The sequence below is a fragment of the Cygnus atratus genome, chromosome 12, assembly GCF_013377495.2.
Source record: "Cygnus atratus isolate AKBS03 ecotype Queensland, Australia chromosome 12, CAtr_DNAZoo_HiC_assembly, whole genome shotgun sequence".
In the NCBI taxonomy this organism is placed as follows: Eukaryota; Metazoa; Chordata; class Aves; order Anseriformes; family Anatidae; genus Cygnus; species Cygnus atratus.
The window spans coordinates 4,776,886-4,898,781 of record NC_066373.1 but is presented as its reverse complement, the minus strand read 5'-3'; the positions used below and the strand labels follow the sequence as shown (position 1 = coordinate 4,898,781).

Genomic DNA, 121,896 nt, shown 5'->3' with positions numbered 1-121,896 from the left:
TCACATCTGTTTTTAGTTTTTGATTGATCATCCCAAATCACATGACAAGAGTTTCTGCTAAACTGAAACTTTTTTTAAAAAAAAGTCGTTCTGAGAAATGAAAAGTTTTTTTTTTTTTTTTTTTTTTTTTCTTTTCTGGAATAGCTAGTTGTGCTGTGAGGAAATACCATTCCTAAGACAGGTCACTAGTATTAAACCTGGAAGATGTTCTGCCCTAGGCTTGCTACTGCCGTGAGATCTCTGGCAAACTTCCTCAATCTCTGGGTGGGCCTCGATTCCTTTGAAAATGTGAAATGATGATTTCTATTCCTTTTTAAATTTGTTTTGACACGTATAAATGAAAATTGTTTCAGAAATGCCAAGGGGTATTATTCTATCAAGTTTTTAGGACAGTAATTCTTTGAGTTTTTTTAAACATGGTGCTTGCAAATAACAAGGGACAAGGTGAGTTAAGTGAGAAGTAGTTGAATGGTTTAGGACTCAGGCAAACATCACAGCAGGCAACAGGCCAGCCACTTACAAGCACAGCCTCCCTTCCTTCATGTCAGCTTTTCTGTTAGCTACTTTAGTTTATTTTAAATCAATATTTACTTTAAATATTGCGGTTGTGACAATAATTTACCAAGATTAAAAAGAAAATATGATAAGAATGGAGCCAAGTAAACACTAGAACACTTTTTTATTTTTTTTTAATAAGAAATGCACTTTGCAAGGAGTCCAAACTCCGCTATGTTGGGAAGATGTGCAGAGGCTGTTTTATTGTCAGATGGCATGAACATGTTTGAGGCTGGCTCCTCTGGAAAGTTCATTGCTTGAATTGTGCTGCTGCAGCTGGACAATATTCTCAGAGGTCGGATTCATGCTACAAAGGCACTTTGAGACACTAAAGGTGATGATTACAACTTGATCAAGGCTTCCTGGCATAGCTGAAGGTTCTAGAATAGGCCGGCTGGGCAATGGCTGCTAGGCCACTGCAAGCAACCTCCAGTCTAGGACTAGCCTTGGTTACTAGGCCCTGTACATAAACAACATCATTTTCTATGGCCAGGGAAAAACTTTGACAAAATAAATGAGTTTACGAAGAGGAGCTATAAAAGAACAACACGTCCTATGCACTCACTGGGCCCTAGAATCCCAGCAGCCAAACAGTTTGTGTGGACGTGCATGTGCGCGCACTCTCATAAATCTATCCAAGAAGCAGTTAAACAGTTCTGCAGCGTTAATGCCACTCCACCAACAGGAACTGACTTCAGCCAGTCCTTAGTGATCATAGATTTCTCCCCTCACAAATCGACACTTGCTTTCCGATAGGAAACTGGGTTGACGTGTAATCCTGATACAGTAGTGTGCAAGTTCTCTTGGCGACAGGTTTAGAGTCTGTTTCAGAGTCCTGCAGAGGAAAATTTCATAAAACAAAAGCTTGAAAAATAACTTTTCTCTATGAAGCCTCTGCTTATAGTTTTTGCAGCTCAAACCAGAAATTCTAGCTGAGGCTATGCACTCCTGCCAAGGAGTTCAAGTGCTCTGATGGTGAGCAAATACTTAGACTAGATACTCTACCAGTGACGATCTCTAAAATATTTGTTCCTCATGCCCAATGACTCTTTAATATTTTTTACAAGTGGGGACTGATGGGATAAAGCTATTCAACTTTTATCCTCTACACAAAAGCTTTATTTTCTTTGTAGCTCCTGTGAGGAAATGGCACCAGTTTTGTGACCATTATTTATTCTATCCATGAGGCTGTCTTGCCAGGCCTGTGATCCTCTTTTGTGCCTTGTTTATTCTTCGGGGAAGTAATCAACACTTCATTACCAAATACGACAATAAGACAGGGTTGAAGCTGTAATTAAGAAATTGTCAATGTCAAGCCTATAAATTCCCTTTTTTTGGGGGATTTATGACTGAGATATAAAAATGTACTCCCAACTGAGAACTCTCTTCGGATATTACAGTATGAGTTTTGATTCTATTTAACAATGCGAAGAACCTTTTTAAATTATCAAAAGAAAGTTAAGCTAAAAAAAAAGAAAAAATATTCTAGTGGTTAACCTTTAAACACACAGGCTTTTCTGGGGCCAGATTCCTCAAATGTAAGGACAAATTTTCCCACAACTCTTCCCAGCCCACATATATAAACAAATTTTTTTTGTTACAAAAAAGGAGGACTGACCATGCCACCTGATAATTATCTGTGACTGTGAGGTCCATACTCTTTACAGGGAATTCTGTTGGCTGCTTGGGAAGTCCCACTTTCAAGGTTTGAAAGTTGGATGGCAGGAGCTGCTGATTCTGACAGTAACTTTGAATCTTCTGTTGTGATTGTGAGGGCATCTGAGTACTCTTACTTCTGGTGTACTGGATGTGCTGAGCAATAGCTGATGTTTCTGAGTCACACTTTTTTTTTTTTTTTTTTTTTTTAAGGATTGGTTATCCCATCTATATGTCTAAGATTTTGTTAAAACCAGCAATTTTTGGAATTCAGTGTTATGATCTCCACTGAAGCTGATTTTCTTCCACATACATATTTCCTTTCACTGTCTCACGACTCTCCAACTTCAAGAGAGTTTTATCAGTGAAGCCTAAGGTTGTGCCAGAAATGTTGTGAATTAGTAGGTTTTAGTCTTTCAGGGCACCACTGAGGCTCAACCACACCGAAGTATGTCTAGACCTTAGTCTGGTATGTTTTGCAGCCCTGCTTAACTTCTGCAGCAAAGACTCTGAATATCATAAAGATGGTCAACTCCATGCCTTTGTGGCTTGTGGGTTGCTCAAGGGTGGTTCCTCTGCTGCAGCTATGCCATACGAGTGGTGAGGAGACTTGGTACTAGTGAAGCAGTAGCAGGAGGGGCTGCTGAGTCTGATATTTGCTGAAACTCAGATTCACTGCCAATGTATCCAGATTAACACTGCATCTGACAGATGGGATTCAAAGAATTCTGTTATCTCCTGCTTGTAAAATGCCTGGGATCACCTGCACCCTGTAGCTCTCTGTGCTGTATGTGCCTTGTGGCTTGGGTCATATGAATGTTCTGGTATTCGGCTTTTGCAGCTGGGGAAGTTGGCCACTTGATGCTAGCATTCTGTCGCCATTCATATAATTTCAAAGGCAGCTTCAATATAAAACACTGAAGGTTTTAATGATAAAGAGCTAAAAACAAACTATGGGAGACATGTTGATGTGATTGATACATATTCTGCTATTCTCATTCTTTTAGTATCACGTCTCCTGTAAGATGTTCTGTGAACTTTTAACTACATCACACCTTATAAAGAAACATTTCCCAGGTTTAGCACCTGGATAAATCTAAAGAGTCTTTATCAAGATGGTTAATGAAACAGTGAACAATGGCAAGATTATAATTGTCATATTTTTATTTTGCATTTAAAATGATCCTTTCACAGATACCAGGTTTTACATTTTTTTTTTCCTTTTGTGGTGGTGGTGTTTCAAATGCATTCTTCAGTTTCTGGTCCTGAGTCATACTCATTTGAAATCTTCTGATGCTTTTACCTCTGGTAAGGGTTTATTAGCTCGCCTTTGGGAAGAGTTTCCCAAATTGCTCCTTACAGCTTTTGCTGGATACAAGAAGCATTTTTTTTTCTCTTTCTGAGCTAAGCAATTTGGTAGTATTGCTCTTGGTGTTGTAGAACTTCTTGTTGATACCCCATTCCAGATATTAGATTGCTTCAGTAGCTTTGGCATGCATAGGGTGGAATTATTAATAAGTGTTTGACTGAATAAGATAGTGTTTGACTACTGTTCAACCATTTATGAAGCTGACAGAAAATCTTGAAAACATTTCTCTTGTCAGTAGATTAGATCAGATTCCAAGTCTGACTGCTAAGAGGCATGTCCTTTTCACTCCTTTGTGCCAGCTACCAGGGTTGGAAGGACACCAGGTGAAGAGCTCTCTCTAATAGACTTAACCTGTGTTTGGAAAGCAGCATGTGGATTATCGATTTTGCCACAGCAACATGGAGTGGCCTTTGCAGAATTGTCCACAACTTCCTCTGCATGGGAAGATCTGTTCCTTGCAAACACTGTGCCATCTCTAGTTTTGCTTTCTAGGCATTTTTTTTTTGTTTAGTCTTGACTAAAAAACATGGTATGACTAGTTCTCTGTGATGACTTTGAGATTCTGCCTACGGATGTAGGATTTTTCACCAGTTCTCTGAAATAGCTCTGGGACAAGACTGGTACATCAAATTTCATGGCAGTATCTAGGCTTGACCTGAAAACAGTATGTCATCTTCTATTCCTACTCTTCTGAGTCCCAAACTGGGAAATATTTTTGGTATTTCAGGTCATAAGCTGAAGTTGTTGTCATACAATGTGCACGGTAGTGGATCCCATTAAGTAAGTTTTAACTTGAAAATATAATCCCTGTCACAGTTTTTAAGACTTTTCCATTTGTCTTTCATGTAAACCCAGCCGCTCAAGATACTGTTCAATCATGTAGCGCTTCTCAGCTGAGCGAGTGAAATTTCCTCCCCAAAGGAGCAGCCGAGTACGTCAGCTTCATATCCCTACTTCTGCGGCTTCCTGCTACCACAGGCTCGAAAGACCATCGCGAGCAGGAATTGTACGGAGCTTTCCGCGTTTAATGAAAACTGTGACAGGTTAATGATCACCTAAGGCACACAAGCACCTGCTTCTCACAGGGGTTTCGGCAACAAGGCCTCGCATGGGGACACGGCGGCTCTCTGCAGCCCCAGGGGCGGCTGAGGGGGACAGGGGAACGGCTCTGAGGGGAGGCGGCAGCGGGGAGCTGGTCTCCGGGGGAGGTGGAAGCACGAGGGGCGAGGAGGGACGGGACCGAGCCCCCTCTCCTTCTCCTCAGGCAGGCAGGGGACGCCCTGAGGGGCAGTACGCCAGTAGGTGGCCGGCGGCGCCCCGCCTCTTCCCGGTTCGGGCAGAAGCAGAAGTGGGAGCCCCGGCGGGGCGCGGCGACACCGGCACCGCCACCTCCCGGACAGCCACCGGCCCCTCGAGCAGGTGAGGGCTCGGGGTGGGCAGGGCGGCTGTGGTGGTACTGGTGGTGGGGGGCTGCTCCCCGCGGCAGGTGAGGGGGCGGGCGGCCGCGGGGAGGGGAGAGGAGGGCGGAGAGGAGGTGGGCGAGGGCAGGGGGACGGCTTTGGGGTGAAGGGGACAAGGGGAGGCTGGCAGAGGGGACACTGCCTGCCTGCACCTTGCGGCTGGACGCTGCCTGCTGCAGGCTGGCTGGGGAAGGAGGGAAAGAAACCTTCTCAGCCGTGGTGGGTGTCTGACAGGGGGTCCAGGGGTGAGGAGGGAAGCCCCCCTGTGAAGAGCCGTGTGTTGATTGCTATTAATTATTGGAGCCGTGGGTACCCGTGCTGGCGGTGCCGTGGTGAGGCGGTGTCCAAAATGCACCTGAAGGCAGAGCGAGGGGCAGAGGATGCAGCAGGTCTTGTATAAATGGAGGCTTCGGTGCACAGAGCATGGGGAAAAACAGCAATTGACCTGAGTCCACCTTCAGATTGCACTTCTTGGTTGACCTGGAGCAGGGAAGGCACCTGCTCTGTCCTATGGCTGAAGTCAAGAGTGGGGCTTCAGCAGTGCTCATCCAAGATGTTCTTTGCCAACCTATACCTTTGTGATTTGACTTTTTCTCAGTTTTTGCTCTCTTTCCCTGTTCTATCAGATGTCTGCTAGGTAAGAACTGTAGATGATCTTCAGAAAAGGTTTGCTTTTGAAATTCAGGAGTACTGCAATGAAGTAAAACTAAATATGCAGCTTTGAGGATGGACTAAATTGGTAATTTTCCATGTCTGTGTTCGCTTGTTTCCTTGCAATGAGTCTTTCCAACTTTAATTCAAAGTATTCAGGTTCTTTGGTAAAAGACAATGTAGAAATCGCTCCTGTGTCACAACACAAAAAGTAACAAATGGTCCCAATTCTGCATGGCATACAGGATACCAACATTTTCACACCTGTGGTGCCTACAGTCGAAAGTGAAGTTATGTGTCTGTGTCTAAACTACAGTTATGTTTACGTGATTACTGGATCGCTTGTTGAATCATTTGAATAATGCTGGACCTCCCTACTTTAGGCTTCAGTAGTTCTCCTGTAGAAGAGCAGTAGTGCTTTTATTTCATGCAAAGGTGTCCTGTAGCTCATACTCCTCTGGTGTAGAGGTATTAAAATACTGTTTTGATGAGGGTTATAATGGAGTTCTGCTGAGTGAATGGACAGAAATATTGTAGATTCAAATATTTGTGCAGTGATGAGTATAAGAAGGCTGAGGGGCACCCACGTGTGGGTCTAAGAAGACTCTCAATACTGAAAAGGCTATGAAGGGCTTCCTTGAGCTCTTCTGGAGGTCTGGTGTGTTTCACTGCTAGGAAGCTTCCTGTGGTGTTCCTTCTAAGTTACTCCCAAACTGGAACAGGTAGCTGAAACAATACAGGAATGGTCACATAGGTTGATGAAATACTATGATATTTTTTCCACCTGTTTACTGATGAAGTAGGTATCCTCAGCTGCAGTATTGTTTCACAGTAAGTTAAAAACCTGGCTTAGAATTTAAGGTAGACTAAAAACAGCATTCACTCTCTTTTAAGAAGGAAGAGCTACTTTAAAAGGGGAAGTCCAGTATATTATATTCAGCGGAAACTGTTTTAGAAGCCACCTCTGAAAGGCAGTTCCTTTGCACTAAGGGACTAATCTCTCAAAAATGCTTCATCGCCTTTTATTAAGTAGTTATATTTAGAAATTCTTTTTCATGTTGCTGTAAGGTATGCTTCATTTTACAGCTACAACTTGTACTGCAAAAGGCACAGCAGATATATGTTTTGTTATATGCTCCTGAAAAAAATTATCCATTTACAAGTTGAGTTTTATTGTTGCTGTGCAGTGTTACTGAAGTGCTTAAATGTCGTTCCAATCATAACATGTTTGTTTCACTACAATTCTTAATGAGGGAGCAAAATGAGAACACTAGGCTTCTTTTATTTGCTTTCTCTTTTTTGAAAATCAGGCACTGTTCAAAGATTTTTAACTTTATTTTTTGCTCCTTGCACTTCTGTTTTTACAAGTCATTGTAATAACAGAAAAAACAAATGTAAGACAAGATGACTGTGGCTATCTTGTGAGATGCAAGGCTGTGATAATTTCAATGATAATCTGACTGGTCCCAGGGGGTCAAAAAGGATCTGTTACATTCTGACTAAAATACGCCATTGCTTACAACCCTTAAAAGTTGTCCAGAGTTCTCAGTTGTAGGATTGATGTGTGTATATATATATATTTCAGTACCAGTAGGAAAACAGAGTACCTTTTCTGATACAGTAACAAGCTCATAGCTATTAAACATGATATAACCTGTACAGTGCTTTGTAAAACATGGAGTAAGGCACAGTTCCTGCTGTAGAGGAACTTCAGGTTCGGTGTGGGCAATGCAGAAGAGGCCACCCTGCAGGTAAGAAGGGACTGTTGTTTGCTTTTCTGTTAGCTTGAAAAAAAAAAAGTGTTTACTGAAGTGGTAGAATTTAAAAAGGGATTGGAAAGATTGCACGGGGCAGCTTCAAAGTCTGACAGATGGGACTGAAAGCAGTTGGTGACACGATGTTGAAAGACAGCTTTGTGGTATTAATGAGAGAGCAGAAAAGAGAGTGAAGAGCATGTCAGGAGCCCGTGACATGGGGCGAGGGGGAGGAGGGCTGGAAGAAGTTACGAAGGGGAAGCGAGAAGTGGCATGGTCAAATTAGTTATCAACACGGAAACTGAAACTGTTTGTGATGGAGAGTAGTGGACTGAGGGGAGAGGAAGAGAGCCCAAGGGGATGCTGTGTCTGGTGGCTCAGTGTGCCTGCTGCAGGTAAGTTCAGCTGGCCACGTAAACCTGTCCAGCTCAGGGATGAGGTTAAGGGGAAAGATTGGCAGCAAAATGGGCGAAAATGGTATCTTGGGCGAAAATGATATCACTTCCTTCTTTGTGCGTGGATGAAAGAGCAGATTCCAGGGCACTCTGTTTGTAAATAAGCTTGCTGAGGAGTAATCAAGCTTGTAATTAGCTGTTCGATGTGGGTGGGACCAAAGCACAGAAACTTGCTAATATTTGTGAGAGTTGCTGCATGCACGTCTCTCTTTTGCCCGTTTTGTGCCAAGATGTGTTCTGAGTGTGTGCATGCAAATACCGGTGAGGAAAAACAGACTCTGTTAGGAGAGGCATAGCCATGGAGTTTTAAAAGTGCATAAGCTGACATGCTTTAGACATTGCCAAGATTTCTTTCAGTATTTGTATTTGCTCGTATTTTTGCTTCATTTTCTGTACTGTTCTAAACAAGACAGTCACCTGGTTTAAATTCTCATATAGGTCTTGTGCTGTAAGAGTTTACGCAAGCTGATGTTACTGCTTCTGGTGTTACCTTGTCATTGGACAGCTAGGCCTTAATCATCAGCATTTTTTCTCAGCTCTTCCTGGTGTAATATGAAGATGACAGCTACCCTGGCTACAGAGCTTTTGAGGCTCCTCAGATTTTGGAAATCTCTTCAAGCAGCAAATTGTTGCTTTTGTAATATGTCAGGGCAAGAAGAGCAACAAACTTGCTGCAGTTCACCATAGGGACAGCATTTTGACTCTCTGGCGATAGTATCATGAATATAAAAAAGAGTTGGGAGAGAGGAGGATGATTTTGGTTGTGCTTCAAACCTCTTTTTCCATATCGATAGTTTGATCGTTAATACTAAGGACAAAATCGATTTCCAGATATTTTTTTACAGTTGCAGAAATTAAATTGCCCTCAGTTTCCAGAGCTAAAGATTTAACTTCAGCGTAACATAGAATTCATAAAGTTTTTATCGGGTGTAAGTCTATAAATACCTGAAAACAATCAAGAAACTTTTATAGGAATGGTGATTTCTGAAAAGAACTAGTTCTGTCTCTGTCAGTTAGAAAAAAATCTGCATGAGCAAAGACTTAATGATATTTAGTTCCCTATAAAATGGTAAGTAAAAGCTGATCTGATACTTGAAAGGATCTCAGTAGGCTTGAAGTGATACTTTTTCTGATGTCTTATGAGACTCCTAAAGTCTTCAAATCAAGATAAACAAAGTTCAAACCCTGATTATATTTAAGAGAGTCTATTCTACACTGGATCTACCAGTGACAGTTTCCTGGGGGGAAAACAGTATTTGCTATTTGCAGACTTCAGAGATTCTTTTTTGCTTCCTAGGGCTACAAAGTTTTCGTGGTTGTTTTTTTTTTTTTTTTTTTTTTTTTTGGTTAAAGTACATTTAGACAGAATATGTGATGTGTTAGACTTACATTTTACACTTGGTTTACACGTGTAATGTGTTGGTGATACACTTAACTACAGAAAACCTGGTAGATGTGGCAGAGGCGGTTTCTATGCGTAATTATACTAAGTACCCTTTTTGGCTAACTGTTCACAAGTTGTTTAACTGTCCCAGGAAGTAAACCTTCCTTGGCCACTGGTTATACCGGCAAAAAAGTTGGAGTCTTGGTGAGTGAAATAAACTGCTATAAAAACAATCTGTGCAGTATAATTGCTTTTACACTATCCCGTTGTTAGGAGAGGGGATAGAAAACATGTCAGAAAATGCTACAGAGATGGTGAATATTGCTCATTTAGAAGAGGTTTTTAATGGAGTTCTGCTTTAGTTTGAATACATAATGTTTTCATGCTTCCAGTGTTGTCTTTTAGTTTTATTTATTCTTAAATACTGTGGGACTTAAAGATTTCTTTGTTATGACCTAGGTATTGTTTTTACTGGCACTTCTAGGTTTTGTATTCTTTGTAGTTATTGCTCTTCTGTCCAATTATTCAGGTAGAATTCTGTTTGCTATTTCTTCCCGGTCTCCTTTTATTTATTTATTTTTTCCCCTTCATGTTTATGTCACACACTTCTGTGTCATAATGCTGAGATTTTTAAAGGTGAAAGTCTGTATTTGTAATGCTGCGTGTATCTATGCAACTGAACGTGTGCTTGCATAAGAGAATACATGGAATTATATTCTTGAATGTGATTTTATACATTTGGGCTAAATGGAACTTAGCTCACTTCATTTTATCCTGGAGCACCGGGTACTGCTGTGTTAGAAGACTGCAGGACCAGTTAGTGTCACGGTACAGCTGGAAGAGGGGCATTGTTCTTGCTGAGAAATTGAGCAGTGGCAGCTCCACCTGGCTCTCGATGTTTAATAGATGGTGCAGCACTACGTCTCCAAAGTGTCACTGGTACCTCTCCTTGTGAAGACGGTTCCTACTTTACCAGAATCCTTGCCATTTTATCCTTAATGTTAACCATGCATATGCCATGCATTTAAATGGGCGGTCTATTACCTAAAGCTATTATGTACCTCTACTTTATACAAACATAATTATAAGGAAATAAAAATGCTGTTTTAAATACTGATTTTCTTTCCCTTTTCTTTCTTTTTCAGCACACTGAAAACCGTAAAAGTTTGATATAAAAAAACCCAAACATGTCCAGAAAGAATATAGACTATGGGGTGCTGCCGGAGTATGAGAAAAGCCAGATCAAAAGGACCTTGGAGCTGGGAACTGTTATGACAGTATTCAGTCTTAAGAAGAGTAGTCCAGAAAGGAGGACTATACAAGTCATAATGGAAACCAGGCAGGTGGCATGGAGCAAGACGGCTGACAAGATTGAAGGTTTCTGTGAGTATTTTCAAAGCGTACCTGAACCTGGAGTTACTTAATAAATTAATGCAATTGTTGAATATTGATTTAATGAGCCTTTGTTAACATAATGAAGCTTTTGGCTGAAAATAGTCTGGTAACTTGCCAAGAATACGGTGAATTGGGGCAGTGCAGGTGAAGAATCTTCTTCAGCTCCTTAGTTAGGTACCTAACACTTGTATGTGGTTAACGTTCTTTTTCCCTAAACCCTGCTCTCAGTTTTCATCTTTGAATGTGATGGTGCTTGTGTTCTATGAATTGTGTTACTGAGTAAGAACTGTTTTCCATCATTAAGCACTGAGATGTCTCGTAGATCCAAACAATTAGTACTTTTTTGTCCTTCTCTCCCCAAAATCAAAACACCCAAATACAAGGAAACTGAAGTAAATGTTCCATTTTCTTAAGGAAATTGTTGTTTCAGGTTAGAAATCATTACTTAGGATCATTTCTGGAAAGTACCAATGACTTAGGAAGATGAAGCTGTGAGATGTGAGATCATTTGAAGGTCCCCAGTTGATAATGTCTAGTTGATATCTGAACCGGTAAAATCTGCTATCTATAACTAGGTGGGGAAATAGAAGGGGAATTTAAAGCTACGTAGCACTGCAAAAGCCATGGTACAAGAGTAAAGTGAAACTAGTTTTCAGTTCTTACTGAACGTGGCTGATGTCAACCAAGTTCAGCCTGCAGTTTTGGGGGCTTGTACAGCTCCCATTATTACAACGTAATTACAGGGCTTGCATATGACCATTTGATAACTCTTTTTTTGTGGGCATGATTTTCTGTGCAGTTGCTAAATGGCGTTTGCCTTCTATGAAGAGATTGGACAATCTGTCTGAGTTGACGCTTACTGGTTGGCCTCAGCTAATACGAGAAGCTTGGAGTTGAATTTAGGAATTGAAATTGTGATAAGAATTTGGAGTTTTGAGGTGAAGAAGTAAAGGCTGAGCCAGTACATTGTAGTGGGGGAATAAGTACAGCACAGGGAATCTGAGGCGAGACTAGAACTTAATGAACAGAGACCAAGATTTCAGTGAGAAATAAGTTAATCGATGCCTGAGAGAAGGAAGAGGATTAGGAACATGAGGGAGACTGAGGCTAAATTAAGTGTGGGGGGATAAGGGGTGTGGAGAATAAGCAGATACTTCTCCCTGTGGTGTCTTACTTTTCTGGGGGCTTGACAGACATATGTGAATTTCAGTGGGGAAAAAAATCTGCATTGTGTCATGAAAGAAACGGAGAAGGAGAATGGAGTTCATCTATCGATTTTTAGAAGTTTTTTTTTTTTTGGTTATAAATCCACAGTAAGCTAAAAATGCATTGATCTGTAAGGCTGCAAAGACAAGCACTGAGAAGATACCTGATTTTTGAATTGTCTGTGCAACTTCACTTCAAGCTACTTAGGAGTATTAAATTTCTATTTGTTACTATTTCCACCGGTTCCTGTCTTGTTCTTTGCACAGACTGGACCTGCAACAGGAAATCTAATGTAATGGAATGAGAGACTGCTTGTCTGGAGAATGTTTTTGTAATAGGTGGTGAAAATGTGGTCATACATAGTGTTCTGGGAAAAAGCAATCGGACCAGGACACCCTAATTAACAGGTTCTCTGGATCATCCTTTCGCTGTGTCCTGGTTACTCGTGTAAAATTAGGGCAATTATCCCTTCCTACAGTGATGAGTGTGAATGCAAGTACGTCCCTAGTTCTGATATGCTCAGATCCCAGAATGAGGTGTGCCAAAAAAAAGTCCTGTGTGGAGGTGAGTAATTCAGTTATGAGAGCATGGCTTGAATAAACGTTACAAATAAAGCCTGGGGTGACGCACAGAACAATGAGATTAAAGCAAAATAGAAAATGACCATTTGCTGGGTTAATGAGGCCTCAGAGTCCTCTAGCAAAAAATAACATGGGGTCATGTAGTTAAAGACTATAACACAGCCACTTGCACAAAGTGGCTAAACTTAAAGCTGTACAGTCTGTATTCCAGAGCATTCCAGGTTTTGGGGTCAACTTTTTTCAGTGCTTGACTTGGAGTCTTAGCAAAGCATCCCGCGTGTGTGTAGGAATACATACTGATAATGAAATTGCTTGCTCTATGTATAGATTTTGAACCCTTTTAAAAGATGGTGAATACTTTATTTGACTCATACGTGGGTAATCCAGCAGGATAATGACTTGCCTCCAGATACACAGGCACCTGTTACCAGAACAGGGAATTCAGCTATAGACCTGCAATTTATCCAAAGGACATCTGCCTCTCTCCCTGAAAATTCAAGTACTCTAGCAGTGTTTTTAAATTCAGGAATATTTAAGTGGAAATATTTAGTGGAAATATTTAATGGAAACTTTAAGTATGAGAATATGTCAGACTCCAAAGCATGAATATGCAAAATATTGTTCTGTTGTCTTACAAAGCAAAGAACCCTCCCCAAAACAAGCCATATTTTCAGGCATTGTTTCAGAATATGATGTGAACTGTTGTTGTGTTGTTCTGGTTCATGGTAAATTCTATCTGATCTGCTTGAAATGAAAGTCACTGCAGCTTTAACTTGCTGTCAGTGTTTCTACTGAAGAGGAAGGAAATCTTTTTTTTTTTAATTATTTTTATTTTTGTTATTACTCCTTTTGACTGGCACTCGGGCTTCCTTTTTGCTTGAAAAGTGGAAAAATTATGGATTTGAGCTTTCCATATTTAGTAATCAAATGGATGGGCTTCTTGAATACCAGTGACAGGAGAATAAGAATTTTTATTTCCCCGGAGCTGTGCTAAAAAATTGCTACCAGCTTTGTGACGGGAGAAAAATCATTTTCACTTGAGAGTATATAAATGTATGTATGAATATCCCAAATATTCACTGGTGGATTTTGTTGACTTTGTGAAAACTAAGAACTAAGAAAGCTTACACATTTGAAAAATATATATTTAGTGGCAAAGGGTATGGTATTATGATCTCAGGTATTATATTGTTGCTTAATATTCCGTTCTTTAACCCTGAAGATTGCTGTTCAATACACATTTGTGATGTGATCTTAATGGTTGCTATTTCCATGTGCTACAGTCCAATAAGAATTAATATTGATCATGGGTGAGAGAGTTAAGATCGTCGTGTGTGCAATTTTAACTCGTTTGGCAACTGCTCGTTAGAGAAGGCAGAGAACTGAATGTTTGCACCTGCTGGGGGGATTGTGTTCCTAAATCAGATAGCAAGGGGAGCTCTTAAGTTTTGGGAAGCAAAAAGAGCTAATAGAGAGGATGGAGACCAATTTTTATGTTGTATCCTAATACCTTTCATTTGGAAAATAAGAACCTTTTTTTCCTCTCTCTCTCTCAACTGCTCTGTGTAGTGTTGTGAGTTTGGGGTATCATAATGCTGAATTTCTTGCTGTTGAACTGTTAAGTGTGTAAAGGGCTCTCAAATTCCTCTAAGCCTGAGCAGCTCGTAGTGTAGGCTGGTCAATGCTCTGCACTGCAGGGGTGCAAAGCTCTTTTGATTGTGAGGAGATGAGTAAATATCTTAAAAAAAATTGATAGCATAAACTGCTGAAAGACACCTGCAGCTTTACAATTATGGATATCAAGGAGACTTCTGCATTGATTTCAGTGGAGTAGTGTGGTCTCTAAAATAAGTACTTTGTGTTATTTGCAGTGGGAAAAATCTGAGGCGTCCTGAAGTGAGGCAGAGATGCAGGATGCTGGTGTTAGGATTTATTTATTTTTTGATAATACTGTTCACTGAAGTAAAACTTTCATTTACTGTAATGAAAGCTTGTTGGGGAACACACAAATGTAGTCGGTAGACTTTCTTAAGGGAGCTGTTTTAAAATGGGGAGTTGTTTTTGGAGTCGTGACATTTTGTTACATAGATCCTCAAGCAGTGGCTTGTGCCTGCAGATACAGTGATGATACATACTGCTCTTCTGTAAGGTTGGTACAAAAAGAGCTTTGCTGTTCTTTCAGACACAATTATCTTAAATTATTTTTATGCTTTGTGGGGTCTGGCTTGGAATAAGACAGCAGATACTAATTTTCTCAGGAGCTGCTTACCGTATCTAAAACTGGTAAGCTTTCATACTGCTGTTGGTTTTTATACCTTACAGACATCTAATACACAGTGACGTGTTAAATGATTAGTGTATCCACCTGTACCGTGTTCTGTGGGGCCACGTTCCTGTGCTGCTAGTTACTGTACTACTCAAAACCCGATGGTTCAGCAAGTACAAGTCGCTGGAGACAGCTGTACAAACGAGCAGAGGTGATTCTGCTCAGTGCCTCTTATGGATGAACCCTGAGGTTATTACAAGGACCATTTTCAGGTTTGGTTAATATTGTTTGGGAAGGGATTTAAGTTAAGGCTCACAATAATAAAACAACCAACCAACCTTTGTTTTGGAATAAATGGATCTGTGCAAGGGAGATGTAGGGTTATCTATACTGATAGAAATGTTTAGGCAATGCCACAGCTCTCGGTGTGGCAGTACAATGTATTTTGAATTGCATTACCCATGGAAGGGTTCCTTTCTTTTAAAAGTTGTCAGCCCTTATGATCAGAGTAGGGTGAAAAAGGTGCTAAAATTATGGCTGTTTCCTGCTCAGTGCAGATGTGTTTCTCCAGATGAGTAAGTTAAAATGGAGCTACCTTTCTTTAGAATGCTCCTAGTTCCAGGCCTTTGGCCTGGTAACGAGTGAGGATGTACAAAGCCAAGGAAATCTGGATTAAATGCTCTCCCGTCTCCATCGTGCGGCTCAGACCACGCGATGCCTGAGTACTGGAGATTTTACTTTGACCTTCTGAAAGACTTGAGTCACCGTATACAGAAGGGATTTTCTAGCAAAAAGGAACTAGTGAGAAGCTTCTGTATTTTCCTCCCAATGAAATAGTACAGGTTGTCTGTGTCCTTTAGGTAGGGTATGCAGTTTGAACAGTAAATCGAGGAGCCAAATTTTCAGCTCATGTATGTCCCAGAGTCCGCTGACTTTAGCAGAGCAACTGAGGGCCTTGGTCACTTTGTTTTTGCTTGGGATTTACTTCAGTGCTTGGAGCACTGCTACATCACTTCTTAATTTTGCAAACACAGGGTCTTATTTTAGCTGGTGCTTTGTTCTAGCTTTACAAATTGGACCGTGCAAAACACACCACGTGGGGACCTCATTGTTGTCCCTTGAGGGGGAGAGGGAGCGTTGAGTACCAGCTCTTCTGTTCATGCCAGTCCTCCCTGCCCACCTGCAAGAGGTGAAGGAGCAACCAAATAGCGACTGCACACTTTCTTCCTCAGAGTTGTCCTGATGGGTTAAGTAACCTGTGCATGCCCAGTCTTTCTTTCCTATGCAGCTTTGCTGCCAAGAGTTCTTCAAGCCAAGGGAGTTCTTGGATGCTATCTCCATTTTCAGGAGGACAAGGTAGCTGTTGAACTTCTCCAAGCTAATCAGACTTGCTGAAGACAGTAGATTTTTCTCTATGTAATGAAATTCAAATCCTGTTGTACAATCTGTGTTTCTGCTTACAATGCGTAAAATGTAACGTGCTGTAGGACCAAACACAGATAAAGTGACTTTGAGGTGTCTTTTCTTTCTTTTCAGCCTGTAATGTCTGAAGAGTCTAGTACATCAGCACCTTTCAAGAAAAAAAGTAAATAAAAATTGTCCACGTTTTCCATTTTGTGAGAGCTGCAAGTTTCCTTCTAAATGAAAGGGAAAGATCAGCGATGGAAAGAGAGGGGCTGCCTGTACCAGAGTGTTTTCCAGGTGTAGTGGAGGCCAGGAAGGTTCCCAGTGCTGTTGTTTTTTATGTCATCTACTAAGATTGCAGAGTACCTTGTATCTGCCTTCCCTGGGTTCACCTGGGTCCAACACAACCCATTGTACAAAACCAAAATAGATAGAAGGGAGAAGTGTACCTTTTCAAAGAGTTTTAATCACAGATGTTTAACATGCGGGATTTCATTAGTGTATTAAAATTAATGCCTACAGCATGTGCTTCCTTATGTGGGTCTGCAGAGAGCTATGCAAATAACTGAGGGAAGCAGATCTGAGCTAGATCTGACGGTGTTCACCCATGCTTGGGCTTCTTTTAGTCATCTTGCTATTGTTCTATACAGAGAGACATTTTAGCTCTAAGATCATCCAAGGGAAACACTTGTAGATACTGGCTACAAAATGTCGGGGCTGCTTCTTCTGCCTTCTGCTTGTAACTGGCATTTCCCTCTATTCTGCCTTGTCCTCCGTCATTTTAAACTATAAGGATAACCTGGTGTTTGCGAAGTGGACTATGGGACTGCTCGTGGTGCTCAGAACTTCATTTGTTTTTCTTTGTATGCACCCTACCTTTTATTGCAGTGGAGCCCCTGCAGTTATTTCAGTAGAAGTCTGGTCCTTTCATGAACGAGAAGTAGGTTTGGTGAGCACTGCAGAAGTACTGCCTTGTGGATATGCTGGCTTGATGAAAGGCTGGTGACTCGGATGCAGAGTGCGTGGGGTCAAGGGGACTTTTCCTTCCATTTCCAGGAAAAACAAGCAAACCTCCTAGAAATCAAGGGTTGACCACAGTCCCCAGCCACTCCCTGCATAGCCTGATTGAGAAGCTGCCCATTTCTAGAGAAGACTTTTGGCAACCACAATTGTATAGCAGGGGAAAGGATGTGGTGGGGAAATGTGTTCTCCCTCTAGTGCTGTCCTAGTCCAGGTGGGACCCAGCAGGACGTGGCTATGGAGCATTTATTTACCCGTGGCTGTCACTGACCACTGGCAGTTCATGGATTTGCAATTTAAGAAGTACTTATCTCAGTAACTAGAACAGAACTAAACTAACGTTTGCTTTATCAATGCATCAGAAAAGGCAGCTTCAGTTTCCTGGTATGGAAGGAATTGTTTAATTTGCGATGGATTTCCCTCTTGCAGACAATGTGTGCCGTATGCGTGACTGTGAAGCCGTGACTTACACAAGTACGAGCGTAACTTACTGCAACGTGTTGCTCAGCATGTCACTTCCTATGGTTCTGCTGTGTATTTTTGTTGCATACAAACCCTTTACAACTGCATGGGGCTGTGCAGTGGCCCCTGGGTCACACCCTGTGCTATTTCTCCCCACTTTGAGCCGTCGCAGGCTGGCCGTGCAGCAGATGTTGTACGCATGGTGGCTTCTGGGGGTCACTTCTGCCTCCATGTCAGCGGCTCTGCTGCACTGTTTCTTTGCTAGGATACCACACGGCCCACAAACAACCGTCCTGTTGGAGCTGAGACAGCGGTGGGGGAACTACTGGACAGCAGGGAAAGGCAGAGGGGAAGGAGCTGCGAGTAGGAACTGCTGAAGTCTGTCCTCTGCTAAGAGATGTCTGGGGTGCCAGCACCTGGCCTTTGCTGACTTAGAACACACTTCAGTGCTACCAAATAACATTTCCCAGATTTCCTTGTATCATGATATATATGTTTACATGCACGTGAGTAGACTAAGCCCCACAGATGTTATGGTATCTAAGCTGGTAGAGCAATTTCTTGATACGTTGTAGGTCTTCAGGAAGGTGAGCTGTAATAGATACCTCCTTCTTTGTCAGATGTCAAGTCTTCAAGGAGAATTAAGGGAAAGTCTGTGGTGACTAGAGTCTGATTAGTCATGGGAAAATATGCAAGTTTCTTCATGCTCTTCCATCAATCCTGGTGTTAAGTGATGATTCACAGCCAGGAGAATTGTGCTCTCAGAAGTCTGTGGTGCCTTCACTGACTGAGCAAATGTGTGCTTCCCTGTAATGCAGGCATACATATTTCTGTAGATAATTTCTCTTTTTTGATTACTTTTTTTTTTTTCTTTTTAATGAAATGGCAAAATTATGAAGCACAGGGACCAAGCCTGTTTAAATAGAGGCTTTTAATGCTGATGGTATGCTTCAGTATAACATGTAGTAACCATTTATTTTTTCTTCAGTGCAGATGTATAAGATGGACTATCTGTTTTTATTAAATGCTGCACTAATATACCTTCTTTCATTTTTAATCAAAAGATATGACTGATAGTGCCTAATGTTTTATTTTAGGATTAACAAGAGCTGCTAATTTCATGTTATCTCTCTTCTGTTTCTTTCCTGCATTTTTTTCCAGAGTTTGTGAACAAAATGACTGTGGCCCACTTCTTAAATACATTTGCCGTCTTAGATTCATTTAGTGTTACTAATAATGCATCTGACGTATGAAAGTAGAAAGAATTATCAGAGACTGTTAAAAATCACTTGAGATTTACTTCCTGCTCAGGAGATTTGTACAAAATTAGTCATCTTAAAAATCCGTAAGTACAAGTGTAATTTTCATCTTCCAGGGATATATTAAGAAAGGGAGTGCAAGAAACAAAAGCACATTGTACACATAACAGCACTCACAAATTTTGATTCTGTTTTTTCTCGATCTGCAAGATTGCACCGTGTGTTTTCAGACTGTTACGCTGCCGAGTAGAAACCACGTCACTGCAAAATGTTGCACCTGGATAATGATCGAAACTCGTTGGAGCAGCAGAGCATCTATAACCTAGTCATGTAGATACTAGGAGCCGATCAGTGCACATGCAGTTTACAGGGTGAGGTAAAATGCAGGGATGTGTAACTAATGTAATGGCAATCTTAGATCTGGTGCCACAGGTGGTGCTGTTGTAGCTAACAGGGTATTTATTTATTGAGATCTTTTTGTATTTTGTGAATGTTATCCTGCAGCATATTATCCCCTAAATTAAATTTTTCTGATTTTGCTTTTAAAATCGTAGCTAAAATGACCCGCCAAAGAGAGCACATTGTGGTTCTGGGCATCCTTTCAGCTGTCAGATGCATTAAGAATTTCATTCTTATTTTATTTTTTTAAATTAAAACCCAGGCACCTCAGAGACTGTTGAAAGTGGCTTACATTTTTAAACTTAGTTGAGGGATTTTTTTTTCCATCAAGTTAAACACCTAAGTCATTTCATTATTAAAATTTTAATGTCAATATGAACTTTCTTTGTTGTGGAAAACTGTATTTCTTTGCCTTTGGAGAAAATGATGTAAACTTTATAGCATTTGTACCTTTCTGGGACAAGTAGTGAATATCTATGTATTCTGCTGAGAAATGCCTGCTTCTTTTGGCTTGAATGTCAGACTTGACCTTGCTAATGGTCAGATAGCTTGACCTTTCTAGTAGTGATTTTTTTTTTTTAATAATTGCTATCAGACTTTCTTTTTCCTGTCTGAATTTTCTTACTGTTTCAGGCAATCATAAATAAACAGAAGAAATAAACTTAACTCACATTGAACACTCCAGGTCCGTATTCTTTTTCTTTCTATTTTGTATTCTGTAAACTGTTAACATGTCATTGCAAAAGTGAATCTACTTCTTACTCTTTGCAGAGTATCTTTTCAAAGGGACACTAAAATTCACCCTTTTCTGTTTTGAAACTGGTGTGTTTCAGTTCTTACCAGGGGATCTTTGTGTAAGTCTTCAGCTGAGTATTTAGAGCCTGGTTTCTGTGGTTAAATGAAAAAAAGAATGTGTGTAGCCTTTAGCTGTTTTCAAATCATGTCTTCACTTCAGCAGCTCGCTTTTGCAGTGTTTAATGCTAACTTACAGTGACCAGACTTCCTGACGTGGCCAGCCAGTGAAATGAGGATCCAATCTAGAGCGCTTTGCAGACCTGAGCACCACGAATGTGGTTGATCAAAGTGAGGGGAAGATGTGGATACTCCCCCAAAGTCAAAGTTTTGTGCGGCAACTTTCTTGTTTTGTTTTAGGGAGTAGAATGTAAACTTTTATGGGCACATACATAAACTTTATCCTAACCTCATTTTCTGAAGGTGCTTTTAAATTTTTAATATGAAACCAATAGCCCTTTGAAGTTTAAGGCCCCTTGAATTCAGGGTCCTTCAAACTGGGAAGGGTCGTAATATGTTGCTGCTCTGCTGAGCAGTCTAGTGAGAAGTTGTTAATTTGAAATGTAGCTATAGTTGGTAAGATGGTAATTTGTTATTACTGTATATGACAGCTCCGTGTGGCCTGATTACTTAAAAGCCTGCTGGTATAAGTGGTACACCAAGCTACTACCTTTTTCCCTTTAGAGTTGCACTTGATCCGTGTTTCACTGCTGTTTTGAATAAAACAGGCTGTTAAGACACACCTTGTATAGTTAATCTTTAATTCTGCAGAAGTGAGACTAAAGCCATTGTCCTTACAAACCGCTGTGAAGTGCATTTGCAAAAGGAGACTGAAGGCTTTCTTCATTCGCTGGGGGCTCATTTGCACAGAGCCTGTGTTTCAGGAGGCAGTTTCTGCCTTTCTGAAATGAAACCCTCTTTGGAATATTTTGTAATGCAAATTGTTTTTTTTAGGGGGGATGTGGATTTCAAAAACTGGTTTTGAAGTGTTTGTGCAGAATGTAACTATACACACACATGAAAATGTGAAGATACTCATGTAGACAATGCCCACCTCTGTGTCTTGGTCCACACCATTTGGGTGATCAGAGTCCCTTATTTTCCTTTCTGAAACGTTGCCAGTAGCTTCCCTGTAAGACTTCTTGGGACTGTTGCTGAAAATACCTAATGAAGCAAATAATGCTCGTGGCCTGATTTCTGACACTACAAGCCTCCTTTGAATCTCTCTGTAAGCTTTTTCTTCTCCTGCTCCATTAGGTCCATAACTGATATGACCATTCTTTGTGGCCACAGACAATGAAAGTCTCCTACGTACGGCCTTTGGACTTTGAATCAGGAGCCTTATCTTACAGGACTCTACTTCATGCTGCCAGTCCCACTTGAACTTTTACACTGCTTGTCGCGGCTCTTCTGCCAAAGATACCTTGCTAGATTGACAGCCTGTAAGGTTTTCTGGCTTATCCCATTTATACGCAGTTCTGACTTTCCAGCCCCAAATTACCTGACTTTACCAAAGTCGATCCATGCAAGCATGCTTTATAAGTAAACTTACATGGGCACTTCCAGCTAATGCATTGCTGTTCTGCTGTTAGTGTTGGCTGGTTTTAAGCATCCAGTTGTCTGCTTGGCTGCTCCCCACAGGAGATGGGTGGTGGGTGAGCGCTGGGGGTGGGCAGAGGCAGAACTGCTCCCTCTGAATAGCAGGACTGGCTCGTTCCTGCCCAAAGCGTGTCTGGGACAATCAGCAGTGTTGTTGTATGCAGCAATGTTGTGTTTTCTGCAGTTCTGTTTGTTCACTACCTGCACTCACCTTATGTCTTGTCTCCTGCTGAGCTTGCCCAGCACCTGCTGTAGTGGAATGCAAGTTGTGTTTTGCCGTCTGCCTCCTGAAGGAAAGATAACAGGGATGCACAGTCGTAACGTTGTGACTGAATGTGATTGCTGCTGCCCAGTTATTTGAATGGAGATCAGCAGAGATGCTGAGGATCAAAGGTTTATTGTGAAGTTTATGGCAGTAAAGAGCTCTAGCAGGCACTCTTAATTGCTCAGTGCTTTCCAATCTGTGCGGTCTTTGGGAAGTAGCTGTGTAGTGGTGTAATGATCCATTGAATTAACTGATTTGCACACAACACCTCAAGAGCAGAAGTTCAGCAGCTGCAGGCTCTGAAGTGCCACGAATGTAATGAAAACTGCACACCCAGATCAGAGCCTGAGACAGGATGGTAACTGAAGGTGCCTTGGGGTCCGGTCTAGTTAAAGTCTGCTTGAGGAATTTGTCAGAATTAATAGATGACTGATGAGGCTGCCAAGAAGATTCTTTTAACCCGTGGAAATAACCACATAAAAGAATGGATGAAATGTAAACTAGCATTGTAGGTTTTCCTGATTGTCACTAGTGTCGTCATCTTCAGGATCTTAATGAATGCATTGGGAGTGTCCTCCTTGTCTCACTGAGTTAGCTAGAGAAGCTTCTCTACAGAGCGTGTTTGATTTATGTTTCCTTGGGAATTGCAGTAATTTTGTACAGTTTTATGGAAGCCACACTCACAAGACCGTTTTACTTGATTTTACGCTTTGCAACCCGCGTATGTCCAGATCTGTGCTTTCTTCAGATGTTATCAGGCCCCAGGAATATCTGTCCATGAAGCCAGGTCAGCAAATGGCTCTGCAATTTGCATGTGGGATCGAGAAGATGGGCTCCAGATCATCAAGGCAGTAAGATGGAGTGGCTGAGGCACTGTGCTGGTAGTTCTGGCACAGGCATGAAGTTGCATTTCGATTGTGCTATAAAAAGGTCACAGTAACTGTGTAACAGCTGAGTTGGTGCACTTGATTTACTAATTTGAGACTGAAACATGTTGCAGCTTTTCTTGGCTCTTCCTTTATCAGTTCAGTGGGGAACAGCCCTTCCAGATGCCATGGGCACCGTGTGGAGGGTGACTCTAGCATACCTGGGGGGCCAGCAGAGCTTATCGTGATACTAAGACTCACGGTCCAGTCCGTAAAGCGGTGTGAGTAAAACAAGAACGTAAGAATAGCAGAATCACTGTGAAATCTGTGTATGCAAAAGTCCTTGAGTGTGGATATGTATATACACGTGCACTCAAGTGAGAGAATGGGATGGTAGGATTGAAAGGTTATAAGGTGAGGAGAAGAAGTGTTGTGAGCGTAAATGTAACTGAGGGAAGACGTTAAGCAAGGCTGTGTGTTTGTTTCAGAGGTCAGTATGAGGTAAGAGCCACTCGAAGTGACAACAGCGGTGCAGGTTGTGAAATCTGTTCTATCGCTGCTTATAGTTTGTGCTTTGAGGGGGTCTTTGTGGTGTGGTATTTCATATACATGGATTTACGGGAGTATGAAATGAAAGGTAGGCTTCACTTTCAAGTTACACCTGTGTTTCTCAGTAGAGATTTGTTGGGTGAAGGGAAAGAAGAGATGGCTGGGGTTGTTATTGCCTGTAATTAGCAAGAGCCAGAGTGCTGTACAGTCCTGTGCCATTTATTGCAGCCACACGACTGCTTTCCCCCCCCACTTAGGTACTTCGTATCTCTGCATCCTGAGTCTTCTCTGCTGATGCTAATGTGGATTGCTGGGCTTAGACCATCTTTTCCAGATGCTGGCATTTCGGGATGGATGTCCAGATACACTGCTAGGGATCTAAGTGAGACTCTGGATTGTCAGAAGATGTGAGTCATTAGTAGGAGCTGTTGGCTGTGGGTCACTTGTTGTTCTGTCATTAATTTGTTTTAAAAGTTTACACATAAATTTAGGGGCCTTGGCTATCCAGATATGCAGATCTTAGGAGATGGTTTCGTGGTTTGAGAGAGTGACTGAACCATGGAGGTTGAGACGTTAGATGTGCTCTATCATGAAGATAATCACAGTAGGAAAAATAAGTTTAAGAAAGATGTTTGTGTTCTAGGAAAAGTTCAAGTTGACCTTTGAAGTCCTGTTTTCCCAAGAGAAGTTGTTTAATGACAAGGAATAAGGAGTGTCAGGTGGGAAGTTTGGTTTGGAATTCTTTGTAAAGAATAAGAAATTCCTAGATGAATTAATTTGATAAACATCCTTGCTTGTGTCTCCCTCCTTTCCATGTTGGTTTCGTAGAAACCCGATGTTACACAGGCCCAATCTTTAACCAGCGTTCAGCTCCCCGCACCTTGTTAGCAGCCGAGTTGCTTTTTCGTTGTGTGTTATTAACTGTGACAAGGTGCTCATTTAACACTTGGTTTTAATCTTGTGGTGTTCTTAAATGCACGAACAGAAACCCTCAGTTATTTTCCTTGGATCTTGCTGGCTCTGATAAACACATTTCAAGAGCAGCCGTGAAATGTTTTTCTTCACTCTTCATTCTGTAACTCAGGACTGTCCAGAAGCGGGAAGAGCTGTTTATTTGTCTGGTCCACAGGCAGAACAAAACCACTTCCTCAGTTTTCTAATAAGTATCTTATCTTGAGACTGCACATATTTCTATTTCAGTGCTGTCTCACTGCCCTTCTGCAGGCAGTATGAGAAGGGGTTGACAAAAAGGGAGCAGACTTAAGATGTGTGCTCGAGTGTCGCTGCCATTTGGCTATGCCCTAATGAGTGCCTGTGTTCTGTAGAAAGCAGCACGTTAAAAGTGCTGCAACAGGTTATATTAAATGACTGAGATCTGCTTGGAGTTGACCAGGAGAAAGCTCATAAAAATTTTAATTATTAGGCTGCATTTTCTCTTTACTTTCTGGAGGGTGCCAAGTATACCTTCTTTAAATATTCTTTCGTACAAGTGTCAGTGGTTGTACTGGGGGGCTGGCTCACTATCTAAGATCTAATGCATTATTTTTAGGTGGGTAAGTTAAAAGTTGTATTGTTCTTTTGTCTCTGAACGGTTGGCATGGTAATTGGAAATTTCTTAGTGTAAATTCCACTTATGAAAACATGTCTTCTGTAACCCAAAGGGACTGTGTGTACAAACTTTGCCCATGGCTAGTCAGTGATAATCAGATGATAAAAATATGACAAATTCTTCTTCTTCTTCTTTTGGTCCTTCTCTGCTGTTGTATATTAGTCAGTAATACACTGAGTCATTTAGTTGTGGATTTGTGGATTGCAGGCTGGTGCAATTTCCATTTCTTGTCCCATAAAAATCTATAACTGTATTTGTACAGATTTTTTATATATATATATATATGCTTTGAGTTTTAAGTCTTGTTGTTTCAGGCTGTGCTGGAACTCAAGCGCAGTTGTACTGACAGACTTACTGTTCTTTCTTACTTTCTTACTGTACTTTCCTTTCAGTGGATCTGATGGAAATAAAAGAAATTCGCCCAGGAAAGAATTCAAAGGACTTTGAGCGTTGCAAAGCAAGGCACAGAGAAGAACACTGCTTTACTGTTTTTTATGGTACCCAGTTTGTCCTCAACACCTTAAGTTTAGCAGGTAAAGCTTTTTCTCCTTTGTTTCCTCTTTAAACTTAGATATTGAACAATCAAATACACTGATGAAATAGTAATGTAAAAAATACTGTGGTTTTTAACCTTGACAGTTCAGGAGTGCACCAAATGCATAAGACCTGAGACCTTTTACTCAGCCAGCCCTTAATGTCTGTGAACTGCTCCATTTGTAACATTTTGCTGTCAAATAGTGTATTGTGTGAGACTTTTTCCTTATATTGTCTAAACAGAACGGTTGTATAACTTGTGGATGTCATACATGAGTCACTTGCTGCAGTCTGTCTTGCACTGTACAGGTCAACAGCTCTGTGTTTTAAGAAGATGAATGCTTGTTGCTCATTAGAAGGCAACAGCTATTTGAGCACTAATTAATAGCATGTCTCTTAGTATGTGTTTACCAATATATCACTTTCTAGGCACTGTAACACTAGCAGTACTTTTTATTTATTTATTTAATGTAGAAATTATATACTCCTAGAGAGCTAGCAAATGTTTCTTGTATATGTGGGAATTGATTGCATATAGATCACAGAACTGGAAGCCTGGTTTTACAGTCCGATGCACAGGTAATTGAAGACCGTTTGTCACTAATTCAGTGTAATAGATTTTTAACTTCAGATCAAGTTTTACCATTGCTGGATGAGGTCTGAAAATTTTGAATAAGTGCAGCTGTGCCAGGTATTTCAGATTGATTTCCTCCAACACCCCCCACCCTGCCTCCACGGCAGTTCTCAAAACCAGGTTTCTGCCAGTACTTTGAAAACACTCAGTACCTTGAGGTATATTGTCGTAATGCTGAACTGAGAACAGCATGACTGATATAACTTTCAATTAAGGGGGAAATCCTTTTCCTTGTTAAAGCACTTTGTCGTGATTTTTTTTAAAACAATATAAAATAGTCCCTACTTAGAAGGGAATGGTGGCTGTCATAAAGGCCAGAATTGTCTTGGGAGAAGAATTGGTTTGGCACTGGTAGTGGGTGTTCTTTCTGAAATCGTAACTAATTGAAAAACATTTCCATGGGGAGCTGAGCCTGGGTTCTAGTTTTATCCTTGGAGGATAAAGCATTGTTTGAACACATATTTAAATAAAATGTAATCTTCATATTTTGAGAAACTGTTTTGCTTTGAAGTTAGTTAAAGAATTTGCACAGATTAGAGCTGCTGTGTGAAAATATATTTTTTAAGAACTGTTATAACTGAAGAATGCCTTAATGAAATTTCAGAACCAGCTTGCTAAAGATAATGGACTTTGTCCGACTGAACACTGTAAAGACAGCATCTCATTCAAGGCCCTCAAAATGGTTTAATTGGCATTTCTCAGGGAAAGCTGTACCCAGAATGCAGTCCATGATCATGCTTCTGTAAGGTTGAAATGTTACACGTGTGATCATGTTAAATGATGTAGAGGACTCTTCTGGTTTGGGAAATGGAAAGGCAAACTAGATATAAACCTAAACCAGCTTGTGAGGTTGGAAGGCATATGCACCTGAGTTACAGTGTTAAGCTATGTAGACCTTTTTTAAATTTACCTTATATTAGAATGTGTTATCTTAGAGGTCTTTTCCAACTTAAATGATTCTATGATTCTCTATATAAGCTACATTAATTTCATACATTGCTCCCTTTCTGTTCCTCTTGTCTAAGTGTAGTCTGGGACAATCTGCGTTTAGAGGCATGGTTATGAAAAGAGGAGGTGGTTGTGTTCATCAAAAGCTAGTGATTTACAGCTTTCTTGTAAGTTGCTTGGAATATCACGAGCTAGGTTTACGCTATAACACACTGAATTCATTTTTCTGTGTGCTTCAAGTTGCTTGTGATCTAGGTCCCTGGGGAGAAAATGAAGTTTGGTTATGTTACGGTAAGAACTCAGCAACAGTTTCGTAGTCTTTCTGGTGAGATACTAAAATTTACTTAATCTGGGAAGCAGGTGTTCTGTCGGAGTTTCCAGGATTGGCCCTCTCACCCTCAAATTTACATTGTGTTATTAGTTCCGGAATTAACAACATGGACTTATGCAATGAGATTTATTAAGGAGGAAGGTTAACCTGCAGCTCTGTGTACTAGCATTTATCTAGACATCACAAGTTATGTCCTGCTTTTATATGTTTCTCACAGCATATTATTTTTTTTTCAGCTGATTCTAAAGATGATGCTGATAAATGGTTGTGTGGCTTGAATATCTTGTATCAAGAAGTCATGAGTGCTCCCACACCTGCAATCATGGAGAGGTACGTAGGAATATTTTCACTTTGTGAGACTTGACATCTCTTTGGAATGTAAAGCGGAAAATGCCAAAGAAATTCTTGAAGTGCAACAAGTGCTGCCTGCCAGTTACCTTAGGAACAACTACTAGCCAGTTAGTGTGTGGTACAGAAAGCTCCTATGGAAACTCTCCATGTCTGTTTTGCTATATACATGTTCTGGAACTGCACTTCTCATACACTGCTGTGAACTTGCAGTTTGCCTTGTTCTATATACCACAAAAAAATAACATCTCTGAATGCAATATCAAGGTCATCTGATCTGTGTTGAGTTCTTGGAAAATTCAAATGTCTTATGCAGTCACAATAGGCTTGATCTGGTAGATGTCCGTGTTGCAGCTTCTGTGTCCCTATGATTCCTATGTGCACATTTGCTGTTGTCTATGTCTATTTTGCCTATGTGCACATTTCCCTGTTGACACCATTGCATCAAATGGCAATGTGATCAGCTCACCTGAGAGAGCCAGGATAAAAACGAACATTTTAAACGATTACTTTTTAGCAGACAGCAATATGATGGTGAAAATGCACCCTTAGTGCTTCTGAAGATGTCGTGCTCAAAACTGCTTATGTTCAGAATGCCAATTTTGTTGACAAGCTTTTAACACTGTCTCTGTACTTGATTGCTTTTCATCACTGCTGACTTTTTTTTGTTGGGGGTGAGTCACTGCTATTACCTATTTTAAGGATATATTCCCTGTCCTTGAAGTCTACCTGACTTTTGCAACTTTGATATTGACATTGATGTTGTCTTTACCTACTTGTAGTTTCAGTTGGGGAGAAAGTATTCTTCACTTCCTCCTGCTTTTATATATTGTGTGGTATTGCAGAGAGCTGTTATACAAAGTGCTATTAGGTTTCAGGCTATGTTTGTGCAGTGGACAAAGTGATTTCTGTAGAGAAATGAAGATAAGCTTAACACTGACGTGCTGTGATCATCCTTTAGATCAAAATTGCATGTGTATATTTACTATTAATACTGCTAATAGCGTTTTGCTCTGTACCTAAAACTGACATGCATTTTAATCAGGATTTTCTTAAAAATTCTCTAAGCCCTCCCACCCTTCCCCCTCTTTTTTAATTTTTATGCATCTAAGATCTTTCAGTCAGCAGCCTGAGCTGACGTAGATCATTGACTTGGTGGAGTAACTCTAGATTAGCTGAAGTCTTGGCCCACTGTATCAATTTCCATTTTTACTGTTTCTGGTTGTTTATTCCTTTGTGCTGTGCACACCCTTCCCTTTCCTGTGTTGTTTATGTGGCCTTAAAATGCAATATCAAGCAGCAAAATAGTACATATTTACAACTAGGGTTGTAAAACTGGTTGAATACTTAGATGCTATGCTGAAATGTATTTGCTTTACTTAGTGATGTATGTTCTGATTTTTAAATACTTCTGTTGAATTTCATCTCTGGATTTTGATATTTAATTGATCATTTATTTTTTTATAATTCTCAAATTAAAATTTTTTCACTCCGTTTTTTCTCCTTTTCCTCAAGCTGGCTGAGAAAGCAGATCTATTCTGTTGATCAGACTAGAAGAAATAGGTAAGAAGCTCGCTTTTTATGTTCAGTTTGTTTTTAGTGAACTTTCATTGCAGACTGTAACACGGAATGAGGGGAAATAACTACTACTTTGCCTGAGATGTAAAATATGAGACCTCTGAAAATGGTATTTGCTCTTGCTTTAAAAACACGTATTTGCCTTTTGCTAAATGCAGCACATTCATAACATTCACTTATGTTCATTATGTAGTATGAGGAAACAAGTGATGAGAAATAAATACTCTGCTGTTAGTGTAGATTTACCCTGCCAGTATAAAGAAAGGTGGTTGCCTTCTCCCAGTCTTAGTGCACAGATTCAGCTCAGCTGCACAGGTTTGTTAGGTTGCTTGCTTTGCAGAGGCATTTGCCCTTTAATACTTCCTGGGGGCAGTTTAGACCACAGCAGCGTGGTTTGTATAACCTGCTGTCAGCTTTCCTGTGCAGATTTGCCACAAGTTCTTCACTCATTCCTGAAGCACGTTTGCATTGGAGTGACCATGGTCTAATGTAGACAGAGCAGAACCAGCTTTTAAAAGCTTGTTTGGGCACCTGTAACAATCAGGCTGTGTAAGCAGAGTTCAGCGTGTGCTGCTAAAGGTCCAGGGTCGGTGTTCAGGTGGTTGGCCTTACCTGGTTTCGATCCTGATGGGGGTCGACCATGACTAGTATTTGTGGTATTTGGTTTGAAACTAGTCACGGCACCAACACCAGATATATCCAGAGATAGGGTTGTCCCAGCAATAACATGAATACTTTCCTGCAGGGGTCAGAGCTGCAATGAGAACAGAACAGAATATTTATAGGAAGAAGAGATAAGAGATACCTGAATGTATTAGGGGAGAGGAGGAGGACTATTGTTATGACAGGGTATTGTGTGAAAGAGTTGCTTTAACAGTGGGAAACAAATGTATTCTTGAGTATAGTTGTAGAAGGAAGCCTAAGTTAGGCATTTGGAATAAGGGCAAAAATCTCTGGTTGCGGGTTGTGTGGGGTGTTTTTTTTTTTTTTTTCTTTCTTTTTTGAGGGCTTGCTGTGTTGAATATAATTTCGTGCAATTGGCTTGGCTATCTGGGTTTGTGTTTTTGCCCTATATTTGAATAGGCCAAAGCCAAAGAATCACCTCTGAGCTGATGCTTCTCACGTTTAAAACAAAACAAAACAAAAAAAACAACCACATATGGGTTGTAGGCTCCCATGTGCTGCATTGCTTCATAAGTTTGAATTTCAGTAGCTTGTTTCAGCTCCATGTGTGAAGTAGGTTTGGTAGCTTTTGCATAACAAGGGAGACTTTCTAAATGAATTCAGCGGCACACCTCTAGTTAGAGTTGCCAGAAAATGTGCAAAACTGTGAAGAATGTTACCCCCCTTTTCCCCACATATATTACTTTACCATGATTTTGTTCTTTGTAATGTTCTGTTTTTTTTTTTCTAAGGTGTAATTTAGTGTGGAAAAGAACATGCGTTTCCTCTCATTTAGGCCTTTTCCTGAACGCAAAATGAAGCACGATGTTTCGCTGTGCGAATAAGACTGTTACTGCAGGAAATAACACCCTTCTGCAGACAGCCTGCGCTGTTGTGTGGCTTGCTTCAGTGTGAGCAGTGTTTCCAAAGATGGCCAAAGTGGTGAAAGGCCCAAATCCTTTACAACAAGAGTTTTCAATTTACACCTGCTGATGCACTTTGTAAAACTAGCCCTACAATGAGGGTGTTTCAGGGAGAGGACCATGAAGCAAAAGCTTGGTTTTGTTAAGATACAGAAGCTGTAGCTGGTGATACGTCTGCTGAAGAGGTTTCTGGGGGTGCTTAAGGGTTGTTTCATTGGTACAAGGCAGTCTGCTTAGGATCTTGGGGACTTATGCTGTGAAGAAGGCAGTGATTTGATTTGTTCTCTTGGTAGATGATCCAGGCGTTTAGAAAACTTCAGGAAAGGAGTTTGAGCTGGGCTTCGTTTTGTTTAGTGCTGCACTTTCTAGGGAGGGTAATTGTAAAGGTTAGGCTTCCAGGCAAGTCCTGCTTAACAGGTGGAATTTTTGCCAGTGGTAATGAAGTCCCAGCTCTTTGTTTTGGCTTGTGCTTGTCTTGCCGGAGGAAATTGCTTGTTTTTGGTGTTTGGGGTATGAGCAGAGTGCTCCTTCTTGCTCCTAAAAGGAGTGCTTTTTTTTCCAGAGGTCTGGCGACAGGGCGGAAAGCCAGGAATTTCCTGAGCTCTAATCTGGCTTTGGCATGGATTTTGGCTAAGTTCCTTCTTGCTTTTCCTCTTTCCCTCTCTACACAATGGAGATGAGAATGTCTCACAGGGCAGGTGCTTGCATGGATACTGTAGAACAGAAGTGTTACTTTTGTCTAGGTGCTAATCGCTTTTGTTGCTTTTGGGTGACTGTTCTGATCCTGTTTGTTTGCATAGAGTTAATGGCTTATGAATTGCACTGGAGGTCAAGGCAGAGCACCTTAATGCAGTACCAACAGTACCCAAGAAAACAAGGCTAGTGTCCTGTGGGCATTAGCCATAGCACCTACAGATGTTGCGCCTATGTTCTCTTGTCTTTTCCCTGCTTCTCTTTGCTGCTGTGAGTTTTTATTCCCCTCGTCTTCCAGTCTAGGACTTGTCCCTGTGCCCCTCACATGTCCCACTTTAATGCTGTGTCTTTCTCATTGAGGCCTCACAGCAGTACCTACGCAGAGTTTGAGACTCAGTCCTAAAATGAGACCTAATTTCTGTTCTTTGCTATCCAAAGATAAGTGGAATAGCAGGCCACTGAAAAGTCGCTGCAGGGGCTGACTGGGTTGGTCTATCAGCTTGGTGCCGCTCAATGGGGGAAGTCTCACTCTTCCCTTTTCCTCCACTATCTTTACGTGCTTCTAATCAGGCACTCAAGACTCTTTCCTTATTCTGGGTATGATGCTGATTTGGACACAAGGTGAGCTGAATGAGATCATGAAGCTAGTGGAAGACTTGAAGACTAGTTCTCCTTTTTGCCTTATTTTTTTTTTTTTTGCTGGCCTAGCAAGTTGAATCAGGTTATTAGAAGGTTTGAGTGTCCAAGCTGGCCTATGGAAGCAATGGGACCATAGCAACAGGAGCAAAGAGAGCGGTTGCTTCTTGTAACAGCAGTGAGCTGTTGGATTGCCTCACCTATGCCAACAGCGCATTTAAAGCATTTAGGCAGCCAGCTCCTATAGAAATCAACGCTCGTTTTGTTCATGCAAGAGTTATCATAGCATTGCCCTACCTCCCATTTACACTGAGGATAAGTACAGCAAGTATTGTTACCTGCTCTGAGGTTGCACTGAAGGAAGCCATAGCTACAAGAGTGGAGGTTGATGAGAGAAACCTCTGAGGTTGAGAGAATGGGAAGATGTGAAGGAAATTGAGTTTTTCAGATGGAACTATTTACAGTTTTGTTTTTAATACAGAGTCTTCCATCAACAAAAAATGTCTGATGTATACGTTGGACATGATTCGAGTGGTGTGGCCAGTGTTGCAGCAATTAATAAATTTAGCTTTGTATCTATGTATTGCTTAAATACTTGATGTATTTTTGTACATCACTGTATTGTTTAAAAGCTTAATGCCCCAAATAGTTGACATGCCTGTTTCTCCCCACTAACTAGAAAATGTGTCTAGCCTGCTTACATGTAGGTGTTATGTTTATAGGAGTTTAGTAATTATGAGCGATGAGTCCTATCTAAAATGTTTCAATAGTAACATTTTTGTGTTGATTAAAAATAAAATAAAATAAATATATATATACTGGTAGCTGGCTGATTACAACAGAGTTGTTTTTTTTTCTCTATCTTTTCTTTTTTCCAGTATTAGTCTTAGAGAGCTGAAAACTGTCCTTCCCCAAGTAAACTTCAAAGTGAGCAGCATGAAGTTCTTGAAGGATAAATTTGCGGTAATTACCTGATAAATTCTATCTGTTTCATGTTATTTGATAGGTGTTGATATTTCTGTTCAGGTTACTGCGTATATTTTTGTTTGTTACCATGTACAGTTAAATAAATTATATCGATTATTATCGAAGTTTGATTTTGCCGGTATGTCAGGCTTTAGGAAAATACAGACATAAATGTTCCTACTTTTCATTGTAGGATTGCTTAAAGTTAACACTGGGCTTGGAGTTCTGGTGCTGATACTATGCAAGTGCATAGGAAACTGTTGGATGTTTAAGATAAAATTCATGTATAAGAATAAGAATTCTTTTGCAATATGATCAAAGTAATAACTTCTTCCAATTTATGGTAATACTAATAGCTTCTGAAGGTCCTTTCCATTCCTACAGGAATTTTAATTATCCCCACCTTTTCCTGCTTTCTAATTTGCCACCCTTAAAGCATACACTTTTGCTTCTGTTGCTCCAGCAAACAATAACTGAATAAGGCACTACTTTACTTTGAGTAACATAGTGGAAATAGTCAGGGTACAAAATAAAAGGCCAAAGATGTGGGCTTAGGACTACTGTGTCACGAACCAAGAGTCTATTTACTTGTTTGTGTTCTTAAACAAAAAAAATAGAAAAAGAAAATAATCCCCAAACATAAAACAAATGAAGTCAGAGTAGAACTGAACGTGTGAGAGGGTGGCTGCCAGAAGAGGAGTAACTTCTGTGCTGTGCAAATGCATTTCAGGGAATTCTAAATTCGCTACATGCTGCTTTCTATTGTAGGAAATAGGTGCTCACAAAGAAGAACTTAGTTTTGAACAATTTCATTTGTTCTACAAGAAAATCATGTTTGAACAACAGAGATCGGTAAGCTTTTTTATAATTAGTCTTCATAATGTTAAACTGGTCAGAACAAAGAACGAACGCTGTTTTTTTGCTAACATTTTTATTTTTCCCCGTTCTTGTAACAGAAAGGCTATAGTACTGTGCTCGACGTACAGTTAACAGTCACTATCAACAATTGGCTTAAGAGGATGAAAAAGTCATTCACCTTGTTTCTTGTATATTGGTAGTAAAGATATGCACAGATATAATAGGGTTTCTAGGAAGAATTTTTCTTGTGAGTTTGTTTGGTATAGAGAATGTCTTTATATTTGGTTTGGTTGACCTGTTTGCTGGTAGATGCAATATTTTTTTCATACTTGTATTAATCTTGCATTACAAGGAACATAACATTCAGTAAACTACTGGGGTATATCCTGAACATCAAGTAACAGCTATTGTTCTCCTGTCTCATGCTCAGAGATGACAAACGATGAGTCCAGAGCATGACGTGCTTCAGACAGTGCTTGTGAAAAATAAATGCAGTGGATTAACTGCCTGACTACTGTTTCCCTGTATTAATTGCAAAGATTCATGAAGTTGGAACCTGCATGTGTTTAGTGACTCTGAAAATTAGGAACTGTTTGTAACTGTGTGAAAACAGATGATTTGAAATTACTTGCGTACATATCTTTATTGATGACATGCATATTGTTGACTCAACTTGCAGTTGTTGAAATGGAAACTTCGATAGTGAAAGTCAATGTTGTTTCCTCTGGCAGTAGTGCTTTCTTGTGCTGCTTAAAAGTGATGCTGAAATTGTTGTGAAGTAATTATTAATCTCCATGTACTGATAAGGTTTTATTTTTGGTTACAAAAAGTCTAGAAAATTATCTTAAGCAGAAGGTTGAAGAGTAAAACACAAAATAAAGAGGTTATCTGACTTCCTTAAACTCTCGTTATCACCACTTGTGGATCATTTCAAAGAAACTCCTCAATTTGCTCAACAACTGCTATGGGGCAGTTGATAAGTTTCCTGTGATCTGCAACTAGGCTGCTCCAAGCTGGGAGCAATTTAGATTTTACATTCAAATGCATAAATATGATGGAAGATATGTAATTCCAATGTTTGTGGGCTATCAAGCAATAAAAGCTCCACAGAAAATTCAGTCTTATCAATGGCAAACTTTTTGCCTGAGAATTATGTGCCTTTACAGTGGAAGGCTTGACGTGCAATCGCCAGCCTTGGCAGTAAGTTTTTTTTCTAATGCGTTCAATTCAAAATGTATCTTGTCAACTTGCATGCAGCTTTTCTAGAGTGGAAATGCATGTTTTTCCCCTTTCCAAACCAGTAGTCATTATTAGATGAAATTAGATGGAAAATTGCATGTTCTTTTATTTTTTTAAATCTTATCCATCCCCCCTTTTTTTTTTTCTTTTTAAAGATTCTCGATGAATTCAAAAAGGATTCCTCTGTGTTCATTCTTGGGTAAGGCTCTTGTATTATTTTTCCAAATAATACACATATGGTAGCAGTGCTGCAGGACTTTTTAATTACTTCACTGGCTTTTGTTCTTATGCTTTAGTAAGTGAAAAGAAATTATAGATCTTATTGCATTCAGAAAGGTGAATTTATCCTGGGCATAAGTTCTGGTTATCATTTGATAAATGTTTTTTTACCTTCTGACAAGAAGAAAACTGGCATGGACTCAAACAAGCAAATTGACATGTTCAGATTTTACCAAGTGCAGAACAGAACTAGTGAAGGACAATTTGATGGAAAAACTTTAAACTGGAGTGGTATGGTGCAGAGGCTTTGCCTGGACTCATGCAGAGCACTGATGCTAACAGTTTCTACAAGTTTCACTTGGTGGACTTGGAAAATTTAGTAAAACGTGTACAGAGTGAAAAGGGAGGTCTCGGGTGCTGTTACTATTTTAACCACAAATTAAACCAGTTTATCTTAGCTTTGAATATTACCACAGATGAAGGAAGTTGTTTTAAAAGTTTGTTCTAAGTATACCATGCATTTCCCTAGCCCTTGGTCATGCTGTGTGAATTAAACTGGTGAGACTGCTTTAAACCACAGATTTCTCAAGGATGTGTAAGGTTATAAATGCCTTATTGGTACGAGATGATGCAACATTTGTGTCCTACAAAACAGAGAGCACTGTGCTGCCTTTTTGTTGGTGTGGCTGCGTTCTTGCCTTTTTATTCCTGAAGTTTTATTCAGGCGATCTACTGTAGTAGATAATACATGGAAGGAATTATCTGTGGATGTGTGGCTCGGTGATAATTCAAAAGAACAGTCTCTCCATGTGCCTCAAATAAACTTAAGAAAACACCTGTGAAGTGAATGCTGTTCATTTGCTACAGATCAATGAACAGAGATTTGGTACTTTTCTCAATGAATCATTATCAAAAATACATCAGGACTCTAGGAGGTTTTATTTAAAGGCTCAAATTACAGTGATTAGGTAATACAATATTACAAGCCTAATCTCAATTTCACTGAAGTTATAAAAAGTTTCTTCCTGGCGGCAGCACATTTATACTGTAAATGCAAGATACAAATCCCTGTCATTTTCTGCTATAACATCTGATGACACTTTCTCTGTTGTTTCTTTAGATTCAATTTTCCTTTCTCTTTCTCTCTCTCTTTTTTTTTTTTTAAAGAAATACTGACCGCCCAGATGCTTCAGCAGTTCATCTCCATGACTTTCAGAGATTCCTGCTACATGAGCAGCAGGTGGGAATGTTACAGAAATTTTGAGCTCTTTTTGCTGTCTCTCAATATTACATGCTCCTTTAAAAAAAAAAAAAAAAAAAAAAAAGATATGACACTGAATGTGATTCATGTCAGCTATGATACTAGGCTACTAGGTCTTGGAAAGATTTCTTCTTATTTGCCGCTGTTGAAGTTCACAAGAACCATTATTTTTCATCCATATAAAAGTCTCTGAAGGTGCACCAGAGGAAGAGAGGCAGGACAAAGTAAATAATGTTTTAGCAGGTCTTCGTTTAGTCATGTAGATAAACAGACAAGGTTGGAAATAAACCCTGCATGATAGCCTGGCCTAGTTACAGCTGTCCCCGTAGATACAGCTAGGGGTAATACCTTGGCCATGGCCCCATTTTATCAGCTTGTATGTAAAAAGATGAGCTGACTGCTTGCATTCGAGTCAAAGTTAATTTTCTTCTTGAATGGGCCAGTCTGATGTTCCATACCAGCAAGCAGATAAGGGTGGAAGCAGGTACTGGAACTGTCTTCATGGCCTTCTGTAATCTTATTTAGCACAGACACTGTGGAAGAAAAATCATAATTTGATATATAGGCCAATTTTTAAGGCTAGACATTCACAAAGGATATAATGGAGTGGGTCTAAGACTGCTGTTGGAATTTGTTCACATTCCAGGTCTTTGCCTCCTATCCTTTTAGCTAGTGTTATCTTTGTTAGGTACTGATAAATTGCAGGCTCGCAAATATGAATGAAAAGTGAGATCTATGCTTCCTGTATAAGATTGCTAATTTCTTTTTCTCTTCATTTCACTGTGTTAAAAGTACATTCAGATTGCACTTAGATGTGTGAACAGAATATAGTTAAGGCATACATTTCAAGGAGGCCAGCTTTTTCCTGTGTGTGTGCATGCATATATGTACATATGTGTGTGTGGATCTTGTGGGCCTCCAATCTATGTAAAGGTACTCAGCTGTTTTTTCCCTCTTAAACATCATAGAGGAAACTCTTAAGATGTGAATACAAAGAAATATACTGTCAGTAAGCTATCTGAAATGGAAGCCTTAATCACAACTGTAGGGTTCTGTTCTTTATTAGATTTTATATAGCATATCACCACATCTAAATTTTTCTACTTTATTATCTGAAGGAGTCTTGGGCACAAGATCTGAGTAAAGTCCGAGAACGAATGACCAAATTTATAGATGACACTATGAGAGAAACTGCTGAACCCTTCCTCTTTGTTGATGAGGTAAAATGATGATGCTTTCTGATAGTTTCTCATGGATTTTTTTCTTTTGCTGCTAGCTCCTAGTTTGTTAATTGGTTGACAGATCCTTTGTGATGTTCCTGCTATGTTGCTGGGTTTCTTATATTCTTGTATGTTTAAAACATTTAAATTCAGTCTCTCTCTTTGCATTTTAGTTCCTCACTTACCTTTTTGCAAAAGAAAACAGTATTTGGGATGAGAAATATGATTCAATAGATGTGCAGGACATGAATAATCCTTTGTCCCATTACTGGATTTCTTCCTCTCATAACACGTAAGTTACCAGAAGTCTCATTATCTATCCCTGTTCAAACAGACCTGGCACATGTTAGGAGAAAGTAAAACATTTTAAATTATAATATCCAGAAATATACTGTCTGGGTGTGTGAAATCTTCCTAAAGCGTAATATAAATGTGGCAAATACAGCATGTGTGTTTCCTTTCTCCCCTTCTCTAAATATCTTATATAGATTTTGAGACACAATCAGCTCTGCTGGGGGGGGGGGGGGGGGGGGGAACACAAAAAAAACACCCTCAAACTCTGAGTCGTGTTAGAAAAATTAGTCTCAACTTCAAACTGTTCCAGCCTCTCTGTTTTCAGAAATCAAAGTTACTGAAGGAGCTTCTGTTTTTTCCAAGCACCAACAGCGTTTCCTAAGCCTATGTCAACATTAGTTGTACCTGAACATAAGAATGCTGTAAGGATCCAACTTATCCTGTGGGAAGATCCTATGCTGGTAGTGTGATCTAAAGGGCAGTGGGTTTGTTGAGTTGGGAAAGGAGGCAGTGGTGGTATGCACTATTAATAGATACGTCGACAGTTCGCAATGTCAAAAAGCAGAAACTTTTCCTGAGTGGGAAAAGAATATTTGGACCTTAAACTAGCATATCTGCTGATCAGGGCTTGGCTATTCATTGGCTTTGTCTGGAAGTGTTCTATGCTTAGTAACTTAGCTGCGTATTTCCATAGCTTGTGCCTACGGCATCCAGCCCTTTTCCTTGATAATACATGGTGTGCAAGCTCTTTAGCTGAAGTTAAAACCTATGTGGTGATGAGTTGAACTTTCTTCAAGTGAATGGGAAGTTTTCTCATCTAGCATTGTAATAAAAAGAAAGAGCATGTAAAGAGAGTGAGGAGAGATGAACAAATTAAATATTGCAGGAAATGAAATGAAGTGGATGTGGATATAACTGGTAGATAACTTGAAGTATATGGTGTAGTATCACTCCAAATATTCTCCGCATCCCTTCACTGTGATTGTCTCAACATGATCAAGTAAGTATATGTTGCAGAGCTCATGGTTTGTTCTCCAGGAACCTGTCAGAGTTGATTGATGTTTAGATTGAATGTTAATCTTCTATAATTTTGTCCATTCAAAAATCTGGTAGCATTTGGTTCAGCAGAGCCCAGTTCTTCCATAGCAAGTTTGGAAAAAACCCCAACCAGTCAACATACAGCCTTCATAACAGGAGAAAAAAATTTTCCCAGTGAATGAGTGGGAAATAATTGAAATTGATTGCCTGTCTTCTCTTACAATTTTCTTTTATTCGTTAGATATCTGACAGGAGACCAGCTTCGAAGTGAATCCTCCACAGAAGCTTACATCAGGTGCCTTAGAATGGGATGCCGATGTATTGAGTGTGAGTAATGAGCTTGTGGAGTGGTTTATAACATACTCTTCATATAAGCAGGGTTTCCCCTGTTTACCAAGAAAGAAAAAAGAACCAAAATCAAGAACTAGTTTGTTTCTTTTTTGAAATTTTAGTTAGTCATATGAAAAACACTGATTCCCTAAATAGTTTTTGTTATGCCTCATTATTGCTCTGTTTACTTGCTCTGGTACTTGTTCCCTGGGAATTCCAAGAAGTTCTGTCTGACTCTCTCACTGTACACAAACAATTCAATCTTTGATCTACTATATGAAAGCATAAGATTTAAATTTGAAGTACTTGTGCAGTGTAGATAGATAAAAAACTTATTTGCCTTCATCTAATACAGACAAGCCTAAGTCTCAGATTTTTGTAATTTGGTGCTATTTGTCATCCTGTTTAACTTGCTTGTAAATCATTTGATATCTTTGTGCCATTGTTCTCTACTAAGTCTGTATGCTTCTTCAACCCTGTGTTTGTGTTCCTTATTGAAAGATTTGACTTGAATTTCACGTTATTGACCAGTTTCTTAATAAGCTAGTTCCTGGTTTACATTTGTAACAATTAACAAGAGACTTCATTCAATTTGGATGTTACAAAAGGTATCTCAGATTAGAGTTTCAGGGTTAAAATCAGAAAAATAGATATGCTCCCAACTTGTTAGAGTGTATTTCTCCATGGAAAATTAATGTAAACTTGTAAATGGACAGTTTAGCTGCTTGAATTCTTTCCAGATTCCCACATAATAATGCTTTGGGAAAAAATTATACCGTATTTTACTTATATTGTTCTTACTGAAGTGAACTTAATTCCCTCTGTGAGATAGATAATTAGAATATTTTAGAAGATAGACTAAGGATATTTTATTAGAAATGAATGTATGACTCAATGTATGAAACGCTCTGAAGAACTGAATGTACATTGTATTCCTTTTATTAGAGTTAAGTAACTACCTGGTGTCTTCATTTTTCCACTGCTTGTCTTTCCTAGTGGACTGCTGGGATGGTCCTGATGGGAAACCCATCATTTACCATGGATGGACACGGACAACAAAGATCAAATTTGATGATGTAGTACAAGCAATCAAAGATCATGCCTTTGTTGCATCTGAGTAAGCTTTGATTTATGTTTCTTAAGCCTGTGTTTGAATGCTTAGACCTTACTGAACTTTTTTCCCTGTGATTTAAAGATAAAAGAAATAATGAAAGAATGACATCCTGGTCTTCATTATTGCCCAACATGGGTCTTTAATTGATTTGTTTTTGAGAAAAGGTGCTGCTACATAACAATTTGCTGCTAGGGAAGTTAGTGAGTACCTTAAAAGAGGTTCCTGTCTCCTTGCTTGGGTCTTCTTTTACTGAATTGAAGTGTGAAACTTCAAGTCCTGAACAGTATGATTTTTTTTTTAAAGATCAAAACAAACTACAAGTGACAAGCAATGTATCTGTTGGGTTGATATTCATGTTGTAGGGAGGTCTTAGGAGTAGAAGTCATAGAATGTTTCCTGAACTGATAACATGAATTTTAATCTGCCTCTCTGCTTTGCTCTTCTAAACCTTGTGCTGAGATGTCCTTAACATGAAAAGTATTACCCAACAATTGGGAGGGAGAACACTTAACACTGAAACTGTTCCCAAAGCACTTAAGGAATCTTTGTCCTTGCAGATATTCAAAAAGTGGCTGGACAAATCTCTGAGCAACCTGACCTAACTTAGGAATTGGGCCTTCCCAAAGAAGGGACTTGGGCTAGATGGCCTCCGGAGGTCCCTTCTGACCTTATCTGTTGTGTGTCTACCTCTATTCCTTTTGTCTTCATGTTTGCTTTAAATATTTTCTTTGATCTGAGGGTTGAGGGAGGGTGGTGTTTTCCTTGCCTTGTCAGTTGAATCAAAAAGAAACTGAATGTCATAATTTTCCTTCGTTTTCTTCAAAGATACCCAGTCATTCTGTCAATTGAAGAGCACTGTAGCGTAGAACAGCAGCGATACATGGCCAGAGTGTTCAAGGAGGTGTTTGGAGATCAGCTTTTAATGAAACCTGTTGAAGCCAGTGCAGATCAGCTACCATCACCAACCCAGCTGAAAGAAAAAATCATCATCAAGGTAGGCTTGTGTTGTGTGCTTGTAGATAAAGTATAAAAACAAGAGCTGAAGCTGTCAGTGCTACTTCTGGCTTCACAGGTTAACTGTTGGTTTCTGTTGAAGAGACAAGAAACCCCATGCTAGAAGTGTGTACTAGTTACAATTCATAATATTGTACGGAGTTCCATAAAGATACCTATTAAGATGCTTGCTGTTGGTTTTCTTTGCAATAAAAGTTGCTAATTCAAGTGCCAGATGGAATGTCAGCTCTTTTCTAAAGGTCTTCCAACTCCTGAAATGTCAGTGCTAAATTTCAGCAAGGGTTCATTGCTGCAGATGCTCTTCATAGGCTTCTTACACAATTAGTGACTGGCTAAGAAATATTAAAAGTATGTTCTTGAATAGAAAGTAGGATTAACGATAACTGTTTTTTCAGAGGATGTCTGTCCTTCAAGTAAAACTCAAAGCACTTGCAGACTGCTGACTTAAGCTGTCAGGACTGCTTACTTGGTGAACTGCAAAAATTGATTGGCATTTACTCACTCAGTGTGATTTACATATGCAATTTAGTAAACCACTTTGGAAAGACTGTGGTGCTTTTGTTAGAAGGCAGTCACTGTGAGGGTGTCTTACCTGCTGGGCAATACAGATGCTTTACTCGGCACTCTTGTGCATCAGGCAGAAAACTGAAAGAAGACTTCTTGGATTGAAACTGCAGTAGAATTATTGAAGGGCAAAATTAGGTGGATAATCTGGGGGCTGTTCATGATAGTACAATAATTGCTTTTACCTGTGCTTCTGTGTTCTGGCTCTTGTGGTAGTACTGCATCACATGGATTGGACTGCTGAACAGAAGAAATAATGATGGATAGATGCATCTAGATGGATATAAGCATATGGTCCTTTAATGTAGGACTGGAAATGATAGCACCCCACTGTGAGGTGCAAAATATCAGGAAGCAGGGAATTCAAATCTCTGCTTAATTTTTTTTTTTCTTTCTTCCTTTCTCTAAACTGTCTATTGTTATGATGTAGAGCATAGAAGGGAAATTGTATAGGCACGTGAATAATAACATGACAGATCTGGTTTAAAGGGAATTACAAACTACTGTGACTTTGCACAAGAGAACATCCATATCATCCCTTCCTGTCTAAAAGAGCAGTAAAGAATCTTTGTAAATAGATCAGCACCTGCCAGTAAGCTAGTCGTGGTATTTGGCTTTTGTCTGGAAAAAGTTAGTAAACGAAGTTGAGTCCTGCTTTAGGGGCCTGTGGGATTTTTCAGATAGGCCTGTCAAATTGAAATCTTCCTATAGAAGACACAGAACTGAACGTATTTGAAAACTACAAGCTATGAGAGGATTAATCCTATCATTAACTGCAGTTCAAGTGTTTTATGTTCTTTAGCCCCTTGAGCCACTGCTTTTTGTGAGCACTTTCAATTGCTGAGCCTTGCCCTTCGACATAGCTTGTGTTGTATTGTTTCAGCCTGTAGTTAATTGAAAACGAGTGTATATGAAAGCACACTGATCACTTACAAATGTTTCTAATGTACTTTCAGAGAAGGAATGGTCTTACAAGAATAAAATCATAGAAGTTGTAACAAAAACTATTCTTATCTATTTTGCCCTTTATGCTGTAGCTAGTCTGCTTCCTTTTTTTAGTCTTCCTTTAGAATAGTCCAGCTATTGCAGTTTCATCTGTTCAACCTTTTCTGCAAGGATTAGCTCTGTGGGCTATTTTCACTTGCTGTCTGCTCTTCCCTGTCATGCCCTGTCATAAGCTTTTCATTGCTGCATTAGGATGGTCTAAATTGTCACATCATCATTTTTCATTGTAACTGAGGACATAGTAGGATTTAATGCAAAATGCTTCTCAAGGATTCTGGCTCGTGTTTTTCTGTCAGCCAAATTATGTGCTGCACAAAAACCCCATGAACTTCAGTAGCAATAAGTTGAGAGCTGTCTCAACTCCCCTACAAGCACTGGTGCCGTCTGTGCAGTAACCTGCCTTTTGCTGGACAGATCTGGGCTTAATTGTGTAGCAGTACCCAGGTCTTTCCTGGGTTTACCTCTTCTGTTTCTACACTGGAGTTGTGTGTTCTCTCTAAACTAGGATTTAGAAGACAAGGAGAAGAAGAAAGTAGAACTCACCCTTCTTCTCATACAAGATATCATGTCTGATCATTTTTCTTTTAGAAGAGTGGATTCCCCTTCATTTTAATTCCTCTTCTGGTCTTGATTTTTTTTGTGTGTATTTTTTTGGTTCCTTATGGTTTTCCTTACGTTCTGCTCTCTGCTGAATGTTTATTGTCTTGTCATTATTTCTTTTTATGCAAGTGTCACTTCAAGATTTCTGTCCTGTAAGGAATTGTGAGCTCTTATCAGACTAACTGTTTCTTCATTGCTTGAATGATATCTGTACTATCTTTTAAAATCTTTATCATGAGATATACATTTTTGAGATAAACTCCACCAAGGTTACATAAAGCTTTGTGGAACAGCTGCTGTTATGGCAATAACAGAAGAAAGCTGGGCAATGAAGGGAGATAACTCCAGTAATACTGAGTGCACTGAGACTGTATGATCAATTTTATATATAATTCTCTATGAGCATATGAATGTGCTGTTTAATCTTTTTTTTTTTCTTTTTAGCACAAAAAACTAGGGCCGAAGGGAGACATTGATGTGAACCCAGAAGATAAGAAAGAAGAAAAAAAGCAACAGGGAGAACTTTACATGTGGGACACAATAGAACAGGTATTGTTTATGTGACATTTGCTAAAGTTTGCTACTAAGCTGTGTAATATGTACATGAATTTTCTCAATATTTGTGTAATGTCCTCAGTTCGTGAAATGTGAGCGAGGAGAAGGCGGCATGCTGTTTACTGTTACACCTAGTTGTAAGTTATAATTAGTTCTCTTCATTTCGTTAATGGTTTTAATCTCTCTCAACTTCTAGAAATGGACTCGGCACTACTGTGCTATTGCTGATGAAAAGCTTTCATTCAGTGATGATATAGAACAGAATGCTGATGAAGATTCATCAAAGGTGATGGCTACTTTTTATTGCTTAAGCATGTTCTTTTTAATCTCAGATTATTTCAGTGTTTACAGATGCATATTTTTATGCTGACATTACTGAAATTGTAGAGGATCTGTATCAGATAACACATGTATCTGCAAATAAATATTTTAAAAAGGGGTCTTTGCTAAGGTACTCCAGCTAACCCTATTTTAAATAAAATATCTTTTTTCCCTTTGGCAAATGAAGGACATACAAAGGTGAGTACAAGGACAAGGAGATATGATTTTGGTGGTTAAATGCTAATGCTGATGTGCCCACTGACAATCGAAGTTCTTATACGTCTTTGGCTAAGTATTGCTGTTCTCAGATTAGGCAGTCTGATGAACTAAGGTTTGTTGCGTACTAATACAGCGCACCTTTTCCACAGTGCACAATAGTGCATGCTATTCATTTCACACACGCAAAGTGTTTGTCACAGGTGTGTATTGCTTGTCTGTCATGCTTGGTGAAACAGAAGCATGAGGCTCAGCTATGTTCACCATGGTTTCTTGTTCTGACTTTTTCTGATTTCCATGCATACTCTTTCATTTCTAACGTGTATGTGCATAGTTCAGAGAGATCTCTGCACATGCAAAACCTTTTATCCATTCACCTAGATGTCAATGTTATTAAAATCATTAATGTGTAAGTGAGAACAGAGATGATGCCAGGAAAAAGCGGAATAGAAACTTTGTGAATTTGCAGTAGGGTGCTTTGCTTTGAAAATATAAAATAGCATTTGCACTGCTGTGTTCTTTCACTTTATCAACATATTTCTCAATATGTTGATTACATATTTAAATAAGGATTAAGCTGGTCACTGATCCAAAGAAGTGGCTTGACTGAGGAAGAAAGTCAAGTGTGCCTATGAAGGTGATCAGATTGCTTGTGGAAGGAGAGTTAGATCTGAGAAGAGCTGAAATCCTGAAATAGAAGGCTGTTATATCAATAAGAAGTACTTTGTATTAGAATCATAAAGTTAGAAGTGGACAATAAAAATTCTTATTTTCTGTTCTAGGAGGTAAAACGTACTGAACTGCACTTAAAAGAGAAGTGGTTCCATGGGAAAATGAAAGAGGGGAGAACAACTGCTGAGAAGCTGCTCCAGGAATATTGTGCTGAAATGGGTGGCAAGGATGGGACGTTCCTAGTTAGGGAAAGTGAGGCTTTCCCTAATGATTGCACCTTGTCATTCTGGTATGGTGATCATCATAAAAACTTTACGTGGGTTTTGTTTATCTTATGGCATTGCATAAAAATATATGCATTTTGTCAATGTGCATGTGTAGCTGAGAGTAAATAGGAATAAGGTGTTTATATTTACTAGAATGGTATTCATGGGATTGAGGGACTACCTTCTAAACAGAACATCCATGCACTGAATAGTGCATTTTGGCAAAGTAGACGTTATTTGAAGTGTTGCAGTCGTCAAGAGGGGACTCACTATTATATCTTTCTCCTTTTTCTATTCTGTCAGGATGTATGATTTGTTATTTCTTCAGTGAGTGGGCCAATATTTGATTTTTTAGTTTTAGGATAAATTATTGTTTTTCACACTGATCCACACTTTCCACACTCATTGTCTAGTGAGTTTACCTTTATTGGCAGAGGTCGATCTTTTCAATGAAAGAGTCCCCTGGGGGGGAAATGGATTTTTCCGTGATTTTTTTTTTGTTTGGTTTTGTTTTGTTTGGTGGTTGTTGTCAGAACAAATGAACAAACTTTGAAGGGAGTAAGTGTTGGTCACCTTTTGAACCATTGTGGGTTGAAAAATAATATTTTTGGGACTGTCATTATCACTGGTCAGGATTTTTGTTGCTGTTGTTACTTCAGTTATTTTAAGAGTTAGTAAGGATTTCTTGCTTACCATACAGTTAACCAGAAATGGTTGAGGAAACACTTAAAAGAGTAAAACCTGTTAAATACCTTTCTTTTCCTTATCCCCCTCTTCACATCTTCAGGAGGTCAGGTAGAGTCCAGCACTGCCGTATCCGTTCTTCAAGTGATGGGGACACTGTGAAATACTACCTGACAGACAACCTCACTTTTGATAGCATCTATGATCTCATTCAACACTACAAAGAGGCTCACTTGAGATGTGCTGAATTTGAGCTGCGTCTGACGGATGCTGTGCCTAATCCCAGTCCTCACGAAAATAAAGAGTATGTACAGCAGAAGGCAAGCACCAGGGCTGTTATGATATAGAGTATTTGTACATTTTTTTTGATGGTCTTGGATTTTTGCGTAGAAAATTCCCCAGATTCAGGAGCACACCTGAGTGTTGCTTGTTTGTGGATATCGGAGGAATAAGCTTCCCTGTAGAATGCTGAGTAAGATCGCTGACTTTGTGAGAACATGGTAAAACAGAGAGCAGTCACCTGGAAAGCAATTTACTAGAAACAGCTAGAACAATCAGTGAGAACTGTAATACTGTGGAAGTGTGCAATTCCTTCGTTCTCTGCTCAGTGTTTTACAGTACCCAGTGGGCTGGGTTAGATATTTAGCAGTTGACTGTGACCTGTCAACTAAGTGGTCATGGTCTGTGCCATCTGGAAACTTCTATTACTGGGGCAGTGAGCCCAAACTGAGTTACTTTTCCCTAATCCCCACTTCCAACTGACCCCTGTCAGAGTTGGTTAGGCTTACTTGACCCCATGCTGTTTGGGAGTAGTGTAGCTTGGTGTTTATTTCCAGCTGCTATTTGCCTGACATAGATCTTGGGAAGAGCTTGCTCTTGTTTGTTGGCAGAGCACTCTAGTTATTGCCCTTTGATCTGTTTTCTCTGCAATCAGGAGAAAAAAAAATCTCCTTTGCTTGAGAAATATAAATCTGTGGCCTTAAGTTTCTTTTTTTTCCCCTGTGATCTGGGAGTCACTGTGTGCCCACGGATAACTTCTGAAGCCAGCATGAGAGGACGGTACAATTTAAGGGTTTGGCTTTTCTGTATTTATTTATAATGTGGAGATGTACTGGCAGTACAAGTGGTCACAGCTACAGTGAAGGTACATTAGGACCGTGCTTACAGTGAAAGACATAATTAAGTTCTGACTGAAAGGATTTAGATTGTAGAATGATAGAATGGTTTGGGCTGGAAGGGACCTTAAAGATCATCTAGATTCAGCCCTCCTGCCCACCTTCTGCTAGACCAGGTTGCTCAAAACCCCATCCAGCTGTGCCTTGAACACCTTCAGGGATGGGGCATCCACAGCTGCTCTGGGCAACCTGTGCCAGTGTCTCACCATCCTCACAGTGAAGAATTTCTTCCTTATATCTAATCTCAATCTCCCCTTTTTAGTTTAAAACCATTACCTCTTGTCCTATCACTGCACTCCCCAATAAAGAGTCCTTCCTCATTTTGCCTGCAGCACCCCTTTAGGTACCAGAAGGTCTCTACAAGGTCTCCCCGGAGCCTTCTCTTCTCTAAGCTGAATGAATCCAACTCTCTCAGCCTGTCTGAATATGAAATAAATACAAATATTAAATGAATTATTTTTCTTGTAGTGTTTGAGATTCTATCATTAGTAATGTTATGTCATTATGTTATATATATAACATTATATATGTAACATTTTATTATTAGTAACGTTAATTCTATCATTAGTATCAGCAGTAACACTGTTATTGTTACTGAATGACATGTGACAAGCTTTGTAATCCTTTGTCCATTTTGATTTTTGACTGTTGTAGTTGGTACTATAGCAACTTGAGTCGGGGAGAGGCAGAAGACATGCTGATGCGAATTCCTCGAGATGGAGCCTTTCTGATTAGGAAGAGAGATGAGCCTGATTCGTTTGCCATGACTTTCAGGTGAGAAAAGATGGATATGAATACATTACACAGTAGCCCCACAGTGTTCTGGTTTTTCTCATTTAAAAATACTATGGGCTTTTTGGAGTCATAAAATTCATGCCATCAAATTTTGAGTAATTAGTATGGTTAATTTATATAGTAGGTCCACATGTAGTAAAAAACATTTAAGAAATTGTACAACCTTAGTCTGTGACTGGAATAAAGCTTTATGCTATTATAAAGAGCATTTGGGCACCAACTGTCCCTTTCTTCCTATATAGAACTGTGCATGACCTGTCTTCACTTCTTTGATGCTCCCTGCCGCAGGGTGCTATTTTGAAGTTCCTTTTGGTGCTGGTTCAGCAGCAATTCGAGGCCTTTATCCTCTGGAAATCCTGCCTTGTCATATAACTGACCAAAGTTAATTTGTTATCTGTCAGAATGAAGCTATTTTCTATTTACTCGTAGGCTTTTATTGCCAGGGAAAATATTTTTGAAACTGTGGTTCCTGTAACAACATTAATAAAATGTATAGACTTACGGCATTCTCCATTGTGCCTTCAAATCAAATCACATTTGAAGCAAGTTTGTCTTGTTGCTTAGGGACAGGAGCAGATCAGCAGCAGCGGATTCCAGAGGGACTCTGTCTGATTCAAGACATTTAAGTTAGTATGAAATTGACAGAATACCCATGTGTAGTGGGGAAAAAAAATAGGGAAATTTAATCTAGGCAAAAACATGGATTTGTCCCAAGGCCCTGCATGTTGTAGAAAAGTGAGAATGTCTTTTTGTGAATTCAATCAGGCAAATGGAATTTGATTTGAATAAAAGATGCTTTGGAAGAGGGAGAAACAATTTCATATGATTAAGATGCACAAAGCTATTCTGGTCTAGTTTGCAGCGCCAGTGCTTTCACTATGCCAAGTACCAATACCTTCTACAGCACCTGTACTTGTTTCACAGAGCTGAGGGGAAGGTGAAGCACTTCCGAATTCGGCAAGAAGGTCCCCATTTTGTGCTTGGAACCTCGGCCTATTTTGAGAGTTTAGTGGAGCTTGTAACGTACTACGAGAAGCACCCTCTGTACAGGAAAATGAAATTGCGTTACCCAGTGACTGAGGAGCTGCTGGAGCGCTACAGCATGGTGAGTGATGGACCTTTGAGTCCCAGATCTAGACGTGGTGGAGCTGGGTTTAGTTCTGGTTATGACAGATGTCCTTCAGGGAAGCTTAAGCAGTCTGCGAAATGAAGGTGTAGCTTTGCTGAAACAAGTTTTTGATAATAGCTTCACCCACAGTTGTCCTTTTCTTCTGTTACGGGAGTGGGCAGAGATCTTAAATTGATCATGCAGATGCCAATAAAAGAATAAATATGACTGTGTATATTGAAACCACTTTTCTTGTCTTAGAGTTTCTAACAGTGAAACCACTGCTGGAACTAATGTAATGTAACACAGAAATTGTGAGCGTGGGTATTGTCTTCCACTGTTGTTCCCAGAACGGTACTCACAACCTCGAAACTATTTGATTAAGAGAAAACTTGGTGAGGCATTGCTGTTTCATCATATTAACTGTTCATTAAACTGAGGTGCAGACAAGTTAAATAACAAACTCATGTTCAGCTGTGTTCAACTGTAGTAATTAGCTTAACATAGGTATCTGGCTTTCCTCCTCTTCTATTTGCCTATATATTGTCAGAAAGGTGGTTTCAGCAAAAATTTCTTGTTCTATTAACATTAATTATTTCTCTAATTTTTGATTCATGTAACATATCTTTTTTCCTTTTTTTCCATTTTTAGGAAAAAGATATAAACTCCCTTTATGATGTCAAGATGTATGTGGAGCCCAGTGAAATCAACCCTACAGTGGTACGCTTAAGGAGAGATGGCCTTCACATTTTCTCTTAGACTTCTGAAAATGATGAGAATTGTTCGTTGACTTCCTGTTAGTAGAAATGAAAAGGTTAATTGAAAATGTTAGGGTGCTTGATTTATGGAGGACTAGACAGCAGAACTTTTAAAGTGTGACTTTTCTTCTAGTATCTCTTAAAATTTGTACCTACATACTTTGTGTGCAAATCCTGTATTATTTACCTATATTGGGAATTTGGGAACTTCTTGCCCAAATGTTTGTGGACATATTATGATTTATCAATTGTGCTTATTCGGGCATGCTCCCAAAATTAAATAACAAGTGACCCAGCAAATAGCTACTTCTCTACTTCTTGTTAGGGTCTTCAACTTGTAGGTTCTCATGAAAGTTCACCTGCTTGTAAATTCTGCGGCTGTAATTGAAAAAAATTTTTTTTGGCTAATGAATTTACATTGCAACTACCATTTACATTGGTACCATTTACTATCAATTCAAGTGGTAGGAAATTCAAGATAAAGCAATTGCTTGTTCTGCTGAAACTAGATGTCTTCCTAAAGGAAATATGACCAGAAGGATAGCTGATATGGTTTGGAAGTGGAGGCTTTTAGACTGCATCTAAGTCTGTAAGCTACAGATGCATATGAATACATGTGATGAGGATAGTTGATTGATATTTCACTTTATTTTATTTATTTATTTATTTAGCTACAGTAATTATGTTGGTGTACTCTTTTTTTTAAAAAAATAATTTTTCTTTTCCAAGCTGGTACTCAAACAATAACAGTTAAGTAGCATTACTTGCTTCCACCAATAGATGTCACTCTGGAACTTTAGTATTGCAATTTCTAAGCTTTAAAAAAAAAAAATCTAATTCCATTCTCCCCACCCTTTATAAAAAAAATAATAATAAAAAATTGCATTACTGATCACTTTATGACCCGTCCCCCTATAGATGACCCCTTTGTTTTGCTTCTCTTAAAGCCTCAGAGAACAGTGAAAGCCTTGTATGACTACAGAGCCAAAAGAAGTGATGAATTGAGCTTCTGTCGAGGAGCTCTAATTCATAATGTCACAAAAGAAACTGGAGGCTGGTAAGGACAAAGATTCCTCATAGGAAAACTTCTAGTGACTTACTAGATGGGAGAAAAAAAATTAAGCTTTGGGTAGTAGGTTTTTAAAAAACTATTTGCTGCTTATTAACTATGGTCCTACAAATCTTAATTCTAGTATACTGAACAAAACCGAAAAACCTCAAATTCAAGTCTCTTTTCTTGTCTTTTTCATTGTTCTGCCCTATAGCACTAAAGCCTCACTATGCAGAACCTTCATATCCCAGCGTATCCAGTATTTTTCCTTTGCTACATGAATACTTCCTGAACACTTGTCTATTCTGGGAAATCACACATCTATTACCATTGTCATTATTGCTGTGTATCTTTTCGTCTGCTTGGTACTTCTTAGGAATCAAATCCACTTTTTTAGTTATCTGTATGGTCTCCTTTCATAAGAGATTTTATTTCTTAGCTGGCTTGCAAATTGCTTAGAAAGCTTGGGAACCTAATATTTCCCTGTATTTTCTGCAGTGCAATCAACCACATAATAGTGTTTTTAGTACTGGAGGGGGAAAAGCCTCTTAAGTCATTAATTGCAGTTTACAGTAACTGTAATCCCTCTGAAATGATCTGTTACTGTAGTTAATGATCACTTTGTTAGAGCTTTTAGCTACTTCATCACTTATATTTTGGTGACTGCCAGCTAGAGAAGCTAGTGTTAGGTATCAGTGACCAATTTATTGAAGATTATTGCTTCATTAATGGCCTGTTGAAGCTCTTTAACTATTTTTTTCCTCTTTTTTTTTTTTTTTTTTAATTTAATTTAGGTGGAAGGGGGATTATGGAGAAAAAGTCCAACACTATTTTCCATCTAATTATGTTGAAGACATGTCATCTGATAACTCTGCTGAGCTTGAAAGCCAGGTGAGGTTTGAGGCTTGTCTGAGGTTTAAGGTTTGTCTGCTGCGTTTCCCTATAAGATCTTTCCCTCTGGAAGTGGAAATCTAGTTTATGGAACTATGACTCTGCATGTTGTGTTTGAGGGAATGCAGAATAAAGAAATGAATGCATTCTTCACTGTTCTCTGTGCTGTCGAGTATTTTGGTCAGGACTTCCATCAAGGAAAACTACTTAAAGAGATAACTGATTTGCTTGGGTTTTAGGAGGTTATAATGGTTTCATGCTAATGAAAATCATACCAGTATAGATTTTTCAGATAGCTTATCTAAACAGTAATGTGCCTGAAACTAGTTTGCCTGTGTAATTACTCCCTAGATATTTGCACATAGAAAAACCATGTGCCCAAACACATCATTCTCATATTCATAGTCCAGGATCATGTTTTGATGCATAACTAACCTTTATACTGATTGTCAAATGGGTCTAAAAAATCTAGTCCAGAGTCTTGAACAAAGATCTATTTATGACAAGAAGACAAAGATATTTGTTTTAACATTTAACATTTAAATTTGTTTTAATTTGTTTGGAGTATTAAATGTTACATGTTATATTAAATGTTATGAAATGTTACATTATTCTGTTGTTGTTGTTAAGTACTTCCAATGATTTGCCAGGAGCCTTTGGGGGAAAATATGTTTATTAGATTTTTTGTTTTCTTCTGATGATAGCAGCTTTAAGCAGACTTGAAAAATAAGTGGTTGTGTCATGGCAGAAGTTGCAGTCCTCATTTTGACTCTCACTACAGAAGTTCTCATCTGTTTCTCAGAACGAGAAATTCTTGATATGGAAGTAGGCTTTTAAATATTACAGAGCGCATGCTTTCAGTGAAACTGAGAGTAGATTTAATGGTGTGTATTTATTATTTGCTAATATTCTTTAAATGCAATTGAGAAGGCTGAGGGTCAGATTTAACTCATGTTTTTCACAGATTATCGAGGACAATCCATTAGGCTCTCTATGTCGTGGCATCCTGGTACTCAATACATACAACGTTGGTATGTATTTTCTGATTCTTACATGTGGGCTTTCTGTATTGAGAAAGTTTTATTGTTTTTACTATAAAAGATTTGTTTTTGAAGAATATTTGTATTACTACAGCTAATACAATTAATATGATTAAACTTGTTAATACTAACTGTTCAGACCCATAAGAGCTTTTATTACCATGGCCAGCTGTTACAACTACTAGCTGTTGTAACAGATCAATGGCAGCTTCTACTTCTAGATTTTAGTATAAACTTATTGCTACTGTGTTGCTTAACAGTGAAAATGCCACAAGGGAAACACAAAAAGCCTTTTGTCTTCATTCTGGAACCTAAGAATCCAGAAGATCCGTGTGTTGAGTTTGCAACTGATAAAGTAGAAGAACTCTTTGAATGGTACCAAAGTATCCGTGAAATCACGTGGAAAACTGCGGAAGAGGTATTGATTAAAAAATAAAAAAAAAAAATATACACACACACCTGGTATTGATTAAAAAAATATACCTGGTATTTTATAACGTACTGTTATAAGTTTACGATACTGTTTGTTTTTTAGCTACCATATACTGCTAAACCTTGCTAAGACCTGATCCTAGACTATCTTGCATGTTACTGCTTGTCTGTTCGTTTTATTGATGCCATGAATCTTGTTCCCTGAACCATTTTGGGAATAGTACTCAAGATAGCAGAGTGCCAGTCATCAGAAAACATGTTGGTTTTGTGTTAACAGGAGTTTTTCAGTAGAATACTGTCTTTGTTGTACCTTTGCATCCTTACTAACTCTGCTTTGCAGTGAATGCAGAATTGAATAGGTAATTGTTTAGGCAAATACTTTATTTGTAACTAATAACCACGTTATGGATTTGCCAGTTCTCTAATAGTGTTTCCAAATACTTGTCTATTTAAGAAGTTTCTGACATGATCAAAGTGCCCTTCTGTTGACTATGCTTAGGTGTACTTTTTCCTTTCTTGCTTTTATTCACTTTTTATTACTAAGTGGGTGGTATGAACGATGGAAAATATGTTTCAGTATCATGTTGGCTTGTGTTGTTTATCCTTCCTCTGGAGCAGTAATGTTCTGAAGGTCTTCAAAATCCTATTTATAGCAAGTAAGTTGGTATCTCAAGCAGAGGAGACAGCAAATTCAGCAAGGGAAGAAGCAACAGGAACTGTTGACGTATTGTTGGAGGAAGAGAGATGTGGTCCTTATTACAAGGTTTTCATTTAGAAATAAAAAGGAGAAAAAGAGAAACACGGCCTAGAAGAAACGTCTCTAAATTGAATGTATTTTATAGTACATCAATGGCTCCTCAGGAGCTTGCCAGCTTTCTCTCCCTCTGTACAGTAAGAGAAGTATTAAACAGCCTGTCTTCAAAGATGGTTTAAAATTTGTTTCTGTCAATCAGGAGGCTTTTCTCCGTTTGGCCTCTTGAAAGCTCACATGATAGGCTGCAGCATGGGGAGGGGAAAAAGACAAGGAAAAGCCTTTCTTGCCCGTAGAATTAACAGTCTGAATTTTGGGGGAAGGAAAAAGCATAGTGAGTCAACACGATGCTGCAGTATGATACAGACATGGTTTCGCTTTATTTTTGGGCTGTGTACATTGTATATAAAAAGTAAAAATATCTGAGCTTCATATACCGTGTCATCTCTAATACTAACACCTGCCATGCTCCTAGGAATTGTTGTTCAATGCTAGCTCTCCTGTTTGGGTATCTCTAGAGGGTCATGTCTAAAGATGAGCTCACAGCATCTTGAAATGCTTCTTTGCTATTTGGAGCACCACATTCTGTTGTGCAATGTCTGGGAAACTGGTGTATCACTAAGTACCATGAGGTCTGTGTTTGCAGTTTTTTCCCCAAGCTATTTCAAGTCTTAATGCTATATTCCTCTTTGCTTTTCTTGGACCTCGATGTATAATCTCTGGTTCATTGAAACATTGTAGAAACCCATCAGCTTCTCTGATTTTTCTTTCCTCTTCAGTTCATCTTGTTGAGGGAATTCTTTTGGAAGACTTCCTAATTGCTGCTGCTTCATAACCTCTTGTACCAAAGCTAATAGCTGTTCAGTATGGGGCTCTTCTAACATGTTCATCCTGTAATTGCTTCTTATGTCTGAAAAGCCTCCAGCCAAAATGTCTCCATTTGGGGAATGTCTCTGGTTGCAAAGACCTTGGCTCAGCTTCCACATAGCAGGTGCTTACAAAAAGGGAAGTAGCTACTAGGTTTATTAGTGATGATGTCTACATGACTGCACATGATTTACCATACGTGACACTGTTGGTTTGATGTGCAAATAGAAAATTGCAGGAATGATACTCATAGGGTTTAAGTTTAGCTGTTTGGGAGTTAGTAACAAGACCTAAGTCCTGCTCAAGATGATAAATAGTGAGAAACTTAACTACATTTAACATTTTTTTTTCTTCATACATTTGCATTAACATGAGGTATAGAGTTAATAACATATCTACAGCGGAGTAGAACCACATTAAATTTTATTTAAAAGTAAAGCATTGTTGCCCAGCTCCTGAGTAGGACTGATTCAGGGAAGCTCAGAAACATTTCCTTTAAGAAACAAACACACACTCATTAATCTGTTCTCTGAATTGGGTACACAACATTTATGTAGGTGTTCTAAATATCAAATAGGAATCTGGGTGAAGAGAAATGGATCAACTTTGTTATTTTTGTTAGAGTATACCCTGGAGTTACTGTACCATAATATCCAGTGTATCTGTAATCTAAAATGTTAAATTTTACAGGAGAACAGGAGGAAATACTGGGAAAAGAATCAATTGATTGCTATTGAATTATCTGATCTGGTAATCTACTGCAAGCCGACAAGCAAAACCAAGGACAATTTAGGTACTTTCTTTAATATTACACCTGAATTTTAACTTTTCTACTAATCTGTACAGATGTTAGTTGAAATTACAGAACTGAAGATAAAATCTATCCTTTCTCTACGGGAAAAAAATATTCTGCATCACCCATGGAGAGTTTTCAGTGGCAATTTGAATTGCACACTGGGGAACTTGATGATATTCATACTATAAAATGTCAGGTAAAAGCCTATGGTTTATCAGAATTGTTTTGAATGTACATCTCAACCTGTTAAGGCTTAAGTGTGGTGCCAAATGTGGCATATGAGACAAAGAAACAAGACCATAAATGAGGAGACGAGAACAATTGTGAAACTATCCAGGCTTTCATTTCCCATAGCATTGCATTTTTGCTGTCAGTAAAATCACAGTAAGGACTAGAAAGCTTCTCAATGTTTGTGAATTTCCATTAGAAAGGAGGCTTTAAAAGAAGAGATCTTGCAACTGTCACAAATTTCTAACCTAGTTGACTAAAGACATCTCAAGATAACTTTCATAGGGAAGTTCACTATTTATGTGTCAGTTGACTTTTTTGAAGACTAAAAAGTCTGACTGAACACTTGCAATTTGTTTGTAAGAACCCTCAAAATGCATTTGTTATGCATTTGCCATTTATATAAGCTATAGGAATGGTGTATTTGCCATTTATGTAAGCTATTGGGAATAGTTTCATAATATAAATGAGAACTGGGGTCTGTGTAAGTGTGGGTGTAGAATCTGACACTGAAATATGTACTTCTTATTCCAGAGAAGCCAGGAAATGTGCCCTTCTTCCTTAAGCTTCTTTGCAAACATTTTTAATAAGCTGTCAGTATGGTTAAGACATTATAATTACAGTCATTGTTTGAGGCATTGGGTAACCCTGGCTCACCCTTCTCTCCATTTAAACCTAGGAAAAGATGTCTCATTTAAATATGTCTTGCAGTGGTCAGAAGTGCATTATTAGCAATGATGAGATGAGAGCATGACTACAGACTATCTGTCCTGCTGCAAAACATGAGGCAGGCAGGCAATTTTAGCTTTCAGACCTGGTGTTCAACCAATTTGCTGTGTCTGCATTAAAACAGTGGAAATTGCTGCATTAAAGGACAAAGCAAAACAAAGTGAACCAAAATGTTAGTAGAAATACAGCATAAATGTCAACTTCCTCCTTCCTTTAGTAATGTAATGACTCTTTTTTCCTCCCTCCCTTCTGTAGAAAATCCTGATTTCAAAGAAATTCGTTCTTTTGTGGAAACCAAGGCAGAAAATATTGTTAAGCAAAAGCCAGTTGAGTTGCTGAAATACAACCTGAAGGGACTGACGCGTGTCTATCCTAAAGGGCAGAGGGTTGACTCATCGAACTATGACCCGTTTCGCCTCTGGCTTTGTGGCTCTCAGATGGTGGCTCTTAACTTCCAAACTCCAGGTAATATTCCCTTTGAAAAAGGGTTTAATCTGCCTTCCATTTCACCATTAACAAGCCCCTTTATGGACCCTCTGCCATTCTAATCATTGTTGCTATCCTATTGATTTGTAATTCACAGCAACAAGGGAGATGCAGAAACTAAAGTTAGCTTGCGTATGTGATTCCCTTGCTAGAGCTGGTCCCCCAGAATCAGTCTCCCTGTCGCTGAGTCAGACTAACCCACTTGTTACCCCTGAAAGGTTTATTCCACCTTTATCTCTTCATGATAAGCAAGCAGAGATAGTTATCCTGAAGTTCAGGTGGATGAACCATTGTTCACCCACAGGGAAAGCTGTACACAACTTCCAAATAAGGGCCAGCTAGCTTATGACACACTGATAGGAAACCAATTGTGAATGGAGATGAATTTATTTGGATTAAAATTGGTGAGAAATGCCCAGTCAAATTCAGTTACTGAAGAGAACTGAGTCTTCCAACTTACCTTTCCAGCTCTTTCTGAGATACTGGCAACCAGGAGGAACTGCACACAAGAGCCATTATTCTGGTGGTTCCTTAGCTTTATTCAAATGTTTTTTACTTCTATTATGACTGTTTAACTCTCTCCCTAGATAAATACATGCAATTGAACCATGCCTTGTTTTCACTTAATGGACGCACTGGCTATGTTCTGCAGCCAGAAAGCATGCGAAATGAAGAATATGACCCAATGCCAAATGAATCGAAGAGGAAATTGCAGATGATTATGACAGTGAGGGTAAATCTCCTTTATAAATTATGTTTTTTACAAGTCATAACTATCTATACAACTAAAAATAAAGCTATTATGTTTCATAGCAAGACCTGACAGATTGTCAAAATACTGTTTTTAAATGTCAGTGTTGGAGAATAAAAGTAACTCCACTGGTTCCTGATAGGAAACACTATCTTTATTATGCTAATGAAGCACATGGTATAGGATTGAAAGCACAATCCTAGGATAATTTTATATAATTGTTAATAAAATAGACTAACGTGCATTTCCAACCTAATGACTTCTTAATAGAAATGTCCTATTGGAGATTGGTTAGCAGCAGACTAACTAGGTTAGAAATTTCCAGTGTGGATGAAAGATCTTTATAATGAAAGAGAGAAACTAAACAGAAAAAATAGTAAACTGATTTTTTCCCCATTCATCATAGTATTTCGTACACTGACTCATAGAGAGATGGGGTTTTATCACTTAAAAAAATTATAATATGTTGTCTTCTAGTGCCAAATGTGAATTGAACTTGTTTCTGTTCTCAGTTGCTATTCAGTAAGACAGATGTCATTTAAAAGTATGTTTTCTGAGAAGGAAGAAACACATTAACTGCTTTTCACCACAGTTTAGAGACAAGGTAAACAGGGGTCATGAATATAAAGCAGGAATTTCTTAAAGTAGATAAGTAATAAAGGCTGAAGAAAGATAAGTAAACTTGTGTTATGAACTTGATCTGTAGCTGCATGCTCTGTGCAATGAGTGTCAGCCATTACATAAATCACTGAGTCACCCAAAGAGTGGGAGGATATTATTATTGGTGGCACAGATAGTTTAATACATGTAAACATATTCAAGAGAGATTTAGCATGTTTCTGGGTTTATTTTTTTTTCCTCTAGTGAATTCTCCTTCAGTTCTGTAGGCTACCTTCCACACAGAAATAACGGTGTGAAGTTTCCTTTGGAGGTGGTTGTAACGCAGTTTCTTTTGCAGGTTTTGGGTGCTCGCCATCTTCCTAAGCCTGGTAGAAGCATTGCTTGTCCCTTTGTAGAGGTAGAAATTTGTGGGGCTGAATATGATAACAACAAATTCAAGACAACAGTTGTGAGTGAGTATCTGTGCTTTTCTGTGTTGTGGGGACATGGTTATACTCTGAGTGCACTTGCATAAAATGAGTAGGTGATGATTATGAATTTACAATGTCTGTAGTTGGTCAGTTACCTGTATGGGGAGGAATTAGGTAACTGTTGCTCTTGGCTGATGAGTCATACATTACTGTTTTCCTGGTTGCCTCAGTGCCAGTTAATTTGAGAAACTTAAATGTATATCAGAATTTTTGAAAAAATCCTCAACTGTTAGTTTGTAGAAAGTCACAATTGTTTTAATTTTTGCCTATGCACAAGTTTGCGTAATCTGCATGTTTAAAAAAAAAAAATGCTGTCTTGAAAGTGCCTCCCACAGTGATAATCATTTGCCCAAACTCTGGTCCCAGTGGGGAGTTACTACTGTGAGATCCAGACTGTGTTTATTTAAATTTGGGTTTTGAAGACTGGCATCCCCTCAGAGACATCTTGGGTATATATGGCTGTAAAGTAGTGTAACCTGAAAAGCAGAAGAAGTTTGATCAAAGTTTGCTCCTGGTGAGTTCTGGATAAGGGGTGTGTGTGTGTGTGTTTGCCTTTAGAGGAGCTTCATTTAAGTGCACTGAAATGGGACAGTATCTCACCAGCAGCCAAATAAAAATTGATTATTGGAATTTTAAATGTAAGAAGATAACACAGAACAATCTTTAATATACTGACTGGCTGTCTTTTCATGATTTAATGTATCTGGATGTAGCAGTGTTCCTCTGGTAGACGAGGCTTTGAATCTAATTATCCAGGCCACTGAAACTTACAGCTTAGACAGCAGTGGAAGATAAATACAGAATAAGGAGCAAAATATGTGTTGTGGCTCTTCAGTACTTCAGAGAAGAGGTTTATGATTTTAAATTTTTGTGGGGAGTGACCAAGACCTTAGACAGTAAAATTCCGGGCAGTATTGCACATGCCAAGTTACTTGGTCTTCCAGAAATGAGTATGAGAATTGAGCAATTGTACATCAGTCTTTCCAGTACTTTCCATGCTTTTAGTGATATGGAGCATGAGGCTCATGAATATGAGTAATGAATTAGTTTTTTTTTTTTTTTTTTACACATACACATCCAAGGAGATTTTGTATATTTAAAGATGAATAATAGCCTTTCTTCGTGGATTTCCATCCCTGCCAAGCTTCCTCCTGTCTCCCCCCACAAATAAACAAATACAAACTGTCTGAAGCGAGGTTACAACGTGAGACAGATGGTAAATAGGATTTTGGGGCCTTTGTATTCCCAGAAAATGTCCAGGGATACATACCCATATATGAATGAAGTGAATTTATTGCTTCATACAGCAAATGTTTCCTTTTCATTACAGACGACAATGGCCTTAATCCAGTTTGGGCGCCGTGTCCAGAGCAAGTGAAATTTGAAATTTATGATCCCAATCTAGCGTTTCTGCGCTTTGTTGTTTATGAGGAGGATATGTTCAGTGACCCTAATTTCTTAGCACATGCCACCTTTCCTATCAAAGGAATCAAAGCAGGTAAGAATAGGAGGTGTAATATGGGGCTAAATCAGAAAAATGTGGTTCAGCATTGTTGTATTGTGATTTCGCTGTCAGTAGCAGCTATAACATGCCAAAGGAGAAGTGCTCTTTTGATCTGCTCCTTTAGTTGTTTATTATGATAAGGGGTGCGTAGTGTGAAAGTATTTAAAATAATCCTCCCCTCACCTTCTGATTTTTTTTTAAATTGAAATAGGAAAACATACAAAAATTTGCAACAGCAAAAAAACACAACAAAGATGTTAAAATTGCTACTGATAGTGTGCTGTGACTCTGTGGAAGTTAAACACAAGTTTCTTGTGTACCTGTAGACCCAGAGGTTTAATTCTGACTTCTTTGTTCTGAAAGTGGGAGATTCCGATAAAGGTTCTTCCTTCCTCTCTAGTTCGTGTTGTGTTTCAGATGAAAGTAATAAGATCACTACTTTTGATATTATTCCTATCTCCTTACTAATACCACTTCTGTGTCTTCAACTGTCTTCACCATGGACTACATCTCAGCAACAGCGTTATGTGCTCTGAGTAAAATATGGGAAGATTCTGTTTTGGTGTCAGTGGCTTTGTTTTATTAATTGCCTTAGTTGTGGACATATGCAGAAGTAGGTTTTCTGATTCTCTCTACAACTGGCTTTAGTTTTCAAGAGCATGTGAAATCTTGTTTTTCTCATTTTGGCCATTATTGTCTTTTGCTTCTCTGTAATTGTCATAGCAAAGCCTGCTCTCGGCAATGGAGCATTTGAGCAGAGAAGAATCTCTTAGTCCTTAGGACTGTTTGCACCATTTTGATGACTGCAGATAACCATTTGCCTTGACTCTAGTTCTCCTTTGAGTATGTTTTTGTTTGTTTGTTTGTTTTCCCCAGGTTTTAGATCAGTTCCTCTCAAGAATGGTTATAGTGAAGACATAGAGCTAGCCTCGCTTCTGATTCATTGTGAAATGCAGCAAGTTCTGGTGAGAACTATTGGTTTGTTTTGTGCACTTAGAGCTTATGTTATCAGTTCTTTGTGGAAACTGGGAAGCAAGGATTTAGTTTTCTGATGTGGTATAGTCTGATACTTCTTTAGCTATTGGGGAAGACCAGTGATGCAAATTGAGTTACTCTCCTCTGGGGGGGAGCACAGATTACTCACTTGTTAAAAGAAATAATGCAGAAGCAAAGACTAATTACCTCTATTTTTTTTTTTCCTTTACAAACATTTTTGTCTTCCAATGTTAACTACCTGATGCCGTGCAAAGCTAGCTAAATTCAGGCCTTCGCTTCTGAGAATATTTTTTTAAAGGTCCTGCATTTAAAAAAAAAAAAAAAAAAAAAATCTCTTTAGGAAGAGAAGATAAATTTACTTCTCCCAGTATTTCATTAACATAAATAACCCAACAAATGGAAGACGTATCCTGGTTCCTACTGAAGCTCTAATCTCCTTGTCTTAAGCCTCTGTAAAAAAAACTGACTGAAGTACTAGTATTTTCACACACATAAGGGAAAAAATGATGATGATGCATCCCTTGCTTATGAAGCCAGGCATTAAAGCGGCTGATCTGTGAAGAGCATTTCTTGGTGCTCCAGAGGTGCTTCTTTATATGCTGATTTAAAGCAGGTTTATTCTCAGACTGTTTCCATACCTCAACAGTATGTTATGCTATATAATTTATATATTAATATACAGTAACTATATAGAACTAAATATGTATGCAATTATAACTATATATTCATTTTTTAAATTATAATATTTTATTAAATACAATGGCATAGAGGACAAATGATGAAATTTTATGGCACTTCTGGGAAGTGAGGATTTCAGGGTGTTTTCCAGTACCCTTCTGATTCAGAAGTGTGGGGGGAGGAAGTGCAACCTATTATTTGTAGTCATTCACAACCATTTAGGCTTATGCTATAGTTCACACCAGTGTACGTTGTTTCCTGATTAAACCATCAGATTCTGCTAACAGTAAGTCTTTATGTCTCTGGAGAGATTTGTGCCTGTAGTTACACATGCTGAAATGGAAATTTTTGAATTCTCGGTCACATTCCTCGCAGATGAATGTTAGCCTCTTTTTCAAATGTCCTTTGTCAAGATTTTTGCAAAGCCACCTTATGAACATGTGATGTAAAATGACTGTGTGTAATCGCAGTTTTTGTAGCCATGGTAGCTTTCTTCTGGTGGCTAGCAAAGAGTTAGGAGAGAAGGAGAAGTCTAGGAGCTAAGACCAAGGGTGTGTATAAAGAAAAGAGATCCATGTCCTTTGAAGATAACATTTGAAATGTTCATATTCCACGGATGCAAGTCTGATACAGGAGGCCAGATAAACTTACATATTTTTGTCTTGCTTCCTTTGAGAAAACTGGTAACAACTTGCTATTGCCTAAACTGTCGAGCATGGGCATGATGCGTAGTTACATTGCTAATTCCTCTTCAGAAATTCAGATCATTCTTTGCCTGGAGCAGGAGTATCTCTTAAAGTGTTGCTCGTAGCAGTAGTATGTCTCCCAGTCTGTCAGCACCAAGTCCTTTGACAGTAGCACATTTCACACTCTTGAAGCCCCTTCTGCTTAGGCCAAATGAAGATGAAGTACAGCTCTGTATTTTCACACTGTTTGATATCTCTGCGTGATAATGCAGTTGCAGGAGAACTTTCAAACATTTTTCCTTTTGTTTGGCAGTCTGCTGCAAACCAAGATTTGCCATAGTTAATCAACTTCTAGAGCTTCTGCCAGATCATTCAAGAAGCATCAGGAAAGATCAAGCTTCTATCCATCTGTTCTGCCCCTTTTAAAAAAAAAAAAATGACCCTCCATAAAATGATATAATGTAATAACAGGCCTGTTTATATACAGAATCCATCTGCATACTCTTGGAGATGAAATACAAAGATATAAAGGGAAATTACAGATGGCTGTGAAAATTCTTTAGGAATAGAGAAGCAAGAATATTGCAAAGTAAGCATTCACAGGTGTGAATTATTATGTGGGACCTTACGTTGTTTTTGTCCAGTCTTCCTGATACTGCGGAAATTCTGTTTTACTGATGCTGTTGTTACATTTAGAAGCATGTCTTATTTGTTTGAAATTTGATTTAGTTGCTTCAGAAAGTATGTGTACCTCTTCAGCACTTCCTGATTACAGTCAGCTTTGATAGTGTATGTTTTTAACATAAAGATTGAAGTGGACATTCTTAAACATCACTTTAAAGTCTAGCTTTGCACAAACAAATAGTAGCACATATGCATCTTGATGATTATACCTGCAAATTGGTAATTAGCAATCTGCTTATTCCCTTTGTGATTTGGGAATGCGAAGTTTCATCCCATTCTTGAGGGAGAAGCTTTTTACAACTTAATCAGTAGCATAGCACTGAGGCTGCTCCGTTTGCTTCAAGCCATACCAGGGAGCTGTAGGATTATGTTTTGGGAGGAAAAAGAAGGGTTAGGAAAGGATCTTGAAGCTCTACCTGTTGAAACCCCATGGGTGTGTTGCTAAACATGACAACTTTCCTAGATCTGTACTGAGTGCTAAAAGAGGCATTCTTATTAGTATGCCATCTCTGAAAATGTTGAGATTTGTTAACGTTTATTGATTGCATGTCATTTCTTGTAGGATGTGCATCTTGTTTTGCTGCTGATGTAAAAATTAAGACTTTGTTCCTGCCAATACTATTCCCCACTAGTAACTTGATAAAGGAGACAGCTTGTGCATCCAAAGCTTTGAAATATTAAAGCAATTTGGAGTCATGAAGGGAATCATGATGATTATTTTATGCTTGTGGATAATTTTGAGACATTCTCCTGTGGGCCACATACAACAACAGAAATTCAGATGGCTGCAAATTATACTTTAAATACTTAGCCAGTTCCTTTGCAGGTTGTCATAGCTCCACAGAAACAAAGGATGTGTCCTTTCTTGATTGTCTGACACTTGATAATATTAGAGATCCTATTTACTATTCAGTATTTCCATCTGCGGTCTAGATTTCAATAGGAAAACGCCAGAAATATGTCACCTAACACACAAATATGGTGGAGCAGTCAAAAATAAGTTTTTTTTTTAAAAAAAAGTCTTTTAAAATTTATAATCTGATGTCCCACAGCGATACACCATTTGCTGTCCTTTCCTTAACATGCTTTGTGTATGGAAAAATATTCCAACATGTTTCAGATACAGACACTGCATGACTCCTGGAATGTCCTTGATGCCCCTATTAGACAGTATGGTGGTTTAGATAATGGGCCTAAGGGTTTTTTTCACTGTGTTCTTAGTTACTTAGTTTATTTCCATAAATGTTGCAGAAACAACATACAAAACTAATTTTAGAAAACCAATGGAATGTGTTTACGAAAACAAAATAACCACCCAAAGTCTGTTGGTTCTGTATCATTTTGGTTCTGTCTTACAATGTGCATTGATTTCCAATATTCTTTTGAAGGAAAGTGAAGAAGAGCTTTATTCCTCGTGTCGGCAACTTCGGAAACGCCAGGAGGAGCTTAATAATCAGCTATTCCTTTATGACACCCATGTGAATTTAAGGAATCCTAACAGAGATGCTATATTAAAAGAATTTAATGTGAATGAGCACAAACTACAGATATATCAAGAGACATGCAACCGCAGGTGGGTTGATAATCATTCTCCTTCCCAAGGCAGCTCTGTCCAAACATGATTTATGGTAAGGAGGTCTCAGATTTATTAAAACAAGCATCTAACGAGTGACTGGAGTAGGATGAGTATATCTGAGGTGAGGCTGGGCTGCAAGCCACTAGAGGCCAGCAGACCCAATGAAATGTCTGCTCAGTGAAATCCTGGTTTTAGGGATCACAATGAAACATGTAATCCTGTGAGTTTGTTCTTTTCTCCTGCTTTCTAGGAGAAAAGCCTGGAAATATGTACAGCCAAATAGACTGTACAGTCAAATAAACAAGCCACCTTACTCCTACAATATCGGAATTATGTCCTTGGCAGTGCTATTAACATATTAAATGTGTGGGAACAAAGCACGCTTCCAGACAGACAAGCTGCAAAAGATAAAAGCAGTAGTTAGTTGTTAGAGCACAGAACTATCAGCTAAGTGTCAGTGCACTATCCAAAGCTTAAGAGAGAAAGGTCTGTTTCCTTTGCTGCTGCCTTTGCATTGTGAGGGAGACAGAAGCTTCTTGTACCAGTCAAGTAGATCTTTTTTCCTTTCTGAGCTGATCGGATGGGAGGAAGACTTTTCTTTAAATATTTTTACCTTTTTATGTGTGCTGAACAGCTGTGTGAATCACTGGTTTATTCCCATTTATTGCAGGAAAAACAATACTTGTTGCTGATATGTTACTTGCCATTTGTGTCTAAGTAAAACGAATGTAGTAAACTGTTTTCTTCTGAGGAATTCCTAGTAAACTTGACTGTTCATTCTTTTTTCTTTTCTTTTTTTTTCCCTTAAGATTAAAAGAGAAGAAAGTCAGTAACAGCAAATTCTACTCCTAAAGCAGTCATTCTTTGATGGAAGTTTTATGGAGCAATTCAGGAGGAGATATTCATTTATCCTGGTCATCCTACTCCATGCAGATCTCATCAAGCTGAATGAATAGAAGAGGAGGAGGAGAAAAGATGGGTTTCCTTAATAATTTCTTGTTATAAGAAGAACTGTTTAAATTCCTAATAATTTATATTCTGTACAAAGCATACCCTCTGTGCAGGCCAGACTTCTGTGTATTCAAGATCTTTAAAATTGGAGGGTGGGTAATTGCATAGACTTCACTTCTTATCAATACCTGAAGCACAAGTTTAAATCATCTACTGTATTTGTGTACACAGGCTGTAGATAAGACATTCATAACAATGTACATGCATGGAACCTCACCACTTTAACAACCTGGCTCCTTAAGATTAACTGGTAGTGAGTTTTTAATTTATTAAATGCTGTAAAAGCACTTTTGCACCAGCATTTCTTTTTTAATGTATGTTACAGCAGATTGTACTTTCGATACTGTATAAAGTATTTTGGGCAGCTAATAGCTCATACTGTATTGTCTCGTTATAAGTTTTCTGTTCTCTTTTTGAGTACCAAATAATGTTAATTTTGTTGAAACCAAATATCCTCTGTGACTGTAGTTGTTTCTTCTTGAAAAGTTTAGGAAAGGAACAATGTGTGAACCTGTGTTTGCAGCCCCTCTGAATTTATATTCCTACCTTAAAGCACTGGAAGGAAAGGTTTTAATATATGTGGTAGGAAATATCTGTTTGCAGAAAGGAAAGGTGTTTCAAATCTGAAAAGCATTTACTTTGGTATAGTATCATTTTGCAAACCCTTTCAGCTGCTAATGTGCTTAGAAATTATTTTTTAAATGAATTGTCCATTTTTAATCTTGCAATCCTAGTTAGATGGTAGCGTCAAATGATAGTGTTCTGTAAATGTGTAGACCGTTTTCCCAAAATGTATCTAATCCAAGAATGATAGTATACACAGTCATTCTTACAGCTTTAATCAAATGAAGAGCATTGAGCTACAGATGAGAAAACTCGTTAGATTAGCAAGTGTGTTTTATTGCAAGAGCAGAATGAAAGTCCTTGAATGGCATATTTAAAACCAGTTGCCTTAATTTGTGTATATGTTGGATCTTTGTGATAGTACTACATTACTACTATCAAATTCCTAGTTTCTTTCTCTCTACATGGGTGGAGTTTTGCTATCTGTATGCATGAGTTTACCTTTCATGTGTGTGCAGAGGAGTTAAGTTCTGTCTGAATCATAAAATGTTGCATACATCATGGTGTATTTCTGATAGCAGAAAACCTGCTTGGATTTGGGATTCATTGCCTGATGAAGCTGCCTCAGCAGTTCTCAGTTGCTCTTGCTCCTCCTCATGCTGTGACTTCTGTTGTTTCAAGATGCACTTAATTGATGCCATAGTGCATTCACCAGTGATGGTTTGAGGAAGCCCTTTGAGGTTTTAGTTACTCTGAGAAGAGTCTTGTCTCACTTATCTTGAGATGAAAGTGCTGTAATAGTGTCCCACAGTGGGGTGGCTTCTGCAGATTTTTTTTTCCTGGAGAAATTAATACCAATCAGTGAACTGGAAAAGAGAAGAGGATAAAGTTAAAGGTAATTCTAGGCTTCTTCCTGCCTGAAATCCCTTCAGTCCCCAGCTCTGATTGGTCTTTTCAAGGATTAGATGGATGCCAAAAAAAAGGAGGGGGGAGGGGGGGCAAAAAAAAAAATCGTCAACTGTGGATTTTGAAGGTACAGCAATAACCTATACTGCTGTGTAAAGCTGTGCTTATCTGCAGTATCCACGTGTGATGGGATGACCCAGTTGCTGTTGCTGGAAGGTGAGGACCTTTGGTGCATGCGTGTTCTGTAGCGTGATCTGAGATGTGTTTTGTTTTGTCATATGATCAGTCCCTGTGCTATATATTTCATTCACCAGCCTATGTGGGTCTCATTTAATGTTTTGAGAATGCTGTGTTGTCAGTATTGATCAGACAACGGGGCCCAAAGCCCTGTTTGGAAGGTCCTGAAGCTGTTGCTGCAGTCGGGACTGGATCTGTAGGCAGCTGAATACCAGCTGGGCTTGTACTGATTACAAAAAATAAGAGACTATAAGATGCTCAGGCTGAGGGAGATCAAAGCCTAGAGCTCCAGGTTGTTGTGATTTTATTTTTTTAGTTCAGTTCCAGAGCAGACATAGCCAGATTGCCCACGTGGGTCATTTGTCTTGACTACTTTCATTTTGCATGTTCCTGACACAGAACAGCCATTGTGCGATGAACGTATGAGTTCCTTGTGCTGCTGTTGTCCAAATGCATAAGAAATAGCACCTTTTATAGTCCTTCAGAAAGTTGTGTGTATGTTATGTCACGTATGTAATGGCAAAAGTTACGAGGTGGTACTCAGTATTTATGAAAATCCATTTCATTTTACAGTAAGGCTTTCTTTTTCCCCTCTGAGTATAAACGTTATGTTGTATTCAGAAAGAAAATACTGCATTGGCTGTTTGGTTGACATGCGAGTGATGGGTCAGGCTGTGTACTAACTCTTCTCTTGCATTGTGTTTTAACTCTGAAGCCCCACCTCTCAATTCTTTGTCAGGGCAGACTCTAGCAACGTTTTCACAGTTGCAGCTGTTTTAATACAAAACTAGGTTTGAATGTGTGTGCTAATTTTATAATCTAGAAGGAAAAACATTTATAAATTTTTGAAGTTAACAATATCTGTTGTATTGTTACATTCTTACAGAAACTATTTTAAATCCTTAAAATAACTTATTTTTAATAAATAATTTTTGATAGCGGTGATGTAAATGATGCCAGATGCTTCTTCATTTAAGCATTGTTTATTGAATTTCACAACTTAAAATCTCCAGCCATTTGAGTCAGCATGAGTGTGTTTTTACTGAAAAATGGTCTGTTAAGAGTTATGGTGTGTCGTGCTGGAGGTCAGAAGAACGGCATCTCTGTGTTTTTAAGATGAACTGACTTTGATTGCTTTCATAGAAGTCATTGTTGTTGCACTTCATCTGGATACAAACGAGCACTGCAGAAGGAAAAGGTCAAAGATCACATATAACTTGCAGCTCCTAACTGACCTTTTCCAGGAGTAGTAAATACTAACTTTGGTTGTAGTGAGTATCAGATTTGTATCAACTCAAACAATAAAGCATAAACAAGGCAAAGATGAAGTTTGTAGTAATTTGGAACGCATGTTCCCTTTCTGCTGACAAGGTCACCTTAATTGTATGGGAGTAAGTGTTGCTGGGGGAAAGCATGATGTCTTCATATTTATTTATTTATTTGTATCTTGGGAGTCTTGGGAAGAAAAATTTTATCAGTCTTTTCTTAAAAATTGTATGCATGTTGAGTAGCAATCAATATGAGGTATCTCTAGCCTAAGTCATCTAGGAGGCTGTTAGACGAGCCAAATGGTCATCTTCGCCTATTCATTTGTGAATATTGGTGTTCTTAAACTGTTCACCTAAAACATCAGCACTGTTCTTTTTACAATTTGTTAAATAATGGGGTGGAGTAGCAATTTTTCAGTTCTGCTTTTTCAGTTTTTAGGTGTGTTCTTCTGGTAATTAACCTTGAGGAAAACAAATAATTGATGACAATTTTGAAACAGACACAACAATCGAATTACCTTAGTTTACTCAGCTGCTCATCCAAAAGTAGTAATAACAAAAAACAGGAAGGAGGAGAGAGAATTCTCATTGAAAAATACTTGAAATAGAGCAGCTGTGACTGGCTTTGTACGTACATAACTCAAGCAATTTTCAACTCCTTAAGCCACGTTTCCTCTTTTCATTTTGGAAAGTAAAAGAAGAAGAGTATCCTTCATCTCTTCTGTAGTCTGGATTCTGCCTTTTTTTTTTTTTTTTTGGTCTGGGATAACCATTGCCAAGCTCCCGCTTGTTTCTCTGAACTAGGCCTAATTTAGTACCCCGTGCTCACGCATAAGTCATGGGCAGTTAGGACACAATAATGCCTCTTACTCTGTTATCAATGAGAAGTTCTGTCCTTGACTCCAGACAAATGAAGAGCTTCATGTGTTTAGCTCGGCTTCTGCAGGAGGATTTGCTGCTTCAGTTTTGGTATTTGTGTTCGCGCTCCCCTCCCCAAGCTATTGCAAATAGCAGAAGAAATTCCTCTGGGACACAGGAGTTCTGTTCCACAAAAGGTCTGCTTTTTACAAGAATCAGAACCATGACATTGGTATTTCATGCCATGCAACAGGCTTGTGCACTTTCTTGTACATTTTCTTTTGTCTATTGCTTCTGCTAGCATTAAAATCTCTTAATCTATTTCTGATAACATTATGTCAAAACCAGGGTACTTGGAGGAGAGGCAAACCAGGTGGTTTCCACTTGAAAAACAGGGCCTGCTGGGAGGAGAACAGCAGCCCACTGCTTTCATGAGATCACAACTGTCTTTATTTTTCCATCTTTTCGTAAAGCGAGATTCTTCTTTCTGCAAACTATGATTATGTATATTAACGGCGTCGGGTAAGTGGCCCTTCTGCCATCAGCATGGTAGAACACTGAAACATTGTTGTCTTCAGTTGTCCCTTAAATTAACTATTAAATTAAGTTTCTTTTATGGTATGCACAGTGGTGAAGGAATGAAGGGGGGAAAAATCACATTTCAAGTAAAACTAAACATCTAATTATCAAAGATTAAAAAAATTTAACTGAGGAAACAAACTCAACATTCAAAGAATGGCTTCAGTCAACGTTAACTGAAAATATCTCCATCTTCAAAACACAGATGGCAGTGTACTTGTAGCTTGGTTTCTCTATTTAGCCATTTTTATTTTTTGAGAGTCTTTCAGCAATGAAATAGAAGACTCTTCCTCTTTGTTTCCCTATTTAAATACAGAACTGAAGTTACTGGAACTTGCATAAAACTGATTTAAGATAGCGTACTTTCAGCTATTAAAATGGAAAGACTAAGAAGTGTGAACTTCTTGAAGGACTGCGTTTTTATCTAGAGATACTGAGAAACTGTAATGCTTATCAGTTTAGGGAACACAACTTTGTGATTTAACATTTTGATGTGAAGTTTCTCAGCATCTCTTCCTATTGTTAAACTGAAAGAGATGAGGGAGTTGTTAAGTACAGACCATTACTGTTTCTAGCAAAGTATTTTCTATTCTTAAAACTCACTTCACAAAATCCTGACTTTCACTGTGTAGTGTGTTTATCATCCTGCTTCAAAGGTGAAGTTTTCTTCAAATGCTGTCAGGTGCTAAAGAAATATTATTAAAGGCTAAAAAGATTTTATAAGCAATGGAACATGAGTGTGATCACTTACCCGATGTCCTTTAGATAATTTTTTTTGTTTAACCATTCAGTAATGCTGGGAAAAATCATAGCTGTTTCTTATGAATGCACTTTAGATAACTCATTTTAAACAGGCATATTGTAGTTTGAAAAATCTACAGAGCTGTGTTGCTTCAAGCACTTTGCTGTCATTTTATTAACAATTCAACATTTTCCAGAAGTGTCATTAGGTATCAGAGTTTACTTAGAGAAGTACACCAGAATGTATTTTTTTAAAAAAGCAAAACAAACCCCAAAACATTCATTTATTGTCTACCACTTACACAGTTAATCAAGCAACTAAGGCAAATTCTTGGTCAGGCATATATACATCCAAGCTGGAAAGCAGAATTTGGTTTTGGAATGTGATCAAAGAGTAAGTTTATTCTCCTCTGGATCATGTAGCAGAAACTTCTTAGGAATAAAAGGGCAGAGTATAATATTGTCGGGGAGGAAGGGTCAGTCTAAGTGTACCACTGTACCAGAAAATAAAATGCTGTTTGCAGTAGTACTAAGCTTCGTCTTGTTAGTGATCTGATCGATTTCACTTTGAAGAGGAATTTTGTATAAAAATTACATCTTTTTTACTTAGCAGTTCCCTTTCTTGGGGCTAGAAATGTAAATATCTTGTAACCTGAATAGCACAAATGTGTTTTTTAAATACCTGTCAAAATTAACAAGTACTCAACATAACTAAATTCTGTCCTCCATACTCCATGATAGTCAGTGTCTCATTTTTCAGTGTGAAAATGTAAGTGCAGATGGAAACCATGCGACTACCACGGCAATCAACAACACGAGCAATCCTCCATTCCTAACAAGCTTCATAATGGTATACTTTCTTGGCTTTAGTCCACAGCCCTGAGCTCTAAACCACTCAACCACTTCATTCAGGCTGTATTTTTGAGGCTCATACCCCAGCTCTTTCCTGGCTTTCTCCATGCTAAAATAATGTGTGACACCGGTTTTGTAAACTTCTGTGCGAGTGAGGAGAGGCTGAAAATTATAAACATGACCTACAAGAAAATGAACTACTTCAGTAAGGAATGCAAAAAAATAGACAAGCGAGAGAGGAAGGCGGCAGGTTGGGAACTTATAACCCAACCCTTCTACTAACGGTCGGAAAAATTCAAAGTTATTTACTGGCCTGCCATCTGAAATAAAATAGGCTTGGCCTGCAGCTATGTGCTTTTTGGTGGCTTTGAGGGCCTCAAAGGCAAGGATGTGAGCCTGAACAAGATTATCTACATGTACAAATTCTACTAAACTGAGAGGATCTCCATATACAAATTTAAATAGTCCCCTTTCAATGTAACTAACTATTCTTGGAAGATGTCTTTGCTCTCCTGGCCCGTAGATGCCTGCTGGTCGGAGAGCACAAGTCCTTAATATACCTTTCCCATTTCCAAGTTCAGCACCATTTGCCTTCAGCACCTTCATTTCAGCTAAAGATTTGGTCCGGGAGTAGTGATCTGGATGAAGGTGAAGAGGTAGATAAGGCAGAGATTCATCCCCATTTTCTATAATCTGGCCTCCAAATATCACATTATATGTACTTGTATAAACCAGACTTGACACTCCTGTGTTCTTGCAGGCTTGGATGACATTTTCTGTTCCTTTCACGTTAACATCTTCTATAAGTTTTCGGTTCAGCTGCTCCCTGCCAGACATTCCATAGGAAGCGATATGGAATACGCAGATTACATCTTTAAGAGCCTCTTCCACTTCAGACAGACAGCAGACATCCCCTCGCATAAACTTTATTCCCTCTGGCACTGGTTGAACTGGCTTCGTGACATCAAAGAGAACCACATCAACTCCCATTTGGTATATGGCACAACCTAAACTGAAACATGACACGAACCACATTATATACGTAACATAATAACGCATGAAACATTTCACCTGGAGGTAGGAGAAGCCTATTAACTATTTTAATATATTTTTAAATTTATTCTGGCTCCATCTTTACTTAGAGGAAAACAAAACAAAAGAAAAAAACATTGTGGGGAAACTACAATAAAAGAAAAAAACACACCACCACTAACTAGTGTTTCTATCTGCTTTCTGGAAGAACCTAGGCATTTCTCTCCTCCTGTTCCCTATATATTTTGAGTAGTTCAAGGATAATAATGTAAATTCCTGTTACAAAGTTGCCCAGGCTGATTAAATATCAAGACTAACTGTCTTGCAAACATATGGAAACAGAACAATGTAATTGCTTAAAACTTTCAGAAGCAGTGTATGTTTGTTTGTTGAAAAACGAGACCCCAATAGGAACCATCAGGCGATGGGGTGAACGAGGTGAGGAATCTCAAGCCTCAAATCCTGTAGATTTCCTTTCACAGCCGGATTCTGTTGCCTCACCAACAGTGCTCTATTACTTTTATTCTTGTACGTAATAACTATTTAATGCACTAACCGGAAGCCAAAATAGCCACCTCCTCCAGTAATGAGGACTGTTTTCTTGGCAACATTTTCTGCCTCCATCCTTTTGCCTTTGGTTCTGTTTAAAGAGATCAACCTATAAAACACATAGTAAAAATGCACGTTAAATCCATTCTGAGTTCTAACATGCGTTTAGTTATTCCCAGCTGTAGCTCATGCTTTGATTCAGGCCCTTCCTTCCACCATATGCCAGGAAAGGTGGAACCTGGCATTGCTCCCAAGCCAGGTTATAGCTGAAGAAGCGCTGCCTGTTGTGAAAACACAGCGACTCTACGGCTGCCATTAGGAAGCTCCGGGGACGCCCTCAGCCATCCCTCCCCGGCTTTCCGCGGCCGTTTCCTGCCCGTTTGGCCGCGGAGGTCGCTGCGGGTGAGGCCGCTCCGCGGCACCGCCGGAGCCCCGCCAGGCCCGTACCTCAGCCCCGGCCCCGTCCCTGCTCCGCGCCGCCCGCCGCCGCCTTCCCGCAGCGCCGCGGGGCCGCCGGGCTCCACGGGAAATGGAGTTCCCGCGCCGCGCCACAAAATGGCGGCCGCTTATGCGGGAAGCGCCAAGAGGGGAGGGTGGCCCGGGGGGGGCAGTGGGTCGGTGGGCGTTGGGTTTTGGTGTCAGTGTGCCGTGCTGTGTCAGCCTGTGTGCCCGCAGATGCTGCTTTCCACCCTTCCTTCCCCAGCGGTGCTTGAGCAGAGCTTGGTGTTCACTGTGAGGCGCTTTAAGATGGGGAATCTCCAGTTATCTTTGAAGCCTGAGCCTTCTCATGCTGTGTCACGTTCCACTGTTTATAGTTTAAAATAAAAATAGAGCTAGTTTTCTCTCTCCCTCATTTCTAATTGTCTTTTTCTTTTAGTCCTGGTGCTCCGAGTGTGCACAAAGCTTTTAGATGCCTCTGTGGTGCAAAAAAGAGCCGTAATTACAACCTCACCAGGAGCCCATTATTAAATGCTGGTTTCCATCACATGCCTACGACTGGAATCACTCCCCCCCCGCCCCCCCCCCGCTAAACCCAGTATCTTTCTGTTTACTGCTTGAGAGACAATACACTGCACCAATTAGTCTAGCTCCACTCAGGCCGTGCTGCTGATGACACCGGTGTGAAAATACCGCAGCCACCCTCAAACAGGTTGTGACCTTCAGGAGAGCTGTGTATTCGTGGTGTCCTGGGGCCATGAACCTGCTTGAGGTGTGCCCTGCTTCTGGAGCTCATTTTCACAGAAGTGTGTTAAAAGTACCTGGTGACAGAGCCTCCTCAGGCTTGCTTCACGTTTTGGAAAGTGTAATGTAAGACCTTACAGTTATTTTTGGAAGATGATTTCATTAGAGATCAAAAATTTGATACATAAATCACTTTCTCCTCTAGAGCACAGAGGTTCTCATTATCGTTATATTGTCATCAATCTGGAAGAACTTTATTTCTCATAAAGTTGAGTAAGAAATGGGACAGCTTGATGTCATGCTAGTTGTCCCAGATTCTCACAGTGCAATCTGTGCTACACAAAGGCTAAATAATAACTAATACGTGTAGTTACTCTAACGTTCATTTATCACAAGCCTGTATTGTATAGCATGCTAACAGAAGAGTGTTAATCTCATGGAGAGGCTGAAATGTTTTTACTAGTAGGAAAGCAATGTATAATGGTGACTGACTTCAACAGAATTGCTCCCGAGTTAAGCATCAGAAATCCAGTGCAAGCTGCCTACAAGAGAGAGCAGTAATAGGAAAACAACATAGAATTACACTTTCAAAGTCTGTTTTGTAGTATTTTCTCTTTTTCTTTCAAAGCAGTGTGAGTCACCTGGGGAATGTCAAAAAGAACTCAAAAAGTGAATTCACTGTCAAAACTACTTAAAACATGAGTTTCCATTTTGCAAAACCTTGAGAGAAGTAGACAAAATATGCTGTGTTTTATTTTGATTGATGAATGGCAAGAATTAAAAATAAGCACATTCTGAAAAGAATACTATGAGCACTAATTTTTTTTTTTTTTTTTTTTTTTAGCAATTATTTTTTGCTGGTGAACCTCTGTGGCTCTTAAATAGCAATTTCAGGCATAGAGCAAATGTTGCATGTGAGCAGAGCAAATGACTTGCATGTCATATGCTTATCAGTTGTGGTCAGCCTGTGAACAACCTGACTATGCAGAGGTGCTGCATCTAGGTAGGTGTGTGGAGTGTCTGGCTTAGAAGGCATCCTTCAGTCATATCTGATGCTATAATTCCCTGTCTGCTGTCTGTAGGCGCAGAAGAGTGGGTCTTGAGGCAGCCTTGAAGCATCCCTTAAAATAGCTTGCAGTGTATTCATAAAGGCATAAGAATTCTAGCTCAGAAACAATAATAAAAAATCATTTATATATCCTTAACTACTAAATATGAGAATTCTGGAGCTACCTGAACTGTGTCTCTGACCTTGCTTTCCATGTTATGTGGGTAAATCCTTGCATTTGAATAGGTTAACTTCAGTATGACAGTTTGTCCCCTGGGCTTTGCGATATGTCTGTGCAGGACAGTTTGCAGGGTTGAGACCTCTCTCTTCATCTACATTCTGCTTTTACTTGTTTTCTGCCTGGTTATGTACAGTGAAAGAATTGTGTCAGATTATGTTATAATTAGTGTAAATATTATGAATATAAGAAAGCTGTGGTTAAGATATTGTAAAATTTAAATGACTATCATTATAATGAAGTCATTTAATTTATTTATTTATTCATTTAGTTGGTCTTCTAAACATAGTAGGAAACAGTCATTCCTCACTTTACAGTGACAGATTTGAATTTAAAACTTGACACAGATCACATTTTGCACAATCCATTTGTTCATGCTATCTCATTAATTTCCTATGAGACTCTGTTTTTCCCTAAGATTTTATGGACTTTTTGACTGTATCATAAATTGTATATTACCATCAAATAACTAGAATTCCACTTCTACTTTTTGTATGATGGAATGCTTGTCCTGCCTGAGATTGTTTCTTTTTTTGACTTTTTTTTTCTTTTCTTTTTTTTTCTAACCTGTAATCCTGGTCTCCACTACCATTTTCACTTTAAAGAACCAGACATTTAGAGCTGGTGCCATGCTATAGCACATCTTGCATATATCCCAGAATGCAGAGAATCAAACTGTGTTGCAGTCGATTGAAGAGATTGTATTGATATGTGCAATTACATGCTAGGACAAGATATGTCAGGATAGAACCATTTGCACTGTAAATAGGGTGTTATCTGCCATAACCTTAGACGAAATGAAGCTGAAACGGACTGCAAAGAACTCCTTAAATCAGCAACTACACAGAGCTAAATAAGCAGCTGTACTGAACCACATAATGTAGAAAGATTGAGTAATGAACTCATTTATTCTTCTTTTATTGTATGTTACTTCATCAGATTCTATTTGCAACTTAAAATACTTCACCAGTAAAATTACTTTTGTCATCAGAATGTAACATGCCAACAGTACCATCTCAGGAAGCAGTAGTATTTCATCTGTGGAAATAAACCTTAGTCTACTGTTTTTATATTACTCAATTGATTTCTTTTTGGTATTATTTAATTCTGCTTTTTTTTTTTTTTTTTTCATTGAACCAACGGATTAGGAGAGAAGCACAAGACTCAAAACTAGATCTAAACAAGCTGCATCAGAGGTCTTACTAAGATGTGCAAAAACAATTGGTTAGAGCACTACTAACAAGACAAAACATCTGTGTTGTGAGAAGAAGTAGAGAAAACAGGAATGTTCAAAATTAGGATCAAACATTCCATTTAGATTAGAAAGGAATATTTTTAAAGGAGAGCAGGGTTATGAATAAAAATGCTAGTCTGAGTTCTTGGCTTGGATAGGGGTTTTCTGAGTGACCTTCAGAAAATCGATTTCTGTTCTCAAATGAAGCACTTTTTCACTGTGCTTGTTTCATTTGTGTTTCTGAAGCTCAAATTGGAGGTGCTACGCAAATATTGATAAAACAGGAGACCCGTTGTATGGGGCTTCAAGAGTTTTGGAAAGTATGCAAGTTAGACATTCAGAAAGGGTTACCACTGACTTCTTAGGATATCTGTTCCCCATCGATATTGCTTGTGGAATGTGCCATACTTTTGGTGATGTGGAGATGACAAGCCAAGTATTAGAGTTTCTTTTTCCTGTTCCAATAATAGAAAAACTTAGCCTATCTGTTCCGCATTGAGAAAGGGAAAGGATTTCAACACTAACGGCAGTCACCCTGAGAGAGGGTGCTGTTGTACCATAGTGTTAATGTAGCACAGGTATCTGACATCGTTAATATCAGCGTTATATTTGGAGTGATGGTAACAGTCGTTACAGCTTAATTACCATCTTGGTGTTTCACGCAGTGTATGTGCGCTGAATCAGGAAACAATAGGAAGACAGAAATCAACTTTCCCTCCGTACAGCTGTTCACAGATCAGAACGACATAACCTAGGCGGTCATGCCATGACTATCTTGAATTTTATAACAGGGTTTCACTGTGGTCATCTTTAGTGCATCAGTCTATATATATATATGAAAAGTCATTATTATAAAAGACGATGAAAATGTCTTGGATTATTTTTGCAAGGATTCTTAAAGCATAGACGATTACCTCAGAATCTGATGAAATATCAATGGTATTCATATAATTAAAACAGGTTACAAACCTATTAGTATTTAAATTAAAATAGGTTACAAACATATTAGTATTTAACAGTACAAAAGCATGTTATCCAGTATCACTGAGGTGCCTCGTAGGTAAAAGGCCAATTTTTAGCCTAACCTCTGCCTTTACTTCATGAATAATTTCTGTAATGCAAAGGAAGTACATAGGACTCTAAGGGCTGAAGTATTGAGCCCCTTTGTACCTGAAAAGATTATATGCTTTAAAACTTAGTGCATTGAGAAACATCTGATGAAAAGGCTAGCAAAATATTCTTGAAAAGACTTTCACAGATGTCTTTGCTTTCAGAGTGAGGGAGGACAGGTTTTGGGATGCAATTCTGAATGTGTTTGATTCAGTCACTTAAAGGAAGTCTTCTCCTAAGTTAAACGGGCAACTCCTTTCGAACAGAATTATACACTTACATTTCAGTAATTGTCTGATTAGTTTTCAAGTGTGATTCAAGTGCATCCAGCTGCCCTGATTTACCACGCTGATAATGATGAACGGCTTCCCTGTTGTAGTAAATTCTAATTTAATTCTGCTATCTGTAGGTTTGCAGAAGTTTTACCTACTTAGCTAGCAAAAACAAAATGTCAGTCTGCTATCAATCATTGACACTAATAAGTGAACATCCAGCTGATGGTTGGAAATGTATTACTTTGATCATTTGGAGGGATCTAAAGGATAGTTCGGCTTCACAAGCAGCTAATCATGTGCTGTACTGTATGTAGAACAAACTGGAGGTAAAATATGTTCTTTAATCTGTATCTCGTACTATGTTAATTTTCTATCTGTGAATAACAAATCTGCAGGTACCAGTGCTGAGGATGAGAAGAGATGTGTCAGAAGGAACTCCACTTTCACTTTTTTGGCACTTGTAACAGCAGGACAGGCACTGGCATCAGAAACAATACTGCCCATTTTAGTTTTGTAATTACCTTGAAAACATTGCAAAAATTACATTATTTTGCAGAGGAAGGATTAGGTAAGAAGTTGAACATCTAAGTAAAGTAAAGGAAAACAACTTCAAAAAAGGATGCAATCTCTTTTTTGCTGCAGCTGTATTTAAATTAGATAACCTCTGTAAGCGTTACTTAATGGCATCTCGGTATTTACAATAACAGTTTTCTTATGTATCTGTATAATTTATCTGTACCATGAAATTAATGTTAGTAGAATTCAGAATTTGTAAACATTTTATCATGGCCTGATATATTACTTCATTCTGAGCCATTTCAAATTAAGTGGTTCTGGCACAAAGCCGGGCCTTTGAAATGGAGTTGTTCAGAACCCAAAATTCTGAAGGTTGTAGACTCTTTGTCAAAACAAGGTAAATCCCCTTACTCTACAGTGGGGCACAGTTACTAAAGTTTCAAAGACGAGCTAGTTATAAAATACATTTATCTTGTTCAAAAGTCTTATTCAGACATGTTTTATCCTAGAATGGTAACGTGAAGGATATGTTCAAAGTGGGAACTATTCAACTGGGAGTGTGCAAGAGCTGTAACACTGTAATTTTCTGCAAGATATTTTTGCTCTTAGTTTTCATTCCACTTAACAGAAATTGTGGGTGCAGCGTCTGGTTATAACTAATTTTGATTTGTTCTACTTTTGAGGGAAAAGCAAGACCTGAATACCTGTGGGATTCAAATATATGATTTTTTGTTTGATTTTTGTAGCAAAGGAATTCTGACTGGGCTTTGTACTTAATGTATTTCTTCTTTATCTTTCAGAGAGTATCCAGCTAGTTGAAACAGGATTTGTGCTGGTTGAGAATGCTGGATTAATTCCAGGAAGTACATCAGCTTAATTTGTCATTCATTCTAGGAATGCGTAAGAATACAACACCAGATGCATTATGGACAAGTTGTATAAATTGAAATGTTCTTCTGAATGATTTAGAAGAATGACATATTCTAGAAACTGGATGTCCTGTATAATGAAAGTTTTGCACATCTAATATGCAATCTTAAAGTTACAAAAAAAAAAATGCTGCAAATAAATTCTTTATACACTATCTGAACAAAATGTTATAGAGGAAATCCTATTGCTTAATCAATTTACATTTTCAGCTTTAACAACTTACAATTATTATTATCATAAGAATGTCTGTTTTAGCAGTCATCATTTTAGCACTTTTAAAAGGAAGGCATTACCTAGTAAAATTCTTTCCCCAAGTCTGTTACTGACATTGCCTTTAAAAATACTCTGGAAAATCCTGGGAATGCAGTTTGAATGACCAGTGAGAATCCCTTGAGTGCCATATGGTTAATGGAAAAGCCAAAGGACTTCACTGTTTGTGTTTCTCGTGTAGTTTTGGTCCTGGCTCTTTTTCCTAACATCATAAGTGGAGGTAATCCGTTCTAGGAACAGGCATCAACTAAATCAGGCGGTTAATCACACGTAAGTAGCACACACATTGTAACTTATCAGTCAGAATCATCTCAACTTCCGAGATGTTTTATCTGCTTATGGAGAAAATGCCTTCCATAACTGTAATTAAAAAAAAAAAAAAAAAAAAAAAAAAAAAAAACACAAAATGAGTCACAGTTTGTAAGTGTTAATGAGAATACATTATGCAGCCAAACTCTCCTTGTGTTGTGTTTGCAAAGGGATCACAGTGCTTCTGCCTTTCCAGATTTTTTTTTTTTTATTATTATTATTATTATTATTATTTTTTTGTCAGGGAAGTGCTTCTCATTGTGTTCTAAAGTTTACTAACTTCGGAAAGAATTTCAAAGTTGGAATGGCCCTTTTGAAAGCAGGCTACAAACAATGCCCCCGTTTAGACAGCAAATTTATTTCCCTTATTATCTCTGGTAAGATAAACATGACGTAAAGCAGTCCAACCAGGACTGAATAAGGAGGCAGGCCTCCAATTCCTGTAGACTGTGCTTTAAGAAAGCATCTCTGCTGCCACTGAATCCAGTTTTGATCTGTAATCTTTGTGCAAAATCACATCATTTGTGTGTTCCATACTTTATACTTCTTAAAACTAAAATTATTAGATTATTGGTGTTATTAAATTTCTTTAACAAGTTACCCACTGGTTGCTTCTGGCCGTAATAGCCAAAGTTAACATCATGGCCTGATATCTTGGGATGAAGGTGCTGTGGAGTATGAACTTTTAATTTATTTTCCTCTTTTGTGGAGTGAAAAGGGGAATATTAAGTACAAAAATTAAGGCTAAACTAAACCTATGTATGTAAATACTATAGAATATACTTAATGCATGGTGGCTATAGCCCACTTAGCACATCATGCTGGAGGGCTGCACAACAGCACTCTTAAGAAAGGTTGAGGTAGTAATTTTTTTTCCCTCTGTTGCATGTATTCTCTGGCTGCACTTGCAGCCTTTGAGCTGTGATTGTCGTATTGCAGTTACACTTTCTGAAGCTGCTGGGTGATGGAGCTATCCAATTTTAGTAGATGAGCTGTACTCTTGCAGGTGACATACTAAATGTAATGCAAACCTTTAATACCATTCAGATCAGGCTTCATCTTCTTTCATCATAATTCATCATCTTTCATTATAAATTCTGATTTTATAAAAGCTTTACATGTTCTCTGGCATTTTAGTAAAATGGAACTTTGTGCAGGGAGACTTTATAACAACATGACAGAAGTATATAATTGCATTCATAAGAATGGATGAAAATAGTTGTTTCAAATTCTTTCCTTTTTATTACAAGTCTTTGTATTTTTCTCTTAACTTTCTAGCTAGCATTACTGTAAACTTGTACTCTGATTTTAATAGACAATTTGTAGAGCATAGCCCCATTGTTCAGATGTGTTATTGTACAGTCCTGGGCTATGGTTTAGCCTTGGCTTTCTTCATAACTATTTTTCTTCACTTGTATCTGTCCCTTTACACATGTATGTCTTTATCGTCTACACTTCTCTCTGATTCAGCAGAGAGATGCTAACACCCTCTTCTGATGAGTCTGCAATTCCAGTCTCCACTGACCACTTCTTACTTTTTCAGCTTCCTACTTTTGCTTGTTTCTGTCATGTTCCATAGAAATCCTGTGTAAGCATCTACAGTGTGATTCACTGCTGACCTTAAAACTCTGTTATGATGTCTATAAAACATTATTTGATGCTCTTTAGGTTACTTGTAATCAAGAGCCTGTCAAGTTGATCACTACTGACTCAATCTATTCTTCAGTGTCTGTGTCCAACACCTGCGCTTTCCTGTGAATTTAGCTGGTAACATTTGGGGTGAAGAAACTGTCCTTTTCATTTCCTACTTGTATTGCTTCTAGCACAAAGGGAGCAGCTCTGTGGTTAGGCTATCTGGCTGCCACGTAGCAGTTACTAAACGGTGAACTGGGAAATGTCACAGGAGAAATTAAAAGGGAAGACATTCTAGCAGCAGGGTCTAGGACTGAGCACTACAATACTGGAGTTTTAATCTATGATTTTTTGACTAATTAGGGGATGACCTTTCTTTGCCTCTGTTCATTCGTGTGTACAGTGGGAACAATAATTCTATCTTGCCTTGTAGAACATTTATGATAGTTAAGTGCTCAAATGTTCCTAAGGGAAAGAAGCACCATTTAAAGAGAGATCATGCCAGCATACTTTTTTTTTTTTTTTCAAAATAACTTTTCTGTCTATTTTCTGCTGTAGAGTCTGCTATCTAGAGGTGTAAAGGTTATCTAATACTTGCCCACTTTTTTGAGTACAGGTGGGTGCCTCATCTCCATTTGCCAGTTTGAATACATCTGTGGGGATGGATGAGCTAGTTATCACTAATTAAACACATGGAAGCAAAATTATACTGCTAATTACACAAATAGATTCCATGTGCAGAATTTGGCTCCTGAAGTTCGGCCAGTATCTGCTCATTTCTATCAGTACTTCAATTGGTCTAGTTTTCCTGACTACTCTGAAAACACATTTCTTTTCTCCTTTCCAGAGACATGCAATGAAGTTCTCTGGGACAGCCTCTCCTTGTTTTGTACAACTTGTTTTCAAACTACATTGTTTAATCAACAGCAATAGTAACCAACTCTTCCCACCAGATGAAAAGATAAGAACTTTTACACTTTTATATGATATTGGAATTCTAATCTAACATCACCAAAATAGATTTGATCTGAGTTTTTACTTTATTTAAAAATAAGATAAAAACCCAATTTAAGGGAAGCAAAAATTGCTCCTAGGCTGGCATTTTTAAATCCTGGTTTTAGCCCATAGATTTTATCATAAAGTTATATTGAAAAACCAGAATATTTAACAAGTAACATAAAATCCTTAAGAATTGGAGGTGCTCTCCGCTTTAAAATGTTATAACTCAGAAAAAGGGAAATTGAAAACACATATGAGCTCATTATTAATAGTAATCGAGATCTAAAAGCTGCCTTGGATATTTGTGATTACCCCCTTAGAGTTAACAGGAACCATCTCATATATCTGAGAACTTCCCTAAAAACTTATCTGGAACAGTTATTGGGTGTGAACTATCTAATTATATTCCAGCTTGTTAGAATATAAATTCTCTAACTGGAAACACCTTTAGGTTCTTCATGTTCAAAATACCGTCCATGACTTTACAGAGATTTTTGCCCTTCAGTCACTAGTGAAAATGTGGCTCAGCAGGGAGTAAAAGTAGCAGCCTTCTGGGGGCCATTTGGATCCTGTGCTTCAGTTGTATTCCCAGGGACATTTGTTCAGCTGCAGAGGTGATGTCCTGAGCTGCAGTGAGTGAAAAAAATATACCTTGTCATGGAGAACAGGTTCTCCTAACACTGCTGTTATTGTGATGGGTCAACAGTGTGGGCTATAGATAGCTGTTAATTTTAATAATTGTATCCAGAATCTGATATATATAAATATATATATATAAATCCAGGGACAAGATAGAGAACCTGTATGCCATCTGACATTTTTGACAAGCTCTCCAGTATTAATCTGTCTAGGAGCTACTGTGCTCAGCTTAATTATGGAAAGGCTGCATCTGTGTTCAAAGCTGTTGAGTGAGAAAGAAGAAAGTAAAAATGTCCACTAGGTTTGATTGACTGCTTTCAGTCTGATGAATAAAGACAGATGGTTACTAGTTATTTTTCCTTAATGGATTTTGGAGCTCCATTTGGTGGATGAATTAAAGTTACAGGTCCCAAATCTGCCTTTGAAGCTACATGTGCATAGCCCTTGGTGATTCAAGTAAAGTGTGCATGTGCTCATCCATGAGAGAGGCTTGCCCCAAGGCTGTCATGTACATTGTTAAAAAGCAGCTTTGAAATAAAAATTAAAAGCCAAGTGACAGTTTACAGTATTAATAAAACAAATTACAAAGTAAGCATGGCTCAGGAAGGAATCCCATGCAAGAGATGATTTGTTTGAAGTATGTGTGTGTACTTATTCCCATAGAATCTGTGCCCATTTGGGTATGACTCCACCTGGGGCTTGGCAATATTTTAATATTGAGTACAAAATGTGTAAAAGTTCATAGAAGTTGCACTTGAAAATTGTTTTACCTAGAAACTGAAGTAAATAGTTTTATGGTGTGTGTTCATTTGCATGAATCTATCGGCATGTAGATATCTCAAATCCAGGTGGAGAGGGGTTTTACAACAGGGTCTAATTCTGCAGGTATGTTTATGCATATGAATGTTTATGTCATTTACTTGTGCACGGATAGCTATGTTTATATTTAAGAATGTACATAAGTGTCTGTGGGCTCAGGCTCTCAGGAAATGTTTAGACCTACTGAGTATTTGGATGCTTGGTCAGGAAGCTATTTGATCATTATCTAATTTTATATGTGTGAATAGTCACAGTGATTTTAATGGGATTAGATATTACATCTAGATAATTTTTGAGTCAGGGGTTAAGGTTACTCCATGATACAAAATGTCGAAGATAGACAATATAATAAAGGGAAACAAAACAACAACAAATTACACTGAGTATACAGACTTTCCATTGTCAGCCACTTGCCGAAAGAAAAAAAAAACAACACACAAACTAAAATGGTACCTGCCATAGCACCATCAACCCCCCGCCCCACAGATCCTGAATACGACCTTGAGAGGTCACCTAGTTTGCCCCCGTGCTCCATGGGAGGATCATCCATCCCTGAGTCGTTCCTGACAGAAAGCTGGTTTTGTCAGCAGCGCTCAAATGAGATTGCAGCAGTTTGCCAGCAGCACAGGCATTGCCGAAAAGCCGCGGGGAAGCCCTTCGGATCAACTGCATTGAAGGAGAAATTGGTGACATTCGGTACACAGCAAACACATTCAATCAAAGCAGTAATGTAAGTCATTGATTAAACACAGACTGAGGTCGTGATTCCTCAGCAGGAAAAATACATGGCTTCACATTTCAAAAGCGAGGGACTTGTCCTTCAAGCGACAGAAAACAGAATGCATTTAGGGCAGCTGACACACTGTCATGGCTGATCACTTAATGCTTTCTGAATCATCTTTCATTTTTCATCTCATTTCATTTCAGTTTGCATTTCAAAGACTAGCTGATAAGACTGTGAGGAAAAAAAAAACGTGTGAATTCCTTTTTAGGAGGGAAGAGGTGTTTTTAGGAGTTTGCAGATGGAAGGGAAGATATACCAGAGGTTTGCATATTTAATAACCCACCTGACTATGGGGACTTGCTTCCACTCATTTCCTTTCATTCCTTTCACAGAATCCATGCTCAGAGCTCAATAACATGTTGGGGGGCACAAACAAGAATGATTTATTCTAAATGTTGTCACTATCTACTATGAACGGCAAGTTGTGTTGGTGATGTAGTAAATCCCCCTGCTTTGTGGGGACTCTTTTCTGGGGGGGAAGAGAAAGGAGTGCCGATAGGCTTGGAGTTGAGGATCTTTTTTTTTGGTCAAAATCTTGCTTTGGACAAGTTGGTCCATGCCTCGATTGCACTTAAAGGTATGATAAAATGTATGCAGCACAGATATGTTTATGCTAGCTGTAAGTTAAATTTGGTTAAATGTCTATAAGGGTGCTATAAGGCCCAGATTCCAATGGGAACTAATTATCTACCATGAGAACCTGGAGGCCCTGATCAGCTGGGATTGCTGAAGTCTGCATCTCCATCACTAAAATTACCTGTCTTTGCTACTCAGTTTGTCTACACATGCTTTAATCAGACTTCTGATTAGTATGTATGCCTAATTTTCTGTGTGCCTCCCTTTTCACATCACTAATTATGAGTTTAATTATGATAAAAATTGTGTGACTTTTGCATCGATAATACCCAAATATTTGAAAGTGTTTTGTCATCTACTATTGAAAAGTATGGAAAAAAGGTTGGATGTGAAACAGAAGTTTCTCCACAAATGCCATTGTTTGGAGACATGCAGGAGGAAACGTTACAGAAAAAAAGATGTAAGGAGTATTTTTTGCTGATGTGGATAAGGTCTGTTTTACCTATGGTTGTGAAACCATCTAGAAGCAAGGCAAGGAAAATTGTAGTTGCATTTCAAGAAGCATCACCGAAGAAATGAGCAGACTGTCGGACAGCAGGCAGCAAATTGTGGAAATCCTTTGCATTCTGGGAACATAGATTCTACCATTAACTTCAGAGAGGCAGTGCTGAATGAAAGGGAAGGCAACAGAGTTGATATAATAAAAATCTTGCTGGAAAAACAAACTAATTTTCCATCCCAGAGTATAGCTTACATCTTTATTTCTCTTGTACTGAGGTAACACTGTGCCATGCTCTGTCTAAGGCAGGGCTGGAATTTTACTCTCAGTGTACCAAAGGAGATTTTAAGGAAGAGTCTCTTTCTGTCAGAGAAGTGGGTTAAGATAAACTGCTACCTTTTCTTCTCTAACACCAGTGGTTCTGTGAAAGCTGTTTTGTGTTAGTGGATGACAGAAGAAAGGCAGACAAATGTAATTTCTCATGAGGATAACATAGAGATGATTCCTGGCTAACTTCCTGAAGAGTACCTAATTGCCTTTTTTTTTTTTTTTTTGGATTCCATCCTCTTTTTGGAAGATAGCGACAATTAGGTTGATAAAAAAGTGACTTATTTTGGAAAGAGTGCAATCCACTTTCAACTGTTCTTGAAAGAAACAGAAGAAAACATCCCTTGCAAATACAGAGCGGAGTGCTCATAATCTTAATTATTTCTCTGATTTAAGATGTTTTGTCTATTGCAGAAAATTTAAAAAGGGTGATTAGAGTTCATGTAAATAGCAAGTCAGAACTTACAGCCCAAGGGTTCATTTCATATTGCATGTTATTACAAGACCCACTCCACAGGTATAGCTGCTGCAGGTATTGAATTCACATGAGAAATGAAGGCTGCAATTATTTCTCTTGAGGGTCTTATAACTAAGGTGTGCATTGTATGAGTACCTGCCAAAAGGATTTATATGTCCGCTTTGACCATGGGTACAAGTTCCTTGATTCCGAGGTTCTAACACTTGAGAAAGTAACAGGAGATTTAGCTGAGGAACTTATTATAATTATTCTTACTATTGTTATCATTATTAGCATTTATTAAAATTGAATATTGAGAAATGGTGAGCTGCAACTCTTTCTTCACTGCCAAGTGATCTTCAGGAACTACTGTTTATCTCTGAATTCCCAGTCTTTACAATTGCTCTATTTCTAAAGGCAAAATCTCCAATAACTTAGAGGTAAATACATATTTTATACTTTTCCTCAATAGATACATACTTTATTCTACAGGAATTATTTTCCCTAAGTGTCTATTAATGAAGTAGTTTGACAATAGAGAAGAGGTTAGACGTAATTTTCAGCTGCACATAACCCTTTTTTTGCACTTATTCAGTACATGTCTGTGTTTTCAGAGACCTTAATTCACAAAGGTACTTGGCTACATTCCTAGCTTTAGGCAGATGAATAGTTTTGCTGTCTTTACTGGGACAATTCATGTGCTTCAAGTTGAGTGCATGAATAGATAAATTGCTGAAGGCAAAGGATTATCTCAACCTTTGTATAGGAGTTCAGTGGTATTTGTAAGTGCAAAGTCTGTTTGCTCAAATGAGTTTTGTGTTTGCAAGGTCAATAACGTCTGCATCCAGGACATAAAGCCTGACAAGTGCTGGTGTAGCCATTAAGTCCACCAAAGTCCAAATGTATGAAGATATGTACTCTCAGAAACTGTAGTCAAAGTAAATAATTTCATATTTTTGCTACTTATATATGTATTTACTCCTGAGAAACACTTTCCTATCTTGGTTAATGATTCATTTGGTGAAACAAATTCCAGTCTATTTTCTGCTGAAATTATGTTTTCCAAGGAAAACCTTGTAGCCAAGAACCAGCCCGCAGAATTTGAAGCGCAGTTCCCTTACTTACAGAGGCACACGAAGCACGGTCTCTCAGGAGCAGCAGTCATTGAATTGCACAGCTGAAACACAAAAAGGCTGCATCAGCAAACAAAACAGAGCAAAACGGAAAACTGAAGGGCTCTGTGTGAACTTCCAGCCTGATCTGAAAGACAATTCGGTGACTGGCAGAGAGAAAGGAAACAGAGACTGGGCAGAGGTGCTTGCAGACGATGTAATTTATGTTGCAGCAGGGACAGAAAAATATCAACAGAAAACAAATATTGGATGAGGCATGTGGTACCTCTGGGTGAAGGGAAAGTGCTGAAAGGAAAAATGTTGACGAGTGGACTACTGGAAAGTACAAAGAAAGCACAGGAGAAACATGTCCAAAGAAATGACAGTCGATGCAAGGAAAGGTTACAGGGACATGAAGACCCCATCGTAGAGCTGGAAGCTGCTGCTATGCTAGATAGCCGTGGAGGCATAAACCAAAACCCAACAGGAACACTTCTGAACCAGAAATGGAGCCATGCAAGGCAAAGACAGAAGAATGCTCATTACTAGGCTAGAACAGAAGAAATGCTCAGTGGTGCATTTCAAAGAAGTCATGGACAGGCCCAACTTTACCACATTTCAGAGGAATATGTAAATCCAAACATAGGCTTGCAATGATGAAGATCCCACAAACTGGAGAGGTGTCTTTTCTCTGTCTTAGGGAAAGTCTTCTGAAGTGATAATACAACGGGGTGAAAGATGCCATAATTGTAGGGTTCAGAGAAAAAACAAACTGGATTTGGACTCAATAATTTCTGTAGATACTGGCCATTGATATTGCATCTTCTTTTGCCATTGCTTTAATTGACTTTCAAAGGTATCGTAACCGCATGGCAGGACAGTTCATCCAGGAAGCTGGTCTGAATTGTTCCTCTTCTGCTGTTTGGCATGACCATGGAAGCAGTGTTTAGGCTTCAGTATAGCATATGTAGATTGCCAGGGTGTAAAGAGACAGGACAGTGAGTTATTGTCTGATGGCTTGGAAAAGCTGGGAAGGAAGACAAATATCCTGGCAAAGGAAGAAGGTCAAGCTTAGCTCAAAATTAATTAGCCCAAATCCATCCTCCTTGTAACTCAGACCTTTTATTGAAGGAACATCCTGATAATTTGGAGGAGCCCCGTGTTTGCCAGCAAAACTATCAAGGAAGAGGAGAGAGAAGGATGAATATTCACAGCGTGAGTAGGCACGGCCCAGAGAAATAGAAAAGAATGCAAGCTCAATTGCAGTCATGTGCTAATGTACAGGGGTGAGGACTGGAGACATACCGAAGTGGAGGAGAGAAGAGTGGATGCTTTCTTAAGATGGATGGTGGGCATGGGATGATAAAACTTATCTCATTGCAAAATTGTACTGAGAAATCCTCAAGCAGCAACCTGTCTCTGCTGGTGTCGGAGGACGTGCTGAGAGTACATGAGGCGGTTACACCAAGTTAACGTTTTTTAGCCACTTGTAGATCGTGCCCTCCTTTCCACTAGCAGCCTGTCTCACGGTGTGTATTCACATGTAATTTTATTCACACGCTGCAGGCTGAGCACACGGTCAGCCCCTCATTAAAAGCTGCCCCTGAGCCTTCAGTGCTTATATTTAGTATTCAATATATAAATTCAGCATGAATTCAGACACAGAGCAGTCTGCACCAGCCCTTCCCACGGCTGCCCTGCACATCGGTGGGTGCAGACAGGTGTTGTGTCAGCACACAGCATCAGGAGCGTGTACAGCCTCCGTGTGGCATCCTCAGCTGTCCACACATCCCTGCCCTCCAGCTGAGAGTGTGTGTGTGTGGGGGTGCACATATATATTTCACTAGAGGACCTGGCAGGTGTGCATGGGGCAGAGGAGAAGGCTTGAATGGGGACCACCGTGTGGGGACGAGGACTGGTGTCCCTGTGGGCTGATGGGACCTGGGGTGAGAGAGGGCTGGAGGTGGTCACTTCTGTCCCTTTTCCCACTCCGCAAAACCTCCAGCTTGCTGCGTCCTCCACTGCCAGAGCTGATGCTTTAAATGCCAACATGTCTGTGACCATCTCAACCATGCAGTAAAGACCAAGTGGTGAGAGAGAGCAAAATTCTCCAAGGAAATCTTCACAAGGATGCTTTAGCAGAGGGCAGGGTATAACTGACCTCGGGAATACCACACAAATAAAAGCAGAATCAGCAAATAGCAAAGACAAGTGGAAATAGTTTGCACTTTTTGCACTAGTGTTGCTGCGAGGGAAGGGATGAACGAATGTTCCCAACATAGTGAATGACAAGCAGACCTCTGGGGTAATGTGCCTTTAAGAAAGTGACTTCACCTCTAATGTAAACGACATATAGGTATGTAAACATTTTTACTGGCTGTAAAAATTCAGAGTCAACAGATTTACCACCCCATAAAACCCAGAAGGAAGACTGGAATGGAAATATGCCTGTATCTCGTGCTAGGCATGCACCCTGTACTTTAATCTCCCCGTTACTTTCTAAACAGAAGTAGGCAGCAGTATATTTCCTGTCTGAAAAACAGCTACGGCACGTTAGCTTGTTGTCGTCTCAAAACAATTAGCAGAGATTTTTAAAGAGTTAAACATGCCTAAAATGCATTTCAAGCCTTTTAGCCAGCTGGATGTTAAAGCACTCTTTCCTTCTTGTTTAAATAATCCTCAGAGTACACCGGGGAGGTGTTAGATCTCTCAAATATAGTTAGTTGATTGCATGTTTGTCTTCAGTTTGCTCCGGGTGTCGAACCAGTGATTCCTGCCTAAACAGAGGTTAATGTCACCACCGGAGGTCAGCTGAGGAGTCCACCTCAGGTGTGTTAAATGTCATTGTTTAACAAACTGCCTTCTGTGGCAGGCCAGCACCCACCGTTCCCATTTCCCCTGCCACCTGAGCCAGGTGCTCGTTTTTGTCACTGCCCATCAAAACCAAGTCCCCTGAAACTACACCCAAAGTTTTTAGGCAGGGCATTCCAACAGTTCCCACAAAGGAAGCGTTTTTTTTTGTTTTTGTAACCTCTCTGGGGAAATGTATTTAAAGCATACAGTGGTTAAATTTTTTCCTAAAGCCAGTGCTTCATTCCTACATCATGTCCATTCCCGCTGCTATCAATCATTACCCAGCTGGCACATTATTCAGAAGGTGGAGCTGTCAGGCAGAAGGAATAAAAGGTAAGGAAAACCAGAAGGCTCCTGCTCCTTGCAGATGCCAAGGGTAAGTGAGATTATGTCAAACCTTTAAACGGAGTCCCCTCTCTCGCCCCACCCCCTGGCCCTGCTCCTATATTACCGGGCTGCAGCAAGCAGCACCTGCTTTGCCCTGTGGAGGTGAGGTGGGCTGCTTGTGCCTGCTACTTGCCCAGGCGATGGATGCTCTTGCTGGCAGCCCTTTGGGATGGCTCTGCATGGGTGTCACTGTGATTTTTGGGGCCACTGTGCTCTGCATGGCCAAGAGGAGCCTGGTGGAGAAAGGCAGCGTGCTGGTCTGGAGCCTGCTGCCTGCCTTGCTGGGGCTGCTGTGCGGGACTATGCTGGGGGCTTGCGGAGGGCTGCTGGTGTTCTGCGGTGCGTGCCTTGTCTCCTCCGCTTACCTGGGTGGCACGGCGCCACTGCCCGTGGGTGACAAAGCCGTGCTCGTCACAGGTAAGGCGCTGCAGGAAGCGAAGACCGGGCTTTTCTCAGAGGTGTGTTGGAAAACTTTGCGTTCTCGGGTGAGGAATCTATGAAACGTGTGCTCCCAGGGGTTTGCTTTTTTCTTTTCTTGATTTATTTGCTTTTCCAGAAACGTCTTTAAATTTTTTTTTTTCCTTTCCCTGGTGAAGAAGTGCTCTGAAATTAAGTAGAAAAGCATCTTAATAGATGCCATTTTTTTAAGTGTTTCATTTAATCTTTACAAGTAGCTTTTTAGATATGCTTGTGAAAATAAGTGGTTGAAAAAAAAAAGCACAAGAATACTTATGATGGTCTAATTTTTTAGGAGAGACATTAATTTCTGGAAGCCCTCAGCATACTACACTCATACATTACTTTTGTTTACTTGAATTTACTGCAATAGGTACTGGCGTACAGTTATCTTTTGATGTGCGCATTTACATAGTACATGCTGTGTATATCATGCCTATATTTCAAGATACCAGGTTGGTGCCATCTCTTTGAAATGAGGTATGAAATCGTTTGGGAGTGAGTAATTTTTCTCACTGGAAATGAAAGTTCAGAGCTAATGAATTTGCTCTCTGTATTAACACCCTGATCTACTCAAAACCCACTTCTGGTTTGCAGGGATGGCATTTCTGTAGTTTTATGGCTTTCCTCCTGCTTCTTCTGAAACTTTAAATGTTGCTGTGTTAATCAAACCTTTGAATTGGAGTGCCTACCTACTCGTTCTTGCACTAACTTGTTCTTTTTTTTTTTGTTTGTTTTATTTTCCATTTTCCCCTCTGAAAAGCTGAGTTAAGTTGCTTTGGATTACATAGCTATTTATTGCAGTATCTCATTTTGCTTTATGGAAATGATTTAAATCTCCCTAGCAGGCATTGCTATGGGGATTAAACACAAAACTTAAGGGAGGAGAGGATGAGCAGCAAGCTCTCCCCTCACAGTCAGCAGGGTTTTTCTGTGCAGGTGGCTGGGATGAAGATGGGCATCACGCATGGGAAGGGAGAGCCTCTGTGCCTCTCCACTGGGCAGGCACCGGGCTCACACTTAAAAAAGGCAGGAGGGTGCCTGAGTGCAAGCCTGCTCTTCAGTGGTTCTTTGGGAGAACACAAAAACCCAAATAGGCTCTTTTGGAGCTTATTTATTCCAGAGAACTGGAGTTAGGGCAATACCGGGGAGTGAAGAACACTGAGTTACATTGCAGCAAGTGAATGTTTTCTTTGTACCTGTGCTGCAACTGTCCTGAAGAAATGCAAGTTTGGACATGGACACCTCTGGCAGCTGACACATCTGAAGAGACTCATCTCAATCTTTCTTTGATTCCAGGCTGGTATGCAGTCAATCAAACACTCCATCAATTGAAATGAAGGTTTTACTCAACACATTTCTCTGTCAAATTGCTCTGTCTGCAGTGCTCATCCTCTTACTGACAGCAAGGTGTGTGTGGCAGCATGCACACAGGTGCAGGGTGCCTTTCCATCAATTTTTGTCATTTGTCTCCAATTTAGACAAGTCCTGAGGCAGCTATTTCATGGGAAATAGTGATTTTTTCCCCCCTCTGCCCCCTGTTTCAGCCCTGCATGGTTGAGGAATGCTGCTGTGCTCGGAGCAGCTGCCACATATCTATCACTCATGAGACGGCTGCCTATGGCCAGGGGATGGAGCAACCTCTGTGCTCATCTGTCCGGGCTTTGTCAAACTTTTTTCTGGTCCTCTCTGGATGGCCCTTGTACAGCTGCTGCTATGCATTATTTTTTTATTTTTAATTCAGCGGAGCACCACAACTAGGGAAAACTGCCCAGTTGTCAAAAAGCTTTTTTGAATGAGTAACTCTGGGTGTGTGAGCAGTCTGAAAGTTGTTGATGAAACGTTTCATTGATCTTCTTGGTGGGAGCAAGTGCATCATTGTCCTCAAATGCGGTCTTGAGCATGCAGGTGCTTTATGCTTTCTGTGGCTTGATGGTCTTGACAGCCAGCATCTCTAAAAACAAAAACATCATGCAGATGCAAAGTAGCAGGGACTATAAAAGTCTTGCTTCAGTTATTCTGTGTTCAGTGGGCAAACTCCTCCAGTTACCTTGGAGTTTCCATTCCTGGTGTGCGACTTGGTGTCTCTGATGCTCGGTGCTGAGTTGCCAATGGATTCTCAGCGATGACTCAGTTGCAGTCTGTACTGATTTGCCTTTCTTCAATAAATCTTCAAATGGTTCACAAATGGTCATTTTATATGTGGGGAGGAAATCTAATTCTTCTGTACAGGGGGACCTAACTAAAGCTGAAAGAAGCTGATGCTGTTTGAACTTTGAGTTGAAAGGTGGTTTCTCTGGACATCAATAACAGGTCTGGAACTCAAATCAGGTTTGATTTTGATAAAAGCTGGGGATGAACCCAGCAGCAGGCACAAATAAACATTGATTTTCTCTCCTTCTCAGGGCTGCTACACCTGTCCCTGGTTCTTAAGCACTCTGCCACTTTCGCAGTTAAAGCTGTGTTGTAGGGCTTTTTCTTATAGCATATATAGTTTCATGTCTGTGTACTTACTGGGGAGCACAAAAGGGGAAGGATTTGATCCAGAAATCTGCTTCTCACTAAAAGGGGAAGACACCCCACCCCCATGCCCAGAAATTCATCATGTCTTTAGGATCTCTGCAGGCCTCCTCATGTTTTCTAGGGAATTCCAAGAATGTAGGATTGTTCATCTCTTCTCTTCCAGGCCAGGGCTGTAAGAAGTGAGGCGTGATGTATACTGCGGTCTGGTGCATCTTCAACAAACTGTAGATTTCAAAAATGTCCCAAAGCAATTTTTTTAAAGAAGGGATTAAACAGAGCATGAGTAATTTGTTTCAACATCTTGCACTTATTGATTGAGGCATTTAGTACATATTTCTCTCAAGTCACCTGGAATTAATTTTTTCATCTATTGGGACTGAAGTCCTAGATAGAAGACAAAACCCAGAAGTGAAGATCTAGCATGAATTAAGATGAGTCTATTTGGCAATTAAATTATATTGACTAAGGATTTTGAGTGCAGGGGCTGGCCTGCCAATAATGATTATAATATCCCTCTACGTGTGCTGGAATCATAAATTAACCCTTTACCTTTCTGGCAAGGTTACATAGGGAGTCTTGTGGCCCTTCCACAAATGAAGAAATGGTTTAATAAAAAAAAAAAAAATGCTGACAGAAGTCCCAGCCCTTTGTCCCACAGTCAGGTTTCCACCCATGCTGCAGATGAGTTTGGAAGTTGAGCATATATGTAAGAAACGGCTATTACAGGAGGTAGCCAAACCCTGGCATAATTCCACAGATATTGCACATCAGCACACAGGAGCTTTTTTGCAGCAGAGGAGGGCACAGTGCAGTACTGTGGGACATGCTGTTACATCTCCTCTTCATGATGTGAAAATCACATCCATTCCTTAACCTCTTCATTTCCCTCCTGACCTTGTCTCCTGCAAAACTGCTGCAGCAGTGTCCCTATAAATTCCCTTCCTGTCTTCAGAGTCTTATGTCACTTCACTGGGAGTCTTGGTAGGAAGATGGAAGAGTTGCTTCCTCCATTGGTAAGAAGCTTCTCTGTAGATGGGCAGAATGGAAAATATAGTTACGAAATACATCAGGAAACCCTTAAAAGTTTCTTAAGATAGTGGCAGCAAAATATCATATGAAAGGTGACATGAAAACCTGTGAATCAACAGACTTATTTGTTAAATATTTATCATTTTTTCCTGGTGGGAGAAGTTGCGTGATCATGATCATGGTTGTTGCTGTGTACTTGCTTTAGTGGTGCTTCATGTATTTGGCAGTTCATTGCTTTATAGGTAAATATAAAAGTTTGCAAGATAAAGTTTGGGAATAAATCTGATGCTAGAAAGTCTGATGCAAGTGAATTTCTGTCAATTCCAATGCCATATAATTGCTTTGTCCAGCTGAAATTTCACGTTAAGATCTATTTTTTCCTTTTTTTTCCTAGATACTTTTATTATCAGTTTTCAGCCTGAATATTTGTATTAAACCAGTCTGTGGTTTTATTTCTTCTGTATGCATGGAGTAAGTCTTAGGATCTCTCAGTGGGAGCATGAGCTGATGCCCTCAGCTCTGAGCAGAGGTCTGCCAGCTTTTGCTAAACAGGCAAAGGACCAGCTCCTCACACCTATGAATCACAACCTTCCTTCCTACTCATATATTTCGGTGACTTCCTTTCATCCTCTTGGTTACGTGTGTGTGTTTCCCATGAGTGCCTCTCTGTCTCTCTGTTTTAATGGTGATGATGGTTTGGGGCAGACTGACTTTTCACGTGTCTTTTTGATTCTTTCAGGAAGCGACACTGGGATTGGACACGCGCTGGCTAAGTATCTGGATAACTTAGGTTTTGTTGTGTTTGCTGGGGTTTTGAATAAGGACGGCCCTGGAGCTGAGGACCTGAGGCGGACCTGTTCTCAGAGGCTTTCTCTCCTGCAGCTGGATATAACCAATCCCACCCAAGTCAAGCAAGCCTATCTACAAGTCTCGGAGAAGGTGCAAAATACAGGTACAGCTTTTATGCTGATATATGGGGGTACTAATGTACCTATTTACAAGACATCTCTTACCTGTCGGCCCCATTCTGTCCTGTGTATGTCTGTGGGCAGCCAGGGAATTTGCTTTGATGGCTCCTGCTTTTGTAGACACAGGAAAAACAGTGACGACTGCTCGGGGAGGGGATACCGTGTATCTATAGCTACAGATCATCTCTGCTTTGATCTGGAGGCACCATCCAGCTCATCACTTTAACCTTAATGGAGCTGGTATCCTGCTGTTATAACAGCCATGTGCTTTCTCCTCTTCCCAGGGCTTTGGGGAGTTGTGAACAATGCGGGAATCCTGGGCTTCCCTGCTGATGGTGAGCTGCTCCCCATGAGTGTGTACAGGCAGTGCATGGAGGTGAACTTCTTCGGGGCCGTGGAGGTGTCCAAGACCTTCTTACCATTACTTCGGAAGTCCCACGGGAGGCTGGTTAACATGTCCAGCATGGCAGGTGAGCTGAGCTAAAGCACCAGGTAAGTTTCTGGTGTAACAGGAAAAGCAATCAACTTTCTTGGCGTAAATGCTAGGGAAGGTGTGGTCAGTCTTGTTTGTAAATATGCCTATGGAGTTAGGATCTAGCTAATAAGTGTAGGTTTTGCTTTGGGAGGCTGTTTCCAGAAATCAGTCCTTAAAAAAGAAGAGTTTAATATGGTTAAAAATACACTGCTCTGTAAAGAACATAAAATTCAGATCTTGTATTCTATGTGCAGTGAGGGATAGTTTTTAAAAAAAACACAACAAACCAACACAGTTGTTTGTAGAACACATTCCAGCAGAAATTTGCAAACACCTCAGTTTGCACATCACCGAACCATACTGTGGAGATGTCTGAACACAATCTGATTTATGTAAAACCAGGTATTCTTCCATTTGGGTTGGTTACAGCTAAAGGCTCAATTCAACTATTTCCCCCCCCCCTTCCTCCCCCCCAATACATTGAGTTAAAATTGGAGTGTAAATGTGTTTTGTGTAAGTTCGTGATATTTGCCATTTGTAAGCAGAGACCGTTTGTAACTGTTAACAAGTATTAGAAGTTTCATTTGGGCAGCAAAGAATATGTGTATTTATATTTCTTTAAAAATATTTTGGTAATCTTATTAAAAATACTTTATCTTAACATTTTTAGGATTATCATTTTGCTAAGAATTGATTTTATTAATGAAAATATTGTGTGTAATATGCTTTTCAGTTTTACCCTATAAATTGGATCCTGTATTTACTAAATATGTATGCCTTCGTGACATAGCCTTCTATTCTAGGAGGACAGCTGAGAGACTGAGACATAGGAACAAAGTAATGACAGTGTCTGTTAGCCAACAGCCGAGGAGCAAAAATGCTCCTTTGAAAATGAGACTTACTAGAAGCAGGATGTTGTGATGCTGGAAGGTCTTTTTTTGAAAGACCTCTTAAGGAATTACTATATCATCTGCTTCCCAGATCTCTCTTACCTATCTGTTTGGACCCTCTTTTCTGTGCAGGTGGTGTCCACTCGAATCCTGCTGTATTGCCAAGGTGGCTTGTACAGGTGTTACTTTGTGCTCATGGCTTATGTTGAGGATGTAGTCTCAGCCTAGTTTTGACACTGCCGTCTTCTGTCTTTAAGTCCCAAGAAGGTTTTTGTACCTGTACACCTGTGTTTATGGTTCACTGCCAATACTTTAAAAAAAAAAATTGAAAAAATCAGGACTGACTTATGAGAGGGACCATTCTGGTACTGCTCTGCCCATCAGCCCTTGCAAGCATAGACAGACCTCTGTTTTCTTTGAGCACCCAAGTGAAGCTTGCATTTTAGGTGTTTTGAGGCAGATGTATTAGTTCTTGGTGTGAGTCCCCAAGCTGTCTTGCAGGGATAAACAGAGCTTCTCTGTGCTAAATAATTTGCTATTACAGGAGCTGATAATGACATTGCTTAAACTATAGATGTTCACACAGATGTTCTGAGTTGAGTAAATAGCTTCCTCTTAATGTGGGGTCTGAGGGTCCTTTGGTAAAACATTAGCAGAAAAGTTGGAAGTCTTGTGCTGAACCTATTCCTGCCTGTGTAGAGCTAATTTAACTGGACAGGAGGTTAGCCTGACCTCAGAGGGAAAGCATATGTGATTCAATTGGCTCAAACCAATTGAAACTCAAACTTTTTCAGATGCATACAGAAGAAAAATTAACATGTGATTGGCCTGACATCTTCAAAGGGAAGATTCTGTGTGTGAAGCTCCTGTGGTACATGTGTTGCTGCAGTACAAAACCCAACAAATGGTACCAGTGGCTTACCAGAAAATTCCCCTATATTGAAATGGTTTCTTTCAAATTTCATGTACATTAAGACAAAAGTGTTATTTTGAAATGGGAACTTTGTAAGTTGCAGCAGTTTTTACCCTTGGATGCAATACACTTCATATTTTCTGCCATAGAAAGTATCTTACAAGGTGTTACTGATCATAACTGCTATAAGCAAGTGCTAATTTACAACTCACACTTTTTTAACCTCTAGGAAGAAATGATTCCCTCACTGACTTGTCTCTAACCTCAGTGAGAGCCACATAATTCTGGTTGCGTTATAATCTTCTACCTAAATCACCAGAATAAAGGCTTGAAAAGAGCAGACATTGAGCTTTATCATGTTTATATTGCTCCTGCAGGAGGCATTCCGCTACCGAGGTATGCTGCGTACGGTGCATCAAAGGCAGCTCTGTCCATGTTTTCTGGAGTAATGAGGCAGGAGCTTTCCAAATGGGGAATCAAAGTTGCTGCCATCCATCCATCAGGCTTCAGAACAGGTTGGTGTTTGACATTTTGGATTGTTTATGCTTTGTCTCTTTTCCTGAATTCCAGGATCCTCAAACAGAGCCCTGAATAATTCTCAAACTCTTTTCCATTCCTCATGTTGACTATGGAAATTAAGAGCTTTTTTTTTTTTTTAATTGAATGTTGCTCCCCTCTAGGTCACTTACTTGCTCTTGATGTTACTCTACATAATTCCTGAGATTTCCTCTCTGCTCCTTCCCCTGCTCCCCTCCTGCTGCTTACTCTTCCAAATCCTCCTCTTCCTGCCCCCATTGCTCTGAACCTTTTCTGTAGAGCCTGTCCATGTTACTCATCTCTTGCCACACCCACTGCCTGTGCCCACTCAGTAGCAAGGTGGGTGTCACACACGTCCCTGTTCTGTGGATGTGCCTGGCAGCAACCTGAGGACAACAAAGTCCCAGTGCTGCTTACTTAAAGTCCTGGTTAATTCAGAGATGATTCCTATGTCAGCGAAAAGCAAAATAGATACCTTTTCCATAAAACCTCTCTCCCTTGAGTGCTTCCCCACATAGTTCCTGCAGGGCCATGATGAAAATGGGGGGGAAATTTTGATTTTCTTTTTAAGAGGCCCAGTACAAGCCTCAACCTTCATGAAACTGCTTGTTGAAATATCAATGTCCCTCATGAGAGGGGCATTTGACCAATCCAAGTTAACCTTGTCTTAGTTTGCCCACTTCTTTCTTCTGTCAATGACATCTGTTAACAAATACTGATTAGAAATACCCATAAAATGAGTGAGGACAGAATGGAAAGGGAGGGGAAAAAAGATACAAAGGCCTTTTTCAGTAGAGTTGGTAACAGAACCCCATGCTCTTTGGCTAGTCTGTGCTTCATTATTTTCCTTGGTAAGAGCAGTTGTAACTAACCAGGAGCTTTGTATGTTCTTCGTTCCTCCAGTTTAGAACTGAGTCCGGGCTTAGTGGTGGGAACAGCTTATCAGCTACTACTCATGGATTAATTTCACTTAACCTCAAACTTACTTGCTATCCCATGCTGTTGCTGCCGCAGGTATACAAGGCACATCCGAGCTGTGGGTCAAGCAAGAAAAGGAGCTGGTGGAGCACCTTCCAGCAGACGTGAGACAGGACTATGGCGAGGACTACCTGCTGGGGCTGAAGAGCTACCTCCCGCAGATACCTGCGTACTGTGATGCCGACCTCTCCCCGGTGCTGAGCTCCCTCCTGCACGCCTTGCTGGCCAGGCGGCCCCACAGCTTGTACACCCCTGGCAGAGGGGCTTACGTGCTCCTCTGCATTTTCTGCTACTTCCCTCTCTGGTTATATGACTTTTTCATTAGTAAGTTGATGAGCATTGAGTCTGTCCCAAGGGCACTGAGAACACTGGAGGCTGAAAACAAGAATCTCTAAGGTATCCATCAGCATTTATTGCGCTTGATGAGATAAATGGGGGAAAACTCTATTTTAAGACACGGTTATTTATTGTACTGTCTTTGGTAAATTGAATTTGTGCTGCCCTGTGAGTGGCGGGAAATATTTTGTTTTAAGAATAGTGTTCAGGAAAAGTGGTAAATAAACAGAAATGGGAAATTATTCCCAGGCATGGCCTATGTGGAGGAGCTGCAACATTTCCCTGATGTCCTGGTATCCTGCCTTCAGTGTGAGATCTCATGAGGTTGTATAGATCCTGTCTGCTTCAAAAGGCACTACTGACACATGGACGGATGTCTAACCTGTGTGTTTTTCTAAGTAGATCTTTGAATCCACGATCTTCTTAAACATTTGATAGGAATATGCATCTTCTTTTATAAATGTTTAATGTGAATACTTCTTAATGTAGCTTCAGCCTAATGCTCCTTTTTTTTTTTCCTGGTTCTGTTCCTGTTGGACCTGAGAAACAATTGATCCTTTTTTTAACCCCAACCTTTGTGAAGTATAATTGTCTGATGTATCCTTCTTTGCTGTACCAATCAACATAAATTTGTTGGGGAAAAATGAACAAAGACTGATCTTCACCAAGCAGCCAACCATGTCCTTCCTACAGTATTATAAAAAATGATAGTAAGTTTATTGGCTGCTAATCTGATATCATTGTCTTGGTCATTGTGTTTTGTCTGTATATGCTTCTACTTTATTTGTAACCCCTAGTGAACTCTGATCTCACTGCTGTTTTTTGTACAATTCTGTATTCAGTTTTGGGTTTATGGAGAATTCCACTTTGGAAGTCCTCCTGTCCTGTATATTGTTATTGTAGCTGAGGCAGTCTCTATTAGATTTTGACATCCTTTAAGGAAAACGAGGCTAGAAATGTCTTTCACCCAGAAAGTCTGAGACTATTTCAATTTTCCTGCCCATTTCTTCCTTTATTTACTTCACAAACCTTTTTATTTGTCAGCAAAGTTGCATAATAAAAAATATTTAGAAGCTGGATTGTTCTGACTTCTGTTGTTCTGATTTTGACAACTTGCCATTTTGGGGACGAACACTACAGCCAGCGAGGCTGCTCCCCTCCCTTCTGGGGCTGATCCTCTTCTTGCAGGAGAGCAGTGAGGAGGATGGCAGCACAGGACATCTTCTCTGGGGAAGAGGGGACAGCACAGCAGTCAGTGCCACTTCTTAGGGTGGAAGGCAATCCCAAATGGTTCGAAGAAGGCTTGTTGTGAGCTGGAAGGAAAGATGGGTGTGGAGGTGGGGGGTGTTGGGTGTGGAGAGCCCTCCAGGGCTGCTCACAGCATGCAGGGAGGCAACCTCTGTGGTATGGCTACCTTCAGGTGAGGGAACTACTGCCTCACAAGTTGTCTTGATTGTGGATGGAGGTGGTTGTTTTTCACTTCATATCCAGCTTAGCTGTAACTTAGGTGGGCTGGAATCTTGCCCTTAGGCGCTAACAAGCGTTATACAACCAAAATTCCTCTTAGCAGCCAGTTTGCTGTTTTATGTGGCAATCTTCACAGCAATCTTTAATCACTGCTACATTATTTGGCAGTGGTTATAAAATGTGAAGTTTTCTCCCTTTCACTTCCTTAAATAGGAATATTATCTTGCATGTTGCAGACATGTTAAACTAGGCATTTATATGGAAGATTTGTTTATTTTTAAAAAATTGTTAACTTTTGTTTCCCAGGAAACTTACATTCTAAATAGCCATTTTACACTTCTTCACCTAACCATGAAGATATTTCAGCAAATCTCAAATAATTACAGTATCAAAGATTGTTCTTTTTTTCATTCCTATAGGGATCTTATTTTGTGTTTTAAAGACTATTTTGTTGTAACACTATTGAATTATGCATCATTTAATGGGTTATAGTATTAGAGATGAGTTTCTTTTGCTAATAACTTACATTGCAAATCTTCCAAACTGAAGCAGTCTGATGGCTGGGAGAACAGGAGAATAAATTATGGGAGTTTGTGGCCAACATGCTTCTATCAATATTACTGCTGATGCTAACTCCTGCTAGCAAGGATGGATCAGTGTCTAGGTGTTTCACCTTCACTTCCTAAAAAGACTGATCTAACACAAAACAAATTTGGAGTGGGAGGAGGGGATGTTTAGTTCTAGCAGTAGAAGATGATGTATTAAAAAAAAAAAATTAATCACCATAACTTGGAACAATTTTCAAAGACAAGTCTAATGAAAAGCATCTGAAAACTGAAGAATTTGGCCATAGCACTACAGAGGGGCTAATAAATAATACTCTAAAATGTCTCTTACTAATCAAGTGTGTATATATTAAAGACACATACATGCACAGTTTAAAAGGGGTTATGTGCTTCAGAAATCGTGATTAAAGAGCAGATTTTATACTCATCCCTCAGCTCCAGCCTCTGGAATGCAGGTTGTGACTGAGAAGTGAGTGCTGTCTGACACTTCTTAGCAAGCAAATCCCTGGCTCCCACTTTCTTAGTCTGTTTATTACTCTGGCTCACATCTGTTCTTGCTTAATGTGAGCAATTGATTTTAAGATGTGTATCTTTGGTGAACCAAAAGGTGGGTTATAAAGTCATTTGTTTTTATAACTTCTTTATTCTGGTTCCCTTTGCCTTCTTTATGGGCCTCCTGGTGACAGATGTATCTGATGTGTGCTTCTAGCTTTGCATTGCAAGCTGGGGAAGAGCAGTGAAATACCAGGCATTTTTGTGATTATGTTCTGGGAGAAAGCCATGATGGACAAGTTGTGGTGGCCACCTGCTGAAGGACCATCTCTGAGTCTTCAGAAGCTCTAATGTGCAAGACTGTTCACATGGGTGGAGGTAAGGAAAGCAGCTGTGAAAGTATCAAGGAGCTATGATGTTCAAATGGGGGTTCCAAAGGGGGGTTGGGGTTGGAGAAAACTGGTGTTTTATTGCCCAGAGCAGGAAGCTCTGGGTCACTAAGGGTCAAACAGGGACAGGAGTGAATCCTGAATCTACTTTTAAGCCCTGCAGAGTAAGGGTGAGCAGACCTTGCTGCTGCTACACATCTGCATATTTTATGCTGGGTACCTTGGTAATATTTATGCACACTTTGTTGTTCAGGCCAAAGCCATCGATATACTACAGCATCTATCTATCTGTCTGTAATAAAGCCAAGTTTTCATTAGTAGAGGCCAAACACAGGCAAGGAGGGGAGAAGGGCAACAGTCACTCTTTCTGATTTAATGAGCATGATCAAAAGCTTAGTTTATTTTAAACCAAATGATTTAAAATTGGACTTTGTGACTGCTAGAATGACTTTATGCCAGAAGACATGTGAACATTAGAGAACTCTCCAGATTTTGCCAGTTTGACCCCCTGATATCCTGAGAGGAGAGGGGAAAACTTCCATGTTCCTATGAGTGAGTGCCCTGGCATGTATGAGGATGTTTTTGCTAACAGGTGTGTAAGAAAAGTCAAAATGACTTTTGTACATATTCTTTGTGTCAGGAGTGTGCTCCCAGGTAACTGTGAGATCTATATAATATCAAAACATACACACAAAAAATATTTTTACTGTAAATCAGCTAGTCTGGGCACAGAATTGCAGATACAACTAGAATGGGTCATGTTTCCTTCGCTTGATTCAGAGTTTACACCTGGCTATCAGCACCCATCTGTGTAGGTGAGTCCTTGGGAACACCAGCCATATTTAGAGCATGTTTGGGATAAAAATATGAGTTTGGCAGTATCTCCTAAAAAAGACTGGATCTGGGATCTTTTCTGGGAGAAATATAGCCTATTTAGCCTTTTTTATGGCTGGGTTTTAGAAGCCATCTGGATTCCCTAAATGATGCAACAGCTAAGCAGCATGGAGTCATTGTATTTCTAGGAATGCTAAGAAAGACTTCCTTTGAAATAAAATTCATGCAGGCTTCAAAGAAAAATGTTCAAACACAAGATCTTGGCTCTTGCAAAGTGGCATGGAAATTAACAGGAGGAGTTATTTTTCTTTTCTTTCTTTTATTTTTCTTTTCTTTTTCTTCTCCTTTTCCGTGGCTTAAAATATTAGGATAAATAAATGAAAAGTAATGCCACTGCCAGGAAACACCCAGCGCATTGAATCCTGAGATGCCTGAGGTGTAATCATTCCTGCAGAAACTTGTCAGCTACTGTAGTGCTCCCTGGTATGAAGACACCTTCGTAGGCAGTATTTCACTAGCCTTTGAATTTGTCATCCAACCTGAGGATTAGGGCTGTTTCTATTCATGTATACATGTATTGTGGCAACCTTGGGGCAGTGGGCTTTTACTGTAGTAAAAAATGTAGTTGTTTTTAAAGCATGCCCATATCATAAATCAAACATCACTGGCATTCCATGACAGATGACATATATTAAATATGTTTAATAGGATAAGTGGGTTTTAAGCATGCTGACAGGTCGCTGTAACCTAAACTAATGAATATGAATTTAACATCCTGTAATTACAGTAATGTAGGCAGTCTCCATAGGTTTAATGCCTGGAGTATGTAGGTTAAACAATCCAAGTCTAAATACCTGTTAATCTTGTTGCCTTTACCTTTGGAAAGAGCACTGAATGAGCTGGAAACTAATCCTGTGAGAGGAGCATTATGATCTTGCCAGCTACCATGGGTGAGAAAAATATACAGCTCTTCCTACAGAGCTTCTCAGAAGTTGCCTCTTAATTTGCCAGTTTTCTGTTTGAGTTTCATGTTCCACCTATGTTTCCTTGTTTCCTCACACCCCAACAGCCCAGCTGGGCTTGGGACTTTGTCCTCGTGGCTTAAAAGCACATTTCAAACTTCAAAAATAAGAGGTGAAAGATGAAGCAAAGATCAGGGGGTGTGAGAAGGAACGATCTAAAGAAAACAAAATGTTAGCGATTAGTACAAATTCAGAGTGAAAGCAGGAAGGAAGGAAGCACGGCTCAGGAAATGGGTTTAAGCAAGTTCAGCTCTGTTGATGTGTCATGCTCCGGGTCGTGGTAACCTACCCACCTTCTTCCACACCTTCTCCACCACCTCCTTCAACACTTGACTTTAAAAAGTGTTATTTAAGAAACTGTGAACAGTCATAAAATGGCTTACTTCAAAGCCTTTCTTGTGTTACTTGGTCTTGTAGCACGCCATCCCACAAAACCCTGGTTTGGGGTGACCTGTTCTGTCACTGGGGGGTGACAGCAAGGAGAGGGTAGCAGCTCAGCGATGCTCCGAGCTTGACGTGAAGCACCCAATGTCTTGTTGGCTTTGGGTGCTAATGGGAGAACCTGGTCTTTTGTTTCTGCATGCCTGGGAGCAGGGAGGGGATGTTGGCTGTGGGACAACGCACATCAGCGCTCCCACACTAAGCCCACACAACTCTGGCAGCGCCTGCTTATTTGCTCTCTTTCTGTCTGCAGGAAAGAAATCACACTGTATTCTTGTCATAATGGAGAAAAAAAAATGCATTGCCCTTTGGCCATAGCAATTTCCATTACAGCAGTCTGGGAGAGTAGGAGGCATTGTCTCTCCCAGGTTTCCTGTGGGCATGCACAGTCAGCAATAACTGCTGACACGGTTCCACCAGCATATGTGGAGATCTCTGGTGCCTGTATGATACAGAGAACAAAGCAAACAAGGTGAAGAAGAAGATGTACATCTGACTGATAGTGGCCCAGGGGTGATTTATTCCATTTGTGTGTGGGAGAATCCTACCTTTTCAGAAGAATGGTTAGAAATCGCTGTTATTGCTTCTGCCTATCTTAGAAAGCATCTTAATGCCTTAAATTTTGCAAACAAACTCAATTCACTGCCTGAAGGATGAAATCCTTAAACATCTATTTAAATTAAAAAGATGAATAGGGGAAACTGAGCAAATATGATATAATTATTGTATTTTAATGTATATACAACAATATAATCATGTTGCACGCTGGGCATAGATGAATCAAGGGAATAAGAGGCTTAAAAACTTTGCATTTTCAGGAATGTTTTATCATGAAAAATTGTGTTGAAATGTTGGGAGTTGGCTTTTTCATAGTCTATTCAGTATTATATATTCATGCAATAATATAGTGCTGTGTATATCCTTTCACTCCAAAAGTCGTCACTTTGATTGCAAATGTGTTGCCTTAGATGCCTGATTGGAGAACAGTTCTTAAGAGGAAAAAACAAGTCCCAAATCCAAAGAAAACCACACCCATTTACCAGCAGTGACTTGAAAACATCCCTTTGGGCGATGCTATTGCTCCTTCTGCATTTTTCAAGTATTCTCAAGGACAGAAAAAGGCTAATGATAATAATAAAAAAGGGTAGATGCAGAAAACAAGAAGATAAATGATTCTACTCAGCCTACTGGTTTAACATATGGTGTGGAGAAGCAAATGGGACGTGGTGACAGACCCATGTGCTCCATAATGAATGGCTGTGTCCAAGGGACAGCAACACAGCAGCCAAGCTCCAGTAGCATCAGCTGAATCCGAGCATCAGGCAGCAAAGGTTGCCTAAGCACAACCAAGGGCAATGTGATGGATGTGCCATGTACCAGGTAGAGCTTAAAGCTCAACTCTAGCAAGCCGGATTTATGCACTGGATGCAAAGACAACTCCTGATCTGGGAGAGGTTGTGGCCTCACCAATGCTGAGGGTTTTTTTGGTTTTGGTTTTGTTTGTTTATTTTGAAGTGCCTTGAAAGGATTGCAAAGTGAGGGAGATTTCCTCCGTGAGGAAGGGAGGAAATGTGGACATTCTCCCGTAAGTTACCTGATGCTTTTATTTGCAATATGCAGTGTCAGCACTCCACTGTCTTTCTTTTAGGATATTGACGACCAGAGATTATTGATGACTTTCCTTTTGCTCATGAGGAAAGGATCATGGGGATGTTTCCTGGCTGGCTGAGCTGAGAGGCATCTCTTGCAGCCTTTAGTGTATCTGACTGCAATGCAAATACCCAGCACCTACAGAAAATGGTTAGGGCAACCACTTCAGGGGAATAGGTTTAGGAGTGTCAGGTGCCTCTTAATCTTCCTTGTAAACTTTTGCACAACATCCTGCTATACCCTGGAAGGAGGCATAAGGATTGCTTTCAGCTTTCTCTTCTTACTCCATACTGCTCGGTTAGCTGAAGAGGACAGCCTGTTCTGGGTACATCTGGGTAAGGAGAGAAAACAAGGCTGACAAAATAGGCTTTGCCTGCTCGTACATTGAGGTCTGACGGCCTCCTGTTCCTGGGGTCACGTATGCTGCTGGGGGAACTGGTTCCCCAGAGCCTCTGCATGGTCTTAATCTAGGAAGATTTGGAAAAGTCCAGATCTATTTGGTGTGCAGAGGTGCACCTAGTGGAAGTGGTGCTGCTATTGCTAGCAAGGATGGACAGCCACTGCGGGACTGGTGGGGCTCCGGCACGGCTCGTGGCAGCTGGGAAGGGCAGAAACGGGACCAGAGGGCATTTCTCTCCAGGAGAGGAGTTACTGGGAGTGAAGAGGACTCTTGGATCTCTCATGAGGAATAGACAGATGGGTTCTTTTGGTATGTCGCAGGCACACATGCAGCTTGGCAGAAACACCTCCGGAGTTCCTGGACGTGTGCACCAGGCCAGCCAGGAGCCACGTCCAATGCCCACCGCTGTTACAAGAGCCCCTAGAGATAAAGCAAATGCCTCCAGAGAGAAATGAGAGCTTTTCAGGCTTGGTTTCTTTAACTTCTTGAAGCTCTGATGTAACCTGAGTTGTTTCTGGTTCTTAATGGAAGTTTCTGCATGTAATGAATTCCTGGTAGGGTAATTCAGTTTTTAATACTGAAAAGTCTCTCCATGCCAAATATCCCTGGTATATTTTGGGAAGATGCAATACCTGTTGGTTTCTCCTGTGACCCCTCCATACCTTCAAGCTGTTTGTTCTCTGCTTGCGTAAAGGGCAACTTTGACAATCCAAGTCCCTTTAGGCAGCAGAGACGGTTGCTAATTTTTCCTGCTCACAGCTTTCTACCCACTTCCAGCCTAAACCAGACAAACCTTCTCTTAGTCCCTTATCTGGTTTATTGATAGACAGGGATGACTTGGAACCAGTGGCAAAAGTGAAAATTAAGTTGTTGGGGCACAACCAAATAGTCTTTTGTTTCAACTACATGGGGTGGTGTAGCTGGCACATTTGTGCTGGTGCTCAGGGGGAATGGGGGGTCCTTGCTGGCAAACACCCTTTGGTAAAAACACTGCTTCCAGCAGCAAAACCTGCTCCTGCCTGCTTGGCTCCAGGCGCTTAGATAACTCTGTTCAGGCAGCAATCACAGCCAGCAGCTCTTTGCCAGCATATTAACTAGACAACTTACTACACTTTGCTAAATATTTACAGTGTATTTAACCTGAATTTCAGCAACGAATCCTCTCACATGCAAAGAGTCTTTGGGCTGCGAGGAAAGATGCAGAATACTGAAAAAAAATATCTACAGAATCCAGAAGAAAAATCAGTTTTGCCTAACACAAACATTTCCTCTGATGTTGAGCTTACAGTCTCTTTAGCTCTAAGAATATCATTGCTGTAAGATTTAACTGGGAGATGAGCAGGTGACAGAGCTTTTTTGCCATAATAGCGGTGGATGAAGAGGAAAATCAGACTGGAGCTGGGTGGAGGTAACCACCGGGAGAAAAGTAGGGATTTCCATGATGGAGCTGCATCTGGGGACACTGGTGGGGGCATTACCTCAACGTAAATTGCTGAGAGGGAGGGATGAGGTGGTTCCATCTGTGAGTGGTACAGGTGAAAACAGGGATGAGGAGTGAGGGGATGCGTCCCGATGTGCTGCAGGAGCTATGGAGGCACCAAGAACGCCAAGCACAGCAAGCACATTAGCTTCAGGACTTCTCCTCTGTGTTCCCTTCCCACAGTGGCCCACGCTTGGAGAGCTCAGCCCAGGTGGGCAGGGGGCACCAAAGCTCGACTTGGCACTGCGAAACTTTTTTGACTGGTTTACGTAAGGTGCTGCATAATCTGCCAGCTCCTGACAGCAAGGAAGGTCCTTGTCTTGGCAGTTTTAGTGTCATGCATTTTGTAGCAAGATTAATTTGCAGTTTTTATATGAACAACATTGTCCCCTTCATATGCATTTTTGGGACTGGATGTGTGTCCAGTTGCTGATATTACAGACTGGCAGTAGTTTGCAGTCTGCATGGCTCTATAGGATCTAGCGTGAAATAAACAAACTTTGGTTTCTTTTTCTTTTTAAAAGAGTTGGTGTTTGTTCACTCAATGAACATAAACCTAGTGATACAAGCAGCAGGAGCCGATTTGAATGAGCTGTGGAGGTGGTTTGCAATCAGGTATGCCATACGCACTGTCCCAACTTAAAGCTTTAATTGGTTTCAACAGAAATTACCTCTGCAAGTTTTCTTTCTGGGCTAAGGAAAGCAAGAAATGCCAACTGTTTAATTTACCTGCAGTCCTAAACGCTCTGAGTGGATCCAACTGATATTCCCACCCCGAGTAAATGCTTACTGCCAGAAACACCTAGAGTGGAATTCACAGGATATTTGGATTAATCGGCTGCTCATCTAGGTGACTGCCCAGCCATGTCTTTTAATTAGCTGAAACATAACTTCATTTTCTCTGGGGTCTTTGTCAGACCAGGATTACCCCTTCAGATTTGCCTTCTTGCCACCATGAAACTCTCATCTCTGGTGACTCTTTTGCATTTCTCAGTGAGAATTGTCCCTTACACAGGGCTTTGTTGTGAGTTCAGTCATTAATAGATACATTTCTTGTAGATGTTCTCACATATAGCCTGTTCTTTGAAGGCAATTAAGCACTTTGGGAAGACACTGAGTTTCTCTTAAGGACATCACATTGTCTCTGTGGTTCCCTGGTTACCCATCACTGCCTTTTGTTCTTTCAAGTGACTTGATCTTATCCAGAAACATAATTTTTTATCAGTTCTGCAGAGATTCGGAGAAATATGAATGACAGTCCCTTAATATCCCATGACTTCACAGCAGCTGCCACAGAAGACTTGCACAATGACAGAGTTTATGCAGCCAGAAGGGCAAATTGTTCTGCAGTTAGGCAGGAGATGCTATAGTTGTGTCGCAATCTGCCATCTGTCATAGAAAAATAGCAGAAAAGGCAGATAGGGTGGAAATTACAGCATGATCACATCCTTGCAGTGCCTGGTGTCCTCTTCTTTCCTCAGAAATGCCACTTGGCTTCAGCAAGGCAAAAGGGTGGTTGGCCAGAAGTGAGGGATGTCTGTAAAGATGGCCATGTGGTGGTCAGTGAAGGATGGCTAGCCATCTGTTTGCTAACGAAAGATATGGGAAAGTTTTTCTCTCCTTAGACCTATCCTGGCTGTGAAGATTCAGAAAAGTGAACATCAGATCCAGTGTTTCCCCTGCAAGGTGCTGGGAGTGGGATTTACTTTCTTGTAGGGACTATGGCAGTCCTGTAGGACTAATCCCAGGCAGATCAAGGGATGATCTGACCATGCCACAGACATTAAATGGTTGTGGAGGCCACCGTTTCCATCAGAACACACTGCGTTCCTTCTGACTGCTCCTCTAAATAGTTTTCTAATTAAATTTAGGATCTACATAAATTAAAGGTTTGTACATGCCAACAATTGGAAATATGTTAAGGTGACTTGCGAGCCTACAATTTGGAGTCTCCGAGCTGTGAATGCCCAGTTCCTGCCCATGAGCCCTATGGGATGCTGATCTGCATCTGTAGGCATGTGGCTGCATCTAACGTTTGGCTGTACGAGCCGTACCTGAGCTCACATAATATGCCTGTCATGAGAGCTGGAACTGTGTGCGCTTCTCCAAAGTCCCATGCTAATGCCTCTGTCACCACGCTGTTCTCATCCCCAGCATAGTAATAACATTTTTTAAAAAATATTTTTTATTTTTATTGGTTAGGCTTGCCTGCACTTTCAAGCATGAAGCCAGAAGAAAACTGGATTATGCAGTCAATTTGAATGGACTGCTTCAGTCAAAAAACTCTCTGTTAATTCCTGCTGTTTTGCAAGCTGCTAAAAAATTTAAAAAGACAGTAATTTGTGCTGTTGTAGACATGTAAAATAGCACAAATAATTGAATTTTAAGTTTTTTTTTTTTTAACCTCTTTCATCTTGGAAAATTACAAGAACATATAAAACTAGCTGCAAGGATGTAGAAGTGAATAATAAATAAGATGTAGGCTTTGCCTCAGAACACATTTGTTGTTTCAATGGGACATGTGAGACATCTCCATGTGGGAGCATATATACCATTTTCTTTCTGTTTTCCTTGGATCCCTTGAAAGGGAGGCCACTAGTCAAAGAACGGGTAAGAAAACAAAGTTATTCTCAGTTCGTTTTTCTCTGACCAGGGCTGTTACAGTTTTTGCTGGCTGCAAGTTGGACTTCCCAACCTGGAAAGGCATAAGAAGTCGACTGTTATCCTGCAGGCCATGATGTGAGCTCTGGGAAATGAGATGGCTCCTTCTCAGAGGCACACATTCACCACCCCCATCCATTCAATAAGGTCATCTTCAAATGAATATTGTTGCCAGCTTCTGGCCATATGGGCTGCAGCTCCAGCAGAAGGCAGCTGGAGAACAAAGCTGCTTAACCTTTATCCTGTGTCTGCACTCTCTTTTACCTCCAGCTGCACAGCTGTTTGTGTAAAATGCAAACGACCTTTGCTGAGAAGGATGGGGTGCTTCCAGAAAGTGAGCCAACCTAGCATGAACGTGTTTGTGCTCCTGTGCCACAGGGAGGCCACTTGGGGGAGGTGAGGAGCTGCTGACCATCCTGCATTCAGCCAAGTTTCTCTCTGGGACAATCCAGTACTGAATTTGTACCAAACATGAACAGGTCGCTGACTTAAATTCTGTCCCTTTTTGTAATTTTCTACAAACCCATAGATACTTACACCTACTACAGCTCACTAAACAGTGTGATGTGGCCTGCTGGCATAGGCATCCAGCGGTTCCCTTTCATTGAGCCAAATGACTTGTGCGTGACTAAAACATGTTTACAGCTCCTGAAGATGCCAAGGGAGGAAGGATGCTCTGCTGCCAGCCACAGCCTGATCCGTGCCCCAGCCTCTGCCCCCAAAACTTTTGCTTCCCAGGACAGCCCCGGGAAGTAGCTGCTGGGATTTGTATAGACCAGCTCCAGCACCGATGCAGAGGGAAATGAAAATATTTTTTTCACCTTACTTTACCGGTAAGTCTGTTTATGGGATGTATCTGGAGATCTGCTGAAGCAATTTAATTATTCAGCTAACTGGGAGATGAATTACTTTTTTTTTTTTTTTTTTGTCAAGCCATGCAAGGTAGTCAATGGGTTTAGGATCCTACAAGCCCAATACCAGTTGGTTCGATGTGGACCTGGAGCTGCTGATAGCCTTTTTTTTCCCTTTCTGTTTTTGTTGTACACTAACGGGGAGGTCAACATTATTTATTCTTTCCATAAAGAAGAAACAGTGTCAAGTGTTCTAAAAGCTGTGACCTAAAGGTTTTCTTTGTGCTGTGCAGTCAAGGGCAAGGCTTGTATTCAGAGCTGTGGAGAGGCAGATGACTATGTGGAGCAACATAATAAAAATTATTCAACTGAAATTAAAAAAAAAAAAGAAAAATAGAAATCTGGAGATCAAATATTTGATGGCAAATGCAGCGAAACAGGTATCAAGAGATGGCTGTGTTTGGAGTTGTAAAGACCAAATTACCTTCCCGGCAAAAGGGTGGCTAAGTGAGTTTTCCATCCGACCAGCAGCTGCTTCCTGCTGACGTCGCTGGCTTTTCTTTGAAATAATGGGGCAATTACGATGCCTTGTTGACCTCAGGAGTGTTTGTAGGGAACAAGAGGAGAAGCATGGGGAGGTCAGGGCACGCTATCACAGCAGCAGAGCATCACCTGTGGGCAGAGGCTACAGGGTATCTGTAGGACAGAAAATCTGTTTTTTTTTTTTGTTTGTTTTTCCTTCCAAAATCACTCCCAGAGACCCTGAGGCTGGGTATAGAAGCATGCCCAGCTCTGCAGAATAGTTTGGGCCTGTGCAAAATACAGGAGTGGGTCCTCAGGTTGAGCTGGGGTGGATGGAGCAGGACCCGGTCGCTGTCGTGCTCCCCAGTGCCCTGTGCCGTGGGGCTGGGTGCTGCCACGTCTCCCTTCTCCAGCCACGGAGGGCAGCATAGTGCAGGAGCTCTGCAGCAGCGCAGATGGGCTGAGCTGCAGAAGGTAGCAGAGCACTTCCCCAGATTTTCTCTCCAGTGCCTTAGCTTCTGAGGCTAATGAAGCTTTGAGGGATAATGTGAATTGCTGCATAAATTGATATCCTTTGCTAATTGCATCAGCATTTTGCTTTGATGAAAGCCTAGAAAAAGGTGCCAAGAAACTAATAACATACAACATCAATAGCTATTTAAAATAATAATAAAAAAAAATAGAAAAAGAAGTCAATGATTGATTGAATGTACGATGATTCATGGAGCCATGAGTCAGCTCACCAGGAGATGTTTTTTAAGTGTTCAGTGAAAGGCTTTATTTCAACACAGTAAAAGATCTTCCCTTAAAAAAAACATTCCTAAATGTTGTCAGAGCACCATTCAGACTCCTAAGATGAAGGTCACCTTGCTCTTCTTGCTGGGATGCAACTCATCGGCACCCACAAGTAGCTGTGGCCCTCTCTAGTTTTTTTTCCTTCCTCCTTGATCACAAGCCAGACATATCTGAGCAGCACAAAACCAGGTGGCCAGAAACCAGGCAGCTATTGAAGGACTCGAGAGCCAAGTGGCTGACCGGCCAGGGCTGCTGTGAGTGCCTCACGAGCCTTTCCCTGGCCAAGTTGGATTGAGGCACGCTGCCTCCTTTTAGCTTGGGGTCTGACAGAAGGCAAAGCCCTGCTACTCCTGCACCACGCTGCCAAGCACCTCTGGGTCAGACAGCTGGTAGTAAACACATTGTTATTACCTGGTGGTCGTGTAGGAATTGAACCCGTTCACTCAAGTTGTCTAAGGACAGAAAAAGCCTTGCAAAGTGGTGCTGCTTGCACAGAGCCTGGGGCCGGTTCCTGTGCAGCAGTTGCTGTTCCTGCAGCATCTCTGGCTGCCGGCTGCCACTCTGCTGCACCCATTTGGCACTTCCATCCTGACCTTGCGGCAACCTCCTGCTACTGCTGCGGTGCTGGCAAATGCATTTCATAGCTACAGCTTCCGCCCTCCAGTGAGACCTCTCTCAGCCACCAGAACCGTTTGCCAGTGGGGTCACGCACTGTTGCAATGGAGGCATGAAAGCCGACAGCTGGTTTCACTTCCCCATTGAGGAAAGATCCAGCACCCTTATTTTCTGAGGTGCTATGAAAGCAGTGTGCGATGGCCATGAGGAAATGGCTCACTCTTCGCCAGCCCTGTCTCACTCAGCCACTGCAGCACAGGAATGAAAACAAACACCCCAACAGATGCTGCAAATGCGTGTCGCCATGTTAGTTGCCGCCAAAATCGCTGCTGCCGCATGTAAATATTTAGAAATGCCAATGAAGCATGCGAAGGCTTGAGCAAGCAGAGAGCTGAAAGGAGCCCAGAGGTGGGTGATGCAGGATGGCATTTCGGGGATGCACACACCTGCTGGGTCCAAAGGTCAAAACACAGCAGTGCTCTGGAAAAATACACTCAGGGTGCATGAAAGCGCTGCTTGAGTCTGAATGGAAAAGGAACTGAAGAATGACATTGCAACCATGGGGGGACCACAGAGGGTCATCCACTGCATTTCCTCACCCTGCAGCTCCCGGCTGTGCTGGAGTGCTCACCTGCATTGCTTTCCTCTTGTATTCCTTTTTTCTCCCTCATCGGTACCAACCATGCTCCTGGAAAGAATCAGAAGCCTTATTAAACAATGTATAAATGCCTACACGATCATGCATTGCTAAACAGAATTCTGAGAACAAGTAATTTCAAGCCAATCTTATTTATTTCTTTTGTGGAATTGCAGAATGCATTCATCTGTCTTTATCTTCACGGGACTTTCAATGCCGTGCCTATAATGTTCCTATAAACTAGTAGTGGAAATACAGGGTAAAAAAATTGCAGTAAGGTGAATGTATTAAAAGTTGAAAGACTGTTCTCAATGAGCAGCAAGAAATGGTTTAGGCAATGCAATGATTTAAAGGCAAAGACATGGCCAGCTCTGCTGCACATCACAAGGAGCCCAGAGGAAAAACAACAGAAACAAGTCAAGTTTTCAAAAGAATCCTTATCAGAAACTGTGGCTTGAATGGGGTTTGTTTACTCCACGAGGGAGACAGTTGAGGAGAGGGAGCAAACATTCATCTAGGACGACTGGAGCGAGCAGTGAGCCACAGGGAGCAGGAGGGGGCAGCGGGGCTGCTGCAGGGGCTGCAATGCGATGGGTTTCTTAAATTCCTCTCCTACACAGCACAGGTGAGGTCTGCTTGGATCTGCCCTCGCATGCTGAGAGCCCAGCAGCTCTTGCTGTCCCTTCACATCTTTCTTACCTCTTTACTTTCCTAACCTCACGCCACTTTCCACTTTAAGTTGGTTTAGTTAAAGTGCAAGCTGCAACATCCTGAAGGAGTGGCTTACTTTAATTAATCTTAAACTGATTCTGAATCAAATTCAATAACTAGGAACAAGTCACCAAAACTAATATAACTGTATCTGTATAGGGGTATCCCTGTTTAACTAAATACTTTTAAAGCCATGCTTTTATTTTATATGGTACAACTTTATGTGGGAGAGGCTTGGATCACTTAAATGCTTTTAAAAACATGACTAAAACTTTACAAATTAGAAAAAGCTCATAGAAGTCAACAGAAATAGCACATGAGAGTGATCCGGGATATTATTTTCATTAATTGTTGGTTTAGTCATTGGGTTTCTCTGTCTCTGTCAGCCCTGCAAGCTGGGGCACCACAGAGTTGTGCATAGGAGGTGCCAAGGAGCTGAAATCTGGTCTTCATCTTCTCTTTTCCTCCTCGTGTCTGAAGAGTAATGGGCCTCCTCTTGCTTTTTAAAGCAGCATGATGGAAGTGGTGGCATTGCACGCACTTGTGCAGGCTGAATTTGGTCCATCTGAGAGGGCGATTCTGCTGTGCTTCTTGCCACAAGGTGCAATTCCCAAATTGTCCCATAGCTAGTTATACAGATCTTACTGATTTTACGTGTTTGCTTGTTTGTTTTAAATCCCACCCAGAGAAGGTGAGAATGTGCTGATAAGAACTGATAGCAGCATCATTCATAACTCTTCTACAGCTTCCTTCATCTTCTAGCTTATACCTGAATGCTTGGTGTTAGCCATTATGCTGAGATCAATGTGTCAAAATGAGGTAGATTGTTAAAGGAGACAATTCTGCTTCTGAGGTGGAAAAAAACATGAGGTATTTTCTCCGAGTTAATCAAAGGAATTCAAAGGGAGTTTAAATCTTTCAATTTTCTTTGGTTCATGGAGACGATGAAAAGTGTTTGACCTCCAAGAAACAAACTGAATTCATGCGGTGGCTCTGTTGATAAATAAAATGTCCATCCAGACAGAATATTGATTACTTAGGTATGATATGCTGAATCACAAATAGGACCATCAAATGCAAAAGCAAGAAAGTATAAAATACATCAAGGCATCCAAGGTGTTGGGTTTAATGCAAATAGGCAAGTTAAAGAACTGATATTAAGCTAACAAGACTGAGAAATAGCAAGATGCCATTGCTCCATCTCATTATTCACGGCAGCATTAGTTCCCCTGCAGCAGCTCCCTCTGCCACATCCATCAGTCATGTTGGCACTTGCTTTAGGGTTGCCAAATTGTCAAAGGGACTGCAGCCCTCATGGATATTTGGACCCCCAAATGATTTTATCTACCTGGCATTAAGACACTGGGATTTTGACAAGGTGATCTAGTAGAGAAGAAAATGCCTGTTTTTGGTCATTACGGTTCTGTTTTTTTGAAGCGTTGGTTGTGAATTAGATTTCATGACAGATTCCTGAAGTGACCATCTGCTGGAGCTTCCAATGGTGTTTTAGGTAGAGGTTACCCCAGCTGCAGCCAGGGGCAGGGTATACAGGGTGCAGGATCACCTCCCCTGCCTGCCAGGAGGATCTTTTATCTGTTGAGCCAGGTTCTGTGGGAAGCGAGAAAAGAGAAGAGAGAATTACAGAAAATGAGGCATAAGAAACTTTAACCTAGATAGATGTGCACTTCTTTTTGTGTTTCTTATGGAAGTGAGATCTGGCCAGTTCTGCTGGGTATTATGTGTGTTTTACTACCAGAGTGAACTGAAGATATTTTGTAAAGAAGGTAATTTGAAATTTAAATGAATTACTTAATCCTAGAAGAAGGAAATTTCCTAAGGAAAATGCAAAATTAAAGATAACCTGCATCAACTTCATAATCAGTAGCAAGTAACAAAGTGACAGTTACAGACATACTGGCATGAAAGAAATTAAAATAAGCAACCTTTGCTCTTTTTATATTTGTGCAAGAAGTAGTGATAAAATGCATAATCTCTTTCATCCTTTTCTCTATAGAAAGAACACGAGCTGCAATTAATTCCAAGTATAGCAGCATGGCTGAAAGAAGTGATCATAAACCAAACCTAAGACTAACAACCTGGGCAGGAATATTTCCTAGCTGAGATATTTTTGGACTTGTCATCTTTGGCTGAAGTTCTGAGCCCGTCATATTTTCTTTTGTATTAAATACATTATGTGTCCTGAAGCAAAAATGAAAATAACCCTGGACTTAAAAAGTTCTCTTCACAGAGTTCTGTAAAGTCTGTTTTGTTTGACTTTTCTTGGAAGACAGCAGACTTTAGATTGAAAGAGTATGTGCTGTAGGAGGCACAGGATGATCCTTTAAGCAAACATAGACATCCCCAGTCGTTATTGCTATGGGGAGACATACCTTTAGCTATGGGACAAGAAACAGGGTGTAACTGGGGTGGACAGAGGGAAGGACACTGTCATTCCTGTTAAAGGTTAACTTCAGAAAACCTGAAGGAATTGTGTTAAAAAAGGGACCCGTTATTTACAGTAATTTATGCCGTTCAGGGCTTATCCAAAGTCAAGCAGTCTCACGGGGTCTGCCAAATTACTGCATGATTTAGGAGATGAGGTGCTAGCCTCGGGCCCTTCTGAAGGACTTTTATGTTGCTGGACTTTTGGGTAAGTGAGGGGGACGCGATTTCACAATATCTTCTCGGGCCTAAAGAAGCAGAACAGGACAAGGATGGTCTGATTGAAGACATGAACTGAAAGGAGAGTTTAACAGCCAAAGAGAAGCATGAGGCACTGGGGCTGTGCTGATGTGAAGCCAGAGAGGTAGGACTGATAAAATAACTGTGTCTGCAAAAACAACGGTTGGAGTCCAGGGAGTTCAAGAAAATGCCTGTCAGCATTTTGGAAAATGCAAAGAATTCTGCTCAATTCGGTAGCCAAATATATTACAAACCTTAAGTTCAATCGTTAGTGGACCGACACATAAGCTAGCACGTCCCTTAATGTTACAGAGAAAGAGAGTATCACCAAATGCAAAGATGGATTTTTAGGTAGCCTCCGTCATGGGCTGTGCTTGCCACCACGGGAGGCTGCAGCCCATAGCTGGCAGGATTTGCACAGGCGACTTGCTTCACATACCGTGTGGCTGAACACACAGCTGGGGAGGTTTTCTGCATTTTACACATTGAAGCTGGGACACTGCGGGCAGGCTCCAGCCCTCACCCAGCCTGAGGTAGGCCGCCAAAATCTCACCCCGCACTTTTATGTGACTTTGTGCCTGTGAGGTGAGAGACAGAGTGGAGTTTCATGGGATTATGCACACGATTTCTAATTCTAATCCTCCAGATTATGAATGGAATGCTTATGGGTTAATAACCAGTGAATGTTAATGAAAATGAGTATCAGCTGCACTGATCCCCAGAGTCTTTTGGTTTCCTGCAGTTTTACGTCTTTTGGAAACAGAGAGATTCCCAGAAGTGGCTTTGCTTTTTTGTTTGCATGTGGAGCCATTTGGTTCATATTGTTACCACATCACCCCTTGTCCCCTTCACTGCCCAGGTGATGCAGCTCTCTGTTAGCTGCTTCTCTTGCTTCTATCGGGGTCAATAATTTTAAAGCTAGCAAGGCTGAAGAATTAAATAGGTAATGGTACATTTCGTAAATGTATTAACAGAAGTAATTTTACCTTGATGCCTAGCTGAGAAATTCAATCATCAAGATATCAAACTATTCCTCTGCCATCAAGAGACAGAGTCATATCCATGTGTACAGGATGGGTACTCTCACAGAAGGCATGCACAAAAGCAGGAATCTGGGTTGCTTTTCCCCCTTTCTAAACTCTGCGTTCATTATAACATACTATTTTTGTTGATGTTGTTGTAGTTATTAATGAGTAATTATTTTCCTGTGCTCTTAACCTTACCACCTCGGTAAAGACTAGAAAGCTAGTAAAATCGTGGTGACATCTAGTGGCTGCTGGGAATTCACAGTGGCATAAGGGGTGGGAATACCATCGCTTTGGACGTTTAAGCATGCTGTGCACAAAACTAGGATGTTAAAATGGAGCAAAGAATGAATTAAAACTGTACGGGTTGTAATTATGTGACCAGTCCCATAATTTAATTCAAGCATATTTGCGAACTCTCAAGAACACAAGTAATGATTGCAATCAGACCAAGCAAAAGCAAATTAATTTCCAAAAAGGCACGTTAGTTTGTGATGAAATAGAGGAGAATTTGCCTGACAGGTTTTATGGCTGGGGAGAAACTGGGGCTTTCATACAGAGAATCTCCATGGCTACCATTTTATTCAGTATTCAGTCAACTGCTTAAAGCTGAGCTATTCATCATAAAGGCTATTTTAAATATTTCTGAAAAAAAATAACACCCTGGTCCCTTTGACACCAGGACTTGTTTAGGCCCCAAAGCCATGTGCCTGCTGTGGACCGCTCAAACTTTTGTGTCTTCAGGGACGTTTGGGACAATGAGAGGAAGATCTGCCCAGCATATTACTGAAATTTAAGACTAGTTTGCAGATGTCTTGTGACAGAAATTTAGACCAGTTCAAAATATTTTGAAAAGCTAATTGCAAAGAAAGTAATAGGTCGTAGTGTGTTAATTAGGAAATACAAAAATACATATTTTGTGTAGCTGGAGAATAGGAGGCAGGGTGTTGGGGTGTATATATATACATATATATATATATTTTTTTTTTCCCCAAGTTTAGCTGG

The 121,896-nt window shown here is 39.9% G+C and overlaps 3 protein-coding genes across 5 annotated transcripts; 2 read left to right on the top strand and 1 right to left on the bottom strand.

Annotated features, from left to right (window-relative positions):
* The first annotated feature begins 4,663 nt into the window (after positions 1-4,663).
* PLCG2 (phospholipase C gamma 2) lies at positions 4,664-67,212 on the top strand. Of its 3 annotated transcripts, none has more exons than XM_035543855.2 (33): positions 4,664-4,999; positions 10,430-10,667; positions 25,349-25,489; positions 27,640-27,733; positions 29,267-29,314; positions 33,123-33,207; positions 33,979-34,062; positions 35,463-35,506; positions 36,694-36,766; positions 37,906-38,007; positions 38,181-38,299; positions 39,581-39,666; positions 40,666-40,786; positions 41,609-41,777; positions 44,411-44,515; positions 44,718-44,807; positions 45,841-46,019; positions 46,784-46,984; positions 48,510-48,629; positions 49,575-49,755; positions 50,410-50,478; positions 51,464-51,573; positions 52,362-52,458; positions 53,423-53,489; positions 53,759-53,916; positions 56,239-56,341; positions 57,557-57,766; positions 58,375-58,520; positions 59,497-59,611; positions 60,960-61,127; positions 62,010-62,098; positions 65,566-65,750; positions 66,563-67,212. In XM_035543855.2, the coding sequence occupies exons 2-33, from the start codon at positions 10,472-10,474 to the stop codon at positions 66,603-66,605; spliced, it is 3,798 nt and encodes a 1,265-aa protein (XP_035399748.1). In that variant the 5' UTR covers positions 4,664-4,999; positions 10,430-10,471; the 3' UTR covers positions 66,606-67,212. The 3 variants fall into 3 exon arrangements, with proteins under 3 accessions (XP_035399748.1, XP_050569277.1, XP_050569276.1); XM_050713319.1 differs by lacking the exon at positions 4,664-4,999 and adding an exon at positions 7,756-7,840 and having other exon boundaries at positions 66,563-67,211; XM_050713320.1 differs by lacking the exon at positions 33,979-34,062 and having other exon boundaries at positions 4,915-4,999; positions 66,563-67,211.
* Positions 67,213-72,069: 4,857 nt separating this feature from the next.
* SDR42E1 (short chain dehydrogenase/reductase family 42E, member 1) lies at positions 72,070-74,941 on the bottom strand. Its single transcript, XM_035543856.2, has 3 exons — positions 74,798-74,941; positions 74,358-74,459; positions 72,070-73,781 (listed from the first exon to the last, which is right to left on the bottom strand). Exons 2-3 carry the CDS (start codon positions 74,423-74,425, stop codon positions 72,674-72,676), a joined length of 1,176 nt encoding a protein of 391 aa, XP_035399749.1. The 5' UTR covers positions 74,426-74,459; positions 74,798-74,941; the 3' UTR covers positions 72,070-72,673.
* Positions 74,942-92,686: 17,745 nt separating this feature from the next.
* On the top strand, positions 92,687-101,710 carry HSD17B2 (hydroxysteroid 17-beta dehydrogenase 2). The gene is made up of 5 exons (XM_035543599.1): positions 92,687-92,963; positions 97,294-97,506; positions 97,807-97,992; positions 100,178-100,315; positions 101,352-101,710. The coding sequence occupies exons 1-5, from the start codon at positions 92,687-92,689 to the stop codon at positions 101,708-101,710; spliced, it is 1,173 nt and encodes a 390-aa protein (XP_035399492.1).
* Positions 101,711-121,896: the final 20,186 nt, after the last annotated feature.

Coding starts and splice junctions, on each gene's coding strand:
- PLCG2 (XM_035543855.2), top strand. CDS start 10,472: ATGTCCAGAAAGAATATAGACTATGGGGTGCTGCCGGAGTATGAGAAA. Junction 27,734..29,266: donor ACACCTGCAATCATGGAGAG/GTACGTAGGAAT, acceptor CTTTTCCTCAAG/CTGGCTGAGAAAGCAGATCT. Junction 61,128..62,009: donor TATCAAAGGAATCAAAGCAG/GTAAGAATAGGA, acceptor TGTTTTCCCCAG/GTTTTAGATCAGTTCCTCTC.
- SDR42E1 (XM_035543856.2), bottom strand. CDS start 74,425: ATGGAGGCAGAAAATGTTGCCAAGAAAACAGTCCTCATTACTGGAGGA. Junction 73,782..74,357: donor GGTGGCTATTTTGGCTTCCG/GTTAGTGCATTA, acceptor GTCATGTTTCAG/TTTAGGTTGTGCCATATACC.
- HSD17B2 (XM_035543599.1), top strand. CDS start 92,687: ATGGATGCTCTTGCTGGCAGCCCTTTGGGATGGCTCTGCATGGGTGTC. Junction 92,964..97,293: donor CAAAGCCGTGCTCGTCACAG/GTAAGGCGCTGC, acceptor TGATTCTTTCAG/GAAGCGACACTGGGATTGGA. Junction 100,316..101,351: donor TCCATCAGGCTTCAGAACAG/GTTGGTGTTTGA, acceptor TTGCTGCCGCAG/GTATACAAGGCACATCCGAG.